The 120,109-nt window shown below is 35.1% G+C and overlaps 2 pseudogenes; one reads left to right on the top strand and one right to left on the bottom strand.

The window, feature by feature from the left end:
- Positions 1–31,572: 31,572 nt before the first annotated feature.
- On the bottom strand, positions 31,573–100,675 carry LOC132313976 (cytochrome P450 71AU50-like; annotated as a pseudogene).
- Positions 75,320–75,418, top strand: LOC132315400 (small nucleolar RNA R71; annotated as a pseudogene).
- Positions 100,676–120,109: the final 19,434 nt, after the last annotated feature.

The raw sequence follows: 120,109 nt of genomic DNA, 5'->3' as shown, positions 1-120,109 counted from the left end.
CACGCTTTTGACTTTATCACAAATAAATGCGTTGTTAATTTAGTCTTCGATATTTCAAAAATTCACAAAATCCAAACAAATACTGCAGTGCGAAAACAGATAATATGATGTATATTTTTTTATCATCTAAATTTACTATTATTATACCATGAACATTTTGAAAACTCGATTGCGTGCTTTCAGAATATGAAAAATATTCTGAAATATTTAGTATTGTTTAATTTTTACATATATTATTTTGGTTCAAATAATATATATATATATATATATATATATATATATATATATTATTGGTGTTAAAAATTGCCCCCACTGAAGGAAATTTCTGGCTACACCACTGACCATACCCCACTTGAGTTTTCAAGATATAAGGGCTAGTTTGGTGTGGTGGAATGGAATAAAAGAAAGTGGAATGGAATGGTTTTTTTTTTTTCCCATTCTCGTGTTTGGTGCCAATTTTAAAGCTGGGATCATCATTCCCCACTATTCTTGGAGAATGGTCATTCCATTAAAATCATTCCACCTTCAAACAAAATGAATGACCATTTCATTCCATTCTTATACCATTCCCACCTCCATTCTCATTCCATTCCAATTCATTCCACCACACCAAATTAGCCCTAAAAGTCATGAAAAGCGTGGCTAATCCTCGCTATACTAAGTTAACATGTAAAGCTATAATATAAGTGTAAGTTGCAAAACTTTAGGTAAGTATAAACACAATTTGTTAAACAATAAAGGAGATAAAACCAACCATAAATCATTAAACAATAAAGTAAATAAAACCAACCATAGTGAATAAATTATTAAATAATAAAAACGGTAAAACTAGCCATAGAGAATAAATTATTAAACAATAAAGGCGGTAAAACCATCCCTATTAAATGAATCAATGAAATAATAAAGACTGTAAAACTGGAGAATAAAATGCTAAATAATAAAGGTGGTAAAATCGACCCTATTAAATGAATTAATAAAATAATAATGGCGGTAAAACCAGCCCAAAAAAATAAATTATTATATAATAAAGACGGTAAAACCGACCCTAAATGAATTAATGAAATAATAATGGCGGTAAAATCAGCCATAGAGAATAAATTATTATATAATAAAGATAGTAAAATCGACCCTATTAAATGAATTAAATGACAGTAAACCCAGTCATAGAAAATAAATTATTATATAATAAAAGTGTTAAAACCGACCTGATTAAATGAATTAATGAAATAAAAATGGCAGTAAAACCTGCCATATTGTGAGCACATATATCACTTAACAAATTAAATAATGAATAATAATAAATATAAGATTTGCAATACTTCATCCTCAATAATTAATATAAAAATTTTTTACAAAAAATAAAATTTTCTTCAGCAAAAAATAAACTAATATTATAAGAAAGAGATGTATATAATTGAAATAGAGAGAGAAAAATTGCTTATTGTTCCTACTGTTCAAGTCTCGTTTAGTTGTAAAATCAGAAAAACTCCATCTCTTACAACCGACACAAGTCTTCTGTTCTTGGAGCAGAAGCAATTTCCGAGGTCAAGGAGAAAGAATACGAGGGAGAAAGAATTCTATTATTTCTCTTCACAATCTATATCAGTTTCCCCGTAACCATATTGCAAAATATTCAACGCAATTGTTTGCTATTTTTTGGAAATATCCCAAAAAGCGACATAGAGAATATAACATCTATTGTGGGCCCCATTTTCATATCACCACTAGCGTACATTGAAGGCTTAAATGCTACCTTTCGGGAAAAAATAAATAAATAAATAAATAAAATGTAAGATTTCAATGGAGTCGATTCAATGGAAAATTGAGCCTAGCATTCTCACCTCTCAACTTAAAGGCCTCGCGATCATACGCCACGGCTGCTTCCTCGGCGGTGTCAAAACAGCCGATACAGCGGCGAGCCTTGTTTTGAGGGACACGAATCTCGGCTACCCATTTGCCCCCTTTCCTCTGCCTCACTCCTCTGTAGTGCTTGGTGGGGGTAACACTAACAGGCATGACCGGAGGCCTACTATCCTGTCCCAACCTGTTCACCATCGTCATCCTTCCTCTTGGACTTTGCTGCTGCCGCTGAGATGAAGCTGAGTCCCCTGCAACATGTGGTGGCGGGTACCCGGAATTCGGAGGAGCCAAAGACTTCAGCTGCTGCTGATTTTGTGGAGTTGGATGGTGCATAGGCAGAGGATTGGTTCTGAATTGCTGTAAGCTTTTAGATCCATCAACGGCAGAAGGAAGCACATGCCTTGAAGAGGTGGGAAGAGGAAAAGGTGGTGTTGGTGTAGTAGTAGTACCGTAGGGAAGAGAAGAGGGAAGAGAGGGTGTTTGGTCAGCAAATGAAGCAGAGGAATGAAATTGGTGCTGGCACTCTGGACATTCTTGGTGCTGGCACTCTGGACATTCTTGAGAGGCCTATTTGACGACATGGAAGCTTCAACCAAACACGACTTGTTTGATTTTCCTCCGTTCCAATCTTCAGCCATACCTCGCAGCCCGCTCAGATTTAGCGGATACAGAATTTCAGAATTGAAAAAAGTGAGCAAATTTTCAAAACCCAGATTGAAATTTGGCCGGAGAATAAAAAGAAGACCCCAATTTTTCAGAATCTGGGTTTGATTTTAATAGCAAATTTGATCCAACCAAGACACAACAAAATACAAAAAAGCTTTGAACTTCAATTAACCCAACCCAAATCTCCTAGATAAAGAGAGCGAGCGGCTTTGAGGAGCAGAAGAGAGAACACCAAATGGGTAATTCGTGTTGCTATTTGAGAGAATCTGAAAATAGAGAAAACAGAAAGCAGAAGGGCAATAGCAAGGTGACTTGTTTGTGTGTGTGAGAGAGTGAGAGAGTGAGTAAAGAGATATAGGGAGGGAGGTGGGGGATTTTAGAGAGAGTTTTTTTTCAAGAGAGAGAGTAAAGAAGAATTCGGATTCTTTCCATTTTCGTTGCTTCCCATTTATCTATACATAAATAATTTGATAAGACACTTAAAAGAGACTATTGAAATACTTAAAATTAAAAATAAAATAAAAAATTATTTTAATTTTAATTTTAAAACATCTATGATATTTTTAAATATTTATTGAATTGAGTTAAATTTGAACATAATTGAATTAATTATACCTACATGTATAAATGTCCAAAATATGTGTTAAGAATTTCATCAGATAATACCAAAATAAATGAAGATTGTTATGAATGTGGAATCCACAGTATTTGTTGATATAATTTTTAAAGCTCGCATCTTATATCATCAATGACAACCCATTGGAGTGGTGAACAAGTTTGCTTTATCTTGGCTTACTCTGGAAGCTCAACCTTGATAGGGGGCAAATAATCTGGAGCCTGTTTTTTTCTGCAATTTATATTGTTGAGGCCTTGCTTTAGCCACGTATTTCATTTTAACAATTAAAATCACTTTCTCCGGGTTTACATTATTGAGGCCTTACTTTGGCCACGTATTCCATTTTAACAATTAAAATCGCTTTCTCCGTTATCTCCGTTAAGGGAACTTTTTATTAAAAAAAAAAAAAAAAAAAAAGAAAAAGAAAAAGAAAAAGAAAAAGAAATAACAAGAGTCAACACATTAGTGACATTAATTAACGAACACTGTGTAAATACTTAGTTTTAATGGTAAAGGTGATCAGTGTGCCTATTTATTATACTTCACAATATTTTTTCTGTCATAAATATCAAATAATAACTTCTCGAATGTGTAATTGCCGCATACATTTAATACAAAATTTTTTAAGTAAGACATTGGTTCCTAATGAGGCCAACTCAGTTCAAACAATCAATTATGTAAGATTTTACATTCACTATAATGCTTATTGAAGATTATAGAAGAAAATCCTACAATTATCTAAGATTTCAGAAACACTAGAATACCTAACCAATGTCAATTTTAACTAAAAATGATCATAATTTAGACTAACAGATGACAAATGAAAAAATTAAAAAATCTTAAATTTATTTGTGCCATTAATTATTCAACACTATGTCAATACCTAATTTTGATGGTGAAGGTGATTAGTGTGCTTATTTATTAAATTTCACAATGTTTTTTCTATCATAAATATCAAATAATAACCCCTGAAATGTGTAATTGCCGCGTACATTTAATACCAAAATTTTAGGATAACACATTGATAACTAATGAAGCCAACTCAGTTAAAAAAAAAAAAAAAAAAAATATTATACAAGATTTTACATTCACTACAATGCTTATTGAAGATTATAGAAGAAAACCCTACAATTATCTAAGATTTCAGATAAACTAGAATGCCTAACCAATGTCAATTTCAAGTAAAAAAGATCATAATTTAGACTAACAGATGGCAAATGAAAGAATTAAAAATTCATAAATTTATGTGTGACATTAGTTATTTAGCACTGTGTCAATATTTAATTTAGATGGTGAAGGTGATCAGTGCGTCTATTTATTAAACTTCATAATGTTTTTTCTCTCATAAATATCAAATAATAATCTCTGAAATGTATAATTACCGCATACATTTAATACCAAAATTTTTGGATAACACATTAGTACCTAATGAAGCCAACTCAGTTCAAACAATCAATTATGCAAGATTTTACATTCATTACAATGCTTATTGAAGATTATAGAAGAAAATCCTACAATTATCCAAGATTTTAGATACCCTACAATGCATAACCAATGTTAATTTCAACTAAAAAAGATCATAATTTAGACTAACAGATGACAAATGAAAGAATTAAAAATTCATAAATTTATGTGTGACATTAGTTAATGAGCACTGTGTCAATACCTAGTTTTGATGGTGAAGTTTACTACAATGCTTATTGAAGATTATATAAAAAAAAAAAAACCCTATAATTATCCAAGATTTCAGATACCCTAGAATGCATAACCAATGTCAATTTCAACTAAAAAAGATCATAATTTAGACTAACAGATAACAAATGAAAGAATTAAAAATTCATAAATTTATGTGTGATATTAGTTATTGAGCACTGTGTCAATACCTAATTTGGATGGTGAAGGTGATCAGTGTGCCTATTTATTAAACTTCACAATATTTTTTCTCTCATAAATATCAAATAATAACCTATAGAATGTGTAATTGCCGCATACATTTTAATACCAAAATAGGCACACTGACAAATGAAAGAATTAAAAATTCATAAATATATGTATAACATTAGTTATTCAGCACTGTGTCAATACCTAGTTTTGATGGTGAAGGTGATCTGTGTGCCTATTTGTTAAACTTCACAATATTTTTTCTCTCATAAATATCAAATAATAACCTCTGGAATGTGTAATTGCCGCATACATTTAATACCAAAATTTTTGGATAACACATTACACATTTCAGAGGTTATTATTTGATATTTATGATAGAAAAATTATTAGGAAATTTAATAAATAAGCACACTGATTACCTTCACCATCAAAATTAGGTATTAACACAGTGCTGATTAACTAATGGCACAAATAAATTTAAGAATTTTTAATTCTTTCATTTGTCATCTGTTAGTCTAAATTATGATCTTTTTTAGTTGAAATTGACATTGGTTAAGCATTCTAGTGTTTCTGAAATCTTGGATAATTATAGGATTTTCTTCTATAATCTTCAATAAGCATTATAGTGAATGTAAAATCTTGCATAATTGATTGTTTGAACTGAGTTGGCCTCATTAGGAACCAATGTCTTACCCAAAAAATTTTGTATTAAATGTATGCGGCAATTACACATTCCAGAGGTTATTATTTGATATTTATGAGAGAAAAAACATTGTGAAGTTTAATAAATAGGCACACTGATCACCTTCACCATTAAAACTAAGTATTGACACAGTGCTCATTAACTGATGTCACTAATGTGTTTGACTCCCGTTATTTCTTTTTCCTTCTTTGTTTTTTTAATAAAAAGTTCCCTTAACGGAGATAACGGAGAAAGCGATTTTAATTGTTATAATGGAATACGTGGCCAAAGCAAGGCCTCAACAATGTAAACCTGGAGAAAGCGATTTTAATTGTTAAAATGGAATACGTGGCCAAAGCAAGGCTTCAACAATGTAAACTGCAGGGGACTGCAGGAAAAACAGACTCCAGAGGATTTGCACCCACCTTGATATCCTTTCCTTGAGGAAGTCCGAAAGTCAACCCATCAATTATAATCCGAAGGGAATATGGGTCTGTATTATGATGTACAGTTCTGCAATTGGTATGCTGATGCATATACAAGCATTTGATTGGTGAACTGATGTTTAACCACTTGATTGGAGCAAGATGAAGGACCGAAATCAAGAACAAGCAAACAGAGGCGTGCAATTCATCTATATATATGTGTAGTAGTATGTTGTATTGTGTATTCTTTTTAAGTAATAAAACTCTTACCTTTTTTTTTTTTTTTTTTTTTTTTTTTTTTTTGTATAGGTCTCATTATATAATTTTTTATTTATAAATTCATAATACGTTATCAGCACGACGCTCTAACTAAGTGAGAAGAAAATTCTATTTTTCTTTCTCACACCAAAGGGTAAGAAAATAAATTATGTTTCAGTAATTTAAATATTTTATTTATTATTATTATTGTTGTTGTTATATACATGTACATAGAAATGCAATATTGTATTATCTATTTTTCTTTCAACGTTCTCTTTATTATTATTATTATTATTTTTTTCTTCATGTTTTGATCATTTTAAGATTGGAACATATGTTATTTTAATTTATATAATTCTAACTATGTTATTTTATCATTTATAGTATTCCAAGAATGTCAAACTGACAAAGCTTGAATTTGTTGCCCTTGATATTTTGGGCAAGAATTATATATCGTGGATCATGGATGCTAAGATCCACTTGGATGCAATGAATCTCGAAAATATGATTACAGAAGCAAATGAAGTATCCTGCAAGATCGAGCAAAATCAATGATTTTTCTTCAGCGTCATATCCATGAGGAATTGAAAAGTGAGTATCTCATAGTTAAAGACCCACTCACACTCTGGAAAAATTTGAAGGAACGGTATAAGCACCAAAGGACCGTAATCTTTCAAAGGCCAGATATGACTGGATACACCTGCATCTGCATGATTTCAAAAGTGTGAGCAAATATAATTCGGCCTTATTCAAAATTAGCTCACAATTAATATTATGTGGAGAAAATATTACTGACGAGGACATGCTGGTAAAAACTTACTCCATATTCCATGCCTCGAACGTGCTCCTGCAACAGTATCGAAAGCGTCGATTCACTAAGTATTCAGAGTTGATTTCATGCTTATTGGTGAACGAACAAAATAATGAACTTTTTATTAAAAAACTACCAGTCCCGTCCAACCGGATCAAATCCATTATCTGAAATAAATACATCATCATTTCACAGTTGTGGACATGGTCATGGACGTAGTCATGGTCGCGGTAGAAATAATTACCATAACCGTGGTGGTTATCATTCCTTAATGTCTCCTAGAAGGAACTACTCACCGTACCACCGGGTGGAGAATACAAGTGATAACAAGTAAGAAAAAATGAAAGGTTTACAAGATAAACATTGTAAGAAATATGAAGATGCTTGTTATAGGTGTGGCATGAATGGGTACTGGTCACAAGTCTGTCGAACGCCCAAGCATTTAGTCAATCTTTACCAAGTCTCAATAAAAGGAAAAGAGAAAAAAAAAATTGAAACAAATGTTGCAGATATATATGAGCCATTGGACATTGCTCATTTTGACATTTCAGATTTCTTTGAAGATCCAAGAGGCAAAATTGATCATTGATTGGTGATAAAGATGTCCACATCAATTAATGATCATCATCTTTTTATCGCCATTGTGTTATTTTTCTTTTGTTGTATTACAGCTGGTGTGTTAGTTTTCTTTTATTGTATTGTCGCTGATGTGTTTTTTTATTGTTTAATAACCAGTGTGTTACTTTCAGTGTATTTTCATCTATATTTATTTTAAATTAGTATGGATATTGTATATTTAAAAAGGTGTGAATCTGACTAATGCAATGCCTGAGCTCGGAAAATAAATGATAAAGATATATTTCTTACACAATGCACTTGATTTGAATTTTTTTTATATAAGATATCTTGTATCTTTAAAAGTTGGTATCCTTAAGGAAATCTTTTTAATTTTCCCACCATGGGGAGACACGTCACAACTAGAAAACTAGATAAAATCTTTTGAATGTTTAGTGGCATCAAGAAAGTAATTATATGCTAGTTGTAAAGTTTTCCAATTAGGATTGATATCCGTATAAGATAATCCATCAATATTGCAACAAATACATCTAAAATACGCTTGAAGTGTGGTAGACATGTTGGTACAAAAGATACTATTCCCGAAGAGGAAGGTATAAGAAAAAATGCATAAATGAGTTGGCGCTCCTAGAGAGGTCATTCTAAAGAGAGCAATAAAATAAAAAAGTACATAAAGAAATTGACACTATTGAAGATGCCACTCTCATAAATAGAGCAACAAAATGATTGATTAATCTAGTTTTTTAAACAAATAGCTCCTAATGGGGCAAAGGCCTTTAATGAGGCCTATGTACCTAAACATGATAAACTAATTGCTCTTAATGAGACACATGTCTTGAATATGCATATGTACCTGACAATGATGAGATCTCAATAAATTATATTGAAAAGAAAAATATTGTCGACAATATATATATTTAATTGAAGTTGCTCTTGATATTATGACACTGATAAGGATCCTGAAAGTCAAAAACATCAATGCAAAATGATTGGCCAAAATGAAAAGAAATAATACAGGTAGAATTTTTTTAAAAAAAAATTACTTGGACCTATATAGTCAAGACACTTAAAGGTAATAAGCTTGTAAATGAATATTTATACTTTTAAGATACAAAACATGATTGGTAGTACATAGTTTCTTTCAAATACCTAGTATTGAAATATGAAGACATACTTTCCTATAAAGGATTTAATAACATTTTTATTTTTACTTTGACAAATTCAGTTAGTTGAATATGCAGATGTAGGTTATTTCACTAAATTCACATAAAACTCGATCACAAACAAGATACTGATTAACTTGTAGCAACACTACTATATCAAGGCGATCTATGAAGCAAACAATAAATTACAAACTTCTTCAAATCACTTAAAGATACTCATAATTCATGAAGCAAGCCAAGAGTGCATGTAGTTGTGCTTTATGGTACAATATTCGAGAAACTAATGCACGCTATTAAAACTCAAAGATTTTCATGCTGAAGTAATGCAATAAATATGCATATAAGTGGGAGCAATGATTAGAAAGGTATTGGCATACTATACTATTTTTCCTTTACTCAGGTTTTGTCCCACTTTTCCTGACAAAGTTTTAATGAGACAGTTTTAATCAATGCAATACCATTTTCACATATATAAGAATATTGTACTATTTTTTCTTTACTAGATTTTTATCGCACTAGGTTTTTTCTAACAAGGTTTTAACAAGACATCTTCTATTTTAGATTAGTGGATCCAATGGAGAGTGTTATACAATATGGGTCCACCACCCATCACTTTACACTATGTGTATTGATGTCAATTGGTATTATGACGTGCACTTATGCAATGGTACGCTGATGCACATACAAGCATTTGATTAGTGGAGACTGTGGAGTGATGTTTAACCACTTGATTGGAGCAAGATGAAAGCTTCAAAATCAAGAACAAACAAATAGAAGCTGTGCAATTCATCGTATATATATGTCTGGTAGTATGTTGTATTGTATATTCTTTTCCGAGTAATAAAACTTCCTTTTTAAGTAAGTCTCATTAACATATATTGCATTCTTTTATCTCTCTCTATGCTATTTTACTATCTATAACTTATAAATTATAATAAAGATGTTAAATAATTATAAAATAACGTCACACTCATTTATTTATTTATTTATTTTTTCTTGGTGCATCTTACGTACTTGATGGACAAACGCAAGAGAGGTATCTAATTTTTATATATTATTTCAATAGTATATATAGGCTATAAAGACGAATACGCTAAGGAAGATGCTCCTGACATGGTCTCATCATTTCTGTTATTTGCCATGCCTATAATAAATAGGCTACTTGTTCACAAGTAACACAACCAATTCAAAATGTCAGTTTACTTACATTCCTTATATTTAAACTTTCTATTTACAATAATAATGAGTTTTTCATATTTAATTATTAAATTAATACAATATTTTTCTTTTTAAATATATAAAAATTAAATAAATTATTCAATATATCTTTTAATTTATTGATTAAATATAAAGAACTTAGGATTAAGTCACATAATTTTTTTTTAATAAATGTCTTTTTCACGCTCTGAACATGATGTAGTTCAAATTGTCACTATTTGTAATTTAATTCTGTCACTTTTGCGCTCCCACTATGTGACTTAACCTGTAACTTTATTCACTCTCCCTAACTATCACCATTAGTTATAGCAATTAATAATAATTTGAAACGGAAACTAACTTAAGAAAAGGTTATTAAAGTGTTCGTTTAAACATGATGTAGTTCAAATTGTCACTATTTGTAATTTAATTCTGTCACTTTTGCGTTCCCGCTATGTGACTTAACCTGTAACTTTATTCACTCTCCCTAACTATCACCATTAGTTATAACAATTAATAATAATTTGAAACGGAAACTAACTTAAGAAAAGGTTATTAAAGTGTCCGTCTAAAACCTCGATTAGAGAAAAGGACTTCAATGAATTCATATAAAGAAAATTATTACTGTACATGCTAGTCTTACTTTTCAATTGACACTAAGTTCTATAAAATTTTATAAGTCAATAAAATCTTAATTTTAATGAATATTTTCAATTCAGTTCATAAATCTAACAATAATATATATATATATTTTCAATTCAGTTCTATAAAATCGAAAATATTCATTAAAATTAAGATTTTATTGACTTATAAAATTTTATAGAACTTAATGGTACTTTCAATTGAAAAGCAAGACTAGCATGTACAGTAATAATTTTCTTTATATGAATTCATTGAATATATATATATATATATATATTATTGTTAGATTTATGAACTGAATTGAAAATATTCATTAAAATTAAGATTTTATTGACTTATAAAATTTTATAGAACTTAATGGTACTTTCAATTGAAAAGTAAGACTAGCATGTACAGTAATAATTTTCTTTATATGAATTCATTGAAGTCCTTTTCTCTAATCGAGGTTTTAGACGAACACTTTAATAACCTTTTCTTAAGTTAGTTTCCGTTTCAAATTATTATTAATTGCTATATATATATATATATATATATATATATATTGTTTTACCATTTTTATTGCAAATAGCTACAATGCCCCTCTCATATTAAAGTATATTTAAAAAAAAAATAGTACTATTTTGATACATGTTCTTATAAAACATAATCTCAAATTTATATAAATTCACTATTATTTTTAGAAAATAATTTGTCTAAAAAAATTATCATGAATTTACTTCCTAAAATGAAAACCTAGATGGTGATATTTAATAATATGCTAAATATTTGAGAAAAAAAAATGATATTTTGGTGGGCACTTGTTTTTTCATTGTTTTTGTAGATTTGTAGAATTTAAATATAAAGGATATAATTAATATTTAATAATTGAAGAACATTTAAAGGTGTTCAAAGAAAGGGCAATAATATGCTAAATATTTGAGAAAAAAAAATGATATTTTGGTGGGCACTTGTTTTTTTCATTGTTTTTGTAGATTTGTAGAATTTAAATATAAAGGATATAATTAATATTTAATAATTGAAGAACATTTAAAGGTGTTCAAAGGATTGAGCAGATAACCTGGAATTGTCTACATACGAAGAATAGCTTGGGGAATTGGCTATTATTATTTTTATTTTGTTTAATGCTTTTTATCTATTTTTAGGGACGGAGGCAGTTAAGGATCAGGGGGGCACGTGTCCCTTCTTGAATTTTCTCCCTCTCTTATATTTTATATATATTTTATAATAATATATATATATTTTTAATGAAAATATAGAAAGTACCGCCCCTGAATTTTCTCATTCTTCTTAAAATTCTATATATGTTTCATATTTTTTTCTCCTAAATTATTTCCTTAATACTTATATTATATATTTGTAAATTAATTTCATACCAAAAATATCACTATCTATCTCTCTCTCCCTCTATATACATATATACTTATATGCGTATACATTATATTATAAATATATATTACGGTAAGCCATATTTATATATGCCCCCTAAAAAAATTTCTAATTCCGTCACTGTCTATTTTATACAGTATTTTAATACTTTTTGATCACTTTTGTCATCCCCCAACAATAGCTATACTAATACATAGTTCAAACAAAAAATAATAAAATAAAAAGTAAATAATGAGATAAATGTACCACACCATTACACATTCTTAAAAATATATATAAAATGTCACATCAATATTTTTTATTAAATAAAATTGATATAATATTTTACTATTATAAAAATAGATAGAGTATGCATATACCGGATGCTCTTAAACTACAAAATATCCCCAAACTAATCTATTAAAAAATTTATTAGTAATCAAAACAAAGTGAAACCAATTTTATTTACTAATTGAATGAAGTAGGATTAAAATTTTCAACAACCAATCAGAAATTCAGCACTCACCAAACGTTTTTGTTGTATTACGTGGCCTGTAATCTACAGTAATATATATTTTTTTAGCTCAAATTTGTTTAACCTTCTGAAGCTGACATCACAGCCCACCTTAGCAAACCCACTTGCAAGGGTTTGTACGCACTAGCCGGCAACTTCTTTGGTCAACAATTACGGCTTCATGTATATGTATGCTATATTTGGAACTGAAGCCAACCAATTTGGTTGGTTGAAATTGTGGCTGTGATGTGTTAGAAAAGCAACCAGACAAAGCTTTGGTCTGCCGTCTTGGATAAGCTACCAGTGCGTGAGTAAATCTGAGTATTTTCAGAGGTTTGCCTTGCAATAAATTCAACCTTTCTCTCTTAAAATTGTCGATGAATCGAATTTTGATCCGAATTCGATCTGAATTTTATTCGATTATTTGAATATAGATTAAATACAAAATTCAATAATTCGATTATGATTCGAATTCAATAATTCAATAACTTAACAAATTAGATTTGGATTAGACCTGATTCGACTCGTTAATAATTCGATCCGATTAAAATTATATATAATTATATTTATATTTTATATATTAGCAGATTTCCACCATTAGTTTTGTTTAGATTACATAAAAGACCAATCAAAACATTATATGTACAGAAGTATAATGTTCTCACTCACACAATAATATCTCTCCTAGTATATACATATCACCTAACCTTCAATTAGCCACAAACTGAAAGCTCCAAAACCCTCCCTTTACGAGAGTTTCAGGTTGGAGAAACTCAACGACCAAGAGAAAGGGTGCTCATTGATCAGTTGGAACCCTTGTTTAGTGAGTATTTTGTTTTTATATTCTCTAATCTCTCTTTTTCCTTCTCTTCTTCTCCACTACCCTAATTTTTTATGCCCTAATTTTCTCTCTTTCACAACTTGTTCAGTGAGTAGTTATTTCATTTTTTTTCTTCTTTTTTCACTCTCCTCATCATCTTCTTCTTCTTCCTCCCCTGTGTCTCATTTTTTCCCCACTCTTTATTGTGATTTTATTTCTTTAACAAAGAGTACAAAAACAAGTGATATTATTTCACTTGTATAAAAAATTACTCTTTGTTCTACCTTCAAATAAATTTTTTTAAACATATTGTCGGTGAACTTGAGATTTTGTTTTTTGAGTAGTTAAGAATAAGGAAGTTGTTTGCCCTAATTGATTGATTTGTACAAAAGTGTGTAATTTAATCGGATCGGACATCCGATCAAGTGTGGATCGGATATGGATCCATCAAATGAAAATCCGTCAGATTATTGGATCGGATCGGATCGTGTGTTATGCCTATCGGATTTGGATCGGATCAACCATGATCCGGTTCATATTTGATCCATTGACAGGTATATTCTCCATTACTTCCTCAACTGAACCATTTTTGAGAAATCTCATTGCTATAGAGCAATTTTACTCTTACTATTCTCGTTATTTCACATCTCATACTTTTCTCATGGATAAACTCATCAACACTGCAAATGATGTTGATATGCTTGTACAAGCATGAGCAAGGACGGATGTAAGGGGAGCTCTGGTGGACTTATTATAGGTAATTTTAGCCCAACTCAAATTTTTAAATTTTTTTTTAATAGTACTAGTCCACCCCAAAATATATTGATAGATGCACAACTATTTGGGTTCAAGTGAAGAGGTGGCGCATCTCTACAACAATATGTATAAGAATGTTTATGTAGGTGGTTTCATTTTGTGCATCTTTACAATAATATATACAAGAATGTTCATGTAGGTGGTTTCATTTTACTAAGCCATATATGCAATCAGGTGACCAATTACTGCAACCTTTTCAGACCAGGTTGTGTAGCAAAACTTAATCGTGACTATTTTAGTAATCCATGGACAGGCTTATCTGTCTTTGCTGCCACGTATAAGAAATAAAGATGAATAAGAAAGTGAAATACTACACATAATATTATCATTAATTCAATGTTAATTCTATACACATAAAACCCTATCTAAGTATGGTAAATACATAAAGGAAGATCCTAATTATATGATACAATTAATTGTCAAAAATGAGAAAAACTAATTACATAAATTACTACTATAATCGGGAAATTATTTATGTAAATATTACAGTGAATCATTTGAGGATTGTGTTGACGATTGAGGCTTGATTAACGAACGAGTATCTCTAATATTGCCCTGCAAGATGGTGTTCCCACCAGAGACACCAATCTTGGACCTAAGATGCAAAAGTCGCTGCCTGGACATTAGTTTTGTAATAGCATCCGCGAGCTGGTCCTTTGTCGAAACATGGGACACACGAAATTCACCGCTAGTGATCCTGTCATGAGCAAAGTGAAAATCAATAGTGATATGTTTTATCCTAGAGTGAAACACGGGGTTGACGCATAAATAAGTGGTTCCCACATTGTCACAGTAAATAATAAGTTGTTGCGGGAGTATGACACAAAGTTCCTTTAGTAAGGATTGAATTTATGCTAATTCAGCTGTTGTTACTGCAACCACTCGGTACTCAACTTCCATTAAGGAACGAGTAACATAACGTTGTTTCTTGGAGCTCCATAAAATTGGATTATGGCCAGAAAAATAACATAGGCATTGGTGGAGGTAAGATTATCCTTATTCCCCACCCAATCAGCATCCGAGAAGGCATGAAGATGTAGTGGAGAGTTATTTTTTAAAAGAAGACCATGAGACATCGTGTCCTTGCGGTATCGAAGAAGACGTTTGGCAGCAGCCTAATGAACAGTAATAGGCTTGTGTATAAATTGCGAGAGCTTGTTCACTATGAATGAAATGTCCAGATGAGTGATTGACAAATATTGAAGGTTGCTGATGACCTATTGATACTCAGTGGCATCAAAGAAGTTGGAACCATTAGTAATAGTGAGAGACGAGCTTGTAGATAGGGGCGTCTGAACCTCCTTTGCTCTAAGCATGGCAGTTCTATGAAGAAGATCTTGTAAATATTTGTGTTGGGACAAAAGAATACCCTGACGAGTGGGAACGACCTCGACACCAAGAAAATAGTTTAGAGCGCCAAGATTTTTGATAGAGAATTTATCTGAAAGTTGAGCAATAAGACTGTGAATCATGGATGTATTGATACTCGTCACAATTAAATCATCAACATATACTAACAAGTAAATCAAAGTTCCATTATGAGAGTATATGAACAATGATGTATCCGAATGAGAATTTGAAAAACCTATTGATACTAAAAAAATTTTGAGTTCAGTTTACCATATTCATGGCGCCTGCTTGAGTCCGTATAGAGCTTAACGTAATTTACAGACATGTCTTGGAAATGAGGGATCAATAAAACCTGGTGGTTGGGACATGTAGACTTCCTCAGTGAGATGCCTATGAAGAAAGGCGTTGTTCACGTCAAGTTGATGAAGTGACCAGCCACAAGAGAGTGCAAGATAAAGAATAACCTGAATTGTCATTGGCTTGACAACGGGACTAAAGGTATCTGTAAAGTTAACTCCTGGGCATTGATTAAATCCCTTTGTTACAAGACAAGCTTTGTAGCGTGAAATTGAGCCATTGGGATTTCGTTTAACACAGAATACCCACTTGAAACAAATAATATTCAGAGTGGGATGAGAGGGAACTAGTTCCCAAGTGCCGTTACAGATAAGTGCATGAAACTCCTACGACATAGCAGCGCTCCATTTAGAAATTTTCATTGCTTGTGAGACACATGAGGTTTCAAGTGATGCACTGGGAGAGTGAGTAGTAGTCTTAAAGAGCTTATTCGGTTTGTATATGTTATTTTGTGAACGGGTGACCATGGTGTGGGTTCGCGTGGGCTGAAGAGATGGCTCCACAGTAGGAGGAGTTGTAATAGTAACACGGTCAGCAAAATTCTCACGTGAGAAAGGATTTTCATATGGGAAGGAACCACTCGAAGGGCATGACTGAGTTGGTGAGCTGGTAATCTCATGTATAGAATTGGAAACTGAGGATTGCATGTGAGAGGATGCGATTGGTGAGATTTCTAGGGAGAAAATCTGGCCAGAGACGGAAGGAGTAGGATAATCAGGGATTGGAATTTAAAATATGGGAGGTGCGGTGGAGAGATTCATGGAAGTAACAAGTGTAGAATTTTGGTCAAGAGAAAAATATGGAAAGATTGTCTCTACAAAATTGACGTGTCTGAAAACAAAGATGCGGTTAGTGGTGGGATCTAGACATTTATATGCACTTTGTGTAAGAGAGTACCTAAGGAACACAAAAGGCCAAAAACTTGGTTCAACTTTGTTCTTAGTGTAAGGCTTTAACCCAGGATAACACAAGTATCCAAAAACACGTAATTTGGTACAATTTGGTGGATTACCAAACAATATTTCAAACAGAGATTGGAGAGATAATTTTTTTGTTGGCATGTGATTAATTAGATAGACGGTGGTAAGAAATATATTAGACCAAAATTTTAGAGGAAGCGAGGCTTGACTCAAAAGTATGAGACCCGTTTCCTGAATATGGCGGTGACAACATTCAACTATACCATTATGTTCAGGGGTATGGGGGTGGTGTGAAAAGATGTGTAATCCCATAGGATTCAATAAAAGATTTTAGTGCACTAAATTCCCCACCACCATCAGAATAGATGGAAATAATTTGTCTTTGGAAAATTTTTTCAACCACTTATTTAAAATGAGTAAATACACTGGAGACCTCAGATTTTAATTTGATCAGAAAAACCATATATACTTTGTAAAATGGTTAACAAATATAACGTAATATTGAAAACCATCATGAGATTTAACTGGAGAGGGTCACCAAACATCAAAGCAAATTAATTCAAGATCGAGGAGCATTACTTTTTAAAGAGGACTTATGAAAAGGAAGTTTGTGGATTTTATTGCAATTGCAAGCATTACATAAAATTTCATTAGTAATAGATGAGGACAAATGTAAGGTTTGAGAAGAGACAATATGTTTGAGAATTTTGGTAGATGGATGACTCAGACGGCTGTGTCATTATTGAATAGGAACTTTGATGCTAGGAATTGAAATACGAGAGTTGGCTTGGAAGAGAGAGATGCATGAGATGGCAATTCATAAACTTCGTCTTTATTCGCTCCTTTCATGAGAGGTTCCCCTGTGCGAAGATCCTTCACCACAAAATAAGAAGGTGAGAATTTAATAGACACACCATTAGAATTACAAAACTTAGAAACATAAATTTTGAGGACTATGACATAATGATAGATTTTTATGCAAAAATTAGACCGTTTTCCGCTAAATATTTGGGACTCTTGCCTCATTAAGCATTGAAGATTAGCGTCAAAAGATGGAGAACTTGGGAAAAAGAAAGTTGAAGAGTTAGTTTGGATTCGTAACCTATTTAACTTGAGTGATTAATTCCTTTGGGGTGTCTTGACACCTAATGCCTTGAAATTAGCTGGTTTGGGAGTCATTGCCCAAAAGCTTACTGCATTGGTTTTGTAGAGAGCTTAAGGGATCCGAACATTGCATTAAACTCTTGTTGAAAAAAAAAAAAAAAAGAAAAATGAAAAATGAAAAGAAATGAAAATCGAAAAAAGAAGAAGAAAAAGACAAGAAAAAAATGCATACCTGTGTTAGAATTGTTATTTATGTCTTGAGAATTGAAATTGAAAGAATTGCCAATAAATTGAGGAATGTTATGGAATGTATATGAGTATGGATAGTTAGCAACATAGATGGATGTAAGTTCACTTTTATAAGCATGTTAAATTTCGAAATTATTTGATCTGTAGATTTGAACTTTCTGTGGGGACCATTGTTGTTATGCATGATGTTGAAGGTTCAAGATTGTCTCTCGATAGTCATGATATACATACTTGTTGTAATTTTTTGTTTAATCATTGTCAGGATGTTGGGCTATGCTAAACAGTTGATGAATGAGCTAAAGTGCAATTTAGGTATGAATTTTGGAAGTTTGTGGGTACCATATCTGGAAACTCTCACGAGACTATATGTAACGAATCGGGCATTTTCTTCCTTTCCTTTTCTTCAAATTTTACGGATAAATTTTTTCTGTTGTCTTTTCTATTTTGTGTTTGGTTTCTTGTCACTTAGTGTTTTCTCGAGGGCTTGGAAATGGTTTCTCAGACTCTTTCTCCTGAATTGACAACTTCCTTTGAGGACTGAGTCATTTCCACATTTTTCGTTTTTCGACACTATTCACTTTTCGTCCTTTTTCCTATTTGTCTTTTCCCCGTTTGTCACTTTGTTGGCATAACCTCACTCTTTGTGTTCGGAGTTGGTTTTTGATTGCACGTATCTTCATTCTAAGTGGTTTCCACGAAATACGTATCTTTACTTTTGCAGTAAAGTACTCTGGTTGCTCACGGTGTCCATAGGGGCATGGATGTATAGTTTTTCAGAATCTTTTTCTTTTTTTGGGGTGTTTTTCGTAAATATATTTTGAAGATATTTTATTTTAGGGGTTTTTAAGAAAATATTTTTGAAAGATATTTTCATTCTGGGTCATTAGTGCATTTTTCACTTTTGGAGGGGCCATTGTGCAATTAATGAAAGTTATTACAAAAATGCCTCATTTTGAGCCTGGATCCTCATACGAGATTCATTTCTACATTTTTTTGAATTGTGTGCTCTTAGAATTTCCTTCTGGTCATTTTTCTCCAGTTTCAGGGGTTTTGGCCCCAGTTGTTACCGAACTTGTTTGGGGCATATCTCTCTACTCAGAACGTAGTTTTTGACACCGTTTCTTTCGCTGTTCATATTTTCTCATTTTGGTTCTCACGGAGTTTTGTCGTTTGAGCGCGTCTGCTCAAATTCCACTTTTTCGGACCTAGCGGGGCTTTTTCGGGGCACTTTTTGAGATTTCTATAAATAGGTTACCCTAAATTTTAAAATCATATTTTTCAGACCTTCTTCCTCCTCTTGGCCAGCAGCCATGGGAGCCCAAGGGGCTGCCTTCACTCTTTCTTCTCCACTTGATTTCCTTGATAGAAAGTCTTCGGCCTTAACATTTATCGTAGGCCTCGTCGTGTTCTACCTTTCCCTTTATTAGAACACGTTTTTGGCCAAATTTTTTGAAGTCAAGTTGTGATTTTGATGGGGCTTCCTTGGGATTCTTGTTCATCGTGTTGTCCCCGACAAAACCCTGAAGTATCGTCGAATTCGGAACACTTTTCTTTTGGTGGGGATTTGAGATTTTCATCTCAAATTGAGGTAGGGGGTGTCTTAGGTTTATATTAACGTTGTATGGATAATTTTAGAAGTTTATACAACTTGTATGCATGTTTTAGTTCAAGTTCTAGAATTTAATTTAATTTTTTTCCATATTTAAGATTTAATTCTCATGATGCTATGTATCTTAGAATTAAATTGTGGCATGCTAGAAAATTAAGTTTTGGTATGGTTGTTTACATATATTAAATTGAGATTATTTAAATGAGAATTGTAACTTTTAATTAATATTTTTCTTTGGTGAAAGTTTAATTTACATAGATGTAACTTGCATGAAATAAGTTTGTAATGTGATATTACAATAGGTCTTGGCATGTTTCCTAACATATGTTAAATTGAGAACATTTGGATGAGTTTAAAAATCTAGAGATTTTAATTAAAAGAATTAATTAAAATCTATTGAATGACTTCATTGGCTTAATTAAGTTTTTAACTTGATATTTGTGATGATTAGGACATGTATACTAGCATATATTAATTTGGGACCATTTGATATTGTTTTAGAATTTAGGAAATTGATTATTAATATTTAATTAAATTCCATTTTTTATTGTTCCAATGGCCTAATTTAGTTTTTGAATTGATATATGTAACGATCAAGTTATATGGTATAACATGCATTAATCATGGATCATTTGGTTGAGAATTGAAACTTAGGGAAATTAATTAATTTTCGTTTCTTTTGTATTAAAGATTTAATCATGTATTTGACGTTGGTTGTATGTTTAAATCATGATTTACGATTTGTATTAAATTCATGAGTTTATGTTTTCAATATTGAATGATATTGTCATAGCGTGTAACGAATTGCACATTGAAGATTCGACATTTGTCATGCCTTAGTAGTTGTGGACTTAGAGCATGTATTGTATGTATTTCCAAATTTGGTTGTGCATGGTAGATTGTTGATTATCTTGTATATACATGTTGATATATATGTTGTTGCACAACTTGTTGATTTTGGAAACTTGGGGATGTCGTTGTTTGACTACGGCTAGAACATGGTTCTAGTATGGGGGATTGTCCCTCTACAGTTTAGTGCGCACATTGGGAGGTTTACCATGGGCTAGTAACCCTAAAGTAACTATGGTATCTGTCTGATCCGGCGTGACGTCCAAGTATCCACTTTGGTTGATTTCACATTTCATTTCAAGTTGATAACTACATGATATCGTAACTTGTTGTTCCTTAGTTGATTTCCCATTTTAAGTTTCAAGATATTAACTTTGAGAAATCATGCTTATGCGTTGTATTGGAAGTTCCAATGTTGGTTAAATTGCATCGATATTGTGATTTGTGTTTTGACGTTCAAATATAACTTAGGAATGATCCTATAAATTCATTAGAACATAGACGTTAGGTGGCATGACCCACTTTAGTTGTTTTCGTATCTTAAGTTGCAAGTTGATACTTTTGAGAACCTATATCTTGTTTCCTTGTATAACATGCTTCTATATTGTTTAAATTGCATGGATGATGTGATTTATGCTAGAAATGATCTAATATAGCTTAGGATGCTCCCTGAGTCTCATCTTGACATAGACGTTAGGTGGCATGAGCTCCTTTAACATGTTTTACCTCAAGGTGATAAAATTGTAAAATGCTAGGTCGATGCATGCTCATCTTTTACGAGTAGCTTTATGTTACTCACCCACGTTGGGGACATTTTACATATATAGGGACCTTGATTTGGGATGCACACTAAGCCATGAAAGTTTCATAGACTTGAAGTATCATTTTCATGAAAATGTTGGCATGAAATCCTTTTTGTAGCTTTATGTATCAAAACTTGTACCTTTGATTCCATTTATGTAATGTGTACATAAGTACACTCTTTTCAATGTATTTGACATGTATGAGATGAGGCCGGAGGCCAATGACATGTATTTTGTATTCTATGCACTTTCGTTGATAAGATTCACTCTGAAAATTTTGAAAAATCACGAGTTATTGCTTCATAACTTTTGCATTAGGTGTGAGAATTCCATTATTTTTCTTTCATAGGGTCTCCATGATCATGCATGAGGTGTGGCCAAGGGCCAAACCATATTTGAAATTCATATATATTCATAAATGTTGAAAATTGCCTTAATGGGAATATTATGAAAACTATGCGTTTTAATATGTCATTTATGCACCGGATTGTGCATTGGGTATGAAATTCATTATCTAGCATTCATTTAATATGTATAAGGTGTGGCCAAGGGCCAAACACCATTTTTTTTTTTTCATTTTTGCACTTTAGTGTCATACTTTGCATTTTGAGCTAAAATAGTAAAATCCGAACCTTTAAGGGTTCATTTCCAAATCGGGTGATGCAAAGTGTGCATGAGCACATTCATTAGGACCTACTTAATATGCATGAAGTGTGGCCAAGGGCCAAATGGTAATTTGAAATCATTTGTTAATTTTAGTTTTCAAATTTCACATTTCTAGTTCATTTTTGCCTTTTTGGCCGTAGGAGGGTCGAATTTTGCATCGGTGGTATTTTTAAGCCGTAAACCATTGTAGCACATTCTAATAGGTAAGTTATGTTTGCGTGCATGATCGTTTTCAAGAAAAACCTCATCCTTGGTGATTTGAACCTTCTATGGTCTCATTTTGCATTTTTATTGCATAATCTGATTTTAGGGCATTTTGGAGTTTTTCTTAGGGAAATAAATTCCGGTCTTCATATGATCACTTAGAAAATGTGATTTTAGGGGGGGCTTTTTTTTTTCGTATTTTTCCAAAAAATGTCATCTTTGTACCGGAAATCCCTCGCAAAGTTTAGCTTTTAGTTTGTATTTTTGCAGCTTTTTAACCCCATGACCTGATTTCATGGAAGTGCATTTTGGGCATTTTACAGTGAGTTTTTTTTTATTTTCTCTCACGAAACCGGGTAGAAAATTTGATTTCGGGAGGGGTTTCTTTTTTTGTGTTTTTCTAGAAAAATTCGTTTGGTAGCCCGTTTTTGCTCTCAGATCAGGACAGTCACTGTAGCAACTTTTGCCCTTTTGTCCAGTTCTGATCTAGGAGCATTTTGGGCATTTTGTAGTGTGTTTTTTTCATTTCCTTTTGTGAGGTCAGGTAGAAAACTCGATTTTAGGGGGGAGCGGGGTTTCTTCTTTGTGTTTTTACAGAAAATGTCATCTCAGACTTGAAAACCGCTCGTTAAATCTGATTTTCTGTGCGTATCTGCACTATTTGAACAAGTTTGTTGTAAGGGCATTTTGGGGATTTCACGTCAAAAATAAAATTTTCTTTTGATATGGTCAGCTTGAAAAAAATATTTTGAGGGGGGTTTCTTCTTCGTATTTTTCCAGAAAACATCGTTTAGTGCCTCAAAACGGTACACGGATTTCAGTATTTTGCCCAGGTTACTATTCACAGCTGTGGCGACGTCAAAACTTTGTTTTGACTTTTCTTTTTCATCTAGACTCCGAATCAAGTGATTCTTGAGTCCAATTTGATTAATTTTTGCTGTCTTCCCAGTGGTGTGCTCGGTAGCACCTGACTTTATATTTTCAGAAATGACCATTTTGCCCTTGGGGCTATTTTTGTTTGGTTTTCTTATAATTCGCGTCCACTACTTTCTTTTGAGTTTCGTGACCTTATGAGAAGTCATGGATGTGTCTCAGGAATAATATACATTCTAGGGATGTCATTTTCATGTAAAATGACCATTTTGCCCCTGGGGGCTTATTTGTCATATTTTCGATCTTTTACTTCCGCATCAGTTCTCATTGAGTTCCACGACCTCATGGAAGGTCACTTTGACTTCTTAGAGTCTTGTTTTCTATTTTCGCTTTCACATTTCGGATCCGTCATCGGATTATTCTTTCGGTTCATCATTGATGCACTGGCCTAAAAACCAGGGCCGTCATACTATAATTGTCCACTAGGGGTAACTTAGGGTTCAAAGGCTTATTGCATATGCTAATTGCAATCGTGATTCCCACGAAAGCGGACTATTTGTTTCTTATTTTCATTTTTATTTTGTTCTTCGATTCTGTATTGCTAAGAGACTAGCAATATGTAAGTTTAGGGGTATGATAAGCGTTGAATATTTAATATTCGAGCCCTTAAAAGCTCATGAGTTAGTACCTTAGCATCGTTTTTATCTCGGTTTTATACTTATTTGTGATTATTTGCCTTTCGTAGGTCATTTCATAAAAAAAGAGAATCAAATTATACTTTTAACGCATGAGACGATGTTCCCGAAGCTTTTGGAGGTATTCTGGACTTTCTGGGAAGTTTCAGAGGTCAACCGAGTGAGATTTGAAGAAGTACAAAGAACAATGCTTGAGCACTGTGCTAATAGGGCTCAAGCGTTGATTAGCACTTGAGCGCTATATCAACAAGGCTCGAGAGCTATTTTGGAAAAATGACTAAGTGTTTGAAGGAAAGACGCTTTGGAAAATTTGTGAAAAAAAATGGCTAAGTGTGGATTAGGGCTCGAGCGCTGTCTGTAACGTTGGAGTTAGGGCTCGAACATTGTTTTCAGTGTTGGAGTTAGGGCTCGAGTGTTTTTTTAGTGCTAGAGTTAGGGCTCGAGTGTTGTTTTTAGTGCTCGGGTGCTGTTTATAGGGCTCGAGTGCTATTTTGTCTAGGAGTAAAAATCTGTGAGGGATAAGTGTAAAATCAGGCCTTTTTGGTTCCAGACGGGCCTAGATGTCTCTAGAAGCTAAAAATCCCCTCCAAGAAGGGGTAGGACTTGTTCTCCACTATAAAAGAAGATGAGAAGACACATTGTGGCTCTCTTTCTCTCTTCTTCCTCTTGGTTCTCCTACCTTGTGGCGGCTTTTAGGGTTTTGAAGATTGAAGATTCCAATTGGCGGTCCATGGAGATGGCTTCTACACCAATAATGATGATATCCTTCCTCTCCATAAGTAGCTAAAGCATTCCTTAAGGAATTAATGTAACCCTAGTTCAAGTAGCATGGTTTGATTGTTTTTAACTTTGGGAATTTTTATATGCATATTGATCGCATGATTTTGAGCAATTGACTTAGTTATACTAAACAATTGGGTTTTAATGAATAAAATTTATTTTTGATGAAATGGATCTCTTGTATTAGAATTATTTTACTTTAATCAAATTCAAACTATTTTTATTGTGAGAGATTGGTGGCTAAGGGCTTCTTTTAACGGTTTAAGTAGTGATCATGTAATGGTGCTTAATTGAATATATATAAATGAATGTTTTAATAATTCATTTCTAGGGAAGGCGAGTTGTACTACACTCTAGATTAGAGTATTTAGGTAGACAATTCGTACCAACCGAAGATGAGTTATGGCTTAGTATTTATTCATATATACCTTCTTAATTGAATTAAAGTGTGCTGGTAGCCACTTGATTCTTGAATACACGTAAGTGTGAATTTCCCCATAGTTGAAGCAATTGACCATGTTACAATTGACCATGTTACGAGGCTAGCGGTAAAGTCAATCCCTAAGTTCTTCTTCCCTTGATTTCAATACTTGTAATTTTTATTTTCAATTTTATTGCAATTTAGACACAGTTAAACCAAAATCATCTTTTTCTTGAATTAAATTAGGATTAATTTTATACTTGACAATCCACCATAGTCCTTTTGGTTCGACACCTTCAACATAGCCCTATCCTACAAGGATTCATTCTATTGCGAGTGGTTTATCATTGTAAACACATATCATTTTCCTTCTTTGTTAAGCTTTATTTGTTAATTTGTAACAAAAAGGGGGAGACATATATATTGATATTCACATATTGATATATATTTCTTGATTAAGCTTTATGCATAGTTTTGTTGAGCTGATGTGCAGATCACAGGTTAGAGAAACTACAAGTGATGAAGCTTTATATGGTTCAAGAAGAATTACGATTTTTGTCTATTTTTGGACAATCAATGTAATTTACTTCTTCTACTTGGGTAAATTATTTGTTGTCTTAGGGGTTTTGTCATGAAATTGCTAAAGGGGGAGATTGTGAGATATAAATTTGTAATTGGTATATTTCGTTGTCAAAACGAGTTTGATCGAGTTGTAAATTTTCAGTTTGATTTGTCAAGAATCAAAATCGGAAGAGGAATTGAATAAGTGATCATGTTCATACTTCGATACACTCTGGAATGATGAGACCAATGCTTTAGGAAGGTTAGAGTGTGTGAGGACACTTTGGTATTTTTCAAAATTGGTATTTTTCAAGTCTGGCCAACTTGAACCGATTCAACCATTCTGAATCGGTTCAAGTGTCAAAAAATTATTTTATTCAAAAACTCATTGGCCAACTTGAACCGGTTTAACCACTCTGAATCGATTTAAGGCCTTCAGACAGTTTTATTAACTTAGTTTCCTGATTTGTTTTGGCTTCCTATTGTGCATAGACTTTCACCATATTAATTATACATGAAATTGACTTGTTTTCTGTGATGTCTTTCAATTTTCTAATTTTTCAGGACATTTTTCGCATTTATTATTTATCGTTGGGTTCTGCATTATTTTTCTTTGGTGTGATCATTTTGTTTTATATGCCATTCATAATTTGTATAAGGGATAGTATGGAATTTTGTTGTGGTAATGGCATGATGGGGTTTTAGTAATGTTGGGGGGTTGTTTTAGTACTTTTGCAAGATCCAACTTTGACTAAGCCTTTGCTTGACACCATGCAGTACACTTGGCAGCTCTTTCTTATGCAAATGACATCTATACACTAAGTGGCAGCATTCCACTAACTCCTACTAACCCATTTTCGGCAGCTAGTCTCAGTTTCTTCTTCCCTCGTTTCTTTTTTTCTTTTCCTTTCCTACTCTATTTTTTTCGTTCTCTATTGAAGCTCTCTTTAGAGCTTGGTTTTTGAGGGTCTTCTTGTGGAATTTTGGAGCAACCCTTAGGAGAGAAAATGAGCATGAAGGAGAGACCTTTCCATTGATATAAGAATTAAATCCATTCCTTTACCACTGTTTTTCAAAACTTGTCTTGAAAGAAGGAGCTTTGGTTGTACTACAAAGGAGTATTTTGATCTTCATCTTTTCTCAATTGTTAGTGGTTTTAGACAATCAATCAATGGCTTTTGGCTGGGTTTAAGCTCTTGTAGAGGTATGGGTTGTCCTAAATCTCACACCCTTTGTTTCCTTGTGAATTAAATCCTTTAATTTGAACCATTATATGACTTGAATTAGGCTTTCTTTACAAGCATGTTGTGTAATTAAAATCTGAAATTTTGTAGCTTATACATAAATGATGTGTTATGTATTTTAAATACTGAATTTGAGCTATTATAAATGGTGTTTGTGCTTATGTGCATAAAACTGAAATTCTAGTAATCATAATGGTTGAATTGTTATTATTTATAAGTTGAAAATTATATATTTAGTTTACCTCAATTATGGGCTGTTTTATTATGAGTTTGGTGTTGTAATAGTGTTCAAAAACTGAATGGTACATTGTCATTGAAACATGCTGCCATGATAAAATTGCTGCTAAAGTGTGTTTATAGAATTTCTATATATATATATATATAATTTTTTTTTTAGTCCAATATAACTTATATGTTGTATAGATTAGATGACAACATGCTTGTATTGATTTCTTGAAGGTTGTGATAGTATGTCATTGTGAAGCTAGTTGCATGATGAATTTGTTGCCAAAGTATGTTTATAGAATTGAATTTCGATGTGAATAATGATGTGGTATTATAATATTGTGAAGCATGTGTCAATCATGCATTACATTGGGAAGCAATGGGGCAAAACTGATTTTGTTAAGGAGGAGTTTTGAATTGAAAGCAAACTGAAATTTTTGGGAAATGTTTTGAACTAAAGTTCGTGAAAACCGGGCGGTAAGGAGTTACCTTGTGTCCGTGTCGTTAATGGGACCTAGAGGGGATGTAGGGAATTGCCTTGCGCATGGTTAAGTTACTAGGCCCCAAATGACGCTAAGGAGTTACCTTAGGTCAGGGATAGTAGCTAATTCTCTTCTCGTGGCGCTGGGGAGTTACCTTGGGCCGGGTTACATTAACGATTTGATGATTGAGGCGTTGGATGGGAATTTTGTAAAACGGGTAGTGACATTACATTTCATTGCACTGTATTTAATTACATTTTTAGTTATTTTTCCCGGGCAAGTATGACCCCTTTACTTATAGCTATTCTTTGTGTGGATTCACGGAAGTATTAAGGAGTGCGGTTTAGGTAACTTCTACTGAGCTGTCGTGCTCACTCCATTATTATTATAATTTTTTTTCAGGACACGGAAAAGTTGTCGAGGACCTCCATCCACAAGCTTAGATTGACTCGGACTAGCTTTCGTTACATCTTTTGTTTTGTATAAATGTATATGCATGTTGTAATCATGTAAAAGTCATGTGAATTAAGGTAAACTTGTATTTTTAGTACACTTTCCTCTACGACATGTAATTCATGGGCTCTAAGGACTTATGTTTTGGGATGTATATATTCGGGGAAAATTATGAATGTTCGTTTATGGCTTTTCAGTTTCATTATTCTTCTTATTGTATGTACAATGTAATTACATGAAGGTAGGCTGTGAAATGTATGTTGGGACAAGTGTGGAAGACTCGGGATAGCCTAGTAGCCAATTGGATATGTTAGCCTTTCTTGTTCATTGGTATGTTCGCAGCCGGGACTCAGGTTTGGGGTGTTACATTTTCCAAGTATATATCATTAGGTTTTCAAAAGTCTATAAAAATATGTTTTCATACTTAGGATTTCACGGTTTTTTGCATACAAAATTCTGATTTAATTGAGAGCCATCTTTGTGAGATTTTTGTTCAGAAAATCAATATGATTTTTTTAACTTTATTTTTTAGAACACACACATAAACACAAAAGTGATTTAGTAGTGTTGTTCTTTATCTCATCGGAATTGGAGCATAATTGAAGATTAAAAAATTCAAAAAAGTAGATCTATTTCTTCTACAACAAATTCAGATTTGAAGAAGAAAAGTGTTTAGATCACACATTGAAGGGGTCAAGCGCTTTGTGAAGTGTTGTTGATCTACCAGCAATCCTTCTACAAGGTTTAAGGAGTAAGTCTGAAGTCGAGAGTTGTTGGACGAGGGAGTCGCAAAGCCAGGGGCGTTTAGTGAGTTGAGTCTTTGCAAAGTGAGGGGGTGTGAGCTTGAGAGTTGTGAAGTGTTGTTGATCTACCAGCAATCATTCTACAAGGTTTAAGGAGTAAGTCTGAAGTCGAGAGTTGTTGGACGAGGGAGTCGCAAAGCCAGGGGCGTTTAGTGAGTTGAGTCTTTGCAAAGTGAGGGGGTGTGAGTTTGAGTCAAAGTTTGGTGTACTTTGCTTCATACATAGTGAATCTTTTTACGCTTGAGATAGCGGACAAAACCTTAAGATTTTCTAATTGGTTTGCTCGCTAAAATTTGATGTCACTCTAACTTTACTCGCATTTATTTTTGCTTTGTGGTTTGATTAATTTACTTTTATTTCGGTAAATTTAATTTAAGCAAAAATCGGATAAAAGAGGAGCAAGTTGAACTTATTCACCCCCTCTAGGTTGCTAATCCATATTCGACAACCATTCCGCATTGTGTAACTCACAAAGGCTATGTGACCAAATCCTTGGCATTTATAGCATTGACGAGAACTAGGACGTCTCACCATCATGTTTAGGGACTGATTTTTGAATTGTTGTTCTAGTCGTAGGAGAGGACCTTGAACTAGAACTTCTGCTGCTAGAAGAGCCTCTTTGTCTTGAAGTTGATCGATAACCATGTCTTTTGTTTTTCTGTTGGCGTTCCACCTTGAGTGCAAGCTTACAAACATCATTATAAGTCCAAAAAGGTTGTAATTGGACAATATCTCAAATTTCAGACCGAAGACCCCCAAGAAAACGAGCAAGTTTGTTCTTCCGGCTCGGAAACATCACACCTCATCATAAGGTGTTCAAATTCAGCAATATAGTCTCCAACACTTGCTTGAAGTAGTGAAATTGAAGAAAGAATATTGTCGATAGTTCTCCGGCAGAAACTCTCTCTTTAATTCTTTCTTCATTTTATCCCATGTCACAATTCCACTCCTTCCTTCACAAACTCGTTGCTTTTTAAGGTGTTCCCACCAAATGGAGGCATGCTTCTTCAATTTGATGGCTACTAACTTCACTTTGCGGTGTTCTGGAATGTCTTTGAAATCAAAGACTCTTTCAACAGAATGGAGCCAATCAATGACTTCATCTGGATGTTGTCTTCCTTCAAACTCTGGGATTTCCACTTTTATGTCATAATCTCGTTGGAAACCATAATTCCTTCGAGCATGATGACGGGGAGAAGCCTCATCTTCATCATTTCATGCGGCATGCTCTGACCACCCATGACGAGATTCCTCATGTCCCAGAGGTTTACAGTGTTGTAAATGCTGCTGAAGTTGCTCGACTTGTCTCCTTGGATCATCCACCTCAACGTCTCTTAGGTCTCTTTCACGAGCTGCCCGTTCTTGATTGTTTGGCCTACGATGACGAGGATCATCTGAAACCAAAGCTCTGATACCAATTTGACGCCGGAAAAATAGAGAAATAGGAGGTGACACAAGTGAACACTCAAGGGATAGGAAAGCTCGCCACCCAAAGGAATCCACCCAAGGGATAAGAGCAAAGAACACAAGAAGAACTCCTCCTTAAAAGCCAAAGGCTCAATTATCATTCAAATTCATCAAAACTGACTTCTAAGTACATCAATAGGAGCTTAAATAGAGGCATGGAACAACCCTCCACCCATAGGTAGATTTCCAAAACAAACTACACAAAAACCAAACAAGGTAAATAAAAAGACACAAGACTTCTTTGACTCACAATTTACTAGACCTAATTAAATACTTAGGGACTTGAAAGTCAATCAAAAGAACTCCTAAAAATCAGAATAATAACTTGGAAACTAATAAAAAAGAGCTGGAACTGAGAAGAGAGTCAAAACAGCCCAACAAGTGTCAAATTCCCAAGTGCAGAATTTTCGGTCAGAAAAAACATCTTTTACCAAAAAATCCATAACTCCTACGAATGTTCAAATTGTGCACCGTTTTTTGCATTGGAAATTAGACTTCTAGATCTTTTCAACCATAGGTGGCGCCTCGCACAATTATTTCTGTAGTGTTCTCGGCTGGGCTTCAAAGTTGGGCCAAAAATTAATTCTGCACTTCCTGAAAAACATAGCCCATGTATACTTGAGTTGGTTGGGCTTTGGCAAGGGACGCTCCGGTGAGATCATGAGTCTCCAGACTGCCTTGCACAAAACACATTCTCAGTATAAATGGCTTAAACTTCACACTCGGTTCTGAGTGTTCAGCTTCTGCTTTATAGCAACCATAATATAAAACCATGATACAAAACTGTACTCTTTGGGGAGTTCTCCAGCTTTATGATTCACAAATCAGACCAAGTTAAGAATGCTCTCCTAAAATTCTACTCCAAAAAATCTTTTGTTTTCCCTTTTTCTAACATATATTTCTTTCAGTGTGTAAAATTTAAACACCTTAAAGTAACAGTACTAGATGACAATGTCACAAACATCTGCATTTATCTGTTATTGTTAAACATCCTCAGAATATATAACTCTTTCCAAAGTCAACTGAACAGGAGCATTTCAAATATTGGTACAAGAGTTGCTCTTTGTAACGTGTTATATAAAACTATTCAGTTGCAGTAAAGCAAGATGTTTTGTATGTGAGATCTATGAAGTTCCATAGAATTATTGCTAAGCACACTTGTTCATTTGTGAAGGCGATAAGTCGGAATAGCTAGTAGATGGTTGGCCCTCGTAGTTACAAGATCAAACACTTCAGTCATGTCCAGTTCAGTTGGCAACATGTTATTTGGAGGTTCCCAATCAAAGCAATGCACCAATTGTGCCACCGCTAGTCGGACCATTATGAGACCCAACTGCCTCCCTGGGCAAATTCTTCGGCCATAGCCAAATGGGAGAAGTTGGAAGTCTTGCCCCTTAACATCTATACTACTTCCAGCAAACCTCTCTGGGAAGAACTTCTCTGGATCAGTCCATGCATTTGGGTCCCGGCCGATGGCTCATACGTTTATGGTGATTCGAGACTTCTTGGGGATATGAAAACCATTAACTGTGCAATCTTCCGTGGACTCATGGGGTACCAGTAGTGGTGCAGCTGGATGGAGCCTGAAGGTTTCCTTCAGCACCATGTTCAAGTACTCCAAGCTCTCCAGATCTGATTCCTCCACCAATCTCCCCATGCCCACCGCGTCCTCCAACTCTTTCTGGACTTTTTTCATCACTCGTGGATGCTTTAACAGTTCCGATAGCGCCCACTCTATTGTTGTTGCTGCAGTCTCCATTCCACCTACAAGCATGTCCTGAAAATAATTTTTTCTACATTAAGTGGTTCAAAAAATAAAATTGGAAAACACGACCATGAAAATTACAACAAATCTAGTTAAGTCCAAACCCTCTCCCCATAATATGTGTGCAGTATATGTAATTGTTAAATTTACAAGTGATCTCCCAAGTACTTAGTTGGCCTATATCTTTTTACTGAAAAAAGATTAGAATCACTTACTAGTAAAGGGAGGAGAATAAAACATATGGACAGAATTTGAGGCACAATAATATTGTTAAGATATATTTACTTCAAAAATTAATAGTGGTTGTAACGATCCTGGATTTTTCAACCCAGTTTGTCTTGTGATGACCCGAACCGGATCCAAGATGCGGAAGCAAAAGAAGCAAAATGGCCTCAAGAGATATACGTCATCCCTAAGGCACCAAGATGACTTCCCAAGAAGCCACGGAACTCAAATGAGCCAAGCAAATGAAACAAGAATGCCTAACTCGAAAAGAAATAAATCAAGGGCAAAATAGTCATCTCACACTGAAATGGGTACCACCGTGCACACCATTGGAAAGACGACAAAAAATAAACAAGGTTAGACTCAAGAATCACCTGATTTGGAGTTCAAACGGTAATGATATGAAATTAAAACGAAGTGGCCTTCTCCGTTTAAGAGTTACCACAAACCTATCCCACTAAAACTGGAATAACTCTCATTATAGGTGGAGTTTTGATTTGTGGTTAGTACCATTGGAAAGCTAACTTCAAGCTCTTGAACTTAGACTTAAGAATGACTAGATTTGGATTAGAAATGAAGAAGATAAGTCCCTCTGAAGTCAGTGCAAGGGAACTGTCCAAGAAAACTGGAAAGAGATGGGTTCCAGGGAGGATCGGTTGACCGATGGCAAGGGTCAGCCGGCTAAAACTCAATCATCAGCCGACCGAACCCCAATGATCAGCCGGCCAAAATGACGTTTTTCAAGAAAAGCCTACTGGAATGGGTCTCGAGGCTTTGGTTAGTCAACTGATGGGTCCTCATCAGCCGACCGACACATCTGTTGTAGCAGAAAAAGCTGCTGCAATGTGTGTGTGAGGTACTTGGGCAATCTCTAAGGTTCTACATGCATTCTATATGTTCCGAATAAGTTTGAAAATATCCCTTAGCATCATTTAAGCATTCAAATCATGCCAAAACAAGGAGGAACTCAAAATGACACCCCATGGATGAATTTTTTTCATGAAAATTCATTAAAATCGCCCAAAAATAAGTCGAAAGTTGAAACTTGAGGGTTTTGTGAAATGTGGACATGCACACAAACGTAAAAAGACATTTAAGACGCGTCCCAATGGTCCGCGGCTTCAAAATATCCCCAATGCAAAATATGACCTTTCAACGGCCAAAAATGCCTAAAAACTCTATAAATGGAGCCACAATGCAAAACCTAGAATGAAATGGTGTTTAGCCCTTGGCCACACCTCATACATGAACATAGAAACCTTATGAAAGAAAAAGAATGGAATTCCCACACCTGATGCAAGAGTTATGAAGCAATGACTTAGCATTTTTCAATATTTTCATAATAAACCTTGAAAACGAAAATGCATAGAATACAAAATACATGTGACTGGCCTCCGGCCTCATCTTATACATGTCGAATACAATGAAGAGAGTGTACTTATGCACACTTTACATATATGGAATCAAAGAATACAAGTTTTATACAAAAAGGCTACAATAATGGCATTTCATGCTAACATTTGCATGAAATGGAAACTTAAAAGCTAGAAGCCATCCCAATGTACACAAGCATCACGAACCAAGTCTTCGTGCCTGAACAATATCCCTAGTAACTTCGGGGTGAGTAAATAAGTTTACTTGTAGAGAATGAGCAATCATGACTCGATTTCTTACATATTTTTACATTAACTTGAAACAATTCAAAAGGGACATGCTACCTAATGTCTATGTCAGAGTGAGACTCAGGGATCATCCTAAGCTACTTATGCGATTGGAATGAGATACACGAAATTCAAGCATATCGGTTACAAGTGTACTAAACGAGATAGAAACATGCGAAGTAAGTATACAAAACACAAGTATGCCAAATAGAATCTAGATACAAGAGGCTAGTGCACAGTTTCAAGTATACTGAATGAGGTCTAGATACATGAAGTAAGTATAATGTCTATGCAATTAAACAAGGTAGGAAATACTCTATATAACACGACAAGGTCCTTATATCTTCAAGGGATATCACTTGAAATCTAAGGGTTTAGAGATTTTGCATGTTGATATAAATCATTACATGTGGACCATGCCACCTAGAATCTAAGTCAAGTTACATGTAAAGGATCATTCCTAAGTCACGATAACATAAAGTAACACGGAATGAGGTAACTAAGAAAATCAACAAGATTGAAACAATTCAATTAACACGACAAGGACAAGGCGTGAAATCAAGGAAAATACATAATATCTATGCAAGTAAACAAAAATGGAACATTCCGATTAACACGATAAGAGTTATACATAAAATCAATAACAAGGCATAATATCTATGCAATTAACAAGATTGGAGCATTTCACATAACATGACAAGGTTTAAATCTTCAAGGAATAGCAACTTGAAATTTAAAGAGTGAAATCAACCAATGTGGATACTCGGATATCGCCCGGATTAAAACCGTACTCTTGGGATCACTTTAGGGCTACTAACCCATGGGTACTTTTCCCTAGTGCGCACTATAGTGTAGGGAGCTCTCTATCTGCCGTACTAGAACTAAGTCCTAGCCATGTCAATTCTTAATTGAGATCCTAAATCCCAAAATCAACAAGTTGTGCAACCAAGAATATATATCAAGATAAAAGTAATGCATTAAACCACATTTCATGCACAACCAAGATTTTGGAACACACAACTCATGCCCTAAGTTCTCAACTATGATGGCATGTGAAATGTCAAGAAATCATAGATTGCATCTAAATAGACTACAAAATTAGGATTTAAAACACAAGGAATCCATTGATGTAATTATACTACTAGTATAAGATTAATGATTTAATTATTTGTTTAACAATACTTGAACAATTAAATCATTCCAATGTAAGGGTGCGAGTTCATTAACTTCATTATTGAAGTTAAGTTGCAATAAGTCACGACACATGATAAAAAGGCAAAAGCCCCATGAAATACAAGTATAACTCATTAGAACCCTAAGTAGAAATTAATTAACCTAATTGATTAATTTTTCTAGAAATCAAAGTTGTCCAAAAATTCTCAAAATAATATATGTGAAAGTACATGGCATGCACATTAATAATATCAAGTCGGAAATCCAATGGAGTGAATAGTGCACATGGAATAAATTAATTAATCAAATTAATTAAATATTACTAGATTTCAAAACATCTCCAATTACTCTCGAATTCACCTATGTTGAAAAGCATGCTAGGGTCTAATATAATATGCTAACACATATTGATTTCAAGCTAGTTAAGGCCACATGAATTAAATATTTATTCAAGATAAATATTAAACAAAAACTTTAATACTTATTCAAATGCCCTCAATTTAATATATGTCAATGAGCATATCAAGGGAAAATATTCTATCATGCCATATGTTTAAAGCAAGTTATGGATAACCGGGAAAATTAAATCTTAAACAAAGAAATAATAAATTAAAGTTTCTAGATTTAATACAAAGACATGTAAATGAGTTGTATAAGTATCATAACCATGCAATATAACAAGAAAATAAATTATAACACCCCCTACCTCAATTTGAGATGAAAATCTCAAATCCTCACTGAAAGAAAAGTGCTCTGAATCCGACGATACCGCGGGATTTTGTCAGGGACAACACGGTGAACAAGAATCCCAAGGAAGCCCCATGAAAATAACAACTTGACTTCAAACCCAAACTCGAAAAGTGGTCAGAAATGGGTTCTAATAAGGAGGAAAGGTAGAACACGTTGAGGCATACAATAAATGTTAAGCCCGAAGACTTTTCGCCAAGGAAAAGTGGTTCAAAGGAGGAGAGAGAAGGTGGCAACCATAGCTGCCATGGAATCTGGCCAAGAGAGGGGAGGAAGACGATGAAATCTAACTTTTGGACTTAAGACCCTCCTTATTTATAGAAAATCTCAAAAAGTGCCCCGAAAGGGTCCCGCCAGGTCTGAAAAAGTGGATTTTGAGTAGACGCGCTCAAACAGTGAAACTCTGTGAACAAAAAAGATTCAAAATAAGAAAATTTGAATAAAAAAAAGACGGTGTGAAAAATCGAGTCCCGAGCAAAGAGATATGCCCTGAACCAGTTCAGCGGCAATCGGGGCTAGAAACCCTAAAACTGGAGAAAAATGACCAGAAGTAAATTCTAAGAGTACATAACTCGACGAAATATGAAAATGAATCCCGTACAAGGATCCAGGCTCAAAACGAGGTATTTTTACAATAACTTTCGTTAATTGCACAATAGCCCCTCTAAAAAGTAAAAATTGCACAATTGCCCCAGAATGAAAATATCTTCCAGAAATATTTTCTTAAAACCCCTGAAATAAAATATCTTTAAAAGATATTTAAGAAAAACACACCAAGAAAAGAAAAAGATTCTGAAGATTTGTGCATCCATGCCCCTATGGACACTAAGAGCAACCAGAGTACTTTCTTACAAAAGTAAAGATACGTATTGTGTGGAAACCACTTAGGATGAAGGCATGTGAACTCAAAAACTAACTCCGAGTATGAAAAGTGAGGCTGTGCCAAAAAGTGACAAACGGAGAAAAGACAGAATAGGGAAAAAGACGAAATAGGGAAAAGGATGAAAAATGAATAGTGTCGAAAAACAAAAAATGTGGAAATGACTCGGTCCTTAAGGGAAGTTGTTAATCCAAATGAAAGAGTCTCAGTAACTATTTCTGAGCACTTAAGACGATACTATGAGATGAGAAACTGAACTCAGAAAAGAAAATTAAACGGAAAAAATTTATCCGTAAAATTTGAGAAAAAGGAAAAGGAGGCAAATGACTGGGTCATTATAGTGGTAGTTATATAGATTATGCAAAGAAATCCTACTGCAATTGATATAAATTTTCAATTAATCAAATTACCAGCATAATGGCTTTGACATGGGAACGATTCATACGATACTCAGCTCCTTCAGATCCCATGTAGGCCAACAGGATGTCAATGAAGTCCTTGGTTTGGCCTTTGTCCTTAGCCTGAGCATGGTCATCAATGATTTTCTTGAAAAATTGATCATAGACCTTGCTAAGAGCCTCATGCGCCTCTTAAGTCCCTGAAGATCAAGTGCCTCAACATAGGGGAAGAAATTTACAATGTTAGGAGTGGCTGACAAGTACATGCCCTCTTGAACGATACCTTTGAACCCTCTCTCATTAAAGTCCTCATCCATGTATTTCTTCCCAAACAGCATCTGATAAATCATTTATGCATTCATGGATAAAACTTTGGCGCTAAGATCAACACCATCACGATCTTGGGCTGACTCGTTGATTGATTGGATTAAAAATCCAACCACTTCCCTCCTCACAGACTCTAATGAATTTATTTTTGTGTTGCTAAATAGCTCTAAGGCGTACAATTTGTGCATGCTGTGGAAATAAGGTCCATATTTAGCAAAAACCAAGTCCCTTTGCTCATACATCATGTAGTCCGCAAACTGAATTGGTGGCCTACTAGCAAAAACAAGGTCATGCGTCTTAAGGAACCTCTCGGATGCTTTTGGGGATGAGATGACGATGTTAGGGACAAAGCCAAAGCGAGAGTACATGATGGGACCAAAATTTTTGGCTAGCCTATGAAGATCTTGGTGAGGTAACTATGAGATATATGTTTGTAATTGACATATTTCGGTAACAAAACAAGTCCTAGTCGAGTTGTAATTTCAGTTACCATGTCAGACTCGACATCGATTGCTGAATTGGAAGTTTGTTCAGAAGAGGAAAGTACTGTTGATCATTAAAAAGGAAAGAATAACACATTAGGACATTGTTTCCCATTTAGGACATAATTACATACATGGTATATGTTCAGAGTTACCAAAAATACAGAAAATCCAAGTTCCAGTTGGATTCTGTCAAGTGGGAACTGGTACCTAGATTTGGGAACCAGTTCCAGAAGCTGCAATTCGAGAAACTCTATTCTGTCCTTTGGGAACCGGTACCAAGATTGGGAACCAGTTCCAGAAGTCCTGATTGCAAAAGGTTTACAGTTTTCGTGTTCTGTTTAATACCTTTTTGATCCAACTTTCCTTCCAAGTCTTATACATGAATTTTTTATTTTTATTTTCTGAAGGAATAAGTCTTTGCAAACTTCTATATAAACCATGTCATACACATAGGTTTATTCATGGCTTTTGATCTACAAATTCATTATTCTTAAAAGCCTTAGGAAGATTATTTTTGTAGAAAATCAGAGTTGATTTTTCTGTCATCTTTCTAGAACACATGCACATAAACACAAGGAGAGTTTAAAGTTGTGGTGTTCAAATCCTGATCGTGATCACACAGTTGCATCTACATAGATCAGATGAAAACAGATTTACTTCTACAATGAATTCAGACGATTGAAGAATAGAAGTAAAAGCGATCGCACTTTGAAAGGGTTGGAGCATTCGTGGAGTGTTGTGTAATCTACCTACTACTCTTCTACAAATATCAAGTATAAGCCTAAGGTCAAGTTTGTAATGACCCGATTATTTTCCTCCCTTTCCTTTTTCTCAAATTTTATGGATGAATTTTTTTCGTTTAATTTTCTTTTCCGAGTTCTATTTCTCGTCATTGGGTGTCATCTTGAGTGCTTGGAAATGGTTTCTGAGACTCTTTCCCTTAGTTTGACAGCTTCCTTTGAGGACCGAGTCATTTCCACATTTTCACTTTTCGGACACTATTCACTTTTCGTCTTTTTCCCAATTGTCACTTTGTTGGCATAACCTCATTTTTCGTGTTCAGATTTGATTCCGGTTTTGCATGCATCTATGATATTTAAAATCCATGCCATGTGTATTTTTGCCTTCATAGAAATGCATGCCATTTCTGCACTTTCTTCCATTGGGGTGTGGATGCACACTTTCTTTTGAAACTTCTTGTTTATGGGGTTACTTGTGTAATTACTTAAATTAATTATTTTTCGTCTTAGGGACCATTTTGTAATTTAATTTGAAAGATATTTTCAAAAATGACCTTTTGTAATTTCTAAAAAAGTGTGACAAGTGTCACACTCTCATTGGTCCACTTGTTGACATTTGTGTGGAGACACTTTGATACCTTAGATGATGACATGTGTAGGGTGGAGATTCACCAACATGTTGGCCTAGGATTGGTACACTTGTTGGCTTGGATAGTGGACAAGTGTAGGCTTAAGATTAAGCCTAGGAAGGAGCCATTGATTTGTGACAAATGTAAGCTCCAAATGTGGTCTTGCACATGTGTGTGTGTGTTAACCATGGTGTTAGTTCACCACTCACATTTCATCTCCCTCACAATTTACATTATTCTTTACATTAGAACCCTAGGCTCCATGGAAGAAGCTTAAAGCCTTAAGCTTTGACCTTGATTTTTGAGAGCTTTCTATTGATTTCCAAGCTTAACTTTGGGAACATTTTTTGTTCCCCTTATCCTCCTCTTCATAACCTTTGAAGGGTTTGCCATTTTGTGTTGATTTGCCTTGAATTCTAGAGATGCATTTCTCTAGTGAGGTAGGGGCGTTATAATTTATTTTCCAAGTGGTTTTACTTGCTTTTGTATGAAATACAAGTTATATGCATGTCTCTTGTCAATTTGAGAAATTAATGATGTATCATAGCTTGCATATAACTCACTTTTGACTTGATTTATGGCATGGCCTTGACTTGATCTTTGTTGTATAATTATTTGGAGCCATTTGAATGAGTTTTCAAATTTAGAGATTTAATGAATTTAATTTGATTTAAATTCTAGTTAATTATGTTTTACTTGTATTCCATTTTGGACTTGATATATAGCATGCCCATGACTTAATCCTTGTTATATATTTATTTGAGATTATTTGAACAACTTTTGAAATCTAGAGATTTATTTAATTTTAAATTAATTAAATTCCACATGATGATATCTTGTTCACTTTGTGAAATTGATGTGATATTTGCAATCACCATGGAATGGACATTCACATATGTTATTTTGAGAATTTTTGGACAACTTTGGTTTCTAGAGAAATTAATTAATTAGGTTAATTAATTTTTACCTAGTGTTCTAATGATTTGGACTTGTATTTCATGGGGCTTTTACCTTTTTATCATGTATCATGACTTATTGAAACTTAGCTTCATTAATGTAGTTAATGAACTTGAACCCTTATCTTGGAATGGTTTGATTACTCATGCGTTGTTAGTAAACAATTTGATCATTAATCTTATACTTGTGGTATATTTACATTAGTGGATTTCATGTGCTATATATCTTGGTTGTAGACTATATAGATGCACACTATGATTTCTTGACATTTCACATGCCATCATAGTTGAGAATCTAGGGCATGACTTGTGTGTTCCAAAATCTTAGTTGTGCATGAAACGTGGTTAATGCATTACTTGTATCTTGATACTATCTTAACTTGTACAACTTGTTGATTTTGGAACTTGGGGTATCAATCAAGAATTGACATGGCTAGGACTTGGTTCTAGTACGGGAGATAGAGAGCTCCCTATACTATAGTGCGCACTAGGGGAAGGTACCCATGGGTTAGTAGCCCTAAAGTATTCCCAAGAGTACGGTTTTAATCCGGGCGATATCCGAGTATCCACATTGGCTGATTTCACTCTTTAAATTTCAAGTTGCTATTCCTTGAAGATTTAAAACTTGTCGTGTTATGTGAAATGCTCTAATCTTGTAAATTGTATGGGTTTTATGCGTCACCCGTGGTTTCACTCCTTAAATTTCAAGTGTTGTATTCCTTGAAGATTTAAGACATTTTCTTGTAAATTGGAATGTTCTAATCTTGTTTACTTGCATAGACATTATGCCTTGTTCTTTATTTCATGCATTAAACTTGTCGTGTTGCGTGGAATGTTCCATTCTTGTTTAATTACATAGATATTATGCATTATCCTTGATTTCACGCCTTGTCCTTGTTGTGTTAATTGAATCATTTCAATCTTGTTATTTTTCTTAGTTATTTCGTTTCATGTTACTTTATACTATCGTGACTTAAGGATGATCCTATACATGTAACTTGACTTAGATTTTAATTGGCATGAACCATATGTAATGATTTATATCAATATGCAAAATCTCTAAACCCTTAGATTTCAATTGTTATCTCTTGAAGATCTGAGAACCTTGTCGTGATATGTAGAATATTTCCTACCTTGTTTAATTGCATAGACATTATGCTTACTTCGTGTATTTAGAACTCATTTAGCATACTTGAAACTGTACACTTGGTTTTTGTATCTAGGTTCCATTTAGCATACTTGTGTCTCGTATACTTGCCTTTTCATGTTTTATGGAATATTCCATCCTTGTTTAATTGTATAGATATTTTGCCTTTTTCTTGGTTTCATGTATAACTCCTGTCGTGTTAATTGGAATGTCCCAATCATGTTTATTGCATTGATAATGTAATTCTTGTTAATTTACATCCGAGTATTCTTTTCATCGTGTTGTATGGATTATTTCAAACCTTCCTTAATTGTATTGATAATGCAATTCATGTTGATCTATATTCAAGTATCTTTCTTATCATGCTCTTTAGATTATCCCAACTTTGATTCATTTCATATATGTCTATATATCATGATTGTTGTTGATTTATACTCTAAGGTAGCTTAGGATGCTCCCTGAGTCTCACCTTGACATAGACGTTAGGTGGTATGGCCATTTTGAATTGTTTCAGTTAATGTAAAAATCTCTAAAGAAATTGAGTCTATGCATGCTTATTCTCTACGAGTAAAATTGTTTACTCACCTTGAAGTTACTGGGGGTTTTGTTCAGGTACAAAGACTTGGTTCGTGATGTTCATCATTGCTTGGATGATTGTAGACTCAAAGGTTTTAATTCTTGTAAAGGTTGGCTTGAAATGCCATTTGTAGCCTTTTTTGTCAAATGTGTATATATGATTCCAAACTTGTAATGTGTGCCTAAACATACTTTTTGACACTTATTTCATGTATATGATATGTGGCCAAGGGCCGAACTTCATTTGAAATCTATATATATTGAAAAATTGTAGAATTTTGCCTTAAATGAGAAAAATATGAAAATTAGGGTTTTAACATGTTATTTTTGTACCGGAGTGTGCATTGTGTATGAAATTCATTATTTGCCATTCATTTACCATGTATGAGGTGTGGCAAAGGGCCAAACACCGTTTTGTTTTCGCTTTTGTATTCTTGTTTCACATATTGCATTTTCGGGCTAAATAGTAAAATTCGAGCCTTTAAGGGTTCATTTTCAAATCGGGTGGCGTAAAGTGTGTTTCGGTACATCCACTAGGACCTATTCTATATGCATGAAGTGAGGCCAAGGGCTAAATGGTAATTTGATGTCATTTGTAAATTTTGGATTTCAAAATTTTCATTTCATGTTCATTTTCGCCATTTTGGCCGTTAGGGGGTCGGATTTTGACTCGGCCATTTCCGGGAGCTGCCGATCATTCTCGCGCCCTCAAAATCACTATTTACGTTTGCGTGTATGATTGTTTTCATGAAAAACTCTTTCGTGAGTGAAATGAGCCTCCTATGGACTTATTTCACATTTTTCTTGCATAATCTGGTTGAAGGGCATTTTGGGGATTTCCTTTGGAAAATAAATTCTGTTCTCGACTTTATCACATAGAAAATGTGATTTTAGTGGCACTTTCTTCACAACATTTTTTCAAAAAATGTCATCTTGACCTCGAAAACCGCGTTGCAAACTCATTTTTCTGCAATTACATTGTTTCTGCTACATTTGTTCAACTCTGGTCAAGTTGAACCAGTTCAAGAAGGTTGAACTAGTTCAAGATGTGATTTTGGTCCGGCATGGGCATACTGCCCATGTTGAACCGGTTCAAGTCCTCTAGATATTTCAGTTTTGGACTTCCAATTTCAATCTGACGTAACTTCTTCGTTTTAACTTTGAATTGGTCCGTTCTTGAGTCTAAATTGACCGCATCGAAATAAGCTTTCCAATGGTATAAATTTAAGTTTTAGATTCTTCTTTTAGCTCAAGATATCCTCGTTTTAGTGAGAGGGTGTTAGTTTTGGTTCGAACCAGGATTGGGTTCATTTGGGTTTTCTCTTCCTTTGGCCTTGGGACTTCATGTGAAGTTACAAAAGGATGTTTTTGGATGTTTTGATCTCATTGGACTTGTTGGAAGTCAAATTCCTTCCTCTTAGGGTAAAATGACCATTTTACCCTTGGTCCTTCTTTTGGTAGGGTTTTGATGCCCTTGTCTTCGTTTTGTTTCAATTGAGCCTTGAAACTCCTCAAGGGCCATTATTGTGTCTTAGGGATGATGTACATCTCTAAGGACTTGTCTTTGATTTGCTTCTGCACTCTTGGATTCGTTTCGGGTCATCACAAGACGCACTGGGTTGAAAAATCTAGGGTCGTTATAGGTGGTATCAGAGCATTTGAGTTTGAATACCTTGGACGATGGGTTTTAGGTGCATGCTCACGTTGTTTTGCTTTGATATGTCATTTGTATATTGATAACATGTCTTATAAGATAACATGTTCACATGCTCGGGTGTTTTGAGATATCTATTATTTGTTAAGCATGCTTTATGTGTGTATATGCTTCCTGATAACATGATCTGGGTTGCTATCATGTCTTGTGTGATATCATGTCTGCGTGCTTCTGTTAGCATGACCGTATGCGACGTATGTCGGTATACCTTACGTTTTTCATTCACGTGTATTGTCGTATCATATACTTACATGCTTCTTGATAACATGTTTTGATTTGATAACATGTCTGTTTGCTTACGTGGCACCTTGAGTAGATAGTCCATTGTTATATTGTATGCTAGCTGTTTCCTTTCATGTTTGGTTTTGGCATTATCTCTCTAGGTCTGTCGTATCCCTTAGATGCATTCTTGTTTCATGAGTTTTTTCCTTGGATAGGAGAAATTCATCCTGTAAGGACCCATGTCGGGAACCTTCTTGTCTGCTTTATTGGTTGGATGTTTCGAGACCTTGGTCTGTCTGTTGATGCGAGTAAGGTTCATGTGAGCGTAGAATCGCAATCCTTGTCTGGTGGAGTGAGATACGCGCCAGGGAGGCACCGTTTCATTTCCTTTTCCTTCGTGGCTTCACGACGTGGTCGGGGAGTGTCAGGGGTATTTTTCAATGTAGGAGCTGCTGGCTCTACTTGCACTGTGGATCTAAGGCCTTAAGCGTAGCGGTGCCTATGACATTGTTGTCAGAGTTTTGGGATTAACTACCCCAACTCTCGCAGATTCCTAGTTCCCGTAGTGCCCTTGGTAATGATTTTTTTCGACATTGATGTCATTTATATCGATAGGTTTTTCGCGTTGACCTGGTTGGGTTCATGTTATGAACTAGTGCCTTATACTGTCATGCTACCTTACTGACGAATAAGTGTGGGCGGGTTCTGGTTACTGTTCGTACTGCCTTGTCAATCTCTTCTTTTATCTTGTTTTAACATTTCGTTATCTTGGGATTCTATCGGTGGTTGACATTGAGTTAATGTGCCGATTCGTTTGAGGGTGGTCTCGGTTCGTGATTTCGCGTTCCTTTAGTTGATCTTGAGTCTTCTGGAGTTGTCCTTCAGCGCTTTAAAAGCTGTCCTTTGATTTGGTCCTTGTTCTGTTCTTTTCCGGTATGTTCCTAATTTCGGGGACGAAATTCCTTTAAGGAGGGTAGGTTGTAATGACCCAGCCACTTTCCTCCCTTTCCTTTTTCTCAAATTTTACGGATGAATTTTTTTCGTTTAATTTTCTTTTCCGAGTTCTGTTTCTCGTCACTGGGTGTTATCTTGAGTGCTTGGAAATGGTTTCTGAGACTCTTTCCTTTAGTTTGACAACTTCCTTTGAGGACCGAGTCATTTTCGCATTTTCACTTTTCGGACACTATTCACTTTTTTGTCTTTTTCCCGGTTGTCACTTTGTTGGCATAACCTCACTTTTCGTGTTCAGATTTGATTTCGGTTTTACATGCATCCATAATATTTAAATTCCATGCCATGTGTATTTTTGCCTTCCTAGAAATGCATGCCATTTGTGCATTTTCTTCCTTAGGGGTGTGGATGCATACTTTCTTTGGAAACTTCTTGTTTTTAGGGTTACTTGTGTAATTACTTAAAGTAATTATTTTTCATCTTAGGGACCATTTTGTAATTTAATTTGGAAGATATTTTAAAAAGGACCTTTTTGTAATTTTTAAAAAGTGTGACAAGTGTCACACTCTCAGTGGTTTACTTGTTGACATTTGTGTGGAGACACTTTGATACCTTAGATGATGACATGTGGAGGGTGGAGATTCACCCACTTGTTGGCTTAGGATTGGTGCACTTGTTGGCTTTGATGGTTGACAAGTGTAGGCTTAAGATTAAGCCTAGGAAGGAGCCATTGATTTGTAACAAATGTAGGCTCCAAATGTGTTCTTGCATATGTGTGTGTGTGTTGACTATAGTGTTAGTTCACCTAGTGAGTGGAAGACTTCTAAATCCTCCACTCACATTTTATCTCCCTCACAATTTACATTATCCTTTACATTAGAACCCTAGGCTCTATGGAAGAAGCTTAAAGCCTTAAGCTTTGACTTTGATTTTTGAGAGCTTGGGAACACTTTTTGTTCCCCTTATCCTCCTCTTCATAACCCTTGAAGGGTTTGCCATTTTGTGATGATTTGCCTTGGATTCTAGAGATATATTTCTCTAGTGAGGTAGGGGGTGTTATAATTTATTTTCCAAGTGGTTTTACTTACTTTGTATGAAATACAAGTTGAATGCATGTCTCTTGTCAATTTGAGAAATTAATGATGTATCAAAACTTGAATATAACTCACTTTTGACTTGATATATGGCATGGCCTTGACTTGATCTTTGTTGTATAATTATTTGGAGCCATTTGAATGAGTTTTCAAATCTAGAGATTTAATGAGTTTAATTTGATTTAAATTCGAGTTAATTGTGTTTTGCTTATATTCCATTTTGGACTTGATATATGACATGGCCATGACTTAATCTTTGTTATATATTTATTTGACATCATTTGAACAACTTTTGAAATCTAGAGATTTATAATTTTAAATTAATTAAATTCCACATGATGATATCTTGCTCACTTTATGAAATTGATGTGATATTTGCAATCACCATGGAATGGACATTCACATATGTTATTTTGAGAATTTTTGGACAACTTTGATTTCTAGAGAAATTAATTAATTAGGTTAATTAATTTCTACCTAGTGTTCTATTGAATTGGACTTGTATTTCTTGGGGCTTTACCTTTTTATCATGTATCATGACTTGTTGCAACTTAACTTCATTAATGTAGTTAATGAACTTGCACCCTTATCTTGAATTAGTTTGATTACTCATACGTTGTTTGTAAACAATTTGATCATTAATCTTATACTTGTTGCATATTTACATTAGTGGATTTCATGTGCTATATATCTTGGTTGTAGACTATATAGATGCACACTATGATTTCTTGATATTTCATATGCCATCATAGTTAAGAATCTAGGACATGACTTGTGTGTTCCAAAATCTTGGTTATGCATGAAACGTGGTTAATACATTACTTGTATCTTGATACTATCTTGACTTACACAACTTGTTGATTTTGGAACTTGGGATATCAATCAAGAATTGACATGGCTAGGACTTGGTTTTAGTACGGGAGATAGAGAGCTCCCTATACTATAGTGCGCACTACGGGAAGGTACCTATGGGTCAGTAGCCCTAAAATGATTCCAAGAGTACGGTTTAAATCCGGGCGATATCCGAATATTCACATTGGTTGATTTCACTCTTTAAATTTCAAATTGCTATTCCTTAAATATTTAAAACTTGTCGTGTTATGTGAAATGCTCCAATCTTGTAAATTGCATGGATTTTATGCTTCACCCTTGATTTTACTCCTTAAATTTCAAGTGTCGTATTTTTTGAAGATTTAAGACATTTTTGTGTTAATTGGAATGTTCTAATCTTGTTTACTTGCGTAGACATTATGCCTTGTTCTTGATTTTATATATTAAACTTGTTGTGTTGTGTGAAATGTTCCATTCTTGTTTAATTGCATAGATATTATGCATTATCCTTGATTTGACGCCTTGTCCTTGTCGTGTTAATTGAATCATTTCAATCTTGTCAATTTTCTTAGTTATCTCGTTTTATGTTACTTTATGCTATCGTGACTTAGGAATGATCCTATACATGTAACTTGACTTAGATTCTAGGTGGCATGGACCACATGTAATGATTTATATCAACATGCAAAATCTCTAAACCTTTAGATTTCAAGTGTTATCTCTTAAAGATCTGAGAACCTTGTCGTGATATATGGAGTATTTCCTACCTTTTTTAATTGCATAGACATTATGTTTACTTCGTGTATTTGGACCTCATTCAGTATACTTGAAACTGTACACTTGTTTTTTGTATCTAGATTCCATTTAGCATACTCGTGTCTCGTATACTTGCCTTTTCATGTTTTATGGAATATTCCATCCTTGTTTAATTGTATAGATATTATGCCTTATTCTTGGTTTCATGTATAACTCATGTCGTGTTAATTGGAATTTCCTAATCATGTTTATTGCATTGATAATATAATTCTTGTTAATTTACATCCGAGTATTCTTCTCATCGTGTTGTATGGATTATTCCAAACCTTGCTTAATTGTATTGATAATGTAATTCATGTTCATCTATATTCAAGTATCTTTCTTATCATGCTCTTTGGATTATTCCAACCTTGATTCATTTTATATATGTCTATATATCATAATTGTTGTTGATTTATACTCTAAGGTAGCTTAGGATGCTCCCTAAGTCTCACAATGACAAAGACGTTAGGTGGCATGACTCTTTTGAATTGTTTCAGTGAATGTAAAAATCTTTAAAGAAATCGAGTTTATGCATGCTCATTCTCTACCCGTAAACTTGTTTACTTACCCCGAAGTTACTGGGGGTTTCATTCAGGTATGAAGACTTGGTTCGTGATGTTCATTATTGCTTGGATGATTGTAGTGTCAAAGGTTTTAATTCTTGTAAAGCTTGGCTTAAAATACCATTTGTAACCTTTTTTGTCAAATGTATATTTGATTCCAAACTTGTAATGTATGCTTAAGCACACTTTTTGATGCTTATTTCATGTATATGATATGTGGCCAAAGGCCGAACTTCATTTGAAATCTATGTATATTGAAAAATGTAGAATTTTATCTTTAATGAGGAAAGTATGAAAATTGGGGTTTTAACATATCATTTTTGCACCGGAGTGTGTATTGTGTATGAAATTCATTATTTGCCATTCATTTACCATGTATGATGTGTGGCCAAGGGCCAAACACCATTTTGTTCCCACTTTTGTATTCTTGTTTCACATATTGCATTTTCGGGCTAAATAGTAAAATCCGAGCCTTTAAGGGTTCATTTTCAAATCGGGTGGCGTAAAGTGTGTTCCGGTACATCCACTAGGACTTATTATATATGCATGAAGTGAGGCCTAGGGCTAAATGGTAATTTGATGTCATTTGTAAATTTTGGATTTCAAAATTTCCATTTCATGTTCATTTTCGCCATTTTGGCCGTTAGGGGGTCGGATTTTGACTCGGCCATTTTCGGGAGCCATAGACCATTCCCGCACGCTCAAAATCACTATTTATATTTGCGTGCATGATTGTTTTCATGAAAAACTCTTTCGTGAGTGAAATGAGCCTCCTATGGACTCATTTCACATTTTTCTTGCATAATCCGGTTCAAGGGCATTTTGGGGATTTTCTTTGGGAAATAAATTCCGTTCTTGACTTCGTCACATAGAAAATGTGATTTTAGGGGGAGTTTCTTCACAATATTTTTCAAAAAAATGTCATATTGACCTCAAAAACTGCGTTGCAAACTCATTTTTCTGTAATTACACTGTTTCTGCTGCATTTGTTCAACTCTGGTCAAGTTGAACCGGTTCCAGATTTGATTTTGGTGCAACATGGGCGTAGGAGGTTGAATCAGTTCATGTCCTCCAGAGATTTCAGTTTTGGACTTCCGACTTCAATCTAACGTAACTTCTTCGTTTTAACTCTGAATTGGTCCATTCTTGAGTCTAACCGCGTCGAAATAAGATTTCCAATGGTATAAATTTTAGTTTCAGATTCTTCTCTTAGCTGAATATATCCTCATTTTAGTGAGAGGGTATCAGTTTTGGTTTGAACCGGATTAGGGTTCATTTGGGTTTTCTCTTCCTTTGGCCTTGGGACTTCATGTGAAGTTACCAAAGGATGTTTTTTTTTTTTTTTTTTTTATTTTTATTTTATTTTTTATTTTATCTCATTTGACTTGTTGGAAGTCAAATTCCTTCCTTTTAGGGTAAAATGACCATTTTACCCTTAGTCTTTCTTTTGGTAGGGTTTTGATGCCCTTGTCTTCGTTTTGTTTTCATTGAGCCTCAAAACTCCTCAAGGGCCATTATTATGTCTTAGGGATGACGTACATCTCTAAGGACTTGTCTTTGTTTTGCTTCCACATTCTTGGATCCATTTCGGGTCATCACAGGACATATTAGGTTGAAAAATCCAGGGTTGTCACAAAGTTGTTGTTAGACGGGGAGTCGCAAAGTCAGAGGATTATCAGTAGTTGGTGTTTAGTAGAACAATAGGATGTGAGTCAGAGTCAAAGTTTAGTGTACTTTGTTTCAATCATAGTGGATCAGTTTACTTTGGACTGCACAGTCCACGAGGTTTTTCCCATACAAATAGGTGACGTATTTTATCAACTGGGTTTCCTCGCTAAAATCCTAGTGTCATCTCTAACTTTACTTTGCTTTATTTTATATTGCATGATATTGATTTATTAATGACTAAAATAAAGAAAGTTGGTAAAGACACAGATCTGTTTTAAAATAATCAAAACTTTCTAAATATTCCGCTGCGTACGACTCAAAATTGGTATCAAAGCCAATCTCTACACAATGAGTTGATCTTCGTTGAAAAGTTTTTGTTTTGTTTTTTTTAAAAAAATTGTTTTTAAAATCATGTCTTACGCGTTGAAAGAAGGCGGTTCTAATCAACGTGGTCCTTTATTTGAAGGAGATAATTACAATTTTTGGAAATCAAATATGAGAGCCTATTTACAAAATTCTGGTGGTAAAACTTGGGCAATAGTTGAATCTGGCTATACACCTCCTACAGTAGATACAACTGTGGATGGCAAAATTGTCAAAGAGTTAAAAGATACTTTTGCTTTTACTGCTATTGAAACTGAGCGTAATGATGCTAATGGCAAAACTTTATATTCAATTATTAATTCTGTTGTTCCATCTGAATATGCTAGAATTTCTTATTGTAAAACTGCTAAAGAAGCTTGGGATATTTTGCAGGTTACTCATGAAGGAACTTCAAAAGTGAAGTTTTCCAAAATTCAGTTGCTTTCTCATAAATTTGGGAACATCGTGATGAAAGAAGATAAATCCTTTTCTAATTTCTATTCTAGTCTTCTTGAAATAATTTTTGAACTGCGTCACTTAGGTAAAAAAGTTAATAATAAGAAAATCTAGTAGAAAATCTTAAGGTCTTTACCTAAAAGATTCCAGATTAGAGTTAAAAGCATCACTGAACATTGGGATTTGACTACCTGTAAAGTTGATGAGATGGTAGGTTCATTAAAAACCTTTGAGATGCAGAACTTTGATTTAAATAAGAAAGAGAAAAATCTTGTTTTAAAATCTACACAGGTTAAGACTTCTGTGGATGACAACTTTGATGGTGATATTGCATTTTTGTCAAGGCAATTCAGTCAGATTTTGTAAAGACAACAGAGGAGAAGGAATAGCAACATGGCTAAATGTCAAAATTTTAACAAAACATCAAAGTTTAGGTTTAATGCAAAGAAAGTAGAAGAATCTAAAGAAACTTAATTCATATGCTGGAATTGTAGTGGCAAAGGTTACGCATCCAATGTTTATTTTAGTCCTAGGAAAGAACAAAAGGATAGGAATAAAGAAAAAGTAATGAAAATTTTTATGTCTGAAAATTCTGCTTCTATTAATAATGAGTCTCCTCAGGATGATACTAATGATTTTTCTTATATCGCTTTTCTTGAAAGCTGTCCTCATGTCGTTTCTTTATCTGACTCTGATATTTCAGATAACGAAGACAATGAAGTTCATGATGAACAGGTGGAAAAGCCTGAAAAGGACGATGAAATATTGAAAAAGATGGTTAAAGAAACCATGGAAGTAAAACAGGCAATCAATAAGCTAGCAAAGGAGCTTATCCAAGCAAAAAGAGAGAATAAAGATCTAAAGAAGCAAATTAATGAAGGCAAAAGGAAAGCTTTTGAAAGCAATTTTGTTATCATTGAGCTTGAGAAGAAGATCATCATTGTTGAGGATAAGGTAAGTATTGCTAACTCATTGAAGGAATGTCTTGCTTGGAAGAATAATTACCTTGTAATTGAATTAAAATCTGAAAAAGATAAACTAAAAGGGTTCAATATAAGTCAAAACAGTTTGAATAAGATAATCAACATGGGTAAGGATATGAATGATAAAATAAGGTTAGGACTTATTAAAGGTTATTCTAATAATCAAAGTTAAATAACTTTTGTGAAACCTGCTATTATGCCTAAACCATGTTTGCCTGATGCATCACATTCTGATATGTCTTATGTGCCTAAATTGTTGCATTACACTTTTTGTAGAAAGAATGGACAAAGTATAACTCATGCCTTTACAAGAAAAAGAAAGATTTTTCTAAAATTCATTCTCAAAATTCTCATGCTAAGAAAAAGGTGTGTTCTAGGAAGAAAAAGAATGTGACATCTAAGATTTCTAGAGCTGAAAATTTGCCTAAGAAAGAGGTAAAGAAAGATAGAGAATTTCAAGAAATGAGATTGAGAACTGTGCGAATAAAAAAGTCTAATTTGATCAATTATGTGCCTGTTGAGTCCATAGAACAAGTTTCCAAAAGGACTTTACCTTCAAATTGTGTCATATGAAATTTAATGATCATGGCTTATGTTTAAAAGAATTTTTTTTTGCCATTGGATCACTTGTTAGGGTTTGGTTAAGGTTTTAAGTTTCTGATCATAGTTTTCATGATATATTTGAGAAAATTCTTTCATTGAATTTATGATCTATCTTTGAATGCAAATTTGGACACATGATTTTTAATTAAAAATAGATTCTTGGTTTGTAATCTATACAATGAGGGTTGATTTGCATTGATTAAGGGATATTTAGATTTGAATCTCTTAGGTTCATAACCTTTTGTGCACTAGTCCAAATATGAAAAATTTGATTGAAAATCTTTGAATTGTTGACTAGGGTATATTGATCACAAAAGTTATAAATATTATTGTCTAAAAAAAAAAAATAGGAGCTTAAAAAAATTGAATAAATTCAGCTTGAAAAATGAAAGAAAAATGTGAAAAGTGCTGAATTATTTGTTTAGGAAAAAGCTACCTATTGAAATGTGTTCGAAAGCTCCCATTAAACTTTTAAGAGGAGCTAAATGAGTAAAAAAAAAAAAAGGTGAAGACAAGTTGAATAGGGGAATTGCTGTCTACTCTTTAGAGTGAAAGCCACTTTACTTAGAAAAATTGCTCAAAGACAATTTTATATTGGTGTTTTTCGATCAATATGGTTTGGACAATGATTTATTGATAATTGATTGAAAATTGATGAGATGGATTGTACACACACACTTGAACTTGCTAGATTGATATCTAAATGTTTCATTAAGATTTGCAAGTTAAAATTTGTGTTGTGATTATTTCCTGAGAATTGAAATTGATTCATGAATAATATTTTATTTGCATAAACCTTTCTCTCTCTATATATGCTCTTTCTCTCTTTATATTTCTCCAAGCATACATCTATATATATATATATATATATATATATATATATATATATATATATATCTTCATAGATTGTTTCAATCTTGCATCACTTCATCATATAATTGCAAGTTGAATATGGAATCATTTATTTGATCTTGAGATTTGAAGATTGAAGGAAGTTAAAGATTGAGATTAAGGAGTTTGGGTTTTTGATTTGATTGAGTTTGTTCTAGATCTTTGGAGTTGAAGATTAAAGACCTTGGGTTTGATATTGTGCTCATCTGTGCTTGATTCTTTGTTGATTATTGGGGGTTTTGAAGATTCAAAACAAGTTTGTCCAAGAACAAGTATTGAAGCACACTCTAAGTGTTTGACAATATTACCGAGTGAACTTCAGGGCCTCAAACCAAAATTGTTTGAACACAAGATGCCTCCAAAATTGTCTCGGAAAGCCAAAGGAATAGGAATTACATCTCCTTCACCTCCAAAGAAAGCTTGAACTACAATTTCTATCCGGGAACCACAAGAAGGTTCACATGGTCCAAGGGACGAACCAACTTCTCCCGTGAATTCTTCCTCGCCTTCTACTGAAATACCACCTGGGTATCCTTCAGTTTCTGACATAGGTAAGGTTGAGTTTGCTCAAGAACACTTCTACAATGAGCATGCATGGAAGGTATACACTAAAGTGTATAAGGACGGTCCGATAAAGTCGGAACGAAATGTGAACTTGGAGAAGCTTAAGGACAGTCCTGGGAAAAAGCTTGTTGACTACATTGAGAAGCATAAGTGGTTATTCTTTACCATGATGGAGAATACCTATAGTCCAGATATGGTTCATTATTTCTACTCAAATATCCAAAAAATTCATGATTCTGGATATTTTGAGGTTTCATTATTTGGCAAGGACTACGTGGTTGAAATAGATGTGATCGAAAAAATTCTTGGCATACCCAAGAGTTTTACTAGCACGGGATATCATCTTCCACTTGATCATTCAGGACTGAAGTGGGAAGATATCTGTAATGCGTTATATGTTCCAGACTCGCCAAGGTACCCTGACTACATTCTATCTCATTATCTTATAGATGATGTGGCGTTTCTAAATTTGTTTGCCATCTCCAATCTCGGTTATTTTGGGAAGAAAGATGTTATCTCCTTAGATCATGCAGAGGTATTATATTTTTTATCTACTGATGCCCTGATACATCTTGATTCTTCTATTTTTGGTCTGATGGTAGCATATTACAAGAACACTACCAAGAAGAAGTCTTCTCCATTCTTGATGATCATCATTGGTTTCTATCAGCATTTTGAGATTCCATTTCCACCCGTGCTCATCACATTGAGATTATGTCTAAAATGGATGTTAGGGCTCTGAACAAATCTAAATCCGCAAATGCTTCATATAGGAAAGCTAGCAGGGGTTCAGCTGCTTTGTCATCTCTTCCTGTGATTACTCAGCTGTTTCCGACTAAACAGAATTTCACGACATTTGATGTTAATCTATTATACTCCCTGATTCTTCAGAATCAGAAGGCCATTATAAATGCTATTCTTGATTTATAGGAAGATCTCAGAGTGCTTAAAGAACAGAGGACGGGTTGTACATCAAAGAATGTTTACAAACCAGCCCCTCTAGATCCGTCACTTGTTGTTGAGGATGAGAGAGATAAGGATGATGAGACAGATGCTGATGCAGAGGATGATGAGGATGGGAGTGGGAGTGATACTAATGATGGTGATGAGGACATTCTGACGTCTACAGTTCCATTCGCTGGAGATGATCCTGATGCTTGATTCTATATTTATATCATACATGCATCATTTTTCGTTAAGTTTTTACATTATCATGATTTGATATTTTTGGATATTATCTTTTGACTGCTGACATGTAATAAACTGTTTACTATTTTCTCTGTTTAGTATTGTTTCTACTACTTTGTCAATTTTGTTCCAAAAAGGGGGAGAACAAGGTTATATTAAGGGGAAGAAAAATCTAAATTTTTTGGATAATATATTTAGGGGGAGTTTTTAATTTGTTTATTAAGCTTTCACTGGTAGTTTTGCTTGATCCATGTGCAAGAAATCAGGTGAGTTTTGTCCAAGAGAAGAAGAGAGAACAGAGATAAAAAAAATTCCGTATTTTCTTAAACAATTGTAATTTACTTTTATACTTTGGGTAGATTATAAACTGTTTTTAGGGTTTTATCACGAAATTGCCAAACGAGGAGATTGTGAGATATATGTTTGTAATTAGCATATTTCGGTAACAAAACAAGTCCTAGTTGAGTTGTAATTTCTGTAATTTCAGTTACCATATCAGACTCGACATTGACTGCGGAATTAGAAGTTTGTTCAAAAGAGGAAAGTACTGTTGATCATTGAAAAGGAAAGAACAACACATTAGGACATCGTTTCCCACTTAGGACACAATTACCTACATGGTATATGTTCAGAGTTACCAAAAATACAAAAAATCCAAGTTCCAGTTGGATTCTGTCAAGTGGGAAACGGTACCTAGATTTGGGAACCGGTTCCAGAAGCTACAATTCGAGAAACTCTATTATGTCCTTTGGGAACTGGTACCAAGATTGGGAATCGGTTCCAGAAGTCCTAATTGCAAAAGGTTTACAGTTTCCTTATTCTGTTTAATACCTTTTTGATCCAACTTTCCTTCCAAGTCCTATGCACGAAATTTCATTTATTTTTCGAAGGAATAGGACTGTGCAAACCTCTATATAAGCCATGTCATACACATAGGTTTATTCACGGCTTTTGATTTACAAATTCATTATTCTTAAAAGCTTTAGAAAGATTATTTTTGCAGAAAATCAGAGTTAATTTTTCTATCATCTTTCTAGAACACATACACATAAACACATAGAGAGTTTAGAGTTGTGGTGTTTAAATCCTAATCATGATCATATAGTTGCATCTATATCGATCCACTACAAGAATTATGGACAATAGGAACAGACAATTAGGGACAGTTTCAAATTTGTCTCAAAAAGGTAGTTTATTTGGGACGGAAGAGGCTGTTTGTCCCAAATTACCCAAAAAAAAGCCTAAAAGACCCAAAAAAAAAAAATTTCCCCCCCTCTAATTTGTTAGCACGAAAATTTAGCACTATATTTATATTTTTTTTAATAAAAAATTATCAATATGGCCTTTCGGGACGGTAAACGTACCGTCTTTGATTACTTACTAAGTAATTTTATAAAACTATCTTTCTAAAACGATGTAGTTTCGGTCAATTAGCATATATATATTTTGCCCACAAGGGACACTTATGTAGAACCCTCTCAATTAAACTTGTTCTGTGCTCTTTCTGAAGGCTTGCCCTAGCTAGCTCTTCTCCTTCCGTCTTCTCTCTCAGACGATGATGATCCCTCTACCTTTACATGACATCTAGTGTTGAAAAACTTGTATGGTCTTCCCCAATATCGATCTCTTTCTTTTCAATTGAAGTCATTGCCAACTAATTTTCTCTTTCGCAAAGTGGGTATCAACATGGAGGTCTTGAAGAGCCCCCTAACAACAGCAACCAGAAACGATCTTTCCTGATATCCTCTGCTCTCCTATCGACAAGTCCTCTAACACTCTCTGCCGTCTTCAACATCAATCCCACTGCCGGTAATTTTCACTCCACAATTCCCTTATTTCCCAATTAATGAACCCTAACTGCTTATACATTCACTATATGCACACATATACACATGCATATAATTAACATGAATGCTTTAGATGCACAAAACTTGAGTGTTCGCTTTATTGTTCACTGCTTACCTTTGTCTTTTTCGACATTCATTAATTTAATTTTCTTACTGGAAAGTCCTTTTTTGTGGGTTTTGTTGATTGATCTTAGTAATATATAATTTGCAGTTTATTGGCTTCTTCTTTGTCTAATTGGGTGAACATCTAATTTATTTCAATTGAGAGGCAGCAAAGTCAGTTCGTCAATGGTGGACAAAGCTTCTTCTTCTTTCTTTGTATTCTGATCTCACCCACTTTCCCACTCTAGACACTCCCTACAACAGGTCCGTCATCTTCTCACAAACCCAACTTTTTCATTTTTGAATATTCTTCTTATGGCTCTGGAAATATTCTAATTTTGCATTAACCTAAATGATATTGATGGGTTTTAACGTTTTTTTTTTTTTTTTTTTTTTTTTTTTTTTTTTTTTGTGGAAGAAAAAAAAATCATAACAAACTAAATTTAGTATTATTATAAATTATTGGCCTAAGTTGTATCCATCTTCTTTTGGAACTAAATTTTAAAAAAGTTTTATTGGGCAAGAAAATAGAATGTATAAACAAGACTTTATATTCCATTGACCTTCTTATCCACAAGTGGAGTGCAAGTTAGCTGTAAAGCTAATTAATTGATAACTATAGCCAACAAAACAAAATATATATATATATTTTTTTGATAACTAGAGTGTATCATGTAGATAAGAAGAAGTGCAGAGTATGTGTCCAAGGACAAATGTTATTTTGAGACTGTACAGCTTAATCCATCACTCTGCCTTTTCCAGTTCTGCAGACTTGGTTCTAGCTTCACAAGATATTTAAGAGAGGGTTTTGTTTTGTTTGTTTGTTTTTTTTTTTTTTTTCTTCTTTCATTTTTTAGTTAGTATTTTATAAAAAAAAATGTATATATATATATATATATATATATATATATATATATATATATAAATATTTGTCTGACAAGGAAAAGGTGTCACGCCACGTCTTGGTGCTCACGAATTGGTTAGAGTGGTGCTGAAAGTCACACCAACTAGGAGAGTGCCTCCCAGGTCACCCCAAATTGATCCAATATCTGGCACTTTTTCCCTAATTATGCTTGACTCACTAGCTATTTATTAAATTGTTATTAGTCACTAAATTGTTTCTTGGGGTTTTTTTTTTTCCTATAATACTTTAAATTTAACAAGTGACTCGATGATCCCTATTATTTTGTATTGCTAATCTTACAGTCTAAAAAAAAACCAAATTCAAGCTTTATTTTTCAAAAGATTACTGAGCTATTTTAACAATTTTTTGGTAACCAATTGTTATAGAATGCAACACTTGTGTACTGTGTATTTAAGAAAATCTCTAATCCCCAACATTACTGATCCACTTGAGCAGCCAAAAATGTTGTCAAATCAATGGATTTGTAAATTTTGCATTAGCTCAAAATGTTTAGTTGAACGCATAAAGTGCCCATCCTTTATATTTTTGGAATACCCTATTCATTTGTCTCAGTTGATTGAATTGATAGTTTGGAATGTTTTCTATCATTTGCTTCTTTGTTTCGTGCCGCAGATCTTCTCTATAAGGACTACTAGAGCGACTAGAAGTTCAGTGTCACTACTTACTCTTCTACGGGTGTTGTAATTGTTTTTTATTTTCTATATTTAATTTTTTTTTTCCAGTTGCTTTTTAGATTTGTATATTTGCTTTTTGGCTTGGTGAGGCTAGAGTTATCTCTCTATTTATTGTTTTGTGTGTATGGTGTAATTTGTTGAGTATTTTTATATCTAACTCAAATTTCTTTATTCAAAAAGTAAAAGAAACCAGTTCAATAGATTTAATGGCCTTATATATATATATGTGTGTGTGTGTGTGAGTATTTGTATTAGTTCACATCTAGATAATGAAGTACTAGGAAATAGGGCTTTTGTTTTTTATCTCTTAGGTTTTGGTTTCGTCTAACATTGTGATATATAGTTGAAGTTGGGGACAGAACTCTATGATTTTGTTTTGTATTCTATACAGATCTGTTCATGTGTTGCCCAAAAATAAAAACTTGTTTGAATTAAATCTGGGAAAAAATTATCTTTAGGAAAAAAAATAGTTATTATGTTCCTTCATTTTCAGGTTGTTTGGGAGGCTATAACAATTTATTTATTTATTTATTTATTTATTTATTATTATTATTTTTTTCTTGGACACAATTGTTGTCATGTTAATTCGTTCAACTATTGGAAGTTTCAAGGCTTTATACATAATTGGATTCTCCAATATGAAATTGACCTAGAGCGGGTAAATAGATCACCTTTGCTCAATTCCCAAATTTTACTTTTATACAAGACTACGAATATACTGATCAGAATTCATACCAAAATTTAGAAGTAAAAAAGTAAACCCAAAGACACCATTTTTTATGTTACGTAGATGTGTTCTGTCCCAAATGGGATGTAAACTAGGTGATTTTGTGATTTTGTAATTAAACAGTCCAATTTTCAATGTCTTGTGATTTCTTAATTTCTTGTTCTATTTGTTTCGGTAAATTTGTCTCCATGTGTTTTGATTAGATTTTAAGTCTACCTTTTTTTTTTTTTTTTTTTGAACATCTTGTTTCTATATACGTGTGGTTTTGTTTGGTTTTGAATTTGAACTAATTAGTGTTGTTTTATCCTCCTTTTGGTTCAGATTTAGTGATTTTTCGTTAGAAATTATTCACATCTTGACTGGTTCATCGCACTACCATCAAGTTTGAGAGTGTGAATTTTAGGCGAGGGCCAAGAGTTTTACATTTATAGAAGCCACTATTACCTTTCATTATAAATATAGCTAGGGCGAGTAGGGATCGTCCCAAGGGATTGTGAGGGTCGAACAAGGTTATGGAATCACTATTAAGGCTAGTAGTTCAAGTGATCAAACAATTGGTTAGTTTGTAGACTAGACTAGAGAGCAAGTAAATTAAACTGAGTGATAACAAAAGAATGCAATTAAGAGCAAATAAGAGAGAGAAGAGTCTTGGGGTTTAGAGATCACCACTAATCAATGCATTTCTATACCATTGACAAGTGACTAATGAGGGCAAATAGTGTGTTGCAATATTGGGGTGTGTGTGTGTGTTTGGTTGATTCAACAAGCAAGGATGGCTAGTCAAGCATGTATTGTCTAAACATCATGTGAAATGCATAATATATCAAAGCAATGAAGCATATATTGTCTAAACAACATGTGAAAGGCACAATAGATCAAAATAAGTCATTAATCCTTTCATTAAGCTCATAATCCAAATACAACACAAGGTTAGAGACATATGCTACTTACATTCAAAAGCTTGGATCATCAAACAACAAGCATGGACACTACACTACAACTACACTACATCTACACTACTAGCATGAAAATAAACTAAGGGAAAGGCACAATCCATCAAGGAATAAGTATGAACCATTAAGAAAATCACAAGAGCATTCCATCAAGCACTATGTTTTGACAATCTCTAAATCTATAGCATCAATACACATAGACATGCATAAATAACACTAAATCTAGAGACAAGCACATAAGCATCTATTCTAACATACATAGATATATGGATTGAATGAAATGATCAATTGGAAGCATTTAACCACATAAATCATTGAACAATCAAGATTTATATATATCAAAGTGTCAAAACATCAATTATAACACTAATCCCTCAATAATACACAAGATTAAGATATAGAAAGCATGCTTGGGGCTAACTCTAGCCTCAAGAGGATGTCTAGCGACTCATGGTGATGTTGTTCCAACCTTCAAGGGCTAACTCCATGGAAGAAATCTGTTCCTTGTTGATGAAGAACTCCAATGGTGTCTCTAGCCTCCTCCTCCTCTAAGGCTGCCTCCTTTGAGAATAATCCTTAGATTTGTATCTTAGCTCAAAAAGTGCATTATATTCCTTTTATATGTAGGTCAAGTGACGCACAAAATGAGCTGGGGTCGTGCAAAGAATATTCTCTAATGATTGGATAGAGGACGGATTAAACAATCTGACTTTTTAACTTTTTTGCACTGGAGGAAGTTCGATCGATCGAACCTTGGACTTGGATCGATCAAACTTAGCTGAGATCTATCGAACTGTGGCTGGATCGATCCAACTGGTTGAGCTTTTTAGGAAAAGACAAATCCGAGATATTTTGGGAGATATTTTTGGAAAAAGGACAAAAGTGGTTAGTGGGTGGTACAACTGTGGATAAGATCAATCATTTGAATGAGGACAAAAGTGTTCGATCGATCGAAGGGTGGTGTTGGATCGATCGAACTTTGGACTTTATGCTTTGGGTCAAGGTTTGGATCTATCTTGAACTACTGAGATCGATCAGTGTTCGATCGATCGAACCTTGAAGTTGGATCGATCGAACTTTGCTGTTTCCCATCTTTGGCTTCATTTGCTTCTTTCTTTCTCCACTTTGCTCCTTTCTTTGTTTAATCCCAGAATTGCTTCAATTAAGCTCTTATTTGGCTGAGTTAGCTTATTTTTGGGATAAGTGCCTGAAAATGGAAATATTACGAAATCAATCTAAAACGGTAAAGTAAGATGGATAAAGGTACTAGAATGCCTAAGCTTAAGGGGTTTAATTATGCACTTTTCAACGCTCATCACACCCCCAAACTTAAATATTGCTAGTTCCTAGCAATAAACTAGAAAGTACAGGAATGAAATGAACAACTATACAACTATGAATCTAGAAAACAATAAATGGATAACGCCACTTTCGTAGGGAAGATGATTGCACTTAGCACATGCAACAAGCCTTTTAAACCCCTAGGTTACCCCTAGTGGACGAGTGAAGTCTCGTGAGGGTTTCCAGAAATGATACCCACAAATATTAAGCTCATTCTTTCTAAAGAGGCACCAATATTGCAAATAAGCATTGGGAGAAAACTACCTCAAGTATGCAAATTTTCAAACATTTCCAAGCAATCTCCCAAAATCTCAACATCAAGCAAGCAAGTATGGTCCTCCACACATCAAGAAAATGATCATGCAAATCAAAACAACTCTAGAATCCTTTTTGAGTGGACCGGCATCAAATGTGTTGCTATCTTAGCCAACTAGAGAAATGATCACATCCTTACCCTCAAACTAGCACACAAATCTAGTACCGATCATCAAGACAAAAAGTGGATGTTTTATTAAAGCTTTATTGTTCTAGGTGCGCTTATTCTTTTCACTCGATTTTTTTTTTTTTTTTTGAAGGATCAAAGATGGAAGCATGGTGTAATGTGTTGATCTATTAAGCTTTCTAGCGATTCATGAGGTTGAGCGTTAGGTCAATGACTCCCAAACTAGACGACTTTAGGGCATTAGGCATTCAAATACCCCTATGGACTTACAAGCTCAAATCAACTACGCTACAAATCAAGACAACAACCATCTAATCATTTCCCACTTCTCACCTTTTGGGAGAAGTCCTCAATTTTTTTTTTTTTTTTTTTAAACAATCAATTATTAACCTAGAGTTTGGGCCCTCCACCTTTCGGCGCGAGAAGTTCAGTGCTTGATGAGGCTAGAATCCAGGCTACTTAGTGAAAAGGGGTTGTTATCCACCTTTACCAAGAATGAAAGCTTTCAATGCATTACTAGTTCAATTGGGATATAACCAATTTAATAATCAACAAAGCATGTACCCCACAAATGAATGCTAGTGTGCGCCTGTGCTAGTGTAGAATCCTAGAATGAATCTCAAAATAATCCCAAAATCAAGATGATGTGGACCACAAGTACAAGCAAGATATCAATCTTTCGAAAAAAATACTCCTAAATGGCTTCCACAAGGCATACAAGGAGTATTGGACTCTCAAATCGAGCAATTTTTAAATTTTAAGCAATATAGTCCTCAAAAAATCAAAATCATAGCTAGATATGGACCAATCATAGAAATATCCCTCAATTACACAAGTCATGCTCAAAATTTTGAATTTAAAACTAACACTGTAAAGCACCATTCCCCCCAAACTTAAATGGCACAACGTCCTCAATGTGCAAGAGAATAAAGGAAAGAGTATACCAGTGCAACTAAGCAAGAATGATCGGGATTGGAGTATCCAAAGTGGGTGGCATGACCCCCCAAAATTGGGATGCACTGTGGTCCTGAAAATTGGCACTTTGATAAACTCATTAGATAACAAAATGGGATAATTAGTGCACAGTGGACATACAAGTGTGAATGGGATAAACAGATAAAGAGATGAGAGAGGTATAAGGGTGGTCCTGAAAATCGGGTAGCACTCTCTCACTGAAGTCACTGTCATGCACCTGATGGAGTCAAATATACAGATATGAGAATATAATCATATGGCATCCATAGCAACAGCAGATATATATAAAATAGATAAAGTGCAGGTACAATAGAAATATAAAAGCCGACAGACTGGCTATAAAAATAATAGTACTGTACAGTGACAACAATAAAGATCAAAGATCAGAGATGGATCAAAAGATAGAGGGAACTGGGAAGTCAGGACGATGAGGTAGGACTGACAGGTTGGGCTCCACAGATATCTCTGGATAGATCTCAGAACATAATCGCGACATCCGTACGAAAGGTAGCAAAATCAGCTCTATGGGCCATAAGATCAGCTCGTATAGCAACAACAGCATCCTCAAGAGTCTGCAGACGTACTCCAAAGCCGGGGGTCAGATCTGGAGCCTCAGGTATAGATGAATCAGAAGAAAACTCCTGAGTCTGCTCCTGGTTATGAATGGGCGGCCCAGCTAGAGAGTGCTGCTCTGCGTCATCTACAGGGCACTCTAAATCAATATCTATATGCATGGCAGCTGGATCGACTGGTGCGTCGTCCACTGCGAGATCTACTGCTGCTGCCTGAGCTACTGCCTCTGCCTCCTCCGCCTCCTCCTGAGCCTCTAGCTCCTCTGCAGCCACTATTGCGTGGTCCTGTAGTCTAGTAATAATGGTGTTGTAGCTCTTGTTCCAGTCCTTCTTCAAGAAAGACACGAACCTCTCTTAGGGTGCTCCCGAGGATGAAAAGGGTAGCGCTGGTCGATAAGAATCTGGGTGATGAGGTGGCCGAATAGGAGAGACTTAGCCCGTCCGGGCGTCTCCTTGCTAATATACTCATCAAATAGCTTCCTCATCATACTCCAGATGAACGCGGGAATAGATACCTAGTGGCCCGTGTAGAAAGCGTAGAGGGCTATCAAATAGTCTTCCCTCCTCTGGATCTTGTGCCCTACCATGTAGATGTTCCGGAAGAGCACGGAATCAATGAATCGTAGGTTATCTTGAAGGAATGTGTGGGTGGCGAAGGTCTCGCCATCAGCATAGTGACCTGTAAGAAATACCGCCATGTCGGCATAAGAAGGCCTGTATAGCCTCGGATATGTCTCCTGAAGCTCTAGAGGACAACAGTGTGGGTAGTGGTAAGAGCGGGCTAACGAGTCCACTGTGATAGTGATCTGATGGCCATCTCTAGAAGTGACCAGCTCTGCTGTGGTACGCAGGAATGGTCGGAGGTTCTGGAAGAACAACCGTACCAGCCGCGGGTAGACTGGCTCTGTGACTGGGGCAAGAATAACTGTAAGGCCTCTATGAATGATATCGTGGTAAGCTGATCGGGTCAGCATCGATCTGGAGAAAAAGGCTGTGTTGAACACTGACTCATGGTCGACTGTCATATACGCATATCTAGGCGCGGGCTTATCACCCTCCTAAGCTGGCTGAGCTGGCTGGTGTGGTGGAGATGGTACTGGTGAACGCTCAGCTCCAGCATGTGGTGGTGATGGTGATGGTGTAAATGTAGGCGGAGATGCAGATGTAAATGGAACATAATCATCCTCAGCCTCATGAACAGGTGACTGAGGTGGTGTAAGTTGTACTGGCTCCTCCTGTGCATGAGAGGGCTCTGCTGGCTCCTCTAGCTGTGGTTTGATATGTCATTGAGGCTCGTGTTGCCTCTTGGCAACAGTCTTTCGCTTAGTCATAGCCTGAAAAATAATTTAAAAACTTGCAAGTGGAGTTAGTACCAGAATTAAGAATTGAAAGCACAAAATAGAAATATGCATGTCAAATAAGATAGACAAATCATATAGATGACATGAATCTATACAAGTGGCAAGATGTGAAGCATGCTAAGCAGTGTAAGTATGAAATGCATCCAATGTGGAATATCATAGGCATTGGGCATATATGAGATAGCATGAACATAAGGTATGATGAATGAAGTGTGTGCGTGAGATCTATGAAATTCGATCGATCAGAAAAAGAAGTGAGATCGATCACAAAAGTTGGATCGATCGAAAATAAGTGAGATCGATCTCACTACTTCGATCGATCTGAGACACGAGTTCGATCGACATGGTCGGCCGTATAACGCCTCAAAAAGTGCCATCCCAATAGTCTTCTGGAAACTATTGTTATAAGCAAACTCCACAAGTGGCAAATAATCCTCTCAGTGTCCCTTAAAGTCAAGAACACACGACCGTAGCATGTCTTCTATGATCTGATTAACCCTCTCAATCTATCCATCAGTCTGAGGATGATAGGCAGTGCTAAGGTGCAATTCTGTACCCAAAGCCTGCTGAAAACTCTTCCAAAAACCAAACACAAAGCTCGAATCCCTGCCTGATATAATAGACAATGGAATGCCATGCAACTTCACAATCTCTGATATGTAAAGCCTTGCCAACTGCTCCGAAGTGAAATCAGTGCAAATAGGCAAGAAATGAGTTGACTTGGTCAACCTATCCACAATGACCCATATGGAATTATGCCCTTTGAAAGAATTTGGCAACCCTTCCACAAAATCCATAGATATGCTCTCCCATTTCCACTCTTGAATTGGTAGTGGCTGCAGAGCTCCTAGCGGCCTCTGATGATCAATCTTAACCATCTGACAAGTACTACACTAAGAAACAAAAAGAGCAATGTCCCTCTTCATACCTGCCCACCAAAACTTCCACTTCATATCCTGATACATCTTATCGCCTCCTGGATGAATAGAGAACTCAGAGTGGTGAGTCTCAGTCATCACATTCTTCCTCAAATCATCAGCAGAAGGTACCACTAACCATCCCTTGTACCTCAAACCTCCGTTAGCCCCAACATATTAAAATGGAACCTCTCCAGAAGCTATCTCTACAACCCTGTCAATGCACTGCTGATCCGTGAGTTGTGCTTGTAAAACCTTGCGAATGATGGAAGGTGTAACCACCCTGCAAGCTATAAAAGCATCTGATAATTCATCCATATTCTTCAAAGCATTCCACTCAGTAGTGAATAGAGCAGAAAGACTACCAACACGTCGGCGACTGAGTGCATCCGCCACCACATTCGCTTTCCCTGGATGGTACTGTATAGAAAAATGATAGTCTTTTACAAACTCCAACCACCTGTGCTATCTCATATTCAGCTCCCGCTGAGTGAATAAGTACTGCAGACTCTTATGATCACTAAATAATCTGAAGGACTCACCCAACAGATAATGCCTCCAAATACGTAAGGCAAAGACCATTACTGCTAACTCCAAATCATGTGTTGGATAATTAAGCTCATGAGGCTTAAGTTTCCGAGATCCATAAGAAATCAGTCGCTTCTCCTGCATCAAAACACATCCAAGACCCTGCAACGAAGCATCCGTGTAGACAAGATACTCTATCCCGCTCTGTGGAGTAACCAGAACCGGTGCAGAAGTCAACTTCCTTTTCAGCTCATCAAAAGCTCGCTGACAGTGCTCATCCCATATGAACTGTACACCTTTCTTGGTCAGATGAGTGAGTGGTCCTGCTATCTTGGAGAACCCCTGGATGAACCGACGATAATATCCTGCCAAACCGAGAAAACTCTGAATCTCGGTAGGGGAAGCAGGCTAACCCCACTCTACCACAACTGAAACCTTGGCTGGATCAACAGCTATCCCCCCTTCTGACACCACGTGACCCAGAAACTTCACTTCCTGCTGCCAAAATTCACACTTCTCAAACTTGGCATATAGCTGGTGCTCATGAAGCGTCTGCAAGACTATGCGAAGATGTCGAGCATGATCGTCCTCCGACCGAGAATAGATCAAGATGTCATCAATAAAAACAATAACAAACTGATCCAAATAAGCCTGGAAGACTCTATTTATTAAGTCCATGAACACTGCAGGTGCATTAGTCGTCCCAAACGGTATAACACGAAACTCATAAGAACCATATCTCGTGAGAAACGCTATCTTAGGAATATCCTGCTCCCTAACCCTCAGCTGATGATACCCAGAACGCAGATCAATCTTAGAGAAATATGTGGCTCCCCATAACTGACCAAACAAATCATCGATCCTGGGTAGAGGGTACTTGTTACGAATAGTAACCTTGTTCAACTCCCTGTAATCTATACACAGGCGAAGCGAACCATCCTTCTTCTTCACAAATAGAACCGGTGCTCCCCAAGGTGATGTACTCCTACGAATAAAACCATGGCTGAGTAATTGCTGAATTTGATCCCTCAGTTCTCTCATCTCCACTGGTGCCATCCTATAGGGTGCCCTAGCAAAAGGCGCAGTGCCTGGAGCTAAATCTATCACAAAATCGATCTCGCGACTAGGTGGCAACCCTGGAATCTCCTGAAATACATCCGGGAAATCCTGTACAATTGGTATGTTATCCAAAGATACAGTAATCCCCTCCTCCGTCTCCTACTCTACCCGAACTCTACCCGAAACAAATAGGTGTTATTGTCCCTGCTAGAGCGTGGCATAGCAATGACGTAAAATATCCTGACTAGGTATGGTGAACACAATAGACCTTTCCAACACAAATAACTTGAGCATGGTAGTGATAACCAATCCATCTTAAGTATCACGTCATACGTGTGCATGTCCAGGACCAAAAGATTTGTTAGAAATCTGAGTATACCAATATCTAGTGTCACAGGCCCATCCTCCTATGAAAAATGGCGGTATTGCCAAAAAGGTGTAGAAATACCCTGAGGTCTGTTGCATACATGTGTCACCAACCTAAATCCCAACGGTTCAAACCATGTAAAATAAACAAATACTCCGAAATCTACTCAGAGTTAGAACGTCGCTCTATTTTGAGAATCTTTCTTCTATACCAAACCTACCATATTGAGTTTACACAAGTTCTTTTATAACTCCTTGGTAATCATCCTATTGTAAGACAAGAACCTATAAGCAAAACTTTATTTGCTTGCCCAAAAACCAATCACCCTACTGTGACTGACTTCCTTTCCTTATCGCAACGTATACATTCCAATACAGTTTAATAAAACCATTCATGTATACATCACAACATAACTTCCAATAAACAAAATTGAGATAGCCAAAACCACAAATTTACTTTATTAAGAACTTTTCAAACCAAAACTATCAAACAAATAACCGTAAGGTGTTCTTTAACATAATCCTAATGTACGTGATTAAATCCATACTACCTTCTTACTAATACCTCCTCCACTACTAGTAATTAAAAGTACTCTTAAAAGAGCAGTCATCCTTAAACTCCGGTGCCCTCCATCTCGGATGCTCCGGTATCTCATCCATCCTGATCTTCTTCGGGGTCTTCCTCTCCGCTTGGCTTAGCTTCGAGCACCACTGAAGTTGTGTTAGGTCCACAGTATAGTGGCCAATCCCGCACGCAAGAAACATTCCTTGACTTGTACTCCGAAGCAACGCCTATTGGAATCAACTCCTTGGTCTCCAATTTCGCCTTCTTGATCGGCCTTCGTAGGGGAATTACCGAAGTAACCTTCCTCGACCTTGGGCCCTTCTTTGCTTTCATCGCGGCCCTTATCCTCCTCCTAGTGCCAAATATTCCATAATTACAGAATAAACTTGACATCAGTAACCTCTAAACGAACCGTAAAGGAATACAATGAATCCTAAACTTAAGCTCTAATCAAGAGGAAATGTTACGCGGAAGACTTAATACAAAACATCCTAGAGACACTTGAACCTGGAGTGCTCTGATACCAACTGTGATACCCCTCGGATCCGAGACACGGGTTGATCAGGCCCAGGCCCAAACCCGAGGGAAATATTAAACAATTAAAGTATTTTAAAACGAACACAGATGACAAAAAGAAACAATAAAGATAGAATAAAGCTGAAAGAAATAATAATAATAAAATCCTCCATGTATAACTGAAAAATGAAACTCCAATCTTCCAAAACTTCAAGGTTACAACTTAGGAATCCACTGGTGGACCCCTAACCAAAAGTTCAACTGAAACTGAAAACTGAAAATAGATAATGCTAGAAACATCGAGAGAAGTCCTACGTAATCAGATGAATGTGAGACTGCCCTCGACAAGCACGATCAAGCTCTAAGGCTGGAACCATCCTGTACCTAAAAAGAATAATAAAGGAATGGGTCAAACCCACGAGCAAGTTCTAATCTAACTGCAATCTATACAGTGACCCGATACGCAGATACACCGTAGACACCTCACAATATCTATCTAGTCCATACGTATAAATATATCCACACTAAGGGACATTCACTAGTCTATAATAGGGGTCTTAACCTGAATAGAAGGCAACATACGAATACGCACCCAAAGGTGGGCATGAGTACCTAGACCTAATAGGGTACACCTCAACCTATTATAACCAGCTACGCATCCACCGCATATACGCACCCTAACCAACAAGTCTGAGACTCAAGCTTAGCTCGTGGTACCATAAACATATATATAAAGTCCGTCCAAATCCAGGGTATGTAGTTCAAATATTTAATAAACTGACATACAACAAACCAACTAGTTAGTCACTCAATTTATTCAGTTGATGTGACTTAACTACCGTCCATTAATCCAGGAAGCCACTCAACTTAGTTGTAGTTGATATGACTTAACCAAGATTAGGATTCAATATTTATAAATCCATTCCTTAAATCCGTTAGGTTAGGTTTAGGCGTTTTGAGCTAAACCGTCCCTAGTATGTCACCGTCCCATACCGGTGCATACAATCCTCCATATCCAGGTAAATTACAATGTATACATAATGAACAAGTAATTTACAGTTCAAAACCATTATCTAAATAATTACAGAAAAGTATTTAAGGTTTCAACAATTTAAATCCAAGAATTAAACCATGTAATTACAGGTTACGGTTTAATAGTTTACACAACTAGCATCTAAAGCATGCATAGACCCAATCCAATATATCAATGACTCTATCATGCATTTAAAATAAATTCTATAATCTTATTATAGTCCAATAAATTGCTAAATTAACCTAAACAATTTATTTCATCCCATCCGATAACAGTGTACTAAGTCATACGCTTTTATACTGTTTCATCCTTTATCTTAGAGACTTAAACCATGCAACAACTAGTTTAATCATACTTAGAATCAAGTATTCCCACAATCCATTAGAAACATCCAAAGGCTCAATCAGTGTCCAGAATACCAAACAGTGCCTTAGAAAACTAAAAAAAAATAAAATTAACCGTAAATTGAAGAGGGAGCCTGCTCTAAATTTTAGGAGCAGGCTCTTTCAACCTAGAGCTGGCTCTAGGAGTCCTTAGATCTAGCTCTACTTGTTGTGTGAGCTGGCTCCCACATCCATGGAGCCGGCTCTCACCTCCTTTGAGAGCCTCTGTCCCCGTTGCTTCGTTTCAGTCTGTCTGCTCCCTCTCTGATCAATTCCTACCACTCTGTTGGTTTCTAAAACTAATATTCTGAGTCTTAATTGAGTCTAGAAGCATCCCTAAGGTTTCTTACAATAAATTTGAAAACAATTACAGAGTTTAAACAAAACCATTAAACTAGCATGCTTGGAAAACAACACTGGAACAAGTTTAAGAAAATTTCAGTTCTCTTCCAAACCCGTTGTTCCTCTTCACCACTGAACCTAAGGATCTTATATCAATCCCAATAACATCCCCATGGTTCATTTACAGAGATTAAAAACAATTCCAAAGACTAAAGTTACAACAGAGCAACATGCTTAAAGAACAGAAAACTATAACGAGCCATGCATGAACTGTAACAGAATGGTTTTCAACATAAACAGATCATTCATATGACATATATTAAACATATATCTTCCAGTTATTGATTGATTAAACCCTAGAGATTATCTAGGTGCACAGAACACGAGCCAAAGAAAAGGAGAAAGAGAAGAATTTGCATGTGATTTCAATTATGAAATCCCCGCGTCGTCTCTAAGTTTTTTGGCAATTCTGAACGCCGTCAAGCTTCCTATAACTCCGTCTCTAATCCTTACTCAACCTCCTTGGTCCTCTCTGTACAATTCCTCTTAAGCCTTACTCTGTTTTCCCACAACTGCTCTCTATTTCTCTCTCTGTATCTTTGGTACGTGAATAGGGTTTTTCCAACCCTTGATACAAATTATAACCATGTATATAGGCATAAAAATCCTAAACCCTAATCCTTATTCAATTAGAGATAGAGCCCTAATTCTAAGCCTAGTCGGCCCATGAATCTATCTCTGTTACCATATTGCGGCTTACCTATACGTGAATTGCAACCCAGAGCTAACTGTAACTTAAACCATAATTAAATTAAAAAAAATCCAATTAAATAATTAAATACACTTAACCAATTAATTCCAATTAAATAACTCAATTAAATAATTAAAAACACTTAAACAATAAATGCCAATTAAATAATAAAAGATAACTTACTTAATTCAATTTAAACACATTATCACATAGGTAAACAATTAAATCAAATTAATAAATAAAAATAATTAAACCAAATAATCACCCAAAAATAATAAAAATAATAAATAAAAATACCGAGACTATCCTTTTAAAATTAGGGGTATTACAACATAACACATCATCAAATCCCATCACTGTAGAAGGCCCATTCTCCAAAATGAATCAAAAATATATAAAACATATATTCAAACATATATACATATCTATAACTCAGTGCTTCGAAGCTTCAAAAATGGAGATTCAAGCATGTATAAAGCATGAATGTAACATATAAAGCATGTAAGCATCATATCGAAGCTTAAATCATAGATGAGATCTTGGATTTTACCTCAAAATGATGAGAGAAGTGGAGAAGGTACGAAGGAAGTGAAATCCGAGAGGATGGAGAGAGTGTAGCTTGGATCTCGTTGGAGATCTCGCCGGAGATGAGAAAGATGGAGAGTAGATGCGGCGGCGACGACGGAAGCAAAGGTTTGGAGGGTTGGATTGATCTAAATGATCAATCTTGAGATCCTCCAGGTCTATTTTAAAAACATTTCCCGATTAGTTCGATCGATCGAACTGAGGTTTCAGATCGATCGAACTTTGATGAACTCTCCTCAAAGTATTTTTTTGAAATTTTTGGAAAATGAAAAACTAAAATTAAAAATTAGAATTAAAATTAAAAATTGTAAAATAAAATAAAATAGAATAAAATATTTTTGGATTTTTACTTTCATTTTTTTTTTTTAACAAACAATAATAATTAAAAACTAAAATACTTTTGTATTTTTGAAAACTTTTTGAAAAATAAAAAAAAATGAAATGAAATGAAAATAAAATAAAAATGAAAATAGTTTTGGATTTTTGAAATTTGAAAAGTCAAAACAAAGTCAAACAATGAAATGGAAAACTGAGATCAATCAGAACAAGAGTTCGATCGATCAAACAGAGAGCAAAAATATGCAGGTTTTTGGTTCAAAAAAATTGGCTAAGTGTTGGAACTTGAAGATCGATCGAACTTTGAAGTTGGATCGATCGAAAAAAACTTCAGATCGATCTTGAAATGTTTCGATCAATGAGACAGAGAGCTGAAATATGCAGGTTGATGCAGGCTCAAAATTTTTGTAAGTGTTGAATCATGAGATCGATCAAACTTTAAAGTTGGATCGATCGAAGGTCTCCTAATCGATCTAAGAATAAGTTCAAACAATGGGACAGAGGGGTGATTTGGATGCAGGTGGATACAGGTAGAAAATTTTTCTAAATGTTGGATGCAGGTGGAAGTTCGATCGATCAAACTCTCATTTGAGATCGATCGAACTTATGCAAAATGCTCAATTACAACACAAAAATTCATGCAATCCTAATCACAGTTCCTATCAATGCATATGAACCAAAAACAAGTATCTAGACTTCACAAGAAATGAAATTTAAGATAGAAATGGGGGAGGAATAGGGTATTGACACCCTACGAAATGTTTTTGCTAGTCTTTAACGTCTCTAGCAAGACATTGGGCTCTTTTAGCCCGAATCAAAGATCTTATAATGCATCCCCTCCTTGTTGGGGTGATAGATGCTTTGAACTCCACCCAACAAATGGTTCTTTGAAGAACTTGTAGAATTAAGCTCAAAAGAAACTTTTGATCTTTTGTCTATCTAATCACAACCTTTAGCCTTCCACGCCCTTTCAAAGCAAGAATTTGAAACAACACTTTGAGAATGCAAGGTTGAAGATGATTCTTTGGAAATTTTAGTCTTACAAAAAAGCTCATTTCCATGACATTGAAGATCATGATATTTATCTACAACATTAACCTCTCCTTCATATTTGTCAAATGAATTGGGTGTAGGATTAAAGATATTCAACTTCACCTTCATGTGGCCAAATGAGATCTTCATTATCACTGTCCTATAATTAATGTTGGCATTAGCGGTTGCCAAGAAAGGACGACCAAGGATAGCGGGAATTTGGCTCTTAGGATTGGGGACCGATTCCGTGTCTATGACAACGAAATCAACCGGGAAGAAGAATTTATTAATTTTAATCAAAACATCCTCAATTATACCCCTAGGCTTCTTAATGGATCGGTCGGCAAGTTACAAAACTACCGACGTCGGTTTTAATTCACCTAGGCCCAATTTGACATAAATCGAGTATGGAAGAAGGTTAACACTTGCTCCTAAGTCAAGTAGTGCCCGATTAATGATATGATCACCAATAATGCATGAAGTAGTAGGGGAACCGGGGTCCTTAAACTTTGGCAAAGTGTTATGTTATAAAATTGAGCTTACTTGCTCGGTCCAAACCACTTTTCTTAGTGCTTGGCTCTTGTTTTTCCGCTTTTGGGTGCACAAGTCTTTCAAGAATTTGGCATAAGCCGGAATTTGCTTGATTGCATCCAAAAGTGGAAGATTAACTTTTACTTGCCTAAACATTTCCATAATTTCATTGGTTTTTGCCTTTTGCTTGTCTTTTGAAATGGATCCTTTTAAGACATCCGGAAATGTAACTTTTGGTTCAATCACTTTTTCAGAATTTTCTTTTGAACTCTCTTCAACATAAGAAGTTTTCAAATCACTTTGTTTTAAATAATTTTTCAGCAAAACTTTTTCAACATCATTTTTCAAAACTTCATTTTCAAACACATTTTTCAAGACTTTCTCATTCACAAGATCATGTATATGCAATGAAGGAGGAATGGGATGTGAAACGGGACAGGTGACAACTTGAGGTTGCACCGGTTCACTCTCTTCATTGGACATTTCAACTTGATTGTCCACAATCCTACCACTCCGCAAGGTAGTCATCGCATTAACATGTTCAATGGTGTGGTCTTTCGATGAGGAATGGGTTTCAACAACACATTGTTGCTTAAGTGGGGCATTAATAGGCATTTTTCCCTTCTCTCTTGCATTAAGAGTGCTTGCTATTTGTCCTACTTAGGTTTCTAGCTTCACAATAGATTGAGAGTGAGAATGAAGCAATTGTGTGTTAGCCTCTAAGGTGCCCAAAGCATTCAAAACTTTTTCTTTAAAGGCGGGACTTCTAGTATTTCCTTGGGAGTAAGATTGGTTGGGAAAATGAGAATTAGCAAATTGATTCCCTTGTGATTGATAAGGTCTATAACCTTGGATCCTTGGTTTTGAAGTGGAGGTGGAATGTACTTCCCTTGAAAACCGCCTTGGGAAGGGTTTGAGCCATCTCCTTGGTTTTTCCAAGAGAAATTTGAATGTTTCCTCCAACTTGGATTATAATGAGTACCATAAGGATTGTTCCCTTGGTTCACAAAAGCTGCATTGACTTGTTCATTTGGTTCATTTTGCACTTGTCCATGAGGACAATGAAAAGTAGAATGAAGAACACTAGAACAAGTCATACATGTTTCATTTGATGCACGATGAGAATCGTTAGGGAAGGAAGATACTTGGTTCGCTGAGTTTGGTTAATAAAAAATTGATCAAATCTTTGAGATAAAGACTTCATTTTGGCGGCTATTTCATTTGAATGGTAGACTTGATGTAAGACAACACTCTTCCTACCTTGTGAATTTCTACCATTCTTGGATGATAATGTACTATGCAAAGAATTTTCACTCATGCTCTCATAAAGACGCCACACGTCATCCTCATGCCTATCAATATATGAGCCACCCATGGAAGCATCAACCAAGCCTTTATAATTGTCTGATAAGCTCTCAAAGAAATATTGAACTAATTACCATTTGGGCATGTCATGATGTGGACACTTCCTAAGCAACTCATTGAAGCGTTCCCATACCTCATGAAACGTTTCTCCATCCCCATGTGAAAATTCTCGAATTGAGGTTCTCATGGCATTGGTTTTAGAAACCGGATAGTACTTCTTCAAGAACTCTTGTTGCATTTCTGCCCAAGAAGTGATTGAAAAAGGCCTAAGATTGTTAAACCAATACTTTGCCTTGTCTTTTAAGGTGAATGAAAAAAGTTTAAGTCTTAAGACTTCTTTCGGCATGTCCGTATATTTTACGGTGGAACATATTTCAAGAAACTCATCAAATGCTTGTAAGGTTCTTCACTTGGAAGTCCATGATAATTAGGAAGCATTTGAATGATTTGTGGCTTAATTTCATAATGATGTGCTCTAAATGGAGGCAATTGGATGCATATAGGTGCACTATACTCATTAGGCACATAATGGTCTCTTAAAGCAAGAGGTGGATTAGCTACTTGAGGTGCAACATGAACACCTTGGTTTTGAATTCCTTGATTGATGATGGGAGGTTGTGGAGCATACATTGGCCTTGGCATTCCATAGGAAGCTTGGCTTTGTTGTCGTGGTGGTTGGTGAATGTATGGCCTAGGCATGCCTAATGGTACTTGTATGTTCTTTTTGTGCACATTTGGATGAAGAATACCTTGTTGGTCTATGTGACCAAGGTCCTTAACATGATCATTATTATGGTCATCCATTGATAGATTGGTTCTATTTGAACTTCCTCTTCCCCTAGGATTTCTAACGATGGATTCAAGATGCAAATCAAGAGGGACAAGAGTTGGTCTCAATGAACGTCGTCCATGCATGCACAATGCAAAACACAATGAACACAAACAATGACAAACACTATGCCTTCACAACAATGCCATTAGACTTCTTCCACAAAAACTTAACCCATACTCCTATGCTTTAATAACAATGATGCAAAGAACAATTAAAAACAAGCCTCCACGCGGGCCAACGATTTAACTAAGGGATTGAGTAAAGAAAGTCTCACAAAAGTCCTTTAGCACTTCAACTCCAAATTTAAAGCTTAGCTTAGCAAATTTTTTTTTTTTTAATTTTAGCTTTTTACTTTCTTTGCTTTGCTTGAATGCTCCTTTGCATGCTTCCTCTCTAACAATGCACCTAGTCAATTATGAACAACACAATAAGTAACTAAAAATAAAAATCAAAATAAAGTAAAGACACGATCAAAAGAGTACTGATCCTAATTGATTCCACAAATCCGACGTTGCCAAATCAAATCAATCAATCCCTGGCAACTGCGCCAAAAACTGACTTGTCTGCCGCCCTACCATCAAGTTTGAGAGTGTGAATTTTAGGCAAGGGCCAAGAGTTTTACATTTATAGAAGCCACTACTACCTTTCATTATAAATAAAGCTTGGGTGAGTAGGGATCATCCCAAGGGATTGTGAGGGTCGAACAAGGTTATGGAATCGCTATTAGGGCTAGTAGGTCGAGTGATAAAATAATTGGTTGGTTGGTTGACTAGACTAGAGAGCAACTAAATTAAACTAAGTGATAACAAAATAATGCAATTAAGAGCAAATAAGAGAGAAAAGAGTCTTGGGGTTTAGAGATCACCACTAAGCAATGCATTTCTATACCATTGACAAATAAATAATAAGGGCAAATGGTGTGTTGCAATATTGGTGTGTGTATGTGTTTGGTTGATTCAACAAGCAAGGATGGCTAGTCAAGCATGTATTGTCTAAACATCATGTGAAAGGCACAATATATCTAAGAAATGAAGCATATATTGTCTAAACAACATGTGAAAGGCACAATAGATCAAAATAAGTCATTAATCATTTCATTAAGCTCACAATCCAAATACAACACAAGGTTAGAGACATATGCTACTTGCATTCAAAAGCTTGGATCATCAAACAACAAGAATGGATTATCCTCCCATTTAACACTACACTACATCTACACTACTAGCATGAAAATAAACTAGGGGAGAGGCACAATCTATCAAGGAATAAGTATGAACCATCAAGAAAATCACAAGAGCATTCCATTAAGTACTATGTTTTGACAATCTCTAAATCTATAGCATCAATACATATAGACATGCATCAATAACACTAAATCTAGAGACAAGCACATGAGCATCTATTCTAACATACATAGACATATGGATAGAATGAAATGATCAATTGGAAGCATTTAACCACATAAATCATTGAACAATCAAGATCTATATATATCAAAGTGTTAAAACATCAATTACGACACTAATCCCTCAATAATACACAAGATTAAGATATAGAAAGCATGCTTGGGGCTAACTCTAGCCCCAAGAGGATGTCTAGCCACTCATGGTGATGTTGCTCCAACCCTTAAGGGCTAACTCCATGGAAGAAATCTACTCCTTGTTGATGAAGAACTCCAATGGTATCTCTAGCCTCCTCCTCCTCTAAGCTTGCCTCCTTTGAGAATAATCCCTAGAATTGTATCTTAGCTCAAAAAGTGCATCATATTCCTTTTATAGGTAGGTCAAATGACACACAAAATGAGCTGGGGTCATGCAAAGAATATTCTCTAATGATTGGATAGAGGACGGATTAAACAAGATGGCTTTTTAACTTTTTCGCACTAGAGGAAGTTCGATCGATCGAACCTTGGACTTGGATCGATCGAACTTGGCTGAGATCTATCGAACTGAGGCTGGATTGATCCAACTGGTTGAGTTTTTTGGGAAAAGACAAATCTGAGATATTTTGGGAGATATTTTTGGGAAAAGGATAAAAGTGGTTAGTGGGTGGTACAGCTGTGGATAAGATCAATCATTTGAATAAGGACAAAAGTGTTCGATCGATCGAAGGGTGGTGTTGAATCGATCGAACTTTGGATTTTATGCTTTGGGTCAAGGTTTGGATCTATCTTGAAGTACTGAGATCGATCAGTTTTCGATCGATCGAACCTTGAAATTGGATCGATCGAACTTTTCTGCTTCCCACCTTTGGCTTCATTTGCTTCTTTCGTTCTCCACTTTGCTCCTTTCTTTGTTTAATCCCAGAATTGTTTCAATTAAGCTCTTATTTGGCTGAGTTAGCTTATTTTTGGGATAAGTGCCTGAAAATGGAAATATTACGAAATCAATTTAAAACGGTAAAGTAAGATAGATAAAGGTACTAGAATGCCTAAGCTTAAGGGATTTAAATAAGCATTTTTCAGCGCTCATCACATCTAGATAATGAAGTACTAGGAAATGAGGCTTTTGTTTTTGATCTATTAGGTTTTGGCTTCATCCATTTTTATTTTTTTTATTTTTTATTTTTTATCATCCTGGCAAGAAAACAAGCCAAACTAAGGATTGTTTGCTTCCTCAAGATATGGTTCTTGTTTATGTCCCAAAAGATATTCTTGCTTTGGCTGCTAAGGATTGTTTATCTTGTTAGTTCATGTGGTTGTGTGCTAGCTTGGTTGTAGTATCTTGGTAGGGTTGATGTTTTTGATACCTTCTCTTGTTTTGTCAAGCCTGTGATCTTGACTATTAGGGGTGTCAGGTAGTTTTGGTTGGATTTGTGTTTGTTGATGGTTATTCGTTCAATATCTTTGGCTATTTTTCTTGCCTGTAGTTGCCGTTTGGCTTCGTCTTAACATTGTGATATATAGTTGAATCTGTGGACAGATCTATATGATTCTGTTTTGTATTTTATACGGAATTGTTTGTTCATGTTTTGATTGATGTTATTTTTAAGCTTCATTATTTTCTTCAATTTAATTTGTTTAAATGAAAGGTTCTCTTATAAATATGTTTGAATTTAATCCGGGTAGATATTATCTTTAGGAAAAATAATAATTATTATGCTCCTTCATTTTTTGGTTGTTTGGGAGGCTATAACATTTTTTATCCTGAACATAGTTGTACATAATGTGTTCAAAATAAAGATGTTCCTTACATATATATATATATGTTTATAACACATTTCGACATAATTGAAATACAAAATAATGTGTTAAAAATTAATAAATGTATTTCCACACAATTTCATCTATTTTAATACATTATTTCATGTTTCTATTTAATGGGATAGGACCATGGATGAGGAAATTAAAAGAGTTATACATACACATATATATTCAACATGCATCAATTCTATTGTATCCATAATTGATTTTGTTTTTGATTTTCTATTGTCTTGTTATTTTAATACTTCTCCCTCTTACTTAATTGTTACTCTCTAATCTATCGATTTTTTGATTCGTTATAAAGATTTTATTCGCCTTTTGCTATAATTTACCATGGCATCCAATGAACCTCATCACTCTTTGAGATCTAACAATGAACTCACCCAAAAAGCTCCTGCATCATCCTAGCCACAACCAATAGTGGAAGGTGATATTTTCTAATATTTACATCTACTACACTTGGTCTTTGAATTTACTAAAAGTAGGTCTCAAAATACTTTTACAAGTTACTTTCATGTCTTTTATTTTTCAGGTTCTTCAAGAGAATTCCCGAAGCGTGGAAAAGCTATAAAGAAAAAAAAATATAAAATCAAAAAGTACAATGGGGGTATCATTCCGATTAAGTTTAACGACAATTACTCAAAACCGGTGGAGGAACATTCAGATTTATGGGGGAGAGAGCTTGGGATCATTGCTCATGATTACATTCCACTATGCTATAACAATTGGCTGAAGATTCCGAAATCTCATAAACAGTCCTTATATTGTAAAATAAAGGTTTGCCTTAATTAATGCATATCTTTGTGTGGGATTTCTTTGTATATTTAGATGATATGAAAAATAATTTATAATTTTTCCTTTTTAACTTTCCAAAATCAGGATTCTATTATTTTTCCTTCTTTAAAATGATATTTATTTATGGCTTATTCATGTGAAAAACTATAGGAAGAATTTGGAGTTGATTGTGAAAACGATTCAAAAGCTAAGGAATGCGCAGATAACTCATTAGCCATTGCTCATAGGAAGTATAGGCACCATTGGAAAGAACATTTTAACCAATTTGAAACAGAAGAAAGTGCACGCCGCAACACACATCTTGAAGTAACTTACGAGGACTGGCAGATCTTGTGCAATAGGTGGATGTCAAAAAAATTTCAAGTTAAGTTTACTACATTTTTTATTTATTTATATCGCTTTCCAAAGATTTCAACGTTTCATTCTTTCCTTCATTTATTGTGTCATTTTTCAATTATTTTGTAGGAAATTAGTGCCTAGAACAAAGAAAACAGGTTAAAGAATGATATGATACATTATGCTGGGTCAAAGTCCTTTGCCAAAATGCATTATGAGGAGGTATGTAATATCTAACACTATACTTAGATTTCTTTATTTTCTTTTCATTCAACAACCATACCTTATAATATATAAAAATAATTAATGAAGAAACAAAAGGAAGCTACTTTAAATGATGAAGATAGTGATGAAGAGAATGAGGATCGTATCGTAGGACCTGCCAACAAAATGTACAAGAATGCACATTTCAAGGAAGGGACTGGATGGATTAATGATGATGCTCGCAAAGCATATGTAAGTTATGAAAGCCTTTTTTTTTTTTTTTTTTTTTTTTTTTTTTTTTTTTTTTTTTTTTCATAGAACTTAAATCATCTAACTAAACATGAAGATTTGCCACTTTTCATGGTCTTCTCTATGTCTCTATCTCTCTGCATACACATATATATAATAATGATTAGGAGTTTTGATTTTTTTTTTTTTTTCAGACTGCAATTTGAAATTGATTTTTGAATTTGAATTGTGGTTAATGGAGTTTATGGTTTAGATTGTGAGAGAAAGATGGGAATTTGGACTAAGCTAAGTTAGCTACATTATGTGAAGCTGTTACTCTCTTAACATAAATATATTTCAAAAAAAATCTATTTGCTCAAGCAATGGCATTTCATAAATCTAGGTTTGACATTTTAATATTAATTTTCGTGTCACCCCTTATCCCCAAAAATCTTCTATGTTGTTAACACTTAGAAGTGGCTGGGAAATATAGGAATGATTTTTGTTTTTCTATAAATATTTTTTTTTGGGTTAGTGATCCAATATGATCAACAAACAAGGGTACTTGCTTCATTTGAAAAGCATTGGTCTGGTTATATAATTTGAACATTGGCTTAGTAGGTGTTTATTGTACAACTTTGAAGTTATGTATAGAATCACTAGACTGGTTATATAATTTGAACATTGGCTTAGATTAAAATTGCATTGACTTTTTCCCCAAAGAACATACTGTGGTTATGTTATGACTGCATATTTCTTTGTCCATAATTTGTACTATTTCGAGAATTATTTTGACCACCTTCAGTCATAAATGATAACTGAAAGAGTTAACTAGATAGCAAGTTATATCATGTGTTACTTTTTAAGTATACTAGATATAGATTATTTGCGTTTGGATGTGGAGATTAGCTGTAAATTTGCTTGTCGGTAATGCATTTGGGCATACACAATATCTAGTATAGGTTTGAATTAACTACCCTTTATAGTCAGGAAGCTTCCACTTGCTTTGCTGACAAACTTTATGAATACAAGTAGTTGTGAATCTGTTTTGATTCTGTTCTTAATGTTATGTATTATTTGTTCCTATTTGATTCTCTATACTTTTAAATTTGACCTGATTTAAATTTAATTAATTATAAATTAATTAATTTTGTGTATAGCCTTTCTAAATTATTGTTTCAAGCTTGGCTAGTTGTGTGCTGCGTCTTTAGATGTATAACTGTATGGTTCCTTACCTCGGGGATACTTTTGGTATATATCTTATATTTACAATGCTTTGTTTCTCCTTTTCGTTTTGATTTGTCCTTTTCATTTTGGTGATGCTAATTTTTTTTTCTGGTCATGATTTTTTAATGCTCACTAACTCATTTTATCTTTGTGATGGTGAAAACATTACTTACAGCAAGTCAACTCATGAAACTACTTTTTTACCTTACTGAAGAAAAGAGAAAAACTCCTAATAAAATATTTGTAAAAAAAATTCTGGTGACATTGTCCGTTGATAATGTAAGTCCTATAATGGAGTTAATTGAGATGGGCCACGGTGAAGTATAGACGATTCTAGCATCTCTTTGATAAATTTGATACTTAGGTTCTCAATACTAGATTACACCAGATTGCTATTTAGGCCGAGATATTAGCTCTTTTGGAAATTCTCAAGCTTGTTTTGAATGTGGGGCTTTGGCAATGTTTGATATATAGGGATCCTAATATTGTTGTTAGAGGGGTCAATGGGTGGCAGGGCAGTCCATGGGAGCATGGCACATAATCAATTGATGAGAGAGATTGTTAAAAGTCCTTGAAAGAAAGGATGCTTGGGTTCTTTGATGGCATCATGTAAAGCAGATTGACCTTCAAAAAGTGAAGTGTCTACTAAGAATTGATAACATAAAAATACCAAAGGTTAGGTCTATTTTCCTTCTTTTCCTTAGGCATCTTGCGTAGGTGAAACATAAACTTGATAATGCAATTCCTATAATGGAGTTAATTGAGATGGGCCATTATGAAGTAGAGGCAATTCTAGCATCGCTTCGATAAATTAGATACTTGGGTTCTCTATGCTGGATGACACCAAATTGCTATTTAGGTTGAGATCTTAGCTCTTTTGGAAATTGTCAAGGTTGTTTTGAATGTGGGGCTTTGGCAATGTTTGATATAAAAAGATTCTAATATTGTTTTTATCTTTAATTATAATTGATTCATCCATTCTTCTAAAAAAAGGAAGATGTAAAAATATTATTTACATATTTTTTTTCCCCATGAAACCAATGGTTTTACTTGCCTAATAACCGTATGGAAGACTTAACAAAAGGTTTTTTCTTTTGCAGTTGTTGTAGTTGAAAATTGCTATTACTAAATGATTTCTGACTTGAAAAATGTGGAGGGAATTATATTGAAAATATTGATTCACTTTCAGAGATAATGCTTTAAAATTTGATGCTCTAAAGTCTTCTTCTCATCTTGTTGTGTAGATATGAAAAATGTCGTCCTATGTCCATTTATCTTTAGGTCCTGCTATTTGTAATTCTCTTTTTTATAACATTTAAGTAATTGAATATGGTATTCTTTATTTTCTCAAATAATGGTATGCTTACATACTTGATTTATTTAGGTCTTTTTTCTCTTAAATGTGTTTACTAGTGGGTATAGATGTAGCTTGCAGTTTGGCAGAACCTTGCATATTATATTTAGTAAAGACACAACCCATGAATCAAATAAACAATGACTTAGGCCTTTAATTTTTTTAGCCATGATTGACCTCTTTGTGTTTGTGTAACTCTGTTTTTGTGTTAGTGATGTTGTTACTGGAGGAATTTTTACCATTGCATAGCAAACTTATCACTCTTTTCAATTATTTGAACTAAAATTTTCATCATCCATAAAGTTAAGAGTGCTTCAGTTTTGCCTTAATTCCAAAATAAAATTGGTTTTCCTGATGAAAGCAATAGAGATTATTACTTATCTAGGTTGCATCAATTTCTCTATTAAATTACTTCATTGACATTTCAAAATGCAGGATAATATAGTTGCCCAATCAAAGGAATTTATTAATGTGGATGCTAGTAGTCCAATTCCAGTGGATAAGCAGATATTAGAGAATTGTCTTGGAAAAGGAAAGGGTACTTATTTTTGCGGGTTTGGTCATGGAAAGAAGGCTCCACAAGGACGTAAGAGGAATGCTAATATTGCAGAATTGGTGGCAGAATTAGAAGCTGAGAGGAGGAGGGCTGATAGAGCTGAAGATTCCATAAATGATTTGAAGGAAACTGTGGCTAGTCTTACGGAGAATCAAAACAAAATGTCTTCTCAGCTTATGTTCACACAATTTGGCGTGCATCGACCTTCGTTTGGTAGCCCACAGCCGCAGCTACAGCCGTCAACTTATGGACCATTTGGATGTCTATTAAATAGTCCTCAGCCACCAATGTTTGGGGCATTTGGTCATCCGTACCAACCATTTCAATCCGAGCCTGCAATACATGATCAATGATTTCAGACATTGAAGTTTAGAAACTACGTTTTTGATAGCATTTTCTAATAGCTAGGCACACAAATAGGTGACAGCTACTACACCTTTTCCAAAGGCAGTATAAGAAAGTCAAGTGCAAGGCCAAGAAAGTTTTTGATTAGAAATGAATTTTTTGGGATTACATATGATGTTTTTTTGGTACTGTTTTGAGAATTGCTAGAAGTGTAATTTGAACAACCTATATATATTTTAATTAATGGTTGACATTAAATTTAGTTTGTGTAGAAGTAGATTATGAATGAATATAGTAGGTAGATTATGAATGGATGAAGATATGAATCGAATAATATAGCATGTGTCAAAATATATATATATATATATATATATATATATACATCAATTTAATTCCGTCCCTAATGCTCAATTGGGACAGAATAAAGCTCTGTCCCTATTGCTCAATTAGGACGGAATTTAAGTCCGTCCCTAATGCTCAATTGGGACAGAATAAAACTTTGTCCCTAATGCTCAATTGGGATGGAATTTAATTCCGTCCCTAATGCTCAATTGGGACGGATAATCAAATTCAGTCCCTAATACTCAATTGGGACGGAGTTCTATTCCGTCCCAATTAATCCGTCCCTAAAACCCTTTTAGGACGCTGCATATAGAGACGGTTGCATCTGCCATCCCAAAAAGGTATTAGGGACAGTTTGGGCACCTATAGGGACAATTTTTTTGGTCCCTAATAGCACCATTTCTTGTAGTGATCAGACAAAAGCAGATCTACTTCTACACCGAATTCAGACGATTGAAGAATAGAAGTAAAAGCGATCGCAGTTTGAAAGGGTTGGAGCACTCGTGGAGTGTTGTTCAATCTACATGCTACTCTTCTACAAATATCAAGCATAAGCCTGAGGTCAAGTTGCTTCATGAGTGCTGAAAAGTGCGTATTTAAACCCCTTAAGCTTAGGCATTATAGTACCTTTATCTATCTTACTTTATCGTTTTAGATTGATTTCGTATTATTTCCATTTTCACGCACTTATCCCGAAAATAAGCTAACTCAGCCAAATAAGAGCTTAATTGAAGCAATTCTAGGATTAAATAAAGAAAAGAGCAAAGTGGAGAAAGAAGGAAGCAAATGAAGCCAAAGGTGGGAAGTAGCAAAGTTCGATCGATCCAACTTCAAGGTCCGATCGATCGAACACTGATCGATCTCAGCACTTCAAGATAGATCCAAGCCTTGACCTAAAGCAAAAAGTCCAAAGTTCGATTGATCCAATACCACCCTTCGATCGATCGAACACTTTTGTTCTTATTCAAATGATTGATCTTATCCACAGCTGTACCACCCACTAACCACTTTTGTCCTTTTCCCAAAAATATCTCCCAAAATATCTCGAATTTGTCTTTTCCTAAAAAGCTCAACCAGTTGGATCGATCCAACCTAAGTTCGATGGATCTCAGCCAGTTCGATCGATCCAAGTCCAAGGTTCGATCGATCGAACTTCCTCCAGTGCGAAAAAGTTAAATTTCCAGCTTGTTCAATCCGTCCTCTATCCAATCATTAGAGAATGTTCTTTGCACGACCCCAGCTCATTTTGTGTGTCACTTGACCTACCTATAAAAGGAATATGATGCACTTTTTGAGACATATACAATTATAGGGTTTATTCTCTTGGAGAGAAAGTTTGGAGGAGAAGGAGGCTAGAGACACCATTGGAGACTCTTCATCAACCAAGAAGCAAATCTCTTCCATGGAGTTAACCCTTGAGGGTTGGAGCAACATCACCATGAGTGGCTAGACATCCTCTTGGGGCTAGAGTTAGCCCCAAGCATGCTTTCTATATCTTAATCTTGTGTATTATTGAGGGATTAGTGTTGTAATACATGTTTTGACACTTATATATATATAGATCTTGTTTATTCAATGATTTATGTGGTTTAATGCTTCCAATTGATCATTTCATTCTATCCATATGTCTATGTATGCTAGAATAGACGTTCATGTGTTTGCCTCTATTTCTTATGTTATTGATGCATGTCTATGTGTATTAATGCTATAGATTTAGAGATTGTCAAAACATTGTGCTTAAAAAAATGCTCTTGTGATCTTCTAGATGGTCCATGCTCATTTCTTGATGGATTATACGTCTCCCTTAGCTTAATTAGTTTAATTTCATGTCATTAGCTTAATTGTAGTGTAGTGGTAGCATAGTTGTTAGATGAGAGGACAATCCGTGCTAGTTGTTTGATGTTCCATACTTTTGAATGCACGTAGCATATGTCTCTAACCTTGTAGTATATTTGGCTTGTGAGCTTAATGAAAGGATTAATGACTTGCTAGATATGTTATGCTTTTCACATGCTATTTAGACAATATATACTTAATTGCTAGATATATTGTGCTTTTCACATGTTGATTAGACAATGTATGCTTAATTAGTCACCCTTGCTAATTGAATCAACCAAACACACACACACACACACCAATATTGCAACACACATTACACTCATTAGTCACTAGTTAGAGGTGTAATTAAACATTGCTTGGTGATGACCTCTAAACCCCAAGATCTCTCTCTCTCTTACTTACTCTTTATTGCATTCAATTATTTAGTTTAATTTGCTCTCTAGTTTAATCAACCAACCAACCATTTGTTTGATCACTCGACCTACTAACCCTAATTACGATTCCACAACCAAGTACGACTCCAATCCCTTGGGACGATCCCTACTCACCCTTGTAATATTTTTAGTGAAGGTAGTAGTGGCTTTTATAGATGTAAAACTCTTAGCCCTGGTCTTAATGCACACCCTTTAAGCTTGATATGGTATAGCGACCCTCAAAAGGACCGATCAGTTTTTGGCGCCGTTGCCGGGGATTAGGCAACATAGTATTTGTTGAATTAATTAGGAATTAGTACTCTTTTGATCGTGTCTTTACTTTATTTTTATTTTTCTTTAGATTACTTATTGTGTTTGTTCATCTTTGATAAGGAGCATTGAGCTAGGAGGCAAGCAAAGGAGCCATCAAGTAAAGGAGCTAAGCAAGAAAGGAAAAGTGCTAAAATTTAAAAAAATTGCTAAGCTAAGCTTTAAATTTGGAGTTGAAGTGCTAAAGGACCTTTGTGAGACTTTCTTACTCAATCCCTTAGTTAAATCTTCGGCCCGCGTAGAGGCTTATTATTATTATTTTTTTAATTTCTTAGATAAATCGTGAGCCTGCGTGGAGGCAATTTGCTTTTCTTTGCATTGTTATCAAAGCATGAGAGTATTGGAACATTGTATGTGGAGGAAGTTTGTTGATTGTTGATTTGTTGCAAAGGAGGAGTGCTTACTTAGGCCCACGCTTCATGCAAAACCTACCTCTTAATCAACGTGACCCCGGAGTTCAAGCTCCAATTCCTCCAATAGTCCTTCGTGATCATTATAATCTTCATGCTTACCATGTACCTACTTGCATTGTGTTGCCTAATTTTGAGGCTAATCAATATGAAATCAAGCCCGAGACCATTCAAATGTGTCTACTCTTTTATAGCTTGGATGAAGAGGAACCATATAGGCATCTTAGTGAATTTCTTAAACTATGTTCCACCGTGAGGTACATAGATATACCGGAGGAAGTTCTCAAATTAATCCTTTTCCCTTTCACACTTAAAAATAAAGCAAAGCATTGGTTCAACACTTTAGGGTTAAATTCAATAACATCTTGGGCATAAATGCAAAATGAGTTTTTTTTAAAAAATTACCTCATAAGTTTGAGCGTTGTAATGTGCGCTTCAATTAGAAAATTTTCTCAAAGGGAAGGAGAGTTGTTGCATGAGGCTTGGGAGAGATTGAATGACTTGCTAAGAAAGTGTCCACATCATGGTATTCCAAAAAGGCAAGTTGTCCAATACTTCCATGAAAGCCTATCCAACATGCAAAAGGACATAGTTGATACCTCATGTGGAGATTCATATTTTGGAAAACATGAAGATGACATTTGACACCTTTTTAAAAAAATGAGTAAAAATTCTTTGCACAAATATTACACTTCTCGACTTGATCATGGTTTTACTAAAAAGGAGAAAAGTGTAACAGTGTGTCAAATTGAAAATTCAAGGGAACTTGTAGCCGAGGTTAAAACTCATTCTCAAAAACTTGATCAATTCTTGTTGAATCAAAAACCGGTTATCAATGTATCTCCTTTTCATCATACAACTCATCTTTGTGAGCCTTGCATGACATGTTCAAGTGTTTTGCATACTACTTTCAATTGTCCCCATGGACATGTTGTTAATGAACACTTTGAACAAGTTAATGCCACATTTGCTCACCTTTATTCAAAAGCATATGTTCCATTGTGGAATGAAAGCCCTTATCAAGCTAAAAACCTTCAAAGAAAATACATTCCACCTTATAAAAGAAATGGAGGTTCTCAAGGGTTCGTCTCTTCTTCTTTCCATCATCAAAGAATGAATGACTTCTCACATCCTCAAATGTATGATTCCTAAGTTGGCTTCCATTATCGTCAAGCACTTTCTAGTAATTCCACATTTGAAGACAAGGTTTTGATGGCCTTGGGTAGCTTAGAAAAGGATACCAACTTGTTGCATTCCCACTCTCAATCTATATCAAAACTTGAATCCTAAATTGGGACCATAGCTAATGCATTGAATGCAAGAAAAATTGGGAAATTGCCTAGTCAACCTGAAAGGAATCCAAAAGCCCAATTTTGTGTGGAAGCAAACCCTACATCGGGGTATTCTAGATGAGGTTATTGAGGAATCGATTCCAGCGATGCTAATGAAACAACCAATTGAGGATAGTCTTTCATCTCTTTTATCTGATGATCCTCTAGCCTCTTGCCTTCTTGAAATGTATGGAAGTTGTGGATTTGATGATGAAAAATCAATGAATGAAGTAAGCAATCTCATGGAATCTGTTGTAAGCTTAGATTTTCCATCTTGGACAACCTCAATAGAACCTCTTCCTCCACTCTCTAGCACTCCACTGGTCTCATCTTTAGTCTCTCCACTAATTCTTGAACTTAAAACTCTACCTTCCAATCTCAAGTATGCATTCTTAGGATCGAAAGAGACTCTTCCGGTTATCATTTCTTCAAGTCTTGAAAAAGACCAAGAAGATGCTCTCTTAAGTGTGCTTAAAGAAAATAAGGAAGCCATATGATAGAGTATGGCAGATCTTAAGGGAATTGACCCTTCTATTTGTATGCACCGCATACTTATGGAAGATGATACAAAACCCTTTAGGGATGCCAAAAGGAGACTTAATCCAAACATGAAGGAGGTAGTTAAGAAGGAAGTTATCAAACTCATAGATGCCGGAATCATTTACCCAATCTCCGACAGCAAATGGGTGAGTCCAACTCAAGTAGTTCCCAAAAAGTCAGGGATTATGGTGGTGGAAAATGCAAAGGGTGAGGAAATCTCTAAGCGTACTGCCAATTCATGGCGTGTATGCATTGATTACCGCAAATTGAATGCCGCCACTAGAAAGGATCACTTCCCTTTGCCATTCATTGATCAAATTCTAGAGAGATTGGCCAGGCAAAAATATTATTGCTTCCTTGATGGCTATTCAAGGTACAATCAAGTAGCCCTCGACCCACTAGACCAAGAGAAAACCACATTTACATGTCCATTCGGCACATTTGCTTACAGACGGATGCCTTTTGGTTTGTGCAATGCACCCGCCACATTCCAAAGGTGTATGATGTTAATTTTCTCGGATATGGTGGAAGAGTATCTAGAGGTTTTCATGGATGATTTTTCTATTTTTGGGTCTTCATTTAGTGCATGCCTCAAAAATTTAGATCAAGCGGTTAAGAGATGTCGTGAAACCAACCTTGTACTTAGCTGGGAAAAAAGCCATTTTATGATTCAAGAGGGTATTATGTTGGGTCACGTTATCTCAAGGAGAGGAATAGAGGTAGATAAAGTGAAGGTCGAGCTTATTTCTGAATTGCCTCCACCTTCAATAGTGAGAGAGGTTCGCTTCTTTCTAGGTCATGCTGGCTTTTACCGCCATTTTATCAAAGACTTTAGCAAAATTGCTCAACCCTTGTGCAATCTTCTCGCCAAGGAAACTCCTTTTGTCTTTGACCAAGCATGCCTAGACGCTTTTCATAAATTATGTGAATTATTATCATCTGCTCCTATCATGCAACCTCCCAATTAGTCATTGCCATTTGAAATCATATGTGATGCTTCTGATTATGCCATGGGGGCAGTTTTGGGACAAAGAGTGGGTAAGCTTCCTTGTGCCATATACTATGTAAGTAAAACTTTCTCGGGAGCTCAATTGAAATACTCCACTACCGAGAAAGAATTACTTGCCATAGTGTATGCTCTTGATAAATTTCATTCCTATCTTTTAGGGTCCAAGGTTGTTGTTTATTTTGATCATGCCACCTTGAGACATCTATTGACAAAAAGGGAAACAAAACCTAAGCTAATTAGATGGATTTTGCTTCTTCAGGAATTCGATTTTGAAATCAAGGACAAGAAAGGCACCGAAAATGTAGTTGCCGATCATCTTTCTAGGTTAGCAATAGAGCCTTTCCCTAGTCTACCAATCTGTGACTCTTTTCCAGATGAACAACTCTTTCAAATTTCTAATGGAAAAATGCCTTGGTTTGCCGACATTGTGAATTATTTGGTAGTAGGCAAGCTACCAACTTCTTAGTCGAAGAACGAAAAGAATCGTTTCTTTGTCAACATCCGGAATTACTATTGGAAAGACCCTGTCTTATACTAATATTGTTCGGATCAAATTGTGAGAAGATGCATTCCAGAGAGTGAAATTCTAAGCATCCTAGTGTTTTGTCACACTCTTGCATGTGGTCGGCATTTTAGTGCAAAGAAGGCCACCTTGAAGGTTCTTCAAAGTGGGCTCTTTTGGCCTACTATTCATAGAGATGCCTATAATTTTTGCAAATCATGTGAGAGATGTCAAAAGATAGGGACAATGTCTAGAAGAGATATGATGCCCTTGACCAATATACTTGTTGTTGAGATCTTTAATATATGGGGCATTGATTTTATGGGTCCATTTCCTATGTCCTATGGTTTTCAATACATTCTTTTTGCTGTTGATTATGTTTCCAAGTGGGTGGAAGCATGTGATACCAAAATGAATGACCACTCCGTGGTCATTCAATTCATCAAATCCAATAACTTTGCTCGTTTCGGTATGCCAAGGGCTATAATAAGTGATGGAGGAAAACATTTTGCAATCAATTCTTGAGGTACTTATTTCTTAAATACTCCGTCACTCATAAGGTAGCCACTCCTTACCATCCTCAAACAAACGGGCAAGTCGAAGTGTCTAACTGGGAAATTAAGCATATTCTTGAGAAAACGGTTAACACCACCCAGAAGGATTGGTCAAGAAAGCTGAATGATGCTTTGTGGGCTTATCGGATGACATACAAGACTCTCATTGGCATGTCTCCTTATAGACTTGTATATGGAAAGCCTTGCCATCTTCCGGTTGAGCTAGAGCATAAAGCCTTATGGGCAGTTAAAAAGCTCAATTTTGACCTTGATAAAGCCAGAGAGAATAGGCTACTTCAATTGAGTGAGTTAGAAGAGTTGAGACACAATGCTTATGATAATGCCAAAATCTACAAAGAACGAACCAAAGCCTTTCATGATAAGCATATTGTGAAAAAGTCTTTGAAACTCTAGACTGAAACTCTTTCCTGGGAAATTGAAAACCAAATGGGAGGGTCCTTATGAAATCATCTCTGTTGCACCTCATGGGGCATTTGAAATAAAAAACTTGAAGAAGGGGAACATTTTCAAAGTTAATAGACAAAGGTTAAAACCTTACATTGAGGGTCAAGTCTTTCAAAGACATTTGGAAGCTGCACATCTAGTTGACCCAGTGTATGAACACATAGAAGATTGCATTGACAAGCAACCAAAAGCTCCTTTTGAGCTTAATCCAACAAGTTCTTCAAAGAACCATTTGTTGGGAAAAGTTTAAGGCACCCATCACCCCCAATAAGGAGGGGATGCATTATAAGATCTTTGATCCGGGCTAAAAGAGCCCAATGTCTTGCTAGAGACATTAAAGACTAACAAAGACATTTCGTAGGGTGTCAAAACCCTATTCCTCCCCCATTTCTATCTTAAATTTCATTTCTTGATAAGTCTAGATACTTATTATTGGTTCATATGCATTGCAAGGAACTTTGGTGAGGATTGCATGAGCTTTCATGTCATTATTGAGCATTCTGCATAGTTCGATCGATCTCAAACCTGAGTTCAATCGATCGAACTCCATTTTGCATCCAACACTTAGAAAATTTTTCGACCTGCAGAAACCTGCATCCAAATCACCTCTCTGGCCCATCGTTCGAACCAATTCTTAGATCGATCAAGAGACCTTCGATCGATCCAACTTCCAAGTTCGATCGATCTCATGATTCAACACTTAGAAAAATTTTGAGCCTGCATCAACCTGTATATTTCACCTCCCTATCTCATCGATCGAAACATTCCAAGATCGATCTGAAGTTCTTCGATCGATCCAACTTCCAAGTTCAATCCATCTTTAAGTTCCAACACTTAGCCAATTTTCTGAACCAAAAACCTACATATTTTTGCTCTCTGTCTGATCGATTGAACTCTTGTTCCGATCGATCTCAGTTCTCCATTTCATTGTTTGACTTTGTTTTGACTTTTCAAATTTCAAATATCCAAAAATATTTTCATTTTTATTTATTTTATTTTATTTAATTTTCATTTCAGTTCATTTTGTTTATTAAAAAAAAAAAAAAATCCAAAAATACTTTGTGAAGAGATCATTCAAAGTTCGATCAATCTGAGATTCTAGTTCGATCGATCGAACTTATGAGCGACAGTTTTTAAATAGAGGATAAGATCTCATTCTCCCTTATTTCCAAACCCTAGTTCCTACGCCGCCGTAACCTCACCCATTTCCTCCATCTCCGGTGAGATCTCCGAAGTGAACCAGGTGTCGATCTCTCCCTCTTCTCGGATCTTCTTCCTCTTCACATTTCATCTCTCCTCTTTTTGATTCAAGGTAAGATCCGAGACCCCATTATTGATTTCACACCTCAATTTGTTAAGAGTATGCTTTAAGTGTTTGATCCGTTCCAATATTCATGATGATTGTTGGCCATGGATGAAGTTTTAAGCTTTTCATGTATCTATGTCTATATTCTTCTTTATACCGTGACCATTGTAATGAGTTACTTTAATTTTTGGGAGTGTGAGACATTCTAGGTGATTGGGATTGATGATTGTTGTGTTGATGGACCTACGAACATGTTCGTGTGGGTCCCGTGCTCCCATAGTCACAGATCTGTGACTTCTCATTTTACACAGAACACAGTTCGATCAATCAAACTTGTGTCTCAGATCGATCGAAGTTGTGAGATCGATCTCACTTATTTTCGATCGATCCAACTTTTGTGATCGATCCCACTTCTTTTTCTGATCGATTGAATTTCACAGATCTCACACACACACTTCATTCTTCATATCTTATGTTCATGCTATCTTATATATGCCTAATGCCTGTGATACTCCACATTGGATGTATTTCATACTTATATTGCTTAGCATACCTCACATCCTACCACTTGCATAGATTCATGTCATATCTGTTTTGTCTATTTTACTCGACATACATGTTTCTATATTGTGCTTAAAATTTCTTATTCTGGCACTAACTTCAATTGCAAGATTTCTTTTTTGCAGACCATGACTAAGAATGACAGTTCTTCTCCCTCAGCCACAGCTGAGGCTCATGATCAGATATGTCACTTAGAAGAGCACCTTCAGAGTTTGGAGGATATGCTGATTGCCCTTAGAGCTGACATTGCTACCCTTCATCTGAATATGATGGCCGCTATTAGAGCTGACATTGCTCACCTCCGTACGAAGATCTTGACTGCCATTGATGACTTACCAAGGGAGATCCGCGGAGTTCCCTCTGCCTGATACTCCCAGTCTCTTTATCTTTTTATGCTCTCTATCTATGTTGTGTGTCTACTACACTTGTGATACTATTATTTTTGCAGCCGGGTCTGTCGGCTTTGACATTGGATGTATTGCACTTTATTGTTGTTTTATCTATGATGGATGTCGTATGCTTTTATTGATACATCTGTCCTTTTAACTCCATCAGGTGCATCACAGTGATTTCAATGAGAGAGTGCTACCCGATTTTCAGGACCACTTTTATACCTCTCTCATCTCTTTATCTGTTTATCCCATTCACACTTGCATGTCCACTGTACACTAATTATCCCATTTTGTTATCTGATGAGTTTATCCAAGTACCAATTTTCAGGACCACAGTTCATCCAAGTTTGGGGGGAGGGGGGGCATGCCACCCACTTTGGATACTTCAGTCCCGATCATTCTATGCCTTAGTTGTACTGGTATACTCTTTCCCTTATTCTCTTGCACATTGAGGACATTGTGCCATTTAAGTTTGGGGGGAATGGTGTTTTACAGTGTTAGTTTTAAATTTAAAATTTTGAGCATGACTTGTGTATTTGAGGGATATTTCTATGATTGGTCCATATCTAGCTATGATTTTGATCTTTGGAGGACTATATTGCTTAAAATTTAAAAAATTGCTTGACTTGAGAGTCCAATACTCCTTGTATGCCTTAGGGATGCCATTTAGGAGTAAATTTTTCGAAAGATTGATATCTTGCTTGCACTCGTGGTCCACATCATCTTGATTTTGTGATTGTTTTGAGATTCATTCTAGGATTCTACACTAGCACCGGCGCACATTAGCATTCATTTGTGGGGTACATGCTTTGTTGATTATTGAATTGGTTATATCTCAATTGGACTAGTAATGCATTGAAAACTTTCATTCTTAATAAAGGTGGATAACAACCTGTTTTTCACTAAGTAGCCGGGATTCTACCCTCATTAAGCATTGAACTTTCTTGCGATGAAAGGTGGAGGGCCCAAACTCTAGGTTAATAATTGAACTTGATTGAAAAAAAAAAAAAAAAAAGTTGCAAAAGCAATAAAAAGTGAGGACTTCTCCCAAAAGGTGAGAAGTGTGAAATGATTAGATGGAGTTTGTCTTGATTTGTAGCCTAGTTGATTTGAGCTTGTAAGTCCGTAGGGGTATTTGAATGCCTAATGCCCTAAAGCCATCTGGTTTGGGAGTCATTGACCTAACACTCGACCTCATGAATCACTAAAAAGCTTAATAGATCAACACAGCACCATGCTTCCATCTTTGATCCTAAAAAATAAAAAATAAAAATAAAAAATAAAATAAAATAAAAAAAGAATAAGCACACATAGATGAATGAAGCTTTAATAAAAGGTGCACTTTTTGTCTTAATGATCGGTACTAGATTTGTGTGCTAGTTTGAGGGTAAGGATGTGATTAATTCTTTAGTTGGCTAAGATAGCAACATATTTGATGCCGGTACATTCAAAAAGGATTCCAGAGTTGTTTTGATTTGCATGATCATTTTCTTGATGTGTGGAGGATCATACTTGTTTGCTTGATGTTGAAATTTTGGGAGATTGCTTGGAAATGGTTGAAAATTTGCATACTTGAGGCAGTTTTCTCCCAATGCTTGTTTGCAATATTGGTGTCTCTTTTGAAAGAATGAGCTTAATGTTTATGGGTATCATTTCTGGAAACCCTCACGAGACTTCACTCATGCACTAGGGGTAATCTAAGGGTTTAAAAGGCTTGTTGTATGTGCTAAGTGCAATCGTGTTCCCTACGAAAGTGGCGTTATCCATTTATTGTTTTCTAGATTCATACTTGTATAGTTGTTCATTTCATTCCTTTACTTTCTAGTTCATTGCTAGGGACTAACAATATTTAAGTTTGGGGGTGTGATGAGCGCTGAAAAGTGCGTATTTAAACCCCTTAAGCTTAGGCATTATAGTACCTTTACCTATCTTACTTTACCGTTTTAGATTGATTTCGTATTATTTCCATTTTCAGGCAGTTATCCCGAAAATAAGCTAACTCAGCCAAATAAGAGCTTAATTGAAGCAATTCTGGGATTAAACAAAGAAAGGAGCAAAGTGGAGAAAAAAGGAAGCAAATGAAGCTAAAGGTGGGAAGCAGCAAAGTTCGATCGATCCAACTTCAAGGTTTAATCGATCAAACACTGATCGATCTCAGCACTTCAAGATAGATCCAAGCCTTGACCCAAAGCAAAAAGTCCAAAGTTCGATTGATCCAACACCTTCCTTCGATCGATCGAACACTTTTGTTCTTATTCAAATGATTAATCTTATCCACAGCTGTACCCCTCACTAACCACTTTTGTCCTTTTCCCAAAAATATCTCGGATTTGTCTTTTCCTAAAAAGCTCAACCAGTTGGATCGATCCAGCCTAAGTTCGATGGATCTCAGCCAGTTCGATCGATCCAAGTCCAAGGTTCGATTGATCGAACTTCCTCCAGTGCAAAAAAGTTAAATTTCCAACTTGTTCAATCCGTCCTCTATCCAATCATTAAAGAATATTCTTTGCACGACCCCAACTCATTTTGTGTGTCACTTGACCTACCTATAAAAGGAATATAATGCACTTTTTTAGACATATACAATTCTAGGGTTTATTATCTTGGAGAGCAAGTTTAGAGGAGGAGGAGGCTAGAAACACCATTGGAGACTTTTCATTAACCAAGGAGCAAATTTCTTCCATGGAGTTAGCCCTTGAGGGTTGGAGCAACATCACCATAAGTGGCTAGACATCCTCTTGGGGCTAGAGTTAGCCCCAAGCATGCTTTCTATATCTTAATCTTGTGTATTATTGAGGAATTAGTGTTGTAATACATGTTTTGACACTTTTATATATATAGATCTTGTTTATTCAATGATTTATGTGGTTTAGTGCTTCCAATTGATCATTTCATTCTATCCATATGTCTATGTATGCTAGAATAGATGTTCAAGTGTTTGCCTCTATTTTTTATGTTATTGATGCATGTCTATGTGTATTAATGGTATAGTTTTAGAGATTGTCAAAATATTGTACTTAAAATAATGCTCTTGTGATTTTCTAGATGGTCCATGCTTATTTCTTGATGGATTATACCTCTCCCTTAGCTTAATTGGTTTAATTTCATGTCATTAGCTTAATTGTAGTGTAGTAGTAGCATAGTTGTTAGATGAGGGGACAATCCGTACTAGTTGTTTGATGTTCCATACTTTTGAATGCAAGTAGCATATGTCTCTAACCTTGTGGTGTATTTGACTTGTGAGCTTAATGAAAGGATTAATGACTTGCTAGATATGTTGTGCTTTTCACATGCTATTTAGACAATATATACTTAATTGCTAGATATATTGTGCTTTTCACATATTGATTAGCCAATGTATGCTTAATTGGTCACCCTTGCTAATTGAATCAACCAAACACACACACACACACACACCAATATTACAACACACATTACCCTCATTAGTCACTAGTTAGAGGTGTAGAAAAGCATTGCTTGGTGATGACCTCTAAACCCCAAGATCTCTCTCTCTCTCTTACTTACTCTTTATTGCATTCAATTATTTAGTTTAATTTGCTCTCTAGTTTAATCAACCAACCAACCATTTGTTTGATCACTCGACCTACTAACCCTAATTGCGATTCCACAACCAAGTACGACTCCAATCCCTTGGGACGATCCCTACTCACCCTTACTATATTTTTAGTGAAGGTAGTAGTGACTTTTATAAAAGTAAAACTCTTGGCCCTCGCCTTAATGCAGACTCTTTAAGCTTGATATGGTGTAGCGACCCTCAAAAGGACCGATCATTGCTGTTGGACGGGGAGTCGCAAAGCTAGATGATTACCAGCATGTTGGTGTTTGGAAGAACGATAGGGTGTGAGCCAGAGTCAAAGTTCAGTGTACTTTGTTTGAAGCATAGTGGATCGGTTTACTTTGGACTATACAGTCCACGAGATTTTTCCCATACAAACAGCTGATGTATTTTATCAACTGGGGTTTCTTCGCTAAAATCCTAGTGTCATCTCTAACTTTACTTTGCTTTATTTTATGTTGCATGATTTTGATTTATTAATTCCTAAAACAAAGAAAGTTGGTAAAGACACATATTTGTTTTAAAAGAATCAAAATTTTCTCAATATTCCACTGCGTACGACTCACAGTAACTTCCCTAACAAATGAAGGTGTCCCAAAATTGGGAGGCCTCTTGGCCCTGGAGGTAACCTCTTCCCATTCTTGTTATAATGTTATTCCTAAATGTATACGATATTGCTTGCAGAATATAAGCAGCTAGTGCAAACAATGCAAGCATTGTCCAAGTTGAAGCCACGGCCAACATGGTTAATTCTAGGAGAAAAGTATGTATTCAAAGCACGTAGAGGCATTGCTATTTAAGTACTGGAAAAGTTGAAACCTAACATATCTGGTCTTGGTCATGATAAAGGAAGTGACCAACTAAACGTGCCGTGTTTTGGTCACATATAGAAAATATTTGTCGTGTGCATGATTAGGATAATATGCAATAGATTGAGAATGCAACACATACCTCGCTATTATGTTAAAAACTTATGCAACACATGCACCACATGGATAAATGTGTAATGGGTGTTGGAATATGTCACATTCACGAACTAATGGTGGTCTCAATTGAGTAATGGGTGTTGGGTCTTGATGTAAGGTGTGGTGGGTGCATTGAAACATGGCAAGAGAGGATCAAATATTAATTATTGAAATTTACATTCAATGTACTTAAAAATTGTCTTGTTCTATTTTCTGAAAACGTTCATCATACATTTATTACATTTTTTTCAATATATATACAATATATCAATCAATTATTGATCATAATTGCTCAATGTGTGACACTTATAATTGCACAACTAAATGATTAATTTGTGAAATATGGAATTGTTTTAATATATATATTTTCATATAATTTAGTTCATTATACATTTATTACATTTTTCTGAATATATATACAATATATCAACCAATTATTGATCATAATTGCTCAATGTGTGACACTTATAATTGCACAACTAAACAATTAATTTGTGAAATATGGAATTGTTTTAATATATATTTTTAATATAATTTAGTTGATACGCTTTTGATAAAAATAGTTTGTATAAAATGAAACGATAAAACATAAATACTTTCAATTTTACTTTAGAAAAATAATTATTTTATTTATTTGTTTTTGTTCTCTCAAAGAATTTGAAAATGTACCTCAAGAGACCTGGACACTCTATTTTTCACTTTAAAAGAAGAGAACACACCACTAATGATATGTGGAAAAACAAATTAGAAGCACTTGTCTAACCTTCCAAAAAAAGAAGTAAAACAAATTCGAAGGAAATGCAATCATCATCACCCTAGCCAAATGAAAGAGTAACACAACTGATATAGTTACAAATACACATTGTTTCTTCAAGAAATATATATACATATACAGAGGGGGAGAATTAAACTAGTAAAGAGACAAAAGCGATAAGCCTTAAAAAAAGAAAAAAGAAAAGTAAGAGAAGCGGATCAAAGATCATTAGACTAAACCTAAGAACATAGATTATTTAGAATAAGACATGTATGCTTGATCAATATGCCGTTGAAACGTGTTTATTCCTCCTTTTCATTACTGTTCTTCTTTTCTCTCTTTGATCTCTTATAAGAAGAAAAAAAAATTAAATTTTGAATTTCGAGTTACGTTTGAAAACACGGAATGAATTCAAAATTTTGAAATTGGTGAAAATTTCATTCCCCAATACAAAAGTCAAGATTGCACTCCAACCACAACATAAAGTTTTTTTTTTTTTTTTTTTTTTTTTTGCATGCGAACTAACAATCTTGTACATGATGGGACCATATTTTTTGGCTAGCCTATGAAGATCTTGGTGAGGTAACTTCCCAAACAAATGAAGGTGTCCCGAAATTGGGAGGCTTCTTGGCCCAGGAGGTAATGGCCCAGGAGGTAATTTCTTCCCATTCTTGTTATTCCAAAATGTATACGGTATTGCTTGCAGAATATAAGCAGCTAGTGCAAACAATGCAAGCATTGTCCAAGTTGAAGCCATGGCCAACATGGTTAATTATATGAGAAAAGTAAGCATTCACAGCATGTAGAGACAGTGCAATTTAACTAATGGAAAAGTTGGAACCTAACATATCTTGTCTTTGTCGTGATAAAGGCAGTGACCAACTAAACGTGTTGTGTTTTGGTCACACATAGATATTATTTGTCGTGTTCATGATTAGGTTTAAGCTTTTTTGTTTTTTTTTTCTTTTTCCGATAACTAAGTGGATGGCTTGTTCCCGCTTGATAGATAATATTCACGAACCACAGTACATCAAATACATTGCGTTGGGAATGCAACACATACCGCACTATTATATTAAAAATGCAATAGCATCACATTCACGAACTAACGGTGGTCTCAAGTGTGTAATGGGTGTTGGGTCTTGATGTAAGGTATCATGGTGCATTGAAACGATGGCAAGTGAGGATCCTCTCTTTACACATGAAGAACTGTTATGAAGTCAGTTATTTACTTTATAAACAGTAACAAGATAATATTTTTAAACTAAAAAATTAAATACAAAAATTTTGAATATTAATTATTGAAATTTCCATTCAATATAAATTTCAATATACTTAAAAAGTGTCGATCTTTGACGAGTTTTTATATTTTGGAAGCGTTAAATCATACATTTATTACATATTTCTCAATATATATATACAATAAATCAACCAATTATTAATTTATCATAATTGCTCAACGTGTGACAATTATAATTGCACAACTAAATGATTAATTTGTGAAATATGGAACTGTTTTAATGATGGAGAAAAAATTTAGGTATATATTTTCATATAATTTAGTTGATACACTTTTGAGAAAATAGTTTATATAGGATGAAAACATATAACATAAATACTTTCGATTTTACTTTAGAAAGACAGTTTATGTTATTAATTTATTTTTGTCATGGTAAAGAATTTGGAGATGCCTTTATTAAATATTTCCTAATATATATTATACCAATTGTATTTACTAGCAATCCCTCATATCAAGGGAATTTACTGTCAATCCCTCGTATCAAGAGATATGATGCTATAAGAGTGTATATATATATATGTTCATTGCACATAATAGAATATACCGAATTCCTCTGACTTTATAATTTTCTTATGGTATCAGAGCGACAACACTCTTGGTAATCTATATCGTTTGCTCATTTCGGCAAACCTATACTAATTTCGCTATTTTTTTGTCTATTCCAACAAGAGAATCAACAAGCCATGATAGAATCATCTATGGCAGGGAAGGATAATACATCGATTGGATCTAAGCATGAAGATCCAAATAATCCTTTGTATCTCCATCACTCTGACCATCCAGGAGTAGTCTTAGTAACTCAACCATTAACCGAAGGCAATTATAGTACGCGGAGTCGTGCTATGGTTATACCTTTGAGTGCTAAGAATAAGATCGGTTTCATTGACGGATTTATCCCAAAGCCGAGCGACTCTTCAATAGCTGAGTTACAACAATAGATTTGCTGTAACAATATGGTGAAATCATGGTTGCTTAGTTCTCTTTCACCGGATATACATCAAAGTGTGATCTATGGTGATCTCGCATATGACATTTGGGTAGACCTGAAGGAACGTTTTTCACAGGTCAATAATCCCCATGTGTTCCAGATTGAGCGAAGTATTCACGAATTGCTACAAGGCACCATGTCTGTGGTGACTTATTTTACCAAATTGAAGGGCCTTTAGGATGAACTATTTGTTTTATGCCCCATTCCTGCATGCTCTTGTGGTTCCATAAAGGAGATCCAACAATATCAACAACGTCAGAAAACCATGAAGTTCCATATAGGTCTCAATGACTCATACCATGCGATTCATGGACAGATTCTTTTAATTGATCCATTACCTTCTGTTAACCGAGCATACTCTTTGGTGCTTCAAGAAGAATGACAACGAGAAGTATCCTCTCACAAGCCTAAAATCCCAGAAGCAGCTACTCTTGCAACGAGAGGAAACTTTGGTGGTCGAGAAAAAGATGATTATACAAACTTCAGAAAGAAGAAAGTTGGCAAAGAAAGTCCAAAGTGTGATCATTGTAGATGGGTGGGTCATACAATGGAGAAATGTTTTAAGCTTCATGGATATCCTCCGGGCCACTGACTCCACAAAGAAAATTTCAAGGCTACTGCTAATCAAATCTCATTAGTTGCAAGGCAAGAGCTATCAAATGGATTTATTTTCACCCCAGAATAATGCCTACAACTCCTCACTTTTCTCAATAATGCCAATAAAGCAACTCCCATGGCACATCATGTAGGTAACACATCCACAATGTCCTATCTGTCAGGTAAATCACTTTGTCTCACTTTATGTCTTGAACAAACTCCATGGATTCTTGATAGTGGAGTAACAGACTATATGGTCCGTTTCCCAACTTGTTTTACTTCTTCTTTTCTAGTAAAAGGCCAAACTGTTAAATTACCTAATGGGACCTTAGCTCCTGTAACACATATTGGTTCCATCATTTTTTCTCCTCATTTAACATTAACAAATGTCATGTGTGTTCCATCTTTCCATTTTAATCTGATTTCAATTAGTAAACTTTCTAAAAACTCAAATTGTTCAATAACATTTTCCTTTGATTCTTGCACAATACAGGACCAATACTTGAGGAAGATGATTGGGATGAGATCTGAGTGGGATAGCCTATACTATTTAGTAACCCTAGGGGGAGCCATATGCAAATCAGCCAAATCTTTGTCTTCTCAATTATGGCTTCGTCATTTGGGGCATTTATCTAATAAAGCTTTACATTTTCTTTCAAATAATGTTTCCAAAATTAAAACCTATAATGTTGAATTTTGTTCCATTTATCCTTTAGCAAAGCAGACAAGACTTAAATTTCCTTTAAGTTTTATCTCAACCAAAAATTCTTTTGAATTATTACATGTTGATATTTGGGGAGGGTATAAAACACTGTCAATCTCAGGGGCTCGTTATTTTCTTACTATAATGTGTAATGACCTGGTCATTTTCTTTTCTTTTATTTTTCCTTAAATTTTACGGATAATTTTTTTTTTGTTGTCTTTTCTATTCTATGTTTGGTTTCTCGTCACTTAGTGTCGTCTCGAGTGCTTGAAAATGGTTTCTGAGACTCTTTCCTTTGGATTAATAACTTTCTTTAAAAACTGAGTCATTTTCGTATTTTTCATTTTTTGACATTATTCACTTTTCGTCCTTTTCCCTATTTTGTCTTTTCCCCGTTTGTCAGTTTTTGGCACAACCTCACTTTCCGTGCTCAGACTTGGTTTTTAACTTCACGTATCTTCATTCTAAGTGATTTTCATGAAATACGCATCTTTACTTTTGCAGTAAAGTACTCTGGTTGCTCTCGGTGTCCATAGGAGTATGGATGCATAGTTTTTCAGAATCTTTTTCTTTTCTTGGGGTGTTTTTCATAAATATCTTTTCAAGATATTTTATTTCAGGAGTTTTTAAGAAAATATTTTTGGAAGATATTTTCATTAGTGTAGTTTTCACTTTTTAGACATGCCATTGTGTAATAAATAAAAGTTATTGCAAAAATGCCCCGTTTTGAGCCAGGATCCTAGCTCGTACGGGATTCATTTTCACATTTCGTCGAGTTGTGTGCTCTTAGAATTTCCTTCTGATCGTTTTTCTCCAGTTTCAGGGCTTCTAGCCCCGGTTGCCGCCGAACTTGTTCGGGGCATATATCTCTACTCGGGACTCGGTATTCAACGTTGTTTCTTGCGTTGTTCATATTTTCTTATTTCGGTTCTTTTTCGCTCATGAATTTTTGCCATTTGAGCGCGTCTACTCAAATTTCACTTTTGTGGACCTGGCATGGCCCTTTCAGGGCACTTTTAGGGTTTTCCAATAAATAAGGGGTTATAAAATTAAAAAGTCATCTTCCTCTCTTCATGCACGACCAGAAGCTGCCATGGCAGCCCAAGGGTGGCTGCCACCCTTTTTCTCTCAATTAAACCTTCTTCCCTTTGTTAAAAAGTCATAGTGTATTTACGTTTTGTGTTTGTCTTGACTATGCGCATCTTTTCCCCTTATTAGAACCCGTTTTTGGCCAATTTTTTAGTTCAAGTTTGAGGTCAAGTTAGGATTTTGGTAGGTCCTCTTTGGAGTTTAATGTTCACGACATTGTCCCCAACAAAACCCCGAAATATTGTCTGGTGGAGCCGTTTTATTTTGGTGGCTTTTGAGATTTTCATCTCAAATTGAGGTAGGGGATGTTATAGGTTATTATTTTTGTCGTCTTGCATGCTATTGATGCTTATACAACTTGTTTGCATGCTTTTGTTCACAATCTAAAATTTAATTTAATTATTTTCTATATTTAAGATTTAATTTTCATGATGATATTTAACTTAGAATTAAATTGTGGCATGCTACTAAATTAGGCTTTAGTATGTTTGTTAATATATATTAAATTGGGATTATTCGAATAAAGATTGCAACTTTTATTTAATATTTTTCTTTTGTGAAAGATTAAATCACATGGTTGTAACTTGCATGAAATAAACTTGTGACATGATATTATAATAGACCTTGGCATGTTCCCTAACATATGTTAATTTTAGAGCATTTGGATAAGTTTAAAAATCTAGAGATTTTCATTAAAAGAATTAATTAAAATCTATTTAATGGTTCCATTGGCTTAATTAAGTTTTTAACTTAATATTTAAAATGACTAAGATTTGTTTACTAACATATATTAATTTGGAACCATTTGAAGTTGCTTTAGAAGTTAGAGATTTAATTATCATGATTTAATTAAATCTACTTTGTTGTTCCATTGGCTTAAATAAGATTTTGCATGGATGTATGTAATGACCATGCAATGTTGTTTAATATGTGTTAATTAGGAGTCATTTGATTAAGATTTGAAACTTAGAGAAATTAATTAGTTTATTTAATAAATTTCTGTTTCTATAGCGTTAATGATTTAATCATGCGTTTGAAATTGGTTATATGTTGAAATCATGATTTTGGACTTGTATTAGATTCATGAGTTTATGTTTTCAATGTTGAAATATATTGTTATATCATGTAATGAATCGCACACTGAAGATTCGACATTTGTCATGCCATAGTAGTTGTGGACTTAGTGCATGTATTGTATGTGTTTCCAAATTTGGTTGTGGTTGGTAAGTAGTTAATTATCTTGTATATTGCTGTTGATATATACGTTATTGCATAACTTCTTGATTTTTGAAACTCGGGGATGTTATTATTTGACTACGGCTAGGACATGGTTTTAGTACGGGGGATTATCCCTCTACAATCTAGTGTGCACATAGGGAGGTTACCCATGGGCTAGTAACCCTAAAATAACTATGGTATCGGTCTGATCTGATGTGATGTCCAAATATCCACTTTGTTTGATTTCGCATTTCGTTTCAAGTTGATAACTAGATGATATCGTAACTTATTGTTCTTTAATTGATTTCTCGTTTTGAGTTTCAAGATGTTAACTTTGAGAAATCATGCTTTATGCGTTGTATTAGAAGTTCCAATATTGGTTAAATTGCATCGATATTGTGATTAGTGTTTTGATGTTCAAATGTAGCTTAGGAACGATCTTATAGATTCATTTAAAATGTAGACGTTAGGTGACATGTTCCACTTATGTTGTTTTCGTGTTTTAGATTTCAAGTTGAAGACTTTGAGAATCTATATCTTGATATTTTGTTTAATATGTTTCCATGATTATTTGAGTTGCATGAATGACATGATTATGCTAGAAATGGTCTAAAGTATCTTAGGATGATTCCTTAGACTCATTGAAACATAGACGCTAGGTGGCATGACCCACTTTAGTTGTTTTCGTATCTTAAGTTGCAAGTTGATACTTTTGAGAACCTATATCTTGTTGCTTTGTATAATATGTTTCTCTATTGTTTAAATTGCATGAATGATGTGATTTATACTATAAAAGATCCAAGGTAGCTTAGGATGTTCCCTGAGTCTCATCTTGACATAGACGTTAGGTAGCATGAGCCTCTTTAATATATTTCACCTTAAGGTGATATAATTGTAAAATGCTAGGTCGATGCATGGTCATCTCCTACGAGTAGCTTTATGTTACTCACCCACGTAGTAGAGACATTTTTTAGGTACAGGGACCTTGATTTGGGATGCACACTAAGCCATAGAAGTTTCGTAGACCTGAAGTATCATTTTTATGAAAATGTTGGCTTGAAATCCTATTTGTAGTTTTGTATGTCAAAACTTGTATCTTTGATTCCATATATGTAACGTGTACATAAGTGCACCTTTTATGATATATTTGATATGTATGAGATGAGACCGGAGGCTAATGACTATTATTTTGTATCCTATGTAAGTTTTGACTTTAAGAAATATTATGAAAATATTGAAAATGACAAGTCATTGCTTCACCATATTTGCATCGGGTGATAGGGTCTCATTAATCATGTATGAAGTGTGGCCAAAGGTTAAACGGTAATTTGAAACTATTTCATATTTTTGGATTTCAAATTTTCCATTTTGAGTTCATTTTCGCCATTTTTGGTCGTCGAGGGGTCGAATTTTGCATCGGCCATTTTTGAGAGCCACGAACCATTCCTGCATGCTTAAAAACACTAAATACATTTGCGTGCATAATTATTTTAGCCTCAAAATGCATTGAGGGTCAAATGAACACTTGGTGTAAAGTTACATTTTCCTTGTTTTTGGCCTAAATTGATTAGGGGCATTCTGGGCATTTCATAGTGCATTTTTTTTCCTCTTTCAACATGGTCAGGTAGAAAACGTGATTTTAGGGGGAGTTTCTTCTTCGTGTTTTTCCAGAAAATATTGTCTTGGCATCGAAAATCCCTTACAAAGTTCAGTTTTCTGCTATGCATGTAGCAGCTTTTTAACCCTCTTTGCTTAAACTGGTCTTCGGGCATTTTGGGAATTTCCTTCGAGAAATAAATTCCAATCTTCACATGGTCACTTAGAAAACATGATTTTTTTTTTTTGGGTGGGGGGGGGGGGGGGGGGGAAGGGGGGTTTCTTCTTCGCATTTTTTCAAAAAATGTCATCTCGGACCTGAAACCCTGTGTCAAAATCTGATTTCCTATGCGCACTTGAACTATTTCAAAAGTCTGTTGTAAGGGCATTTTGGGGATTTCACGTCAAAAATAAAATTTTCATTTGACATGGTCAGCTTGGAAAAATTATTTTAAGGGGGGTTTCTTCTTCGTGTTTTTCCAGAAAACATCATTTAGTACCTCAAAGCAGCGCACTAACTTTAGCATTTTGCCTAGGTTACTATTCATTGCTGTCAAAACACTATTCACGGTCTCGGCGATTTCAAAACTTTGTTTTGACCTTTTTCTTCCATCCGGACTCCGAATCAAGTGATTCTTGAGTCTAACTTGATTAATGTTTCACTGTCTTTCCAATGGTGTGGTCAGTAGCTCACAGATCTTGCTAAAAGTTATTATTTTGCCATTGGGGCTAAACTTGTCTGGTTTTTTTTTTTTTTTTTTTTTTTTTTTAAATTTCTTCCGCTATGCTTTCTTATGAGTTTCGTGACTTCATAGGAAGTTACGGATGTGTCTTGGGATTGATGTACATTTCCAGAGACGTTGCTTCCATGTAAAAGACTATTTTGCCCTTGGGGGCTTATTTGTCCTTTTTCTAATCTTTTCTTCCGCGTCGATTCTCGTGGAGTTCCGTGGCCTTATGAAAGGTCACTTTGGTATCATATGGATATTGTATATCCCTAGAGACTTGTTTTCTGTTTTCGCTTCTGCATTTTGAATCCATTATCGAGTCAAATTACGGTTCATCACAGGACACACTGGCTTGAAAAATCAAGGCCGTCACAAATGGTATTAGAGCTCCTAGGTTTGAATACCTTGGACGAGGGTTTTGGGTGAATATCACATTTTTGTTGCTATGTTATACGTGTGTATATGCTATTTGTTAACGTATTTCGGTATTATAACGTGTTTATGTGTTTCTTGATAACACGTTTAGTATGACATGTCTCTATACTTATATGCTTATATGTTAAAAGCATCCTTGTTTGACATGTACGCTTATTTGTTTGAGTGCTTAATTGTTTAAACAGCTTTCTTTGTTTGCTTTAGCATGACCGTATGTTGCATACCCTATCTTGCTTTGTGTTTGGTACATTCATAGTGTGAGTTGCATTCGATCATAATAACTCGTGTTATTTTTTATCTCGATTCCTTTCCACGCATATAGCGTCACAGTCTTGACTCGCAGAGAGTCTTCTTGTTAGGGCTCAGGTTAGCGTAAGGTTGTAGTATTCGTCTGGCGAGATGAGACGTAGGCCACGGAGGCACCGTTTCATCTCATTTTCTTTTATCTTTTTGTGATGTGGTCATGGTGGCATTGGAGGTGTCGGTGTCATCTCTTAGGACTTCATAGTGGTCTTGACGTCATGATGTCATTGAGGTCTTTGTTTCTAGCGTCATGGGACGATGAGTCAGGACTTACTCAAATCCTTCCTTAAGGAGTTGGGAAGTTTCCTTGTGAGCCTCAGGGCGAGGTTCTCGTGTCTTGTTTTCTTAGGGCGATGGTTTCAGGATTTGGATGGGTGTGTTGACCTAGGATCCTTCTTGTGTTGCCTTGGTTAGCTCTTACGAGCTACGGTTGGGATGTGAGTGGATTCGTGTAATTAATTACATTGGTGCAATTAATTAATCTCCCTTGTCATTGGAGACTTGGGGGGGCATTGTGTTAGGGTTCTGGTAGAATCCTATAGAGTTCCTATCGAGCTCATTGACATCTTCGTTTGGGGGTTTCCTTGTTGATGTCTTGTAACGGTTAGCCTTGGGGCTTTCCATTTCGTTGTTGCCTTGTTTCGTGTAGTGTTGGGATTCTATTAAGGTATAAGTTGGTCTTGGGAAAGACGTGCTGACTCTATGTTTAGGAGACCTTAGTGGTTATTAGGGGGAATGATTCCTTTCCCCGTAGTGAGAGATTGGACTCATCTAGGTTTTGTGCTACATTTTCTGAGAGGTTGTTCCTTTTGAGAGGCATTCTATTCATTTCTTTTGATTTTACGAACTTGCCATTTGTATGATCCCTTTTACATGTTTATGAGCCCCATTGTTTTTAAGCATGCCTTGGAAACATGTTTAGGATTTTTGACTATATGGTAGTTGTATGAAGATGTGGATGATACATTTTCATATACTGTATCTGCTTACTATGCTAGTGCCGTTGGTGGTGTATAACGTTTTGCTATTTATTTGACCTCTATGTGATAGATGGTTTATTTGGTTTGTTTGGTTTACCTTATGTGTACTGTGTGTTTAATACTAAGGTATTATTTGATTTATGTCATTTAAATTTGTGAGTATATATTATGCGAGTATTTGGTTTATACTGTTTCATCTTTCCTGCACTTATGTTAGGGTTTGTGACCTTGGTTGTCGGGATTGTCAAGTGTGAGCTACGTAGTAGACTTGTGTTTTGAGGTTTTAGTTGTCCAGTATAGGGATTTTGACCCAGTATTTTGCCTTCTGTATTTAGCCTTGCGGTAGGTCTACTTCAAATCTGTGCTTAGGTTTTTGGTTTTGTGTGTCCGATCCATTGGCTTGAGGGCACAGCCTTGTCAGGCTGTGGATTTGGGACTGGTGTTGTTTTTGTGGTGTTTTCAGATATGGGGGTCTTTAGTTACGCCAGCGTTAAGGCCTTAAGCGTAACGGTGCCAGTGACATTTTTGTTAAAGCTTTGGGATTAGCTACCCCAACTCTCGCGAATGCCTGGTTCCCGTAGTGCTTTTGGTAATGATCATTTTCGACATTGATGTCATTTATATCGAAAAGTTTCTTTCTGAGTTGATCGATTGGGGGCATGTTATGAACTAGTACCTTATACTGTCATGCTACTTTACTGATGAGTAAGTGTGGGCGGGTTTTAGTTATTATTCGTACTACCATGTCATTCTTAGCTATCTGTTTTGATCCGACTTGTCGTTGTCTTGGGATTCTTTCGGTTATTAACATTGAGTTAATATACTGATTCGTTCGGGAAGTGTCACCCAATTCTGGGTTTTTGTATTCTTTCGGGTAACCTTTAGGCTTTTGGAGTTGTCCTTTAGCACCTTATGGTTTGTCCTTTGGTTTAATCTTGTTCGGTTCTCTTTTTTCTGTTTCTAATTTTGGGGATGAAATCCTTTAAGGAGAGTAGGTTGTAATGACCCGGTCATTTTCTTTTCTTTCCTTTTTCCTTAAATTTTATGGATAAATTTTTTTCATTGTCTTTTCTATTCTGTGTTTGGTTTCTCATCACTTGGTGTCATCTCGAGTACTCGGAAATGGTTTCTGAGACTCTTTTCGTTGGATTGACAACTTCCTTTAAGGACCAAGTCATCTTCGTATTTTTCATTTTTTGATACTATTCACTTTTCGTTCTTTTCCCTACTTTGTCTTTTCCCCATTTGTTACTTTTTGGCACAACCTCACTTTCCGTACTCGGAGTTGGTTTTTGACTTCACGTATCTTCATTCTAAGTGGTTTTCATGAAATACGTATCTTTACTTTTACAGTAAAGTATTCTGGTTGCTCCCGGTATCCATAGGGGTATGGATGCATAGTTTTTCAGAATCTTTTTCTTTTCTTGGGGTGTTTTTCATAAATATCTTTTCAAGATATTTTATTTCAGGGGTTTTTAAGGAAATATTTTTGGAAGATATTTTCATTCTGGGTCATTAGTACGATTTTTACTTTTTGGATGGGCTATTATGCAATTAATGAAAGTTATTGCAAAAAATGCCTCGTTTTGAGCCTAGATCCTCGTACGGGATTCATTTTCACATTTCGTCGAGTTGTGTGCTCTTAGAATTTCCTTCTGGTCATTTTTCTCCAGTTTCAGGGTTTCTGAGATTGTCGCCGAACTTATTTAGGGCATATCTCTCTACTCGAGACTCAATTTTCAACGTCGTTTCTTCCATTGTTTATATTTTCTTATTTCAATTCTTTTTCGTTCACGGAGTTTTGCTGTTTGAGAGCTTCTGCTCAAATTTCACTTTTCCGGACCCGGCATGGCCTTTTCGGGGCACTTTTAGGGTTTTCCTATAAATAGGGGGTTATAAAATTAAAAAGTCATCTTCCCCTCTCTTCATGCACGACCAGAAGCTGCAATGGCAGCCCAAAAGGGGCTGCCACCCTTCTTCTCTCAATTAAACCTTCTTCCCTTTGTTAAAAAGTTATAGTGCCTTTGCGTTTTGTATGTGTCTTGACTACGCGCATTTTTCCCCCTTATTAGAACCCTTTTTTGGCCAATTTTTGAGTTCGGGTTTCAAGTTAAGTTAGGATTTTGGTAGATCCTCTTTGGAGATTAATGTTCACGACGTTGTCCCCAACAAAACCCCGAATTATTGTCGGATTCGGAGCCGTTTTATTTTGGTGGCTTTTGAGATTTTCATCTCAAATTGAGGTAGGGGATGTTATAGGTTATTATTTTTGTTATCTTGCATGCTATTGATGCTTATAAAACTTGTATGCATGCTTTTGTTCATAATCTAGAATTTAATTTAATTATTTTCTTTGTTTAAGATTTAATTCTCATGATGATATTCAACTTAAAATTAAATTGTGGCATGCTAGTAAATTAGGCTTTGGTATGTTTGTTAATATATATTAAATTGGGATTATTCGAATAAAGATTGCAACTTTTATTTAATAATTTTCTTTTGTGAAAGATTAAATCACATGGTTGTAACTTGTATGAAATAAACTTGTGATGTGATATTACAATAGGCCTTGGCATGTTCCCTAACATATGTTAATTTGAGAGCATTTGGATAAGTTTAAAAATGTAGAGATTTTCATTAAAAGAATTAATTAAAATCTATTTAATGGTTCCATTGGCTTAATTAAGTTTTTAACTTGATATTTGAAATGACTAGGACTTGTTTACTACCATATATTAATTTGGGATCATTTGAAGTTGCTTTAGAAGTTAGAGATTTAATTATCATGATTTAATTAAATCTACTTTGTTGTTCCATTGGCTTAATTAAGATTTTGCATGGATGTATGTAATGACCATGCAATGTTGTTTAACATGTATTAATTAGGGGTTATTTGATTGAGATTTGAAACTTACAGAAATTAATTAGTTTATTTAATAAATTTCCGTTTCTATAGCTTTAACGATTTAATCATATGTTTGAAATTGGTTATATGTTTAAATCATGATTTTGGACTTGTATTAGATTCATGAGTTTATATTTTCAATGTTGAAATATATTATTATAGCATGTAATGTATCGCACATTGAAGATTCGACATTTGTCATGCTATAGTAGTTGTGGACTTAGCGCATGTATTGTATGTGTTTCCAAATTTGGTTATGGTTGGTAGGTAGTTGATTATCTTGTATATTCCTGTTAATATATACGTTGTTGCACAACTTGTTGATTTTGGAAACTCGGGGATGTCGTTGTTTGACTACGGCTAGGACATGGTTCTAGTACGGGGGATTGTCCCTCTACAGTCTAGTGCGCACATAGGGAGGTTACCCATGAGCTAGTAACCCTAAAGTAACTATGGTGTCGGTCTGATCCGACGTGATGTCCAAATATCCACTTTGTTTGATTTCGTATTTTGTTTCAAGTTGATAACTAGATGATATCGTAACTTGTTGTTCTTTAATTGATTTCTCGTTTTGAGTTTCAAGATGTTAACTTTGAGAAATCATGCTTTATGCGTTGTATTAGAAGTTCCAATTTTGGTTAAATTGCATCGATATTGTGATTAGTGTTTTAATGTTCAAATATAGCTTAGGAATGATCCTATAGATTCATTTAAAATATAGACGTTAGGTGACACGTTCTACTTATGTTGTTTTCGTGTTTTAGATTTCAAGTTGAAGACCTTGAGAATTTATATCTTGATATTTTGTATAATATGTTTCCATGATTATTTGAGTTGCATGAACGACGTGATTATGGTAGAAATGGTCTAAGGTAGCTTAGGATGATTCCTTAGACTCATTGAAACATAGACGCTAGGTGGCATGACCTACTTTAGTTGTTTTCGTATCTTAAGTTGCAAGTTGATACTTTTGAGAACCTATATCTTGTTACTTTGTATAATATGTTTCTATGTTGTTTTAATTGCATGAATGATGTGATTTATGCTAGAAATGATCTAAGGTAGCTTAGGATGTTTCCTGAGTCTCATCTTGACATAGACGTTAGGTGGCATGAGCCCCTTTACCATGTTTCACTTTAAGGTGATATAATTGTAAAATGCTAGCTCGATGCATACTCATCTCCGACGAGTAGCTTTATGTTACTCACGCACGTAGTGGGGACATTATTCAGGTACATGGACCTTAATTTGGGATGCACACTAAGCCATGGAAGTTTCATAGACTTGAAGTATCATTTTCATGAAAATGTTGGCTTGAAATCCTATTTGTAGCTTTGTATGTCAAAACTTGTATCTTTGATTACATATATGTAACGTGTACATAAGTACACCTTTTACGATGTATTTGACATGTATGAGATGAGGCTGGAGGCTAATGACTACTATTTTGTATCCAATGTAACTTTTGACTTCAAGAAATATTATGGAAATAGTGGAAAATGACAAGTCATTACTTCACCATATTTGTATCGGGTGTGGGAATTCCATTTTTATTCTTTCATAGGGTCTCCTTAATCATGTATGAAGTGTGGCCAAGGGCCAAACGGTAATTTGAAACCATTTCATATTTTTGGATTTCAAATTTTCCATTTTGAGTTCATTTTCGCCATTTTTGGCCGTCGGGGGGTCGTATTTTGCATCGGCCATTTTTGAGAGCCATAGACCATTCCCGCGTGCTTAAAAATACTAAATACGTTTGCGTGCATAATCATTTTAGCCTAGAAATGCATTGAGGGTCAAATGAACACTTGGTGCAAAGTTACATTTTCCTTGTTTTTGGCCTAGACTGATCAGGGGCGTTTCGGGCATTTCACAGTGCATTTTTTTTTCTCCTTTCGACATGGTCGGGTAGAAAACGTGATTTTAGGGGGAGTTTCTTCTTCTTGTTTTTCCAGAAAATATCGTCTTGGTACTGGAAATCCCTTGCAAAGTTTAGTTTTCTGCTATGCATGCAGCAGCCTTTTAACCCTCTTGGTCTAAACTGATCTAGGGGCATTTTGAGAATTTTCTTCGAGAAATAAATTCTGGTCTTCACATAGTCACTTAGAAAATGTGATTTTTTTTTTTTTTGGGGGGGGGGGGGGGGGGGGATGTTTCTTCTTTGTATTTTTCCAGAAAATGTTATCTCGGACCTGAAAACCCTACGTCAAAATCTGATATCCTGTGCGCACCTGCACTATTTGAAAAAGTCTATTGTAAGGGCATTTTGGGAATTTCACGTCAAAAATAAAATTTTCTTTTGACGTGGTCAACTTGGAAAAATTATTTTAAGAGGGTTTCTTCTTCGTGTTTTTCCAAAAAACATCGTGTAGTACCTCAAAACGGCGCACGAACTTCAGCATTTTGCCCAAGTTACTATTCATTGCTGTCAAAATACTATTCACAGCCTCGGCAACCTCAAAACTTTGTTTTGACTTTTTTCTTCCATTCGGACTCCGAATGAAGTGATTCTTGAGTCTAACTTGATTAATTTTTCACTGTCTTTCCAATGGTGTGTGCAGTAGCACCTAGATCTTGCTAAAAAAATCCTATTTTGCCCTTGGGGCTAAACTTGCCTTGTTTTCTTTTTCTTTTTTTTTTTTAAATTTCTTCCGCTATGCTTTCTTATGAGTTTCGTGACTTCATGGGAAGTCACTGATGTGTCTTGGGAATGATGTACATTTCTAGAGACGTTGCTTCCATGTAAAAGACTATTTTGCCTTTGGGGGCTTATTCGGTCTTTTTCTGATCTTTTTTTCCGCGTCGATTCTCGTGGAGTTCTGTGGCCTTATGAAAGGTCACTTTGGTATCCTAGGGATGTTGTATATCCCTAGAGACTTGTTTTCTGTTTTTATTTCCGCATTTCGAATCCATTATCGAGTCAAATTACGGTTCATCACAGGACACACTGGCTTGAAAAACCAAGGTCGTCACATAGTGGATGACTATACTCGATGTACATAGGTTTATTTGATGCATCACAAGTTCGAAACCCGTCATCTCTTAAAGTCTTTTCTTTAACTCATTGAAACCCAATTTTCTTCCAAAGTTTAAACCATACGAAGTGATAATAGCCAAGAATTTAGCATGCCTTCTTATTATGCAGAAAAAATAATTGTTCATCAACACAGTTGCGTGTCCACTCCACAACAAAATGGAGTAGTAGAGCGCAACCATCATCATCGTTTGAATGTAGCACGTGCTTTATTATTTCAAGCTGGCTTACCTAAACATATTTGGGGAGATGCTATTCTAACAACCACCTACTTAATCAATGGAATACCTACACCTATTTTGTCTGGTAAGTCACCATATATATGAGATGTTATTTAAAATTAAGGCATCATGTACTTATTTGAGAGTCTTTGGGTATTTATGTTTTACTTCCACCCATGCACAAAAACCATCCAAATTTGATGCACGTGCTAGAGGGTGCATTTTTCTTGGATATCCTTATGGGTAAAAGGGATATAGAGTATATGATATTGAAAGCCACCAAGTATTTACTTCTCGTGATGTGATTTTCCATAAAGGACAATTTCCATTTGCTCAATCCAACGAGTCACCTTGATACCCCATTTTACCTTGTGTATTTGATGCTCCGAATGGAAATGTGTCAACCTATCATCCACCTTCTAACTACATACCTGACTCGTCTCTACCAAGTTCCGCACCACCTCCTCTACCTAGCTCAATACAACCTATAGTCCCAAATTCCATTTCTCTGTCATCTACTTCATCATTTTCTCCTCAACCATCACAAGTTCTTCTCAAATCTGTGCAGATCACCAAGCCCCCTGGTTACTTATAAGATTTTCATCTTGGCTTTGGTTTCCCATCTTGACCAACTCAGTCATCAGACTTGGCAATGGTAAATTCTAATAGAACTTCTCACCCATTGTGCAATTTTCTCTCATATGAGCATTTATCTCATTCTCACTATGCTTTCACTATTTCTATTTCTCTTGAAACAGAACCTAAGACATTTTTGCAGGCTATTCAAGACCCTAAGTGGAGAGACGCTATGCGCTCTGAGCTTGAAGCTCTTGAAATAAATAACACTTGGACATTAACACCACTACCACCTGAGAATAAACCTATTGGGTGCAAATAGGTTTACAAAATCAAATACAACTCTGATGGTTCAGTGGAAAGATATAAAGCGAGGTTGGTTGCGAAAGGTTACAACCAAATAGAAGGTCTTGACTATGGGGAAACTTTCGCTCCTGTTGCCAAGTTAGTCACCGTGCGTATCTTACTTTCTCTAGCTGTCATTCAAGGATGACACATTCACCAACTGGATGTAAACAATGCATTTTTACATGGTGACCTTAAAGAGGATGTTTACATGACACTACCTCCTGGATTTGGGCGAAAGGGGGAGACAAGAGTATAAAAACTCAATAAGTCCTTATACGGTCTTAAACAAGCATCCAGACAATGGTTTGTAAAATTTTCTGAAGCACTTGGTTATGTCGATTATTAACAGTCAATGGTAGATTATTCATTGTTTGTCCGATTCAAGGAAAATAGTTTTACTATTGTTCTTGTCTATATAGATGATGTGATATTGGCAGGAAATGACTTGAAGCAAATTCAAGAACTTAAGAAATTCTTAAGTAACCGTTTCAAACTTAAGGATCTTGGCAATTTAAAATATTTCTTAGGCATTAAGGTTGCTCGTTCGAAAAAAGGAATTCATCTCTCTCAAAGAAAGTATGCACTTGAGATTTTTGAAGACACTGGCCTTTTAGGTGCAAGACCAGCAGAATTTCCTATGGAGCAAAATTTGAAACTCAAAAATTGTTAGACAATCCTTCTACATATCGCCGACTTATTGGAAGGTTGATTCACTTAACTATCACACGCCCAGATTTGGTGTATGCAATACATGTATTAAGTCAATTTATGGCCGAGCCACGCATACCACACTTAGATGCTGCACATCGAGTGTTAAGGTATGTCAAACGAACACTAGGTCAAGGAATTTTCTTATCAATGACTAGCCCCATCCAATTAAGGGCATTTTGTGCTGCTGATTGGGCGCGCTGTAGAGATACTCGAAGATCAGTTACCGGATATTGGAAGATAAAGAAGCAAACAACAGTTTCACGATCTTCGGCTGAATCAGAGTACAGGTCTATGGCAACGACTTCTTGTGAAATCGTATGGTTAAAACATTTATTAGAAGATCTAAAGGTGGAGCACTCACAACCAACCATGTTGCATTGCGATAATAAGGCAGCCTTGCATATAACTGCAAATCCTATTTTCCATGAACGCACAAAACACATAGAAATTGATTGTCATCTTATTCGAGAAAAACTTTAAGCTGGTGTCATTCAAACAGCTCTTGTGCCTACAACCCAACAACATGCTGATCTTTTTACTAAAGCACTCGGGTCCAAACAGTTTCATCATTTACTTTGCAAGTTAGGTGTTATGAATATACACTCTAACTTGAAAGGGAGTGTTAAGAAGGATCAAATCACCACATAATATTCCTCCATTATTTATTTTCTAATATATATTATACTAATTGTATTTACTAGCAATCACTCGTACCAAGGGAATTTATTGTCAATCCCTCGTATCAAGGGATGTGATGCTATAAGAGTGTATATATATATGTTCATTACACATAATAGAATATACAGAATTCCTCTAACTTTATAATTTTCTCAATTTTATTAATTTATTTTTGTCGTGGTAAAGAATTTGCAGATGTACTTCAAAAGACCTGAATATTTTATTTTTCACTTTTAAAGGCGAGGAGATCCACAAACTGGTGTATATAAAAACAAATTAAAAGGATTTGTTTAGCCTTCCCAATAAAAAATAAAACAAATTAAATTGAAATACAATCATCACCACCCTTAGCGCGCCAAAAGGGAGTAAAAATACAACCAATGGAGTTGCAAATACTCATTGTTTCTTCAAAAGAAAAAATTAAACTAGTAAAGAGACAAAAACGATAAGGCTAAGAAAAAGAAAAGTAAGAGAAATGGAACAAAGATCATAAGACTAACTCTAAGAACGGACTTGATCAATAAGAGTTGAAACGTGTCTGTTCCTCCTTTTCACTACTATTTTCTCTATTTGATCTCCTATGAGAAGAAAAATTATTGAATTTTAAATTTTGGATTATGTTTGAGAGCAGAATGACCCCATCAATTTAAAATTTAAGGAAATTTCATTGAAACTGTCCAATTCAAAAGTCAAGGTTGCGATGCATAAAGGTGTCTTTTTAATTTTTTTCATCTTGCGAACAAACATATCTTGTCTTTGTCCATCTTGTTTCGGTAAATTTGTCTTGGTTCATCATGATATTGTCTTTCTTCTCTTTCCTTTTCATGTGGTCATGCTGCAGTGACCACATAAATCTGTTAACAAATAATCAATGATAATTAAGAGTTTTGTAGTCTAATGGTATCCAATTTACATCTCAAAGTGGATGATGAGGGTTCTAATTTTCAAAGGAACAAAGTGGGTTTGTGTGAGTTTCTTGTCAATGAGAAAATAATAATAATAATAATATTAATAATAAAAAACAAAAATAAAAATTATAATAATCAATAAGGATTAAGTAGATGAAACTACTACTCAACAAAATATTATTAATGTAATAATTAAAAACCCAATAGCATTACATCAAGAGCGTTGAATATAATACTTTCACGAAGTAATGGCATTACATTGTCAGGGTGGCTTAAATAATTTAATGCTGTAGGTAAAAATTATAAAAGTGGCCTTTTAATATGTTAATAATGACCTTAGGCAAAAATTGTAAAACTAGCATCTTAATATGTTAATAATATTTATTTAAAGGGTAAATTACACTGACACTGTGACAGCCCCTAATTTCACACATATGGTTGATCAATACTAAAATATCAGGGAATATCAAAATAATTAATATTTAACAAGCACAGATTACAAAATTAAATAAAAAGAAAAAATAATACGCTAAAGGAAATTCTATTAAATAAAAATTCTATTGCTAATAATCCTCCAAAATTACAATTCGAGAAATCCGTAATTCAAAGACCCTAAACCATATTCCAATCACCCAATCATTCATAAATAAAATAATGTCTAACATCTAATAATCGATAAATATCCTACTTTAATAAATAGAGAGAGTATATAAGTCTCCAAGTCGCGGATCCTCAGTCTTGAGACTTGAACCTTTAAGAATCTAAAAGATATAAAAATAAAGTCGGTTAAACCCATCAATAAGTTCCCTCTACTAAGCCTCTGAAAACCTATAAATAAAACATCTTTAACCAAAATCACCCTAATAAAGATTCAACATTTAATATAAAGTGTTACTTAACAATATATAACATCAAACATAATAAATAAATAAATCATCCAAATCCCAAACCATAAATGACAACATATATATATATATATATATATCGTACTAATATTGGACAGACCAACCTCGTTTAGAATTTTATCTTCTAAGCTACAACTTAATTATAATGGTTAATGAACCATAATAAATAAATCACTTGTATATTGGAATATTTGGCAACTCTACCATGCCCCCAAGAGTATGTTTCTATTCATACAATTCAAATGGCAAACCATTTATGGCTTGATAACTCATTTATCCCT

This window comes from Cornus florida, unplaced genomic scaffold (assembly GCF_030987335.1).
Source record: "Cornus florida cultivar Cherokee Brave unplaced genomic scaffold, ASM3098733v1 CherokeeBrave_3.0.0_Hap2_Chr06, whole genome shotgun sequence".
In the NCBI taxonomy this organism is placed as follows: domain Eukaryota; kingdom Viridiplantae; phylum Streptophyta; class Magnoliopsida; order Cornales; family Cornaceae; genus Cornus; species Cornus florida.
The sequence above is the reverse complement of the archived record's forward strand: the minus strand, read 5'-3'. Positions and strand labels throughout refer to the sequence as shown.